Here is a 144,179-nt window from a genome sequence, read left to right on the forward strand (position 1 = left end):
ATAGTTTTGTAATCTATGTTGGTACAGTTATGGAAGTGCAAAATGTATATGATTTTAATTTTTATTTTAAAGGGGCGGACAAATTGGGTGCGCCTGTTGGCTTTTTTGCAATTTTTTTTTTATTCATTTTTTTAATGAACCTTTATTTTTTTTCTAACTTTTTTTGTCCCACAAAAGGACACTAACATGAGATTGTTTGATCTTTTATATAATACACTTCAAGCATCTATTTGACCAGGCCTCCTGTACTTAACTGCATACCATCGGCACCCTATGATTGCAGCTACAAGGTGCCGATGGGTGGCAGAAGGAGTTTTTCTCCTTCTGCACCCACCAAGAAACCCTGGTCCATGTTTCCCTGTGATGTTTAAGGGGTTTAACACTCAGGATAAGAGCTTTTCCCAGCACTAGCAGGACCCAATGTTCTGCAAATTTCTTCTGACGCAGTGCCATAGAAATGTGTTGTGTCTGAAAAAGTACTCTTTATAACTGCTATAGAATCCTGATACAGTGGTCAGTACATTTCTTTCTAATCGACCTGTATGTCCAATAGCCCAATGCTTTCTATATATTTTTTTTACTAACCGTATATGCTCGAGTATAATCTGAGTTTTTCAGCACAAAAAGTTGTGATGAAAAAACCTAATTTGGCTTATATTTGAGTCTATTAAAACAATTAACACTGTACCTACATTTCTGGTGCTCCCACAGGTCCTCTTCTTGCTATGTATGCTCCAGGGCCTCTTCAGATCCTTTGGCTCCTCTTCGTCTCCTCTTCAGGTCTTTCGTCTCCTCTTTGGGTCCCCTCACAATGCAGGCGTCTCACAAACAATGACATTGGCAAGTGGCTGATGTAATTGTGTTTGGCGGCTGTGTGCGGAGACCCGAAGGTGAGTCAAACGTCCTCATTAGGAGCCAAATGACCCGAAGAAGACCCGAAGAAGCACCGGAGCATCCGAAGCAAAGAGAGAACCTTTGGGGGTGTCATAAAGATGAGTATAGTGTTAATTTGTTTTATTGTAGGGTTGGCATGCTTGGGGCAGGGGCTGGCAGGCTATATACTGGGGGGCATGGGCTGGCTATATACTGCATGGGTTGGAAGGCTATATACTACAGGGGCTGGCAGGCTATGTACTGGGGGCTGGGGCTTGCAGGCTATATACTGGGGGGGCTTGCTGGCTATATACTGCCGGGGCTGGCAGGCTAGATACTGAGGGAGCTTATTGGCTATATATTGCGGGGGCTGGTAGGGTATATTCTGGGGCAGGGGCTGGCAGGCTATATACTGGGGGGGCAGGGGCTGGCAGGCTATATACTGGGGGGGCAGGGGCTGGCAGGCTATATACTGGGGGGGCAGGAGCTGGCACGCTATATACTGGGGGTTGAGAGCTGGTAGGCTATATACTGGGGCAGTGGCTGGCAGGCTATATACTGGGGGGTAGGGGCTAGCAAGCTTTATACTGGGGCTGTTCTGCTTTATGCTGGCTGGAGGCAGTGACCAATGCATTTCTCACTCTCGGCTTATATCCGAGTCAATAGGTTTCCGCAGTTTTTTGTGATAAAATTAGGTACCTTGGCTTATACTTGGGTAGACTTATACATGATTATATATCCAATGTGCAATTATTTATTTTGATTTCCCCACTGCTTGTAATTCTAGTTTTACTTCCAATTGTTGATATAACTTTATATATTCATTTTTCTAAACCTCTGTCTGAATTGTGTACACTTACTGTTTTCCTTTCAGTTCATAGTATTTCCTTATTGAATTACTCACTTGCTTAATGTAATTTACGTAACCATTTTCCAAATGGTCTTTCAGTTACAGATCAGTGTCTACAATACTTTTATTTGACTCATGTATTCATGTTCTTAAGTCACACAATTTTCTTTAGGTCACCACTTTGTATAATTCTCTTCGTTTTTTTTCTAATTTCTACCAAAATTTTAGTTTAGTTCGCTCATCTAACAAAGTTCTTTTCCCTTTAAAACTTTTATCTTTTCTAATCTCTACTTTTTAGGCCTGGTCATACATGGTACTCCTTTGTGAAGTATATCTGTGTGTTGCAGAAGACAAATGTATTGGGGAGAAAGAGTTAATACAATAAAAAAAGAATTACAATGATATCATGGATCCTGTGTTTTTTTGACGAGGTCAAGTTAAAATGTTACATGTCCATGTACCATTTATACGTTGTATGTCAAGGTATGGAAGAATTGTTAGCACCAAGCTACCCACAATCTCTGTCCCTGTCCACTTGTGGGATTTGCGCTAGGCCTCAAGCAGCACTTGGATTGCGATCCTTACCATGTATTAATGCATAGTACAGTGAGACAAACAAATTGATAAAAGACAGATAACAAGGCAAAGTTTAAAAAAAACAAAATGAAAGCAAAGTACAAAACTGTGATGCAAGAAAGCAGTCAAAGCTACAGACAACAGTCCAATGTCCAGTCCACAGCTGAATGTTTCAGAAAATCACCTACAGTCAGTAAAAACAATAACACAGATATAACAAACATTTCAACATTTCTATAGGACTGAGTGAAACACCTCCAACTAAAGGAAACCTGTCATCAAGAGCCATTCCTTGCTGGACACTCCTATGGGACACCGCAGAGAGAATGGTAAACTCTCATCTTACTTTTCTTTTCATCGTTAAAAGCCAGTTTTATTATAAAAACACTTTGACAATTTGCACACTATTCTCTATGGGAACATGGGGGAGCCAGAAAAAGTGCTTCTGATGACAAGTAATGAGTAACTGCTAACCCAGTATTGAAGCAAACTCCCAGCCAGGGAAAAAAAAATCTGCAGAACTTGCTCCTGCAGGAACTCTTTTTTTTCACACTCTGCATTTTTCTGTTCCTCAGTTATTACTTCCTAGAGGTTTTCTAACTTACAAATGGCACAATCACACAGAATCCAGTTAGTGCTGACTGTGGGGACAATGGGACGTTTGAGGAAAATAATGGAATTATGTAGTTGCCAAATTTTATAAGATATAAACATACAGTATTTTCTAAAACATCAGGAGAGTTTAAGGTCCTCTTTAAAGGAAACCTACCATTTGATTTGATGTATTATGAGCCAAACATACCTTGAGAATGCTGTAGCTACACTGATGCAGAATCATATCTTGTTTAATCTCTGAGCTGAGTGGTTTTGCTGAAAAAAAACAATTAAAATTATGATATGGAAGCTCTGTCGCTCCTGTGCGGCTCCAGCGCTTTTCCTTTCACATTAGTAATGCACTGCACCAGAGGATGATGCAATCACTGTTTTCCCTGCAAGGCAGAAAAATCAATTGCTGCACTATCCCCCAGCTGCTGTATATGAGTGATCCAGCTCAGGTTGATTAGTCCTATCTTGACTGTTCAGAAAGCCTGTGTTTAATGTGGACCTTTCCCAAGGTCCTGCATTTTATAATTGTTTTTTTCAGCAAAACCACTCAGCACAGGGATTAAACAAGATATGTTTCTGCATCAGTGTAGCAACAGCATTCTCAAGGTATGTTTGCTTCATAATGCATCAAATCAAATGGTAGATTTCCTTTAAATGTTATTACATTAACAATTACAAGTTAAAGACTTGTGTAATTTTACAAGGATAGATAACGGTTACTGGCTAGGCACGACAAGCTCTTTATTAAGACACAGTAGCTGAATTGAGTTTTAATTTATTTGTCTATGTCTACATAATATAGACAGACAAATCAACTTGTATAACCGAGAATTCAACCTAGTATAATCTGCAAATTCAAAAAAGAACAAAGTATAATCCACAGAATAATTTCATATTTTATTTTGTTTGAAATCACTTGATTATGAGAAAATCCTGAAATAGGTCTTCTCCTTGAATTAAATCTGTGAATCTTAATGATTTAATCTTGAAATTCAATGCAAGCTGGATAAAAAGAATTTATTCAGCAGTGAAAAATAACTGAAGACAAGCTTAACATAGCAAAGAATTGTCAACTTAAAATGCAGGTAAAATAAAATTATTGGCTGAATGTGTTAGGTTGGAACAAAACCAACACTCAGTGGTGAAAGATGAGACATAAAAAGAGTTATATCTGGGAAATAATGTTCCACAAGAGATTTGTTCTCTACATTTGTAATATTGCCGAACCTGTACATCTGTATTCTGCCGTGTTAGTACAGCATTCTTTCTCAGTAAGTAACACTACTTGGCAAAAGAAATTCACTAGTCTCACAGTAAGAAAGAAACATTTGTACTGTGCATAATGTAGATATGTAACCTTGGGAATGTTATTGGTTATAGCTATTTTTTTTAAATATCTGCATAACTTGAGTTATACAAATTTTTTTTACATCAACTGGCTTCAGTCAAACCACACGCACAACCACTGAGTAGTCCTGTGAAGCTAAAGCATAGAAGGGCCATGGTAACACCCCCAGAGTCCTTCTGACTCATAAGCAGAAATGCAAAAGTTGATTTTAGATGGAAGGAAGTCATGAATAACAAATATAGAAATATAACCATGTAAGTAACAATGCCTAGATCTATGAATAAGTGGCCTTATGTCTGTCAGACAGAAAGAAGAGATTTCCCTCTGTCGCTTTTATGGTCCAATGCAATGCCTTCACTGGTTGACCTTTGGTTGCCTTGACATCTGGAGGTTTTACTATAGCAAAATAGTAAAAAGTCAAAACACACCAGCGTTCTGCTCTGCACACCGAGCAGAGCACATCAGGGAAGGCAGAAGAAGGTTAACAGGCCAGGGCCGATTCTGGCCTTTTTGCTGCCTGAGGCGAAAATTTAAATGCCGCCCCCCACCCCCACATAGCCTACTCCTGATCTCAGGAAAATCTGTAAGACGTATCTACAACCTTATCTAAATATACAGACAACATTAGTACCAATTGATAACATACTCTCACAGTACCACCAGATTACTGACTCCACTACACATTTGGATAGCTGCCTTAGTAATAGTCAGTCAGTAGCATCTAGTGCTTTAAAAGATACAAAATACTTCATTACAATTTCTCCCGACCATGGTTTATTATTGTTGATAACACCGCCAGATGTCTTCAGCCCCATGCAGACAATTGCGTGCAAGTTACTTATATAACTACATGTGCTTTGTCCTTTAAAATGAGTAATAATTAACAATGGAAAACACATACTGTATTACTGCTTGCATAACACATATTACTACTTTTGTGTTTTACCTGATGCATTTTGAATGTTCCATCTACCCTGCAGATTTATATACACATGCATTTTATTTATACACAGACTCCCTAATGTATTTATATGTAGCCTCTTCTAATTTAATGGCCCCCATACACATGCTCTCAAATAAAATCGTATACAGTACTCCATATACAGTCCCCCCAGTTACATTAAAATCCTGCCTTTATATAAAGATTCCCCATTAATGTAAATATATACAGCCCCAATAGATAGTATATAGAGCCAGAACCCTCCATAGATAGTATATATTGCCAGATTTTTTTTTATTTTAACCACTGATTAAATCAAGTCACTAGCCACAGCTAGTGGATCCTCTTCTAATCAAGTTACCCCAAGTAGATAGTATATATACTATATATACTGCAAGACCAACACCTTACCAACACCTAATCTAACAATGTAGAAGCAAGTAACTAGTGAAGCGCTGGTAGTCTGAGGGTTAACAAAGCAGGCACCTTCAGTGGGGCAGAGATAGCCACTGCTGCTTTATCTCTGTCCCACTAAAGGTGCCTGCTTTTTTAACTCTTGAAGCACCAGGGCTTTACTGCTCACTTGATGGTGTACTGGGCCTGATACCTGCAAGAGGGCCTGTAGCTGTGCTGAAATACCTGATCACACTGACAACTCTCATTCCTCTCCACATGCCTCCTCGCTGCACCGCTCCTCTCCACTCCACACAGCTTCTCACCTCATGACTCCTCTCCACACCGCTCTACACATGCCTCCTCGCTGCACTACTTCTCTCCTCTCCACACAGCTTCTCACCGCATGGCTCCTCTTCACAACACTGTACATAGCTCCTCTCCGCATGGCACCTCCCAGCACCGTTCTTCTCAACACTGCTCCTCTCCTCTCCACTCACACATCACACCACTTTACTACCTCACACAGACACACTGCTTGCCGGCATCGCGGAGCTGCACACACTTTCTTCCTCAGCTTACAGGAAGTGTGGCTGGGCACGGGTGATGTTTGCGAGAGGGGCAGATCCCGCATAAGCGTGCACCAGCAGTGAGTGCACTGCCAAACCGCCGCAGCACCCAGGACGGCAGCACTGAGATATCTGCCGCCTGAGGCGAGATTCTCATCTTGCCTCATGGCAGATGCGACCCTGTAACAGGCCATAGCCTCTTAGAGGTAGTAGTGGGCCACTTTGCACCAGGGTGCATTGGGGGGCAAAACGCCAGTCTTAATACATTCCCCCTATTGACTTTGTTTTAGGAAAGTATAGGCTTCTTCTACAGACTGCATTAGCTCACTCTAGCCGATCCATATTCTACTATTGTAATTATACTGTATACACATCGGGTCCTCAGTAATTCTGCAGACTGTGCTGGTCCATTTTAGCGATTCTCTTTATAGTATTCTATAAATATTCTGAATTCATTTGAAGTATTATCCAGCATATCCTATGACCCACCCTTTCTAGGCATAACTAAGCTGAAGTTTGAAGACATTCCTGTGGCTAGAGGAACATCATGATAAGGATTATCTTCCATGAGTGACAGTGATAAATGTCTTTCCCTGTAGTGGCATCATGGCAGTTCCATGTGTGGCATATGTGATGTCGAGCCGCTGACCAGGCCTCCTTTATCCCCAATTTGAATGTTAATTACATCTCACAGCAGAGTTTTTAACGTAGAACTAAGTAAAGACAACCACAGGTGTTCAATCCATAATCCCTGCCTCATTCTGCATAAGATTCTTTTCTTATAGACTTGGTGATGATCAAGAGCAATATCACAAGGTATCAGTCATTAAAAAAATGGGAAAAATCATAATGACAGTAGGTAGAGGTATAATCTCCCATTATTTAGAATGTTGCTTAGAAGATTGCTGGAGATCAGAGCATTTTTATGTTAAGTTATGTCAACAGTATTGGACTGTATTGTATGTGTCCAGTAACTATGCAATAATATAATGATGTTTGTATGCAACTAAGAACTTAGTAACCAAGGAACAAGCAACATGTAAGAAAGACCACCTCCAGTAGTGTATGCATGTAACTGTAATGCTAAACTCTATCTCCAATTGTGTGTATCAATTGCTGGGTCAGTATGTACTAAAGAGTCCCCCTCCCCAAGGGGATCAATAAAGTGCTATCTTATCTTATACTGGCTTGGTATGGCTCCATGTTTCGGAAATATAATATACAGTGACAGTAGTCACATGATTCTGGTAGCCAGTACAGATCAATGTGTAACAGATGTAAGATACAGTTTTATAAATAATGTGATAAACAATTCTACTGTCTATACTACATCGCCATGTACAAGGCAGGCTGGGATTAGTCTCCACTAGCGACTGCTGCAGTATATTGAGCCGGAGAGGGTTGTATGTAGTGTAGCTGATGTAGCTCTTGGGAGCTATGTTATACATAATGGCTGAGACTCTCTGTGAAAAGTTCCATTGCATCATGTGTGAGGAGCATTGGGGGAAGGGATTGAGTGTAATGCCTACAGGATGTGCTAGTAGATCCCAGTCCGTGATGTGTGGGTGTGATAACGCTGGCTAGGCAATAAATTCAGATCACTGCACACAAGAGTGAGGTATGAGAGAATCTATAGCTGTAACTACATCATATCTTCATTTTCCTCAATGTGATCATCAGAGATCTAGGCTGCTATGCATCTCATGTGGCTAGAGCATTGCCTCTTGTGTGAACCTACAAGTTGGAGGTGTGGTGCATGTATTGGAGGCTGTATAAAAAGTAAGGAAAAGAATGGAAAAGGTGTGAGTGTGTCTTTTTAAATAAAACATTGGACAATACCCTCCTAAGAAAAGAGAGGCAACAGGAGACATTTATTAGAAGTGTCTGGGAGCAGAAGAATTCTAGTTGCTCAGAAACCAATCAGAGATCTACTTTAATTTAATAAACAAGCTTAGCTGTGATTGGTTGCTATGGGCAACTTTAACAGTTCTGCTCTCAGACACTTCTGATAAATCTTCCCCAATGGATCTATAAACTACAATCTTCCTCTAAAATGTTAATGATGTGACATTATTATGTGTGTTTATAGCTTTGTATACACTCATATACACACATCACTGCGACCATATAACAAATACAACTATGTAGCCAATCCAGTAGCAGGTCTTTTAAAATCCTAGGACAAGATTGCCATGGTTACAAGGGTAGGAAGGCCTTATTTCTATGCAGACATTATGCAGCCTCTTATTGGCTATTATATCTATCAATCTGGAAAGACGGAATAAGGAACGGCCAAACTTGGCGCCACCGCCACCAGAAGAAGCCGAGTCCCCCTCGGCGAAACACGTGTTGGGACGTTTGTCTTATCCCACCGTAGGCTAGGGACAGCTGTGACTTACTACCAAGGATAGTGTGTGCTGAGATGTCTCCACTAAATACATGTAGCATCAGTGTGTGGAAGCAGAGGGGGAGCAAGTCCCTTTTCCGTTATCTGTGTTGATGGGATCTCAGCACCCTGATTAACTCCTTGATGGCTGTAATATATTGCAGCAGCAGTGTGTGGAAGCAAAGGGGGACCAGGTCCCTCCTCTGTTATCTGTGTAAACAGGATCCTGCTCTGTACACTTGCACAGCCGCCTGGATTAACTCCTTGATGTCTGTGATGCAGTGTGTAGGAGCTGGCTGACTTTGAATGCAGTAAGAAACATTGTTGCATTCAATTGTATATAATTCTCTTGGGAGTCTAAATATTTAGCAACCCAAGTGTCAACAAATAATTTATAAACGTGGTTTGCTTTACCATATACTTCCCTGGAGTAATTTTCTTCCTCTATACAAGCTAATTTTGAGTTTCAATAGTAATAGGGAAAAATTGTATACTATTTATTGGGGATGTCCCTCACTACTAGTCCCAGTCTGGTATTACACAAACCTACAGTGTTGGTCAGTAAGAGTAAAGAATAATCCACTCTATAGAAAACTAAAAAAGGGACTGAATAGCCCATTTCTTTATACATGAGTATAGGAAAATTTATTTTTAAAAGACACACTCACACCTTGTCCATTCTTCTCCCTTTCCCCTTACTTTCTATGTGAGTGTTCCACATCCTAGTATTTATTCTCTATCACTAATTATTGGAGGCTGCCCTGTTATGGGTGTGTTAGTGGTGTGTTCTGTGTATGTGCCTGTCCTTCCATTGCTCACAGAGTAGCTGCTATCGCAGTCTGTGCCAGGACTAAAACAGATTAACACGTGATGAAGAGCATCCTGATAAATGGAACCTGAGAGCACTGGGACCACAAGGAAAAAGATAAAGCAGAGGAACAGAGCAAAGGGGAGCAAGTGTCAGTGATTTCTCTGTGCCAGACCATGACTGCCAGTAAGTACCAGACATCTCTCAGCTTCTGTCACTTGGACTGAACGGGCTTACAGCAAGATCTCCAGTGCAGATTCATGACGTGGATAACGACGTCTCATCTCTTCAGCAAAGCTGTGGGCATCTCCTGCCTTCACCCTCTGAGGTGAGGACCATAACTGGGACTAAGCGCTGCCATCCAGTCTCTGTGCTCCAGCTCCGGGCTCCCTCTGGGGGGCAGCAGTTCAGCACCACATTAGTGGACAGCGCAGCACACGGTCCGGTCTACAAGTTCCCAGGAGCCATGGAGAGGGGCATGTGAGCAGGGGTAAGAGCTGCTGCAGTCTTCTCTATCACCATCCACATCCATCTTCTTCTATCTTTTATCCAGAGTAGCAACTTTTATCATGGACACATTGTCATTGTGATTCCATTGAAAACATAGCCACAACATCAGCAGTGACAGAGCTTATTAATGTTAGATAAAAGAGACATTCCTTATATGCCACGACGATTTCCTTCATCTCCTGCTTTACTCTATCTATCTATCTATCTATCTATCTTTTCTGCAAAGATGTCTGTTATGTAATTTGACCCAGTGATACTCATTATCATTTTTACAATATTGCTTAATAACTAGTAGATCAATAGCACTTATGACAATGCCTTCTATAGATTTTTCATTCCTTAACCTAAAACTCAGTATCTGAACTTCGAATAGATTTGTGGTTAATTTACAGAAAAGACGGTCAGGGTTATTCGAGATATCATGCATTATTAAGATGGCACATCAAGAGTCAAGGACAAGACAAGAGAGAGAACTGAGAAGAAATTTTAGCAGAATACAATGTGTAGTGTGTGGATTGCTGGGACAAGGTAAACATTGCAGGTTACAATTAACTATGATTAATACCTAATATGCATACAGCACAATGAGCAACTGGGTGCAGTTCTGTACCACATTCAGAGTTTGGCATGGTTTTCTCCTGCCAGATTGGAATATTGTGGATTTAGCTGAAATGTCTGGTTTGGGCATCTGTTACTAACTGGTGAATGGGAGGTTTCAGAAAGAAGTCTTGCTTCCACTGTGAAGTCTGTAGAGTTCATCCTATTCACACCTCTACAAGCTGAGAACTGACATTAATGTTTTGATCCAGGCTGTGGGGTTGGGCTCTGGCAGGGCTGTGGTTGTAGAAGAAGTAGAACCATGTAGACAGAAGAGCTATAGTCTAGATTTATGCATTTACAACTATTTTAGTATTTATGTTTATGCTGGCTTGTAGTAATTGCTATGATTCACAGTATAGAGTTTACAGCTACTATATGATGACCTGATTTGCTGGATTTTCTGACCTGCTCTGTTTAACATGATATAACATAGGAAGCTTAATGACTATGTAGCTGTGAAGCCGATCACATCAGGTTACAGCATTGCTGGATCTCAGCTACTGGACTATCATACACAAATGTAATGTGTGTTATGTAAACCTTCTCCTCTATTATCCTATTTTTGTTATATGAAATGTTTTTCATACAGTGGAAGTGGAAGCATAATAAAGTTTTCTTTTTCTTTTTCATGTGTGTGCAACATCTAACTTGTTTCTTAAAAATACAATATACAACATGAATATTTTTTTATACATGCAGTTTATATGCATATTTAAATGATTGACTGGGTTTAACATGTGATCTGTGGGTGTAAATCATTTTCTCCAAAAATTAAAATTACATAAGCTCTTCTTTTATCAGAGTCAACAAGAAAGGACAATCTAATGATAATGCTGCAAAGATACATGATGTCTCATGTCAGCCCTTAAGCCTTAGATCTCCCACATGATATATATTCAATTATCCACGTACAATAATACATTTTGCAGTATGACAGTATATGTTTCAGCGGTGTCTGTGGTTTATCGACTCATAATGGTCATTGTTATTCTACATTCAAAGCAAAATACATGATGGACTGCATTATTTACACACTATCACCATCTCGCTCTGCAGCATATGGTACTTTGTACCATAAACCAGATATAAGATGTTTTCTCATTGTATATGCCTCATACAGTAGCTTACAGAGAGATTTGATGATCATCTTCAGCACATCATGTTTTTATTTAATTTTTTAATGTGAAAATTGATGTTTTATATAACATGGAGAGAAATGGTACAGCTGGTGTGGTCTAGTTTAACAGATTAGCTAAGACTCAGTAATGTTGGATATTTGAAGAAGGGACTATTTTAGCATATATTTTTCACACTTGAAATGAGTACATGTTTCCCTTTATTACTATATTTTCAAATGCTATTTTGATGATAGAAGCGTTAAAGTCTACATAGTTACAGCAGTTTAAGTGCATTTTTCAGATTTCTTATTACAGAATTGGATTCAAATGTAGGTTATTGTATGTGTATTCTCTTTTAGAATTTACCTAACCACCACCTTACCATAAAACTAATAGGTACAGATCCCATAACAATACTAAACTGCATGAATTCTTATTAGTCATATTAACCATAATCTTTCAATTGTATTATTTACAATGAGTAAACATGAAACTAAGGCATGTCTATACTACATGTATGTGTTATATGACGTTTTTAGGGTACAGGCGGTCCCCTACTTAAGAACACTCGACTTACATACGACCCATAGTTACAAACGGACCACTGGATATTGATAATTTATTGTGCTTTAGTCCTAGGCTACAATGATCAGCTATAACAGTTATCACAGGTGTCTGTAATGAAGCTTTAGTGTTAATCTTGATTCTTATGACAACCCAACATTTTTAAAATCCAATTGTCACAGAGACCAAAAACGTTCTGGCTGCGATTACAATGATAAAATATACAGTTCCGACTTACATACAAACTGAACTTAAGAACAAACCTACAGACCCTATCTTGTATGTAATTCGGGGACTGCCTGTATATGGCACTCTATCGGACTATGGAATAGTTCCCCAAACTGGTTAATGGTTTGATAGACATTTCATCAACTTCACAAACTGGCTCCTGTGAGTTATATAGAAGATCCACTAAGTTTTCCAGCTCTCTTCATTGCATACAGGGTCACAGTGTTGAATTTAAAGAGCATTTAGTGTTTGTGCATGTTTGTGCACCATGGAAGTATCTCACAGTAGACAATGAGTAGTTTCACCATCTAGTTACTTGTGATAGTATGATTAACTACTTTACCAATGGTTTACCATTGCACTTCGGAGCTTGCTAATGTTTGGTGGTCACAAACTAACCAGCTTTAGATTCCATTTTGAAATACATTGCATGATGAACTTATGCATTTAAATATCTATGATATAATTCAAACATTACATCATTTGTCTGCATCTAGGTGATTTAATTGTCTGGTGTCTTCAGGTGTCACTTAACAGTTCTAGGAGTAGACAATACCTCAATTGCATCAATGGAACCTACAACATAACCCATTAGCAAAATTGAGTTAATATATATATATATATATATATATATATATATATATATATATATATATATATATATATATATAATTTATATATTAAACTCAATTTTGTAACAGGTGTATATGTGTGTGTGTGTGTTAACTCATTGACAATAGTGATTTACTGGGAGTTGCATGGTACACAGAAAGATTGAAGAAACTTTATTTTTAACTTTTATATTATATTACATAATATTACATATATAGGTGAGCTGTTAGTTCTTAATTCCTAGGGTCTAATAACATTTATGGCTTATTGGGATTAATTTCTTTACATTCTCTATTTTCCAGTGAGTAACATACTAGTTCATCATAAGCTGAAGGTAAAGTACATAAAAAATATAGACATTGCTGAGAAAGTAAATCAATATTTTGTAGACAAGGACCCACAAGGTGAGATGGCTTCACTCATTCGTACTACAAACTAATTACTGCAATATGAAATCTCTATATAGAGTAGCTTGTCAGCGTTGGGCATTACTGAGTAGAAATGAAGATATGGTAAAGAATATATCCTTATATTGTGGCAAAGCTTGCAAATTTAGTGTATCATATCTTGATCACTATAATTTTGCCTATTGTTTTGAAACTGCCAGAAGAAGAAAAAGAAGAAGCAGTAATTGTCCCTGGAGACTGTGTCATGACAATGCCTGCGGGTAGACTGGAGAATACACATAGTGGGTGTGAGCTATTATCTTGCTGTTAGAAGAAATACAATAATCAGTATGACATGAATTTTTAATTATCAATATTTTTGTTTATAATCACCAATTTTGTTTGTTCTGAAGAATGAGGATGTTATGATGATAGAGTTTCCAAAGAAATGATAATGTTGAACACAAGATTTAATGAGACAAATGTCTGATGGAAAATGATAGATAGATAGATTACATGGTAGGAGGTATCTGCATGTTTAGTAGTCATAGTAATAAAACACCTAGAGCTCACAGGCAGGAAACAAGGGATTATATGTCTGTTCAATAATTACTGTTCTTTGCATCAAGGGAGTCAGCTAGATAGCTAGGTACTCTCTGTGTATATTTACATGTAACATTTATCATGAAGACAATGTGTTGCCTTTGAGTCCTGGGGCTGATACCTGAAATCATCGTAAAGCAATATAAACAGTCATTAAAGTGCCTATTTCTTCCATCAATATGGGATAAACATGAGCATATTTTATTTTTGTACCAGACATAAACCCTCAATGTAGGTATCTATAGGTAATATTCAGCCGTGTAATTATGCACATAACATGACCTATGACTAGAATAGAACTTCCTGACTCATGTCCATATTGAGGATGTGAGCAAAGACAATAGTGATTTATAGAGGACATGTTCTCTATGGATCTCTGGTTTTATAAGTGGCATGTGTTCTCATCTAACTGCTGTCTTACATACCAATCAGCCATTTAATTGTTCCATTAGCATAGCATATTATAATCCATCAAGGTCCTTATCACATTGCTGCCATTTTTCAGAAACTTCACTTTTTCCATTATACGGATGATATTTTCAATCTACGGAACATCAATTTTTATGTTACATTTCATTCTATCTCACAGTGTGCAAATATAGTTAACAACAACATTGCTTTTTGGAAATATTTTTTCATTAAAAATACATCTGGGAACTGATTCACAGTATATACTTGGTTGTGTTCCTGTTTAAGAGGTTTAATAACATTCTAGAATTTAAAATATTGCTATTTATATAGTATTGTTTAAGAATACATTATGAGAATCCAAAATGTGGTGGTGGTGAGTTATTGGGTTAAGGAACTTAGGGCAATAGTTTGAGGGATATCAAGACCCATAAGGTTTTGATTTTATATTGGAATATATGTTTCATCTATACTTAGTAGATGGGTGTATCAGTTTTATTTTATTGTGACATGTCATTATCCAAATTTGGTTTGCTAGCAGCCCTGGTTTCGCTGGAACCCTCATCAGGGTTTCAGCCTTCAGAGAGTTTTCTTATAAAAACTTTTACCCGCCACTACCAAATCTCTATGACTATATGCATTTTCCAGGAATGCAGATAAATGTGAAGGAGGATTAACACTATTTTCTTTAATCTTGCCCTTCACACCTCTTCTCTTGCAATTACTCATCCACTACAACAACATATGACAAGCAGCCAGACTACTATTATGAAATGGAGCTTAAACTATACTATTTATATGCATGAAATGCTAAACTTTCTTAATTATGTAGTTACATATCTAATACAGTTGATAAAAGACACATGTCCATTAAGTTCAACCAAGGAAGGGAAGGGATTGGATGAGGAAGGGACTTATGGGAAACAATTCTATATAACATAACCATCAATGTTATTTAGGTGTAAAAAGGCATCTAGACCCTTCTTGAAGCTCTCTGCTGTCCCTGCTGTGACCAGCGCCTGAGCCAGGCTATTCTACAGATTGACAGTTCTCATAGTAAAAAAGCCATCTCGCCTCTGATGATTAAACCTTGATTTCTCCAGATGGAGACAGTGCCCCTTCGTCTTTTCATTTTATTTAACCTTTCCACCACATGTTTTGTATGAACCATTTATATATTTATAGAAATTAATCATGTCCCCTCTTAGTCATCTTTTTTCAAAGATAAATTTCATTCTTCTAATCTTACCTCATAAGTAAGACCATGCGTACCCCTTATAATTTTTTGTGGCTCTATGTTGTACCTTATCTAGCTCCAGGGTATCCTTTTTATGGACAGGTGCCCAGAATGAACTGCATATTCCACGTAAGGTCGAACCAATGCCTTGTACAGTGGAAAAATTACATCCCGACAGTTCATACCAATTTTGATATGGCTTTAGAGGCAGCTGATTGACATTGCGTGCTGTTATTTAATCTATGATCGACTAGTACACCCAGGAATAGTTAACGACACATGGGATTCCCAGCGATTCTCCCATGCTGTTACTTGCTAGGCCTGAAGCTGCATTGCAGCTGTGATATGAGGGCAGACACATATAGTTTGGAATTACCTTTCTTTTTGAATATATGATTATAAATTTTCTTTTATCAATATATCATGCAGGTATCATTTTTACTTTAAATTTAAATTTAAATTTTTACTTTAAATTACTGTCTTTTTAGAGCAGTAACATTAAGATGTTGAAGAAACATTTGAAGTAAAGCAATAAATGCTGAAATCTTCTAGTGAAAGGTTCACAATGAGATTTTTGGTATCTAGGGCAGTGAAAGTCTTAATGCTTAATGTACAGTATATAGATAAATCCCCAAAAAGCTGTAACATAGGGTATCCTAATGGTATTTTCAGGAAAACCTTCTTAAAAGGTGTTACACTGTTAACACTGTCAGCATAAATGAATATTATAAATTTTCTTATCAAGAGGAAGTCAAGCTCTCACACCTACAAAGGTCTCTTCCACTTCAGGAAGAGCTTCACCCCCATGTTGGGCTCTCCACCTTTGTGACTATATACAGCTAATCAAACTGATCTGGCCCATAAAAGGAACTTGATTTGGAATGTGCTATGGTTAGGTGATATGCCAATCTGCTTAAAGGGGTATTCCCACAAAGAAAAGTTTATGAAATGTACTCAGGATAACAAAAAAACAACTTCTCTTATTCAGATTTTCACAGATACATTTCTAACCTGTCACTATCAGTCTTGGCGTACACAATTTAAGTTGCCCCTAGACACGACCCTGTAACTTCTGACTTCGGGTCAGGGACGCCATCTTGGATCTCTGTGTCATGGCCATGCTGCTGAGTTTCTCTCTGTGCTCCCTGCACTCTAGCTCCGCCCCCTGCAGTCCAGGAGGGAGCTCACTCATTGCTGCACACAGATACACAGCAGCCTAAGAACTACTTCAAGCTACAGACAGATAAGATCTTTATCTGGGAAGGAAGGCACAGGAGATTGAGTGTTTTGGGGAATAGCAGATATGTAGGAGAGCTGACATTGTGTGTAATAGGCATCTCATGGATCTCTCATCTCTGATCTTTCTCATATATCTTTCTATGTTTCAGATACTAGTGAATGTTCAGAAGCCAGATGAAAATGTATATAAACCTGTACCCTGATAATCTAACCACATTTTCAGCTCACAGAACTAGATGGATCATAATGTGTCAGTCCAGAACCTAGGATTTTGTATTGACCAGCCCTGGGAGTGATAGAAGCTAAAACAGCAATAAAAGTAAAAAATCTCTATTGTGTTAACATCACTAGGGGGTTGATATTTTAGAATTCCTTTTCATGCGAAAACCCTTTTAATAGTATACTGGTAATGGTTTATAAGGTTCCAATTAAAGTAAGGGTACCACCAGGTTTGGCCTATAAAGCTACTAACAGTGTAGTGGAGGGAAAGGAGTAAACTTTTATTATATGCCTTTCTAGACCTTCTGCACACTGTGAGATGCAGTTCTTCTACCACCATACACTAAGCATTGTACTGCTCCTCATGCAATACACACTGCCCCAAATGTGCTCTCACAGCATGCATAGTTGGAAAACTTGTCAGTTCTGCTCCATTGAACAGAATATTTAACATAAGGGGTTGGGTTTTGGTGAGGCTACAGAGATGTAAAAGACAGTGCACAATGGGATTTTGGCAAGCCCCAGGTTCTCTGTTTAGCTCATTATCATAGATAATATATACAAGTATTCACATATTGACAGGGATGGCAAAGGTATATAACAATAGCTAACTCCTTTCTCTATAATATATTGGTAGCTTTATAGGCAGAAACCTGGTGGTAGATTCCCTATAAGTACCAAAACCAAAGTTGATTATAAGATTATAGACTATTGCATACAGTATAGCAAAGAAATGTTCTTGTAAATTTAAATAAGGATCCTGCTTTGCTGACTAATAAGTAATAGTACTAAATTGTACTTTTATCAGCCTGTTATCACTTGTAACAAAATAGATAAGTAGGTTAAAACTAATTACACATTAGAAGGTTAACATTAAGTCAAGAAGTTTTAAGCAGACATCAAGAGGAGATTTTAGTGGTGACCAGCAGGACACAGCTTGTGCTCTTTGGCTGCCCTTCAGAAACTATTTAGGCTTCTGACTTGCTGCAAAGCCAGATGTTCTGAGGATGTTGAAATTGTCAGCAAAAAAAAGAATTTTTAAATACAGTTAACTAATGTGTATTAAGTGATATAAAAAAATCTGATATGTACAGCTTACTTAAAGCTAAAAGGGACACTGCCACTCAAATAAACCCACCCAAAATAAAAAAAATGCTTCAATAAAAACTATGATTAAAAAGCATTTTCCATACCCCTAAATAGTTCCTTTCTATGGCTGCAATATTAAAAAATCTGTTTGTAAACTAATATGCAACTCAACTGTTGTGAGTTCAATCATATTAATGTGAGTCCTGCATATTAATTGTTCACTGCATTGCCCTGCCTCCCTGTTCCTGATTGACTGTACGCACTGTTACACAATGCTGCCGGTAGGGACCCTCTGCCAATATGCAACTGCAGACATGAAAAACTCCATTAACTTTCCCCAGGCATCAGTGGAACATGTATAAAGACAACTAAAAGGTTCTGTGTGGGGTTTTTAGGGCTGTCACAGGTGACAGGTTTTCTTTAAATATTACTAGGGTACACTGGAAATCAAAATTACCGTATATTCCAGCGTATAAGACGACTTTTGAAGACAGAAAAATCTTCTGTCTTCTCTGGGGTCGTCTTATACGCCGGTAATCCCGACCGCCCGCCGTGTATTCACGGCGGCGGTTGGGTCCCGGTGCATGGAAAGGGCTCACAGGCTGAGCCCTCTCCATAGCCGGTAAGTCTTTGCTGCATATTACCGGTAACACCTGCTAGCACGGATCGCGGGTGTTTTCACAGCGTGGGCTGCCGGCAGCCTCAAAAAGATAGCGGCGCATGGGCGCCGCCATCTTACCTGGGATCGCCGCTCCCCGTGACGTCATCGGGGGCGGCGATCCGTCTCCATGGTAGCCTCGGGTCTTCCGAAGACCCGAGGCTATTTCGTTTTAACCCCTTCATTACAATGTGCTGATAGCACATTGTAATGAATGAGGAAAATCCCCATATACTGCCATACTGTAGTATGGCAGTATATGGTAGGATCGATCAGACAACCTAGGGTTAAAGTACCCTAGGGAGTCTGAAAAATACTATAAATAAAAATTAAAAAAAGTTAAAAAAAAATAATAATAAAAAAACCTAAAATTTCAAATCACCCCCCTTTCCCTAGAACTGACATAAATATAAATAAACAGTAAAAATCATAAACACATTAGGTATCAACGCGTCCGAAAATATGATATCAAAATATGATAGCGGTTTTTCAATGCGTTTAACCCCGTAACGGAAAATAGCGCCAAAAGTCGAAAATGGCACTTTTTTGCCATTTTTAAAAATATAAAAAAATCTATAAAAAGTGATCAAAAGGTCGTACAGTCCTAAAAAGGATATAATTGATTAATAAATATTATCAAATATTGCAAAAAATGACACCACCCACAGCTCCGTACACCAAAGTATAAAAAAGTTATTAGCGCCAGAAGTTGGCAAAATCAAAAAAATAATTTTTGTACAGGAGGTTTTCATTTTTGTAAATGTATGAAAACATTATAAAACCTTTATAAATTTGGTATCCACGTAATCGTACCAACCCAAAGAATAAAGTAAAGTAAATAAAGTAAATAAGTGTCATTTGGGGCGCTCAGTGAAAGACGTAATATCCAAGCCCACAAGAAAATGGCGCAAATGCGTTTTTTCACCATTTTCATTGCATTTGGAATTTTTTTCCCGCTTCTGAGTACATGGCATGGAATATTTAATAAAATAAAAATTTAAGGTACAGTATGGTAACATTTACAGTAAAATGGACGATGGTAATGTTGTTGTTGTATGCCTTATGTTTATGAGCGACAGTTTTCCTGCTATATACCTGCATGTCATAAGAATTTAAATTAAAAAAAGGACCATGTTAAATTCAAATCTGTTTTTTTTTTTTTACCGGTGTTTTGTATGCGTTGGAAAAGGGGTAGTCTTATACGGCAAATATATCTTAAACTCTATATTTTAAACAGGAAAGTAGGGGGGTCGTCCTATACACCAGGTCGTCTTATACACCGGAATATACGGTAGACAACAAAATTAAACAATGTATAATCACATTTTTTTTTAGAAATTATGTCATCTACATTGACCAACAGGTCACAGATTTTTCCACCGTTCTGTGACTGTTGTGAGTTTCTTTGCAAAACAAGGATTTTCCAGAGGTTTTCTTTTGGGTTTAGATCAGGAGTCTGTGCTGACCATTTAATTTTTTTTTAATATTTTCTGTTAAAAGGAACTGCATTACTTGTTTTGCTGTGTAACAGAGGAAATTATCCTGCATGAAAATTTCTGGGTGATTGAGTGAAGAATGCAAGAAAGGAATCATGTGTTGTTGAAGGTTCTGATACCCACTTCCTTTTACTCTGCCATGTAGCTGTATGAGCAGTCCAAATCCTGCTGTAGAAAACAATCCCCAAACCATGACACTTGCTCCATGACCTTTCACTGATTCTTTACAAACTTTGGGTTCAGTCTAGCCTTGTTGAACATAATGTTTCCCATCACACCCAAATACATTACACTTGTGGTCATCACTAAAATGAATTTCTTCTTTGTCCACACAATATGCTCCTCAGCAAAGGGGAATCCTTTTGTTTCTTTCTGCTTTTGAAAGAGTGGGCTTTCAGTCCAAATGCTCTTAAATGTTGTGACACTGACTAAACAAATCCTTACCCTGTTTAGTGTTGAACTGACAAGAAATTACAGCTGCAGTGTTAAAACTATTACCCATGAATATACTCCACATTATCCTCTCCTCACTTGCATTAGTCTTTTGAGGGCTACCAGCCATCTTGAGGGATTTGAATGAGCTTGTTATGTTGTAAAGATGTTATACTCTAGAAATCACATATTTGGAACAATCAACTGCTCTCTTCCTGCCGATGAAGATTTTCAGTCACTTTAGAATGGCACACCATTTTTGCAGAGACAGTTCAAACTGGAAAGTTAGGCTGCCGATTAAATAGGGTTTGTCAGATAATTATGTAAATTAGCACTAGATGCCAGATTAATACCATCTTGCAGGTATCTGATCTAATTTTTATCAGTGTTCTTTTCCAATTACCGTATATACTCGAGTATAAGCCAACCCAAGTAAAAGCCGAGGCCCCTAATTTTACCACAAAAAAATGGTAAAACATATATTTTTTCTACTCGAGTATAAGCCGAGTTTGGGTTTTCAGCACATTTTTTTGTGCTGAAAAACTAGGCTTATACTTGAGTATATATGGTATCTCATTTCCATTTTTATTTTTTTATTCTGTGCTTTAGAAGATATACAATTTATAAAATAAACTGAAAATATTGTTAGTTTACTGCTGTTAGGATATATTCACATGATAACTACAATGATAAGCTTGAGATTTAGGAAATTGTGTGTTCTCTAATTTTGATCTTTAGCATATGTTGCAGAGATTGATGGGCATTATATATTGTAGGCAGCAATGCAATTAAGAAGAAGCATCGGGGGATCGAACAGGGTTTATTCACCCATTGTACATCAGCAACATATCAGCTGCTCATTGCAATATTTTTCCAAGTGATAAACATTGTACAAGAATTGTGCAAGTATATTTATACCTCACCTGCTAGTGACATCATCAAGCGATAATCCAAAATGTTATACAAAACATAGAAATATTTAATCAAATCTCCATAAAAAATTCAAGATTACACATGTAAAAAATTAAATACCTATTGTTTAATCAATATACATGAGATACATCAATAAGAGATACATCAATAAGATAGCCATAGTAATATATGGTAATCAATAGCCAGGTTTCTTGCATAATTAATTAATTTAATTTTAGTTTCAATAGGGCATTTGCACTTACCTCTACTAAGACCTACAAAGTGCATTCATGTATGGCAACCCAAGCACCTGCATCTCTTCATTGCCCTTGTAAGGGAGTGATAGAGACAATCCACAAGATGCTGCTACTTATTTGCATTGTATAATGAGACTCCCCTAATGAGATTAACATGAGCTTTGCATGCACCCTATTATCTTATTTCAAGTTAACTTTGTGGTTCTTCTCACTAACTGTGAATTTGTTAGATATATCATGTTTATTCTAGATGTAAATGAAGTTGAGATGTAGTTTAAAGATTAAAGAGTGCCTCAGAGAACCCCTGCCACAATTCACTAACACACTCTGTCATTTACAATTCTTACTTTGGTACATAATAATAATAACTCCTTTATTTATATAGTGCCAACAGATTACGCAGCCCTCTACAGAGCTTGCCAAATTACTCCCTGTCCCCATGGGGCTCTCAATCTAATCAACTTACCAGTATGTTTTGGAGTATGGGAGGAAACCCACACAAACAGAGAGAGAACATACAAACTTTGTGCAGATGTTGATCTGGATGGGACTTGAACCTAGGATCGAAGGGCTGCAAGGCTATAGTGCTAACCAATGAGCCATTGTATATAGCTAAAAAAACTGTAGAACTCAATTGATCAATTGAACATCCACAAGTCCATAGCTGCCTTTGTATAACTAGCAGAAAGTAACAAGGTAAAATAAATTTGACTCTTATGCATAATTGCATAACTGGTGCAGCATTTATCACTTACTGGAAGTTGAGCAATGTTTTTTTATATCACAAAAAATCATATTCTAAATGTGTGCTTTTAGCTGTGAAGAACAGTAACTGTGAATTAAACGTCTGAGTAATCTAAGCAATAATGCATCAACAAGCATAACGCAAGAATCAGAAAAAAAGTCTTACTATTCTTTTTTTAAAGGTATGTTAAAGAAAATGAGAACAGAGACAGAGCATTACTATATAATGTTAGGAAAGTGTTTATTTCAGATCCTGGTTAGCAATATAAACATTGCCCAAAATTGAAGTAAGGCTGTAGGTGGACTCCTGCTCAGCATAAAAACTGCAAGTGCCTGTAATATTTCCCACTGATGCTAAAAAGAAAATATAGGAGGTGGCATTGATCCCTTAGATGACCTGTTTTATTGAGTTTTCTTAATGTAAAATATAAGTGGGGAATGTTTGTCCTGGATGCCATAAGATACCCCCAAACACTCTGATTCAGCCAGTGGACCCATATTTCCATCTTATGCCATTCTAGGCTAAGACTTCATTTCTGTCTGTAAGATTTAGCTTTTCCTACCAGTCTATGTGAATGAGCACCAGCAAACACGCTGCCAAGCCAAGTATTTTTAGCCGTCACATCAGGAGGCTAATGTTTGGGTTAATAATTTTGTGTACGATACAACAAAACTTTAATAATCCCAGTATGGTCCACATGTTCTAAAATCCAAATGCTGTAAAGTACTGAGCAATAAGGGGGCCTCAGCTCTAGACTGAAATAATTAGGAATATGCCACAAACTCAATCAAGTGGTCCATGAAACAATAAAATGGAAGGCATTATGGCATACACATCCATTAGGCACCATATGACTATATTAGCATATGTTATTATGTTAAATAAGTGTCAAGTCTAGATGCTATATTTAAGCTTAAAGAATATTTGGAAAGTTTAGCCATGAAGCCTTTAGAATTATAAATACAGTTCTGAAAAACACAAAAAAATGCTGTTATAAGAATACCACGGATATGACAGTAATGCTGAGCATGGTGCTATGATTACTGTACCGTCAAATGATGTGCGAAAAAAAGAAATAGCTTAGAAACAAATTTGTGCTTTTTAGGCTTTTTTCTGGTAAATGGGAAAAGAGAAACACAAAGTGCTAAAACCATAAATTCATTCCTTGCATTTTTACGATTTGTAAAGTTGTAGTTTGTTTAAATGGGACACAAAGTGATCTTCTTATGCTAGAGGAAATTTAGTGGAGTAATGGTGATATAACGTGAAAAGAGCTATGTCCAGCATGATTGGTTAGGTAAAAAGCCACTATATTATTAACTATCCCTCTCTGTCCTGTTTGACGTAAAATGACATTTATTTACAGTATTGATCATTCTATTTTTGATCAGAGGCATTCTGACTCAAATGCTGTAGAAGCATACATAACCTTCGTAGGCCTGTATCATTGAGCTGTAGGACATCTCTACTGCCATATTCTACCACATTGCTTTTCCATTCTTCAGCGATAGACTACATGCACACAAACTTGTCAAACCATAAAATCCATTGTTTGCTCCTGTGCGTCATTGACATGTGAGATCTAGTGACATAACACTGACCACAATAGGGACAAACAGGGGCAGGGATAGGACCAATTTTGAGCTTTCTTGGCTCGAGCATCGGCTCAGACACAGGGTCGTGTAAATCACAGCCATGTGCATGAACCCATATAAATGAATTTGTTTATTTGCTATCCATTGAATAAAAAGATAGCAGACAGACAAAAACAATATTTGTGTTTATCAGGGCTTAGTCTACTCTAGGTGCAGTTATATGGTTTTTAATGGAACATGAAAATATTTTAGTTTTCTGTTAAAAAAAATGCAGTACTACTTACAGTAGTGTGGATGAGACCTTCAAGTTTGAGCTTTATGTGCCATCTCCAAAAATGTCCCCTACAGGCTCCAGAGTAGATGGAGATTCCCTTCTATAATGTCTCCTTTACATGGCACATGAAGCGATAACCTAGTCTCCCCGGTCTCCTTTTCTTTTCTCTCCCTCTCTCTCTCTATTTCTCTGCAGGTCGAAGTGGTTTAGAGTGATTAGTAAATGAGGCGTTTTTCTTTAATATGATAAATTACAAAGTTCCTTATCTGTGGTTGTACTATTGATTGATTCATGCAAAGTTGGTGAACCATCTGTGCCTATTTATGACGGATGGTAGCATTTCTAGACTAAAGAAAATGAACTGTCTACTGCAGACTGGATAAGTCTGGGAATAAATGAACATTCTGAGAAGTATCATAGATGCAAACCATTTCCTGCCTTAGTATCTAATGGTTTGTGGTTTATTATGGCTGTCATTGTCAATAAAGAGCACAGAGTCTTTGAATTTGATTTCTTAACCTAACATAATATCTTAAGAGGTTCAAGAAAAGGGTATATTGATCTTGATTTCCATTCTTTTCACGATTTAGAATTCATTGGACCTGTTATAATTCATATTTCACCCATTCTTTGAATCATTGGTGGCTCAAGGGAGCAGCATATAGAGAATATATCAGTTAAGCGATGAAATTATAACTACTGTATGATTAGGAAACTTGTACAATGGAACACATTGGCTTATATTGGAAAGAATTTATGACAAAGCAGTTGAAGCATTACTAAATGTTTGAAAACATTATTTTTTTTCTCAGAAATCAATGGTGCAGGTAATGATAATATAGTAAATTATTATTATCTACTATCTCAAAGGAAAATATTTCTTTGTCCTTTCTTGCCCTGCATTTCTTCACACATTTTAGTGTGCATAAATCAGCTTTCCTTTGTACTCAAACTGACATCAGATTAATCAGAATAAATCTTTCCTGTTTTCGGTCAATTAGAAATACCAAAATTATTTATATAGGTGGTCCCCTACTTAAGAACACCCGACCCCTAGTTACAAAAGGACCTCTGGATATTGTTACATTACTGTACTTTATCCTTAGGCTACAATAAACAGCTATAATAGTTATCAAAGTTGTATGCAATTAGCTTTATTGTTAATCCTGGTTCTTATGACAATCCAACATTTTTAAAATCCAATTGTCACAGAGACCAAAAAAATTCTGTCTGGGATCACAATGATAAAATATACAGTTCAGACTAACATACAAATTCAACTTAAGAACAAACCTACAGAACCGATCCTGTACGTAACCCGGGACTGCCTGTATTTGCCAAATGTCAGTATAATGTGGGAGAGGGAGAATTTTAAGGCATTGTTATTACTTTCTGCAAAGTGGAAAGTTTACATACATTTCATAAGTATTTGGTACTTTTGCTCTTAAACTGTATGACTTGGGTCAAATGTTTTGGATACCCTTCCGCAAGCTTCTCACAATAGTTGGTAGGAATTTGCTCCTGACAGAGTTGATGTAATTGAGCTATATTGGTAGGTCATCTTCCTTGCACTTGCCTTTTTAGCTTTGCCCATTAATTTTAAATAGGATTGAGATCAGGACTTCGTGATGGCCACTCCAAACATTGAATTTGTAATCCTTAATCCACATTTCAACCAGTTTGGCTATATGCCTTGGGTAATTGTCCATTTGGAAGACATACTTGAGCCAACGCTTCAACATTTTGGCTGATGTCTTGAGATGTTGCTTCAGTATTGCCACATAATGTTCTTTCCATCTATTTTGTGAAGTCCACATTCGCTCTTGCTGCAAAACAACCCCACAACATGTTGCTGCCACCACTGTGTTTTACATTTGGGATGTTATTCTCAGGCTTTACAAATTTCTCCCTTTTTCCTACAAATGTCGTTATGGACAAACAGTTCAATTTCAGTTTTTGTCAGACCATGGGACATGTCTTGAAAAATTAAGCTCTTTGTTCCTGTGTAAATTTGCAAACATTTTTCTGGCTTTTTTATATTTCTTTTGGAGTAATCGCTTCTCCCTGGCAGAGTTTTCTTTCAGCCCATGTTAATACAGTACTCGTTTCACTGTGGATAATGACACACTGTTACCAGCTACAGCTAGGATTTTCATAAGGTCTTTTGCTTTGTTTTTGGGTGGATGTGCACATTTCAAACCAAAGAACGTTTATCTCTGGGGCATTTACCATTTACTTCTTGAATGGTTTGATGGCTGGATATTCCCATCTTGTTTGCATTTTGTATATTTGTTTGTGCAGATGAAGAGGACACCTTCAGGACACCTACATTGCACCCAAGGATGAGCCAGACTTGTGCAGAGCCATAATTCTCTTCCTGATATCTTGATTTCTCTAGCCTTTTCTATTATGGTACACAAATAAGCAGTATGTTTCAGGTGTTCCTTTAAAATACATACACAGGTTTGTCTCTTATTAATTTGTTTGATACCAATAAATCACTCCTGTAACATCCATGCCAAAATGTTGCACTATCCACAGTTGGCAGTATAGGTGGTGTTAATTTGTGTGTGAACTGTGGCTTGGATTAACTGAGCCACACCCTGCTCCTTGCATTTTAGCCCTGCACAGCAAGGGTTACTAGCCTGATAGAGAGTTGCTCCAGTGTTCTGCAGGAGGCGTGTCCGGGAACTGCCTTATATACCTGCCTACTCCTATCAGACCTTGCTGGTCAAACTGTTATTTTGCTGTGTTCACTAGCTTCTCTTGTATTCTCTAGTTTCTGGCTTCTGATCTCTTGCCTGTGTCTTGACTTCTCTATTTGGATTGTGATTTGGTTATTGTTATTCCCCGCTGTTGCTGACTCGGATTGTATTTCTCGCCTTATTGTGTTTGTTTGTCTGCATTGTTACGTGTTCACACCTTACCCAGGGAGGGAACGTCGCCCAGTTATTGGCCTTCGTCTAGGGGGGACCCAATAAGTAGGTAGGGACAGATTGGGGGTCTCAGTGCCAGGGCTCACTGTCTTTGTGTGTGTCCTGCCATTACATTTTGACCAGCCAAACTTTCTCTATGGAGGCCATGGAAGCTGTTGTTAGTCAGGTACAGAGTCTGGCTTTAGAACCTGTCTGAATGTGTGCAGCAGCAGGAACAGCACCTCCCTTTAATTTCAGGTCAGTCTGTGTATGAGCCTATGGTTTAGCTTCCTGATTTCTTTGCTGGAGACAGAAGACTTTTTTTCCCTTCAGGGAGAGTTGCAAGCTGTATTTCCGCCTTAGGCCTCACTCTTCTGGTAATGATGCCCAAAGGGTAGGCATCATCATGTCACTCCTGCGTGGAAGCCCTCAGGAATGGGCATTTTCTTTCGCCCAGAAGTGTCCTCAGTAGACCTTTTCTTTTCAGCTTTTGGGTCTTTATATGAGAAATCAGACAAAACCAGTTTTGCTGAGGTCATTTAACTGCTTTATGTTCTGCAGAGGATTATTGCTCTGAGTTCAGGAGGTGGTCCATTTCAAGCGGATGGAATGATAGAGCCTTAAGATACCAATTTAGATTGGGCTTGTCTTATGCTATTAAAAATCTGTTAGTGAGACATCCTGAGCCTAAGACCTTAGAACAGGCAATGGCTTGAGCAGTCAGAGTAGACAGGCGTCATAGAGAGCGTAAGAACGTGAGTCTGCTTTTCCTGTTCCTTCTCTACCTTCCTCCACTGTCTCTCCTGCTTTATCTAAAGAAACCTTGCAAAATACTGTCAAACCCATGAATATAGAACTGGATGAGCCTATGGAACTGGGATTCATGGATGCTAAAGCAAGGAGGGAACATCGCTTGACAGACACTCTGTTTCTCTGATGTGGATAGTCCGGTCATTTTCTGCAGAATTGTTCTACCAGACCCAAGTCATCACCAGAAAATCAGCTGTGTCTGAGTGGTATTCGAGGAGACCACCCAGACACCCAGGTACCCTCTGTGTCTGTTCATAAGATTCTTTTGCCAGTCACCTTAAATGCAAAATAATAGGTCTATGTCTGGACAGGCCCTTATAGAATCTGGGTCTGTCACTAATTTTGTTGATTTTGCATTTGCTTCAGCCTTAGATCTGAAGTTGGTTAAACTGGATCTGCCATACCAGATTATTGGAGCAAATTCTGCCCCTTTAAGGAGGCCCCATATTTCTGTGCAAGTTGACTCTGATGTAATTTTTGGTGTTCCTTGCCTATGCACTGCATAACCCTGTTTTTGATTGGAGTTCTGGGAAGTTACGTGAATGGGGGCTAAAGTGTTCCTCTCATTGTACTTCACTTCTTGTTTCTACCCTTCAGGTATAGAGAAACGTGTTTCCTAAGTATTCTTTGGATTGTGTTAAATTTCTGGACCAAGAGTTGGCAGTGTCAATAATATATTTCATTTAATAATGATATTTCCCCAGTACTAAGTGCCCAAAGGAAGGGGATTTGAGCTTATCTCATCCAGTGCATGAGACTATGCAAGATAATGCTCAGACCAATACCTCTGAGAGTTTCCCTGAAAAAATCTTTGCTAAGTTTATTGCTAACTGTCAAGACCTGGCACCCAGAGACACCCCTTCTAATCGATTGTATGTACCCCTAAATCTTTGCAGCAGGGTCCTAGAGGGGATTCATGGTTCTGTGTTACCGGAACATCCTAGTGTTGCTGACACCAAGTGTCTTATGACTCAGTCTTATTGGTGGCCCTCATGGTCACAGGAAGTGTGTGATTTTGTGGCCGAAAGCAAGGTATGTGCCAGCTGTAAGACTCCTTCCCTCAAGATGGACTTTTGCCCTCCTCCCAACCTCTGTGGGAATGGTGAAGGTCCAGTCGCCCCTCATAAGATAGGGGGTACTGTAACCTCTGCAGTTGGCAAAATAGGTGGGTTAATTTGTGTGTGAACTGTAGCTTGGATTAACTGAGCCACACCCTGCTCCTTGCATTTCAGCCCTGCACAGCAAGAGTTACTAGCCTGACAGTTCCTCCAGTGTTCTGCAAGAGGCATGTCCGGGAACTGCCTTACATACCTGCCTACTCTCATCAGACCTTGCTGGTCAAACTGCTATATTGCTGTGTTCACTAGCTTCTCTTGTATTCTCTAGTTTCTGGTTTCTGATCTCCCCGCTGTTGTCGACTCGGATTGTATTCCTCGCTTATTGTGTTTGTTTGTCTGTATTGTTACGTGTTCACACCTTACCCAGGGAGGGAACGTCGCCCAGTTATTGACCTCCGTTTGGGGGGACCCAATAAGTAGGTACGGACAGATTGGGGGTCTCAGTGCCAGGGCTCACTGTCCTTGTCTGTGTCCTGCCATTACACTTCCGAAGACATGGCATCATCATGTGGGCTGTCCCAGAAAATTAAAAAAATTAGTGTATTAAACTTTTGACTTTGCGGAAAGTATTATAAATGCCTAAAAAAAATCTCTATCATTTTTATGGCATTTGGAAAATGTAAATAAATATAATGTCAGATATAAGAGAAAACATGCATATGTGTCTTTATATAGTGTATGTAAACTTCTGGTTTCAATTGTAGATGAGAAGGAGATGATATTTTTAGTTACTCCTGTAGGCAGTCATGTGAGTGATTTATCTGCTTACAGTACTAAATTATCATGTTTCTAAGTGTATAAGGAGTTGAATTTTAGCCTCCTCTCCATTGTATGTACACATTTTAGAAGTGATTTCAGATATCATACTCATTACTAGGAAACAAGCCAGTGGAAATAAAAGACAAATATTTTTTGTTTAATAATATTTATTCCAATATCCCTTGCACTACATTTCTGTGTGCAGGGCCAGACATCTTAACAGGCTCTGTACTTCATAATAATTATGAAAAGAAAATGTTTTTTATGTCAATTATGCATTAGTTAGAAATTATGCAATTATGTTAGAAAGGCATTTAACAATTCTGTAGGTGGATGGGCCCAAATGAGCAACATTTTTTGCAGTAGCATTTTGGGCATTTTTTTGCTATCACAGTGTGGCCAGGATTATAGCAACCAAAATGTAATCTTCCCTAGTTAGTAGTGGATTTTGATATAGGTGGTTTGGACCATAGCCTGGGCCCAAGCCTTCTAGGAGGCCATTGGCCACCCATACTATCCACCAAATGTTATACTCAGTAGGACTTTCACACATTAAATCCTCATATATTTGTTTCTGCTCTAAATACACATGTACACAAGAGCCATTTCAGGACCTTTGAAAATCTGCTTAAGGTTCTGACCCAGGAGATTGAAAGCAGGGGGAAGGGATACATCATCCATTCCCCAAGAAGCTGGATTCTAGTATCATATGTAAGAAGTGCATTCCATACTTGCTCAGCACAATAGAAAAATATTGTTGTAAACAAACCACAAGTGGTCACTATTAACAATCACCAACACTTGTTAGACAAAAAAAAGCATTTTATTTCATTGTTATCTTGTCTCTGCTTCTAGTAGATGCCAAACCTTTGCTTATCTTTATTTTGTTCACAATCTCTACAGGAAATTTGAAATAAATTTCAACACTGACAAATCAATTTTGCTTGACTTGATTTATATTTGACACTAAGGGAGATATAGCAATACAGACAATGGGGGAATTTATCGAAGCTTGAACAGAACTAGCATACAAACCTTGAAATAGTTGCACTTCCTAGGCATAGAGTGGTGTAAAGCAGGCCATTCCCATTCCAAGGAACTGGTGCAGGGTACATTTTAATTACATCAGTTTTTTTACTTTTTTACTTTGTTTTTTTTTAGTTTTTAGTAGTCCCAGTCTCAGCTCTGTATGCTCACTGTGTTTTTAGATCTACATCTAGAGACTCCACAGACTTTGGGTATATTTTGGTATTTATATTTACCTTAACCCCATGAAGGACAATGAAGGATGGAGCCCTAGCTCTACACAAGATAAATCATCACCTAAGATCACCAATACATGGGGAGACTTTGAAAGTTTTAATGAGTTTACGCCACCGTCTGAACAACTTCTTAATGAAAATGTACCATTGGATGATAACTTCCTTGTCTCTACCATACCTGATGGAGAGGACTACACTGACCAAACAGAAGGAGGAGTCCATTGGAATGCATTTATCTTGGAGATGAGAAGCGACAGGAATGTGAACAAGTATTCTGGATGAGCTTTCCATCCATTGCTGTAGGAGGTACAAAGGATGGAGTCAAAAAAGCTTAGAAGCACTGCTGACATCATCTGACAAAGAAAACATTAACACAAAAATTATGGATGGAATGTAACTTTGCATGGTAAAGTAGTGATGGCACATGTACGAATTCTAGAGGAGCAGAATTCCAAGAGATGCACAGATTTTTATGAAGCTGCTTAGATTAAAAACTCTTCAGATGATGGAGGCAAGACAAATGATGCGTTAAAGGAAATCTACCATTTGCTTTTATGCATGGTGAGCCACAAATACATTAAGAATGCTGTAGCTACGCTGATGCAGAAACATATCTTGTTTAATCCCTTAACCAAGTGGTTTTGCTAAAAAAAAAATCATAAAATGCATTGAAAGCCTACATAAACACATTACACACGGAACTTCCTAAACTGTCCAGACAGGACTGATCAACCTGAGTTTAATGACTCAGCTGGGGAATGGTGCAGCAATTGATTACTTCTGCCTTTCAGGGACAACATAGTGATGACGTATTCACGGCTTATGCTGGGCAAGACAAGGCTGAAGCAGTGCATAAATAGGGTGAGGAGAAGCACCCAAGGCAGCCACAGGAGTGGGGCAGTCTCCGTATCATAATTTTATAGTTGTTTTTTTCAGCAAAACCACTCGGTTAAGGGATTAAATAAGATATGTTTCTGCATAAGTGTAGCTTCAGCATTCTCAAGGTATGTTTGGCTCATAATGCATAAATGCAAATGGTAGATAAATGTTTAATATAGACTTTTGCATCAAGGGAGATATAGCAATACATACAATGGGAGGAATTTATCAAAGCTTGAACAGAACATTTCTATCATACAAGCCTTGAAAAAGTCACACCTCCTGAAGAGGCATAAAACAGGCTACCCCCATCCCATGGAAATGTTTGAATAAATGGGAGGTGGAACAGAGAAGACAGGAAGAAAGCACTGATGGTGTAGTATTCTATGAATAAGTGGTTAAAGTGGAAGCTGAAATGGTGCTCACCGTCTTGAGTTGTACAAGATCCAGACACAACTCTACTTTGAGCCTTAAATTGGCGTCATCTGGTGCTGCCTTCAGAAAGAAGAGATCATCTGTGTCAAGTTGCCATACTAGACAGCATCTAAGTGATAGGGCTGGGTCTGTCTGGATGACACACTCAATACAAGTGGAAAATTATATTGAAATGTTGATAAATTTTATTCAGATTGAATCTTAAAGAAAAGAAAATTCATCAACATTTGAATTTAATTTTCCGCTTGTACTGAGTGTGCCATCCGAGCCCCGAAATTCTATCCCCATCCCATGGAACTGGCGCAGGTTAAAGTACAATTCTACACTTATATTTAGTTTTATATGAAATGGATACATTAGGGACCTTTTAAATAAATCTTTTGTTAATGATAATTTTTTTTTTAACTTTGTTACTTTGTCTTTTTGTTTTGTTAAAGGTCTTGAATATGTGATTAACTGCTCACGTGTTCACATGCATATCCAGAAATATAAATAGCAATGAAGCAGCGCTCCAAATAATGTGTTTTTTTATTCCACCAAGCATTTACCTTCTCCATGAAGGTTTTTTTTTTAAGTCTGAAATGCCTTCATTGAGAAGGTAGAACATAGCTTCTTCATTGCAATTTATTTTTCTGGATATTGAGTTGGCTTGGTAAGGCATCTAGAAGTTTGCAACCACTTACCCTACATGCATTGCTCCAAACTACTTGTTTTTGGGTATGCGCATAGATTGAAATAAAAGGGCACATGTATCAAACTTTTTGCTTGCCTTTTTCTTTATTTTTTTTTTACTTTTCATGGTGCGTGTGCTCATTTGCAACTTTTTTTGTACCTAAGACAATCTCCCTTCGAAGTTTGCTATTGTCTATTTTTTGCAGTGTTCCCTGAGTTATCACCTGAATACAGATGTGAAGTTGCAACTTTTGAAAACTTTTTGCAAATTTTGTTTTAAGGTCCATCATTCCAACAGTTAAACTTCACTAAAACTGGGTCATGATTCCTCACAAAGATCTTCCCAATCGCACCAGAAAATGTACACCCGTCAAAGTCCAACCTCAACTCAAATGCAGACAATCCTCAATGAACTGAAGAACTGTTGTACAGCTCAGTGGGGTTCTAGAGTGATTCAAGATTCTTATCATACCAGAAAATATATCTGTACAATTATTGATTCATGGTGTGTTCTGCTTTTTTCATGTAAAGTTTTTCCATTTTGACTTTATTTTTTTAAACAAGCCTTTAAAGGGGTTTGCCCATGACAGAAATTTTAATCCCCTACTGATGTTTACACAGTAGAGATCATTTCTAACTCCTTTACTCAGTTTTATTGCTGTTTTAGCTACTATAACTCAGTGATGGTCAGCGTAAAATTCCAGAGTGTGAAGGGGAACTCTGTAAGCAGACACTTCAGGATCCCTCTGTGATATGAGATGCTGTGAGCTGACAATGTTCTTAGATTATCAGGGTACAGGTTCTGAACATTGTACTAGTGCCTGACAAATGGAAAAAGGGAGATGAGACAGATAAGAGATGAGAGATGATAAAACCCATGAGAAGGATATAAAACAAAATGACACTCTCAGCTCTGCACTAACCTATAACACACACAGAGTCAGCTCTGATATATGCCTCCCTCCTGGATAAAGACCTTATCTTGTCTGTAGCTAGTAGAGTAAGTGTCTGCACACCGCTGCTTGTCAGCAGGAAATCCGTGTGTCTGAGCTGGTCTTGTAATGCAGGGGGGAGGAGCATGCAGAGGTCACTGTAGTGTGCCGACAAGAGAAGCTATTCATGAGAGGAATCCAACCACAGCCAGAAGATTTACAGTCAGACCCAGGGACAGACAAATTTGTAAACATCAGGACTAGAGATGAGCGAGCACTAAAATGCTCGGGTGCTCGTTACTCGAACCGAACATTTCCCGATGCTCGAGTGCTCGTTTCGAGTAACGAGCCCCATTGAAATCAATGGGAGACCCGAGCATTTTTCAGTAAAATGACAAACTGACCGAGCACAGTGAAATAACACAGTGCAGAACAGATTGCAGATGTTCGGGAACATCTGCGATCTGTTCCGGAGACACACGTGCAGAACGGTGTTCTCCACAATAGTATTTGAAGAACAATATGTGTAGAGAACAACTTGCAGATGTTTGGAAACATCTGCAAGTTGTTCTTCACACATATTGTTCTTCAAATACTATTGCGGAGAACACCGTTCTGCACGCGTGTCTCCGGGACATCTGCAATCTGCTCCGGAGACACCCGTGCAGAACGGTGTTCTCCGCAATAGTATTTGAAGAACAATATGTGTAGAGAACAACTTGCAGATGTTGCCAAACATCTGCAAGTTGTTCTCTACACATATTGTTCTTCAAATACTATTGTGGAGAACACCGTTCTGCACGCGTGTCTCCGGAACAGATCACAGATGTTCCCGAACATCTGCAATCTATTCTGCACTGTGTTATTTCACTGTTTTCTTCAATTAAACGATTAAATGTTTTAATTGTATTTTTTTATTGTTCTTCACTTCTTTTTTTTTAATTAAATGCTCGTTATCGAGCAGGGCAAATACTCGTCCGAGCAACGAGCCGGTCCGAGTATGCTAATACTCGACCGAGCATCAAGCTCGGACGAGTATACTCGCTCATCACTAATCAGGACTGATAGAGACAGGTTGGAATTATATCTGTGTTTGTGTCTATTTGTGTTATCCTGAGTATATTTAAGAATCATGTCTTCGTGGGAATACTCCTTTAAGTATGAGATGCTTTTTTCCATTTTTTTGAAACTGTAAACCATGCAACACAAAACTAATACAAATATATTATTAAACTAACAAATTTTATTTGTTAGTTTAATAATACAGTATATATCCAATATATATATAAATATAATGTATTTGTTAGATTAATCTCTATATATCTATAAACTATTTTCATGTTTTTGTCCATAGATTACAATTCAAATACTACCTTCATTTCTGGGATAATCGTGGAGAATGACCAAACAACATGGGAGTTCCTTACTGATATAAAGGTGATGTGTAACTAGCCGTACTATCTCCACTTGTATTACTATTATTATAATTCACAAGTAAATCACATTTTGTACATAATTTATCATCAGAATTTGAAATGTTATATTTGTTATATGTAATTTATCTGCAGCTAACTGTGAACATGGTAATAGATATTTGCTGAAAGCAGCAATTCTTTTATACTGTGTCCTTAATCAGATGTTGAATTCTAATAATAACCATGCACAGCAAAGCTACAGGGAATTTCCAATACGCTATCAATATTCTGCAAATATGATGACGATTGCTATTTATAGAGATTGCCAGAACACAGACAACACTGCCAAACACCCGTTATATAAGATTATTTCTAAATGTCTTATATTTCCAATGATAATTGTAACATCTCCTGTATGAGGTGTTTGTATGCAGCCACATTGTAGGGGCTATAGTCCTGCGGATGTGTAGATGAACTGTAGCTGGAAACTACAGCAGCATTTGGTTTATCGAAATTCTTGAAGAACTTCGGCTAAGGCTACATGTACACACACATTTTTTCCTTCTGCCTGGAAACAACAAATCTCTCATCCATTGTCATTCCATTTTGTTATTGTGTTCAGTATTTTCAATGTTTCTAATCCACATGTCCACGAAAATGGTCCAAGTGTCACTAGTATGTCATCCATTCTTTTAAACCTTCCCAAAAAAAAACGGAAGGCTGGCAAATGATGTCGGTAGCTTTTGCCAACCGCTTGAAGTGTCACATTACTATGTTACCTAGCAAATGATACACAAATATGGACGACACATGTATTATACAGACATTCCCCGGGTTACATACAAGATAGGGTCTGTAGGTTTGTTCTTAAGTTGAATTTGTATGTAAGTCGGAACTGTATATTTTATCATTGTAATCCAAGACAGAACTTTTTTGGTCTCTGTGACAATTGGATTTTAAAAATGTTGGATTGTCATTAGAACCAATATTAACAGTAAAGCTTCATTACAGACACATGCGATAACTATTACAGCTGTACCTGTGTTGTTTCAGTATTTTTCACATTCCCGTAGACTTTTATGGGAGGGTAGTTGTAATGGCAAGACACAAAGAAAGACAGTGAGCCCTGGCACTGAGACCCCCAATCTGTCTCTACCTACTTATTGGGTGGACACTTATGGAGAACCTAGGCCCTGCCACAGGTGGAAGGAGCAATCAATTACAGGTCCACAGTGTTAACTCTTGCAAGACTGAATCAGTGAGGGGAGTGGCAGATATTAGGTCAGACAGCCATAGAACCTAGTTCAGACTGCAGGATGACGAAAAACTCAGTGTCATCTAATCCCACCAGCACGGATAGAGGAGACAGCAGGCGCAGACGCGACAGTAGTGCCGTAAAGAGCCAAGAATAGGACCTGCTCTGAGTTTTTCCTCAGTGATCTGTGATCATAAACAAGGCTTTGGAAACTGCAGCTGTGTGTATAAGTCCATATGATTACATGGGGGCGACAGCCAGCCGCCAAAAAACGGGCTAGCACAAAAAAATATGTTTGTGAGCATGAGTACTAAAGGAGAGGAAACCTTTTATTTTATTGTGTGTCTAGTTCTCTTCCACTCTTATTCATAAGCCATCTTTTTTTTTTTAATGTGTAGATGATCCTTGTACGACCATCCAAACCAATGGATACTGTAAAAATGGTTTCTGAACATGTAATTTTATTTATCTTTACCTTCAAATGTGCACACAGGCATATGGTATATGAAATTGAAAAAAGATAAAATTCCATGTACAGAAACAATTTTAACAGTAACCATTGGTTTAGATAATTGTCCAGAACATCTACATATTATCTCTGCTAGTCTTTTTTTCTACCCATAAGACACAGGGACGAGTTCTGAGCACATCTTAGTGCTATGCGGTACTGACAGTGTTCCCTTTTCACATCTCTATTTTTGCAGCATTTTAGTGAATGTTACTGAGCAGTAATACCAGACCCAGAATGCAGCGCAGAGCTCTCGCTTTGCTCTAATTCACCAGCTTCTTAGCTTATAGATTACACTACCTCTAACATTCAGTAATTGTCTATTCATGGGGTAGTTTGTTTGTTTGTTCTTCTCTAATTAAAGATGTCAGAAATGATGTCCAGTCCAATATAGTCTGTTTTGTTGCCGGCAGGAAAAAGACAATTATTGGTTTTCTGTCTACTAAACATTTTTTGCATTGCTGTTGTGCTGGGCACGTGGGCAGTAAAAGTCAGCTGCAGAGATTAGTATTACCGTGTATTTCTCGACATTGTAGAAATTTCCATACACACCTTTCTGCACTCATGTTTTCTGCTAACTTATCAGAAGTATATTTGCATTGACTGCCATCAATCTCAGTGTGTATTACTGTGATGGTGTATAGTGGTAGTGTATTGGGAACCAATGGTTTGCCATGATAGCCATGAGACTCACAAAAGCTCCGGAAGAATAGAAAAGCAGTATACCGTATATACTCGAGTATAAGCCGACCCAAGTATAAGCTGAGGCCCCTAATTTTACCACAAAAACCTGGGAAAACCTATTGAGTCGAGTATAAGCGGAGGGTGGGAAATGCATTGGTCACAGCCTCCCCATTGTGTAGCCTGCCGGACCCTGCCCCATAGTGTATAGCCAGCACTTGCCCCCCAGTATATAGCCTGCCAGCCCATATCCCCCAGTATATAGCCAGCCCCTGCCCCAATATATAGCCAGCCCCCTGCCTCAGTATATAGCCAGCAGCGGGGGAAGCCGGAAAGGTGAGTTTTGATATATTTTTTGCCGAGTTTGGGTTTTCAGCACATTTTTTGTGCTAGAAAACTAGGCTTATACTCGAGTATATTTGGTATTTACAATCTACTGCAAATAGTTGTATTGCAGTATATGGTACAAGCCATCAGACACCAGATGCCATCAGATGACAAGCCATCAGCGGCCAAAAAAGTAAAAAAAAAATGTTTAAAATATAACCCCTTATCTCCCTATGTTTTCCGAGTTAATGCCCCAGCCATTGTTTTGGTCAGTTCCTTCTGCAAGCTATCACTTTTTTTCTTCCATTATAGCTGTATGGGGTCTTGTTTTTAGAAAAGTAGTTTTTAATAGTACAATTTTGGTTTTCATATGTCCTACTGGTGAACCCCTGTTAGCGTTTTCTGTCCAAATCTGACGTTTTTTCTAACAAATTTTTCTGCCTTTACAGTCCACCCTAAACAACATATTAACTCTGGGTCAATACGCATATAGCAATATCAAATTTATTTAAAATTACCGTCCGTTGTATAATGAAATATTTTGGGGGGGAAAAAGCATCAAGCACTATAACTTTTCAAATTTTTGTCAAAGTGGTCAATGTGTAGGCTTATTTTTGTGAAAAGACCTGTAGATATTATTTGTGGACACTAGGGGTTCATGAAGGTTTTGATTCTCATATGGGATAAATACTATTATAGTTTTGTAGCCTGGGTTGGCTTGGGTGTGGAGGTACAAAAACTTTATTTATAGACTTTATTTTTTAATACATAAAACTTTCTTTTTTTTGTTTCACTTTGTCCCACAACAGAACAACAACATAAGATTGTTTTATCTCTTATCTATTCTTACCCAGTCATCTATTAGCCCAGGCATTCGGCCAGAAGGCAGTGGAAAGAATTACTGTCTACTGCTGTAGAATACCGTTACAGTGGTCATCAAGAAATTTTAAAAAGATAAAATGAAAATTACTGCTCATTCCTTTGAATTCATGTATAATAATAGACAAAATAAAATTAAAAACATATTAGATGTCCCTGCATTCTAATATACCTGATATATCAAAATATATATGTCTGAATGTCGAAACGAAAAATAATGTTCAACTGTACAGTTCTCAAAATAGTCAATTAAAAAGCTAGCTCATACTGCAAATAATGATGCATTACACAGCTCCATACTCTGAAGTACAAAAAGGCTATGGCTCTATCGCGATGGAAAAACATTTTTTGTCTTTAATTTTTATAAATGTTTTAAGGTGAAACATAACTGTATGAATTTGGTATTTCTGTGATTGTTTTGTTAATACAAATAGACCTGAATTTAAAAAGTAAAACATTTGTAATGAAATATAATACAAATATCAGTGGATGATAAAATAAAAATGATAATACAACTAAAATTTTAAAATGTCTATGATTTTAGAAATTAAAAACAAAAAAATCTAGTCTTTAAAAAATCAACAGAGCTCAGACAACTTTTAGCCGTTTTATGGGTCAGAAACAAGTATCAAAGTATACCAGCTACTGGAGCCCTAAATTGTTTAGGATCAATTTACTGTAGAAGGTCTAAGCAAGTTAGATATTAAGAGTTGTGTTGCCTTCAAGTTAAAGAATGTTCTCTTAAAGGTGTCTCAATAGATTTAATTTAGAGAACATGACATTACATTTCAACATCAGAATGGTGTCGTCTTTAGGTCAGCTAACCTTAGGTGATGAGCCAGTAAAACTATCCTGATTCAATCACACTGACTCATCATATGAAGGTCAGTGAACCTCAAGAAGGAATCTATACAGTGTTAAATTGTGTTATCTTGTTCTTTCAATAAAATTCAAAACAATAATTGTTGTGATTGTCATTTTTATCTGAGTGAGCTCCACTGTGAACACTCAGCTTTCCATGACCTTTTTTTTACAATTTCTTAGCAAAAAAAAATAGCCATATCCAGTGCTTACATTTACAAAGCCAGAATTGAAGTATTTTTGTGTTTTCACAATGGTGGTCAGCTTTTTGGAAGTGGCTGAGGTTACTGCAGCCTCTTCATCATTTACATTGGTCCATTTACTTGTATGTTATGGATAAAGCAACCGGATTATAAGAATTTGCAACCCTTTTTCAAATTACTAGACAAAAGGGGTGAAAGTTGTATGCTTTGTGATGTGACATTTTGCTGTTGGTTAACTAAGTGCACTCCAGAAAAGCTGACCATTTCATGGCGCAAATTTACCTTCAGTCCAGGATAATGCACTTACAAGTTTAACAATACTCCCAAAAAGCCCTGTTTGCGCAAAAAAAGTCAACACCTGCAAGAGACACTCCAGAATTCTTAAAAATTTCCCCAGTGAGTAAACCTTCCAAGTGGCCTGAACCCTCTTCATGCAAGAGTATTATGCAGTAAATACCCACCATTAATACTTACAGTTAATGCCAGCATTTGGGCTGCCATATTGGCTGGGAATTTAACCCACATGTTGTCATCAGTGGATGTTGATCCATTGCCATCATGGTCGGGGGTCTCTCCCTGACCTGTCATAGAACAATCTGAAGTAGACCCTGCAAGATGCAGTGTGTATTTCTGATGCAGTAAGGAAGTACAGTAGTATCGCAGAATATTGTATCAGGGATCAGAAGCCTAGGGCTCAAGTAGCATAGGGAGCCTATAAAAAGAGTAAAAATAAATTAAAAATGTCAAATCAACCTCCTTTCCCAGATATAAACATCAATTTAAAAAAAAAAAATCACAAACTTGTGATCCCTGTGTCCAAAAATGCTAGATTAGTCCAAATATTAAAATATTTATTCTCCACAGTGCTCTCCATTTCAAAAACATTGAAATGTCCAAGTCCCCACTTTTTTTCCATTTCGCTCAGGCCATGAGTCATTTCCTTTCACCCTTAAGGATGTAAGGAAATGGTTCCAGAAAGAACTATAAATGGTTTGATCATATTTTAGATAGAGGAAACTCTAAATGACTCTAAATCACAGAAATGTCAGGGTGTTATCACTGGCATGTCTGGAGCACTGTTTCATGTAGTGTTGATCTGGAGCATCGTATTATATTGCACTAGAATGATCTTAGTTAATTACTTTTGTTATCTGCAGGCATTGAGTTACATACACATGCATCCTGTGAATTATGCTATGCTGCTAGTTCATCTAAGGTTAGATTACATCTCACTTTAGATTAACAGGTGCAAGAACTAATACCTACAAAAATAGAAAAACACTGCTGGATTTGTAGTTGACCCCATCAACATATCTGATGACAAACAGGTATCCACAATGCCTTATGGTATCATATAACAGCCAAAACTGCTAGCATTCGAAGAGAGGAGCACCAGTGTGTACTTAATTCAAACACTGAAGGGCCTCCCCATTTGAAGGCATTGGAACACCAACTAAATATGTGACTAGTAGTGATGAGCAGACTCGAAATACATAGCTTGGGTTTGTACTAAATTTCACAGGTTTGGCATCCACGAGTCACTATTCTGGATCTGAGTCCCTATTTGGGAAAAAGTGCAAGGCTACTTGCTCGACTGCTGAAGCAGCCAATCAAGCAGCTTCCAGTCCCTTAGCAACTACAGACATGTAAGCATCCCTGTGATGGGCTGGGCTAGACAGACACCATTAAACATAGCAGATAGCTAGGGAGAGCCTCCCACTCATCATAGGGTCAGTCAGCTAGGCAGGGACTTGTGAAACAGCAGTAATTGCCCTGTCCAGAACACCTAGTTGTTGTGTCCCTATTATAAGAGACAGGTGGATATCTGAAAGAATTGCCCTTATAAGAGAACTGAATCAGTGGAGAGATATTCTTAGTGATTACAGATGATTATACAGCAGTACCTGCAAACACCAGATAGGATTAATAGCATTTACTGCATCATCCAGCAAGATCTTGAAGGTCCTGTCCCTGTATAGTATTCAACTCCAGAAAAATCAGCATCAATCATATCTTGATTGCAAAGTTCCCCCTGTCACAGTATAGCACAGACAAATATGTGCATCTGAAAAGTATTGCTGTTACATAATAGTGCACACCAATATGTGCATCAGAAAGGAGTGGTGTTGCAGAAATGCACACACAATTACTTGCATCAGAAAAGTACTGATGTCACAGAATAGCACACACCAATACGTGCATTGGAAAGGAGTGGTGTCACAGAATAGCGCACACCAATACGTACATCAGAAAAGTAGTGTTGTCACAGAATAGCGCACACTAATACGTGCATCAGAAAAGTAGTGTTGTCACAGAATAGTGCACACCAATATGTGCATCAGAAAATTTGTGTAGCCACAGAATAGTGTACACAATTAAGTGCATCAGAAAAATAGTGTTGTCACAGAATAGCAGACACCAATATGTGCATCAGAAAAGTAGTGTTGTCACAGAATAGCGCACACCAATATGTGCATCAGAAAAGTAGTGTTGTCACAGAATAGCAGACACCAATATGTGCATCAGAAAAGTAGTGTTGTCACAGAATAGCGCACACCAATACGTGCATCAGAAAAGTAGTGTTGTCACAGAATAGCGCACACCAATACGTGCATCAGAAAAATAGTGTTGTCAAAGAATAGCGCACACCAATATGTGCATCAGAAAAGTTGTGCTGTCACAGAATAGTGCACACGAATATGTGCACCAGAAATGTAGCCAATATACCTCTGGTTCCACCTTTGCTTGGTTTGTCTACAGCCATGCAATAAGAGTATAAGGTGGCACTGACTGTTTCCTCTAAAATCCATCACCACTCCACAAATCCCTACAAAACAAGGGAAGTAACATTGAGAGGCAGGTCTCTGGCTGTGTATGTGACATCACAGGAAGTAGCAAACTGAAGTCCAGGGAAAATTAAATGGCTAGGTAAACAAATAGGAGTAATTATGCAATCTTTCTTATCAACCAAATCTAATTTTACAAATCTTCTATAATAGTAAATGTGGAAATGATCTTTCTTGTTTTTTGTATTGTCTATGTTGGAAATATTTTTAATCAATAACTTGGTCTTTTAGACAAAGTCAATAATTTTCAGCACTTAAGGTTAGTAAGCATTTTATTAGCTGCTTCATGTATTTAAAGTGGTTTTCTCAACTGGGCATTGACATTTAATTGAATTCATCTCCCATACATTTCTTCAATCGGGTGTTATTAACAAAACTGTACCTGTGTAAAGAACATTTTCCACAAATGTTGACTTTAGAAACAAAATCAATGCTCTTAGATATTACCACCTCTGCCATAGTGATTGCACAAAGCAACAAATTGTTTTCTCATATGAAATAGGCCGAGAGTTACTACATGTCCCGCAGCCGTCCTGTGGTAATGAATACTGAATAGGACAGGGCTCAATAGCACATGTGCGGCCAGTGCTGCTGGAGTGCAGGAATGGTCCTATCCAGGGACAACTGGCTTAAACTTGCAGTAATAAATAAATGTTTCCCATTTTACTTTATCTGGTATAAAAATGTATTTTAAATAAATATTATAAGGAGATTAATTCCCCCTGAAATCACCATATACTGCCGGTATGAATGCAGGTAATGTGAAACAAACTATTATATTTATTTCAATATTAAAGTATTGAAATGCTTCAGAATGCTGACAAAGGTATTTTTAAAATCAGCATAGCATAGTTAAATGGAACTAAAAGTGATTTTTTTTTTTTTTGATGACACATGCGCTTTAAAGTATATCATCACATTGCATATGAGGAGTATATAATTGTATGTCACACTATAAGGTTAGTCTGTTACTACAGATCAGACACTGGTAAAAGTGGTATCTACCAACTTACTGGTGGCGATTGTGCTTCACCGGTTAGAGAATATCTTTAGCACCTTATAGCCAAACGCTACATTAGACTGGGATTCCTTGGATCCAACATAAATAATTATATGAGGCTGCATCCTTTGTCAACCCAAATAAATTATTATGGGACAGTTAAAAATTGACAACCCTGCAACCCTAAGAAAAATCCAGGTACACTTATGCCCCACACTGTACTCCTATATAAAATCTACTCCCTACAACATTAATGGTACCATGCTCCCACTTATACAATATATACCCCTCACAAAACAACTGAGCAAACTATTTTCCCTTGCATATATTATATATACCCCTCACACAATAACTGACCATGCCATGCCTCCTTCATATGTGTGATACAGTATTTACCCTTTGCGTCATAACTGACCTTACTGTGCCCCCAGCATCTATAGAATATAGCACATCTGACCATGCTGTGCTGACTTCAAATATCATATATTCCCCTCATACAACAGCTAAGCCCAGTGAAAGATTAAGTGTCCCATGGGCCCACACCTTTCACACAACTAGGCCCCCCCAGCTTCCGAACTGGATGTAATGACTTATATAGTACTCTATATCCTCTAAAGACTCTATTCGCTTAATCTTGTACTGTTCATAAAAGCATGATTTAATGATGAACTTCAAATGTGCTCTTATGTGCACTTATAACCTATCTATTTAGGAAAGCCAATTACATTCCCTAACTGCATGAAACTATCTTCCCTGACTACCGTCCAGACTAGATCTCCAAGACAGTGTAGGATATGTAAACTGTTACCCCAGGCTGGCCTGGCCTCTGTGCTCTGCAGCTGACCCCCCCCCCCCCTAATACTGTAAATACCAAATGTCCAAAGCAGATGCCTCCTTTACAGAATTGTCCACAGCAGATGCCCCCTTTAATGAAATGTCCACAGTAGATGCTCCCTTTAATGAAAGATAAACAGCAGAGCCCTCTTTAATGTAATGTCCACAGCAGAGCCCTCCTTTAATGTCATATACTCAGCAGAGACGACTGCTGAGGAAGAGGAAGCCAGGGTTAAGCATGCAATTTTCTTTTTTAAAGACTCATGGAGGATCTTCATGTAGGGCCCGCCCATATCACCTATATGTAGATCCGCTATATATGATACAGTATATACCCCTCGCGTAGTAACTGAGCTCACTGTGACCGCAGAATCTATAGCATATACCCTTATACCACATTTGGCCATGCTGTGCTGACGTCAAATATCACATACATCCCGCATACAACATTCGACCACACTATGCCCCTTCATATATTACATGGACCCGTCACTGAGCAGTGCTGTCCCTGTAGATATAAATTATATACTTTGCAACAACTGAACTCGCTGTGCAATCTGCCTTAGTGCAGTTTACCTCTCTATTTTGCACTTTGTGCCATATTATTTAACAGTGGTGCATGCTCTTAGTAAATCTGGTCTGTTTTCGGGATGTGCACACAGTTGCACCCTCTTTTTGTGGTGCACTTGGCTTCATACTGTTGCGACACAATTGTGTCGGATAGCAGTTATAAATGTGACACAAACTAGGAACACACACCAACAGGCCCCTTTATGTTCACAGTTTTAAAATGTGGCGTCCAAAATGCAACTGTGACTCCAAATACAATTTTTTTTTTCAAGCAAATGTAGACAAAAAACTGGCACAGACACAATAATATATCTGGGCCAGAGTCTCCCTGAATAAATGATGTGCCCTGGACTGAAGGATGCATCTGTGGGTCACAGTGTCCTTTTTCTGGGCAGTACCGCATGCTCTGGGGCAAGTGCCCTGCCAAACTGCTGTGATTATCAATGGTATTGACATCTTAAGATACCGATACCATTGACTATATTATTCAGGTGGAATTCGAATTATCTTCATTTAGTCAATCTGAACCCATTCAGAACATACATTTCTGCATTCCATTTCCTTATAATTCATTCTTTGACAGTGTGTATATGCATGGATCTACATTTTTATGGCTATTTGGCTCTTTTTTTTCCTTTCAAATTTTCAGCCCTTAATAGCAAATCTGATATTTCTCCTTTGCAGTACATAACAGCTCGCTGAACCACAAGGGAAGGATAGGATTATTCAGTCTATTCATAGCCTAGAGCTGGTATCTTCCTGTTATCGTGTTTTGTTACTGCTCTCATTTCAGAATCCTATGCTTTTATAAGGGTTTCAAATGGCATATGAATAATCATATTCCTCTAATGCCAAGATAAAAATGCAGCTTTTGCCACCTGCACAGTTCTCAATGTTTTAATAACCATATTAAAAATCCTGCCTTACATCTTAATTCTCTGTTGAGTTGGTAAATGTGCGTGGTATTATATATCATATCTAGAGGAACATATATATTATGAGTATTTGATACATGGGTTGAAGAGGCAAAATAACGCAGTGAATTGCTATTTGGTAAATACCAAGCATTCTACCGACAACACGTTCCATTGTTAGGTGTTAATATTTGTGCCATATAGAAACAATGCACACAAAAGGGTTTGCACTTTATTGCCATTTGCGAAGCAAAGCTATGTAGGAGCCATAGAGATCTTTGTAACTATACCTTTGTGTGTAGTAACAGCAGGACTGTGAAATATTTAATTTTTCCGTCTCCTTGCATTGAGCTTCAGTACACACCATCACTTCTCCCCTGAGTTCAAATTGTAACGGGCTCCTAGTTGGATACTAGTGCTGCTCCTTTAAGGGTTTTCCAGTTTTCCTGTGTTGCTGTGGTCATTGGTTCCCCAATTATTCTATCTAGCCTTGAAGTGTCAGGGGACACGGGGCCTGCTTCAACCAATCATTCAGTAATCCAAAGGTTTAGCTCCCCACCGCAGCAAATTAGCAGCACTGCACACATACGTTGCTCTGAGAAAGGCTGTGAGATTTACACTGTGGTAAATGCTGCAGCTATTCTGCAATATGTTAAGTTACCCTACTGATACATACACATTTTAAAGCACATTTTTCATATCTTTTACATGAAATTCTGTACCAGAATCTGCATCTCCATTTTTCACTGTTTAAGATTTTGCTGGTAATTATGCAGTTTAGCAACATGATTTACATCTATCAATCCTTATCATATGATTATTTCAGCACCTTTAAAAAATGTGTTCGGTTTGTAGCCTGTGTGTCATTTTACAGTAGTAAAGGCTGATCTTGTGTATGAGCCCATAGAAACAAATTGCGCACACATCAATGACTAGCAAGACGACGTTCATGTACATTTTGAATGAAAAATCCTTACATTATCTGAGGCCAAAATAAGTAATAGGTTAGAGTTCTATATATGGCATCTATCTATAGTTCTGTATGTGTTCTCAATTTATATGTTATTATTCCAAGCATAGGAAGCAAAATCAGGATAATCCCACTAGTCAAATTAACAGTTAATTAGAAGAGTGCTACATGAGTGATGTTAAGATTCCTACAAGAGCATAGCAACATCACACTTTGACTTCAAGTGCATTGCTGACAAACCAATATTCTTACACTGCACGTACAGAGGGTGTTATACATGGAATACATCAGAAGGAAAAAACAAAGGCTTGTTAGATTATCGAAGCAGTGTGCAAGACTTACACGTGATATGCTTACACTGGAAATACAAGAACCTCCCTCAAAGGATTTTTCAAATCTGCTATGAAAGCTGTAAAATCCTTAGAGCCCTCCTGGGGATACTTGCCCTTTTTTAAGATTCATGAGTCTTGCAATGGTGATTTTTATGATTATTTTCAGCTTGGAGGTATTAAAACCATTTGAAGCAAATATAAAGCTTTTGGCTTCAGAATAACATGCATGACACCAAACTATTGACATTTTTATGCTAAAATTATGCAGACATACAAACAAATGCTTATTAATGTTTGTCAATTATAAATACAACATGCCAATGTTGATTTTTAAGGGTTACTCATATCTAAGCTAATGGCAGCTGACATAAGAACAGTCCACCTGCTTCGGAATTGAAGGAAGCTGATTGTGGCTTTTCTATAGCATTTGCTATAACTTCCATGGAGCTAAATAGAGCTACCAAAACAGCATAGAACAGGGACTTACCTGTTCCCACTACAGAAATATTTCAGAACAGCAAAGTTCAGCAGCTTCAATAACTTCTGACCAGGAGAGAAGGAGCTCTGTATTTACATTGTGAGAACCCTCACTAGGTCTTCTATTACCATGATTAAATATCAGCACACCACAATTGTATTGCAGGCGTAGCCAATTGGGGTTTTGTCTAAATGTTACAAATATTTTTTATAGACTAGGGGCTTAAAAGGGGTATTTTCATTCTGGCTTTGGCATTTAATTTAATTTATTTGCCATAGACATATATTTTTTTTAATTGGATGTTATTAAAAAAAAAAGTACCTGTGTAAAGATAGTTTCCCATAAATGTAACCATATGGGTAGAAACGAGATTGTTGTCTTTGGATACAACCACCTCTGCTGGAGTGAAACATATTGTTTTTGCATATGAAATGGCTGGGAGTAATTGCATCTCCTGTGTCCTGTGGTAATGAGCGCTGAATCAAGGTAGCCGGGCGCCTCAATAGCGCATGCCTGGAAACCTCTGTCATGTTGCTGGGGTGGTCATATCCAACAACATAGCCACATTTATGGGAAATAATCTTCACACAGGTACACTTTAAAAAAAAACATGCAATTTAAGAAATGTACATATATTGCAGATTCATTAAATTAAATGTGAATGCCCAAATGGAAATATCCCTGAAATATCCTCATTTGGTGGTTTTTACCACTTGCTGTTGTCAGAGCAGGCTGTATTATAGCTGACACCCACTCTCAATCCCTACTCCTTAGCTCCAGAGCCAACACCTTCTTTATGACATAATTATATACCACAGGGCGCTAACAGTCTTTTTCCTAATACATATTATTTTCTCTTGCATGTGTAAGTTCAAAATGGTCCGTTTCTGTCAGGTTTCTAATATTTATGTTGCATATGATAAGAAAATAAAGGATACATGCAACCTCTAGATTGATGGGTGCCAGCTTCTGCTTTTTATTTGTATTGTCACTGTACGCCATGACATATTTCATAAAATATATCATTAATCTGTGTTTTGTAGTATGTTACATTTGCATTCTCTTATAATTATTCATATATAATCATTTACATTGCCTTATAATCATTCATATATCATCATTTGCATTCTCTTATAATCATTCACATATAATCATGTGTGTAACTGTTGACCTGTGGAAGTTTCTAGTCCTGAAATGTTCATCACTCCTCCAAAAGTCAGCTCCAGTGGGGGTCTGCTGTACTAGGTTAATAAATTCATACTACTCCCCTACCAGGTGACAACCAGTTAGCAGAGAAAGTAGAGGTGGATTTGGGTGTGAAGCTTTTGTTTGAAAACTTGTATGGTAAGAGAGTTGTTGATGAACCTTTATCTGGAGAGCAAGCAGCGGCTCTACCATAGGACATGGCTGGTATGCAACCTGTTTGCTGTATTGGAATAAACCTCAAGAAACATTGCTTAGTGCTTGTCTTCTCTAATCACAAGGCCCTTCGTGACATGTATATATGCTGCATTTATTTATGCATTCACCTCCTAAATGCAAAATTAAGAAATTGCGCAACTCTCATAGCTAAAGTAATAGCCAAAATGAAATGTTTTTCCTGGTAACAGCTTGAGTGGAAACTGATGCCAAAGTGGTTCAAAAAGAGGACTGAAAATAAGAGATCCAGGAACCAAATTTCATTCAGGAATTGTCTAACAGACCAGGGGCATAATGTTCCTGACTGCTCAGAAAAAAACTGCAATCCATCAGTTGTTTTTAGAAGATAAGGCATTCATTTTAGATTGTGTCTTTAAAGTAAATCTACAACCTGGAATATACTTCTCTTAGAAGTTCCAGTGGCAGATTCTGAATGCTTGCCTCATCTTTATACTGTTTATACTGTTTACTGGAATGTTTCTTAAAAGTTTAAATACTTTATTTGGTGTATAGGATAATTACCTGCACAGGCTATTCAATATGTGGAGTAGCTTATGTGAGCTCCCAAGACAAAGGCTACTCAATGCACCGAATATTCCTGCAGATTTAGCTACTCGCACGACCATGCCGCTTGTGAACACAGCATTACTGTTAGCGCAGGCATAGTGGCTGAGCTCCCCCTCATACTGTAAATACTCACGTATAAGCCAAGGCTCCTAATTTTACCAAAAAAAAAAAAACTGGGAAAAGTTATTGACGTAAGTATACACCCTAGGAAATACAGACGCTACTCTAATAAAATGTCCAGCAGCAGCTGCACCTCATTAATGGATTGTCCACAGCAGAGCCCCCTTTAATGAAATGTCCACAGCAGAGCTCCCCTTTAATGAATTGTCCACAGCAGAGCCCCCTTTAATGAAATGTCCACAGCAGAGCTCCCCTTTAATGAAATGTCCACAGCAGAGCCCCCTTTAATGAAATGTCCACAGCAGAGCTCCCCTTTAATGAAATGTCTACAACAGAGGCCCCTTATAATTAAATGTAAACAGCAAAGCCCCCTTTAATATTATGTCCTTAGCAGAGCCCCCTTTAAAGATATTTCCACAGCACAACCTCCTTTAAGGATATATCCACAGCAGATGCCCCTTTTATTGAAATATCCACAGTAGATGCCCCCTTTGATGAAATATTCACAGTAGTTACCCCCATTTAATGTATTGTCCACAGCAGGTGCCAGCAGAAGTCAGGTAAACTAAAGGTGGAAAATGTAAATATATCTGCAGATTCCAGCATCAGAAAGCATCTGTGATATGAACATGCACATAGGCTACATTGACGGTCTACACAAGCAATGAAGTTATTCAGTTGAAGCAAGACATTTGTCTAGAAAGGTTAAGTTTATGATTAAACACTACTGATTCTACAGTTTGGAATTTAGAAAGTTAATATACTCTAGTGAACCTTTGAGGAAGATGGAAGATTGCTGGATGAATTCAGAATGAATGCTGCCAGGAAATGTGACTCCAGCTGGATAGATTAGCCTCTACTAATGCAGGAAAGGATAAATGAGCCTGTGGTGGTTGAAAATAATTTAGAATCCTTGCACCCATTGGAAAAGGAAGATTCATATTTTTATATTTAGTGTGTTTTTCTTCATATACTCCGCATCTCTGTGAAGCATACTTCTGCTTTTTCAATATCTTCTGATCCTTCTAAGTAAAAAAAACCCTTAAAAACATCTATTCAGAATTTTAACTCCAAAAAAGAGAGAGCCTCATAATCTGTAAAAACCTAAAGGATTGGAGGAAGATGAGGTACAATGGGGTCCTAGGGCGAGATGTATTAGTTGCTCTTGGAGAAATGGGTGTTATGTATAATATGTTGGCACTTGTGTGCCGGTATATGATAGACCTGCCACCCCTCTGATGCAGCTGCATACATCAAGATGTTTAGACCTCTTGATGTATCTGTCAGGTGGCTGTGAAGCATTTTTTTCAAGCCAGGTCTTACCAGCCAACTAGCTGTTAGGTCCTTCTAGCCAACGACTCTTCACAGGAACACCCGCGCCAGACCTCTCCCCCACTGGCCACACCTCCTTCACGCCTCTCCACGTCCACCTGGTGTGGAGGTGGCAGAAAGGGAAAATAAGTGTTAGCGATACGCTAGCATTTACAATTATTTAAGGGTTTCTATGGCAGTGTTCTGGTGCAGAAGCCCAGACAAATAAGCCCCAATGCTTCAATGCTTCTTACAGAATTTTCTAAGGCTATACTCTTAATGAAGTTTGTAACAGTGTGAAGTGGTAATCAACAGTCATTATCATGTTAGGAATGGAACTGAGAATTTTATCTTGCAATAAATCTTCCTGGACGTTCTTAGCAAAATGACTACTTCTGGTTTAAATTGTTCTAGAAGTATCCTGGCACTACTTGGGCAACACATAATTCTGACCCAAGTCACTTACCACAATAGGCTGCTATTCCCTGCAATATCTCTACAGTGTTGCAGGCATTTCTTTTGCCTCACAAGGGAGCAGGAACAGAGGCTACTCCACGCACAAGTAACCTGTAAAATCCATCCTACCAGCACTTCTTCATCACTGTCCAGGGTTTTGTGCGATCCCTTCTCAGTGCGCTCCAAAGCCGGAGTTCTGCGCATGCTGACACTGTAGGGATGCTGCAGAGAGTAGCAACCTACCATTATATGTACCTCATCCATAATGATAAGTTAAAACCACATTCGAAAACATATTGGGGCTTATTTACTAAGGGTCTGCGGAACGCACTTTCGTCAGATTTTGGAAATTTTCAGGATTTGCACCGCTATAACAGCTATTTAGAAGGGGATTGTGTCACACGCAATTGGATTTTGGCGCATGCGCTGGCTTTTGTGCGACAGAAATCGGTGGGTGGGCCGTTGGACGATCCGACTGATTCAGATTGAGCGCAGGATTTAATACTCAAATTGTGTCACAACCAATGCACTTACATACACCAGGAAGAAGATGGTGAACTCCTGAGCTGAACCCCTTTAAAATATTCATGAGCACTGGTAAAATGAAAGATGAGCTGTGATTGGTTGCCATGGGCAACTAGAAATATTCTGACTTTCAGGCAGCTTGATAAATCTGCCCCTATGTTTGGACTTGCAAGAAAAAAATTAGCATGGATTAGCACAGATGACACCATAGAAGCAAAGGAGGAATGATAAAACATGTTACATCTCTAAGTGCCCTGTGTGGCTAGAGGGTACGCTCATCCTACAATCCACCCCTTATTACAGGTTGCAATAGCCATTTTAATAAAGACTTCAATAATGCTTTGATATCCATTCTCTGTTTCAGTAACTTATAAAAGTGTATACACGTTTACACTACTTTTGCCAGGAAGCTTGGGCGAATCATGGGGGTTACGGCATGATATTTAGTCCAAATTTCAACATAGGGCAGTCTGAAAGAGTGCCACATTTATTGTGTTAGCTCAAGTTGGCTCATAGCCTGCATAAAATGTTCTTCATGTAATGAACCTGTCCAGCAACAGCACAACCACAACCAGGTGCTAACTGTCAGACAGGGTAAGTGGTGGCAAACTAACCCTGCGATGTCCCAGCGGGCTATGGCCACTATCAGGAATCTGACGGTCCCTAAGTGACCCTATAAGGTGACAGAGAAGACTTACTTCATCTTGCGGTTTCTTAATGGTAGATCGGGCAGGTAACAGGAATTTGGATATAGACCAGTGTTCACACTGGTACACAGAAAACCAACACAAGTCTGAGACAAGGAAAGCGGGGTCACTCTGGGAGATACATGACACTGAGGGACAAACAGCAGATACAGACAGACAAGCGGAGTCGGACAAAACCGGGTCAAAACCAAGATGGCAGCAAAGGTACAGAATCAAACAGCAATAGAATGGTCGGAAGGCATAGCAGAAGTCAATAACACAGAGTAGCTAAACAAAGCAATAGCACTAGATAACACAGACAACTGAATAACCAGCCAGGTCTGATGGGACTAAGCAGGTATATAAGGCAGTTCCCAGACACATGTTCAGCAGCAGACTGAACATCAGACAAGTAACCCTTGCTGGACAGGGCTGCACTGTGGGTATAGGGCCTTTTTTGCATGGACGTTACATATAATCTATTGTTTGACCGATTTTTGACACAGGAGGTCATATTTCAAACCATGCCCCTTTTCCAATAAGCAGCACATCCTTTTTACCATACCATGCCCCAATTGGGAGAAATGAACTTCAATTAGATTGAACATTTTGTATCAATATCTGCTAAATTTGGGTTTATAGCACATTTTAGGCACAACCACATGGGTAAATCTGGTCCTTGCTGCTTAAATGCTGATTGAGGGGAAAGAGGGGTCTGTTTTTATCTGAATTACTATAAAGACTAGGAACATTCTTGATCTTTTTACTTCCATCCCCACTCCATAAACATTAAACATCAAATCCGAATTATATTTCAACTCTTATAACCTAAACCATAAACAAATAGGAGAAAAAAGGAGCAGTATCATATATTGCATTTCCCTTTCGAGGAACACTTCTAGTTTTTACAATTTCTGCCAAAGTGCTTTATTTTCAACATAAATATTTGTTCTTCCCAGGCAGATTATCAAATTATCCAAGTTCAAGCTAACATCCCTAACATCAATTGATCACGGTTACCTCCTTTTCAGGTTGGACAATGCCTACACACCCCTTAAATATAGGTGGAGCAAGCAATGGCACCCACCCTGCAATACTGAACTATATTATATGTATGTTTCACATTTTACCACAGCTCCTCTTAATCATTACATTATATACTTATTTACTATCTGAACCTCTACTTTATATTAACTCCTCTTTGGCAAAACATTATATTCCTTTTCCTCTATATCCTTCTTCCCACCACTATGTATTATGACTTACACACATAGGCTAAAAAAAGAGAGAACTGAAAGAAGAAAAAAAATCCATATCCAATCAAGTCAAAATTTTCCAATGAGAAACATCTGTCCTCCTGGGTGCTGTTACAGTTTAGTTTTTGTTTATTGCATCAAAATGCCGTAGCTTTTTATATCACAAATGCCCTGCAATATCAGATGGATGTGAAAATGTTCTGATGTTGGACTTTTCAAAGAAATATTTATTTTTAAAGCTGTAAAGATGGTACAAGGCCAGTCTGGTATACTCCAGTGAATTATGTTACTACTAGTATTAATTTAACTGAAATAATAATTACATTTTCAGTCATAAATAATATATATTCAACTTCACTTGTTAAGAACTTATGGTCTTGGGCGTTACATCCTATAAATTGCAAATGAGTGTGGCATGAGTTTTAAAGTGTAACTCCAATGTTATAATTATTTTACCAAATTGTGATTCCCATATATCAGTGGTGGCGAACCTATGGCAAGGGTGCCAGAGGCAGCACTCTGAGCCCTTTCTGTGGGCACCCGTTCCATCACCCAAGCACAACAGGCAGAACTCAAAGAATCTTCCTGCAGTTCTAAGTAACTTAAAAGATGCTGCTTTCAGTCATATATTTAAGTGATACTTCACTACTTGGGTATGTAGGAAGAGGGAGAATGAGTAGACAGGGACGAATTATCTTTGGAGGACCTTCTGCTGGCCCCACAATTCTCTGTCCACAGAGGGACACTGGCAAGAAGCTAAAATGATGCAAATTTTCCATCTTGTCCTCAGGAGGCCAATATGATCGAACGTTGTTGGAGAACAGGTAGCGATAAGTTACTGCTTTAATTTTTGGTTGACACCTCGCAATAAATATTCGGTTGCAGTTTGGGCAGTCGGCTGCTAATAGGTTCGCCATCACTGCCATATATGATGCCCATATTGGATTACTCGCCCTTTTCTTTCCAAAGTTATAGCATTTTCTGCTCTGAAGTTGCTTCACTAAAATCTTTCTCACCAGTGGGGAAGTGGACGGCGAGTAACCTCTTTGTGTCTGCTCTGCAGCTGAGTCAAATTCATTCTGCTAACATTTCCCATGATACCTTGTGTTTTCTCATTTAGTAATTTAGCAGCAATTCAGCTACATCCCAAAAGCTATTGATTTGTGGAGGAAAAAAAAACATGTCAGAGTTGCACTTTAAGTTTCTACAATCTAGCCCGACTGTCTCCGATAAGGAGAAGCAAACAGTTCCTGTTGAAGCTTGTACATTTGTGATGCAATGAGCTCTGCATGGTGGAAGTAGGCAGCCAATGCTATATTTCTCATTATGTACAAATGGCCCAGTGAGCAAAGTTCCTTGAAGGCATCAACAATAAGTTTTATTTACGTAAATACATTTTAATTATTTATTCTACCATATTCTAAAAGCAATACATTTTTCTTTTTTGTAAAACAGCAATATTATGACTTGTTTTCTGAGCAATGTGAAAAGGGATAAGAATGATAGTTATTTCAGTAGTTATTCCCTTAGCAATCCAGTATTGACTCCACAATGATGCTTCTCTGTTTATACGCATATGACTGCATGTGTCCGCTGCAGCCAATCAATGTCTTCCAGTATCATTATTGAGCAGCATCATAACGTGACTGCTGCAGCCATTGAGAGACCTAGCCCCTTTTTTATTTTGGATTGGAATGAGCAATTGAGCAATGATAGTTTTCATTTATCTTGTTTGAAGTGGGTATTATTTTTTAATAAAAATTTATTTTTTTAAAATATGTTTAAAATATGCTGATTTTAAGTATGCTCATGTCAGTATCCTGAATCATTTCAGTACATTATATAAGTTTGATGGTCATTCCCCGGGGAAGGGGGCAACCTTCTCTCCTTCACAATCATCCAGCTCCCTCACTCCTCCCACTTCCTGTCATGTGCATTGAGCAGACAGGGGAGGGAGGAGGATGGTGATGGGAGGAGGAGAGAAAAAATGCATGAGGAGTCACAGGCAGCAGCTACCCCTCCCCCTGGGCTTACCACCTGCTGATGGCAGGGAGCCAGGTAATGTGAATTAAACTTATATAATGAACGGATATGATTCAGAATGCTGAAATGTTTAAAATCAGCATAGCATAGGCTATTGGGACCTGTAACCAACTAATAATGACATTCCTGATGACAGATACACTTTAAAAAGTTCAACATTGGTGACTAAAAGTTCTAGATACCAGTTAATTGATTTTTACTCTAATCTGAGAGCCACATGTCTTTGTGCTTTGATGAGTGGAGACAGAATGACCCTTTCGAATATCAGAGGATTGTATGAAGGTCAAAACTGTGATACAGTTATATGCCCCAGGCACAAGAGGGTCATATATAGAAACAATTACAATGAGAGAAATATATTGCCAGGGAAAGTAAAAAAAGATCCCAAATATGTTTTAATTATATCTAATATATAAAGCTGAGTGAATGTCTGTGTTTAGGTGTGCGTGTAGGTATGTCAGCTAAAGGAATCTGCACCATCATGTTTACGATCGCCAAAGTTTGCACAGCCGCTCTCTGTGACTCAGGGTAGTTGATTTGACATTTTCACCCAGCACATTCCAAAATACACTTATTAACCACAATCTACAGGAGCCATTGTATGCTGTGGTAGTTAGAAACCAATCACAGCAAAGCTTCTATTTTGCCACAGGTCATTAATATGAGATGTGAGCTTTGATTGGTTACTATAGGCAATGACTTTAAGACAGCTTATGTATGAGTGAATATGGATAGAGAGAGACAAAGAGATAGAGAAAGAGATGGAGAGAGATAGAGACAGAGAGATAAGGATACACAGAGTGAGAGAAAGACATGGATAGACAGAGATATAGACATAGGTGGAGATAGATAGATGGATGGATAGATATAAAATATTTTTGTTAACCCATTCTGTTTTGTTATAGCTAAGAGCAGTTATTTATTATCCCGGGCAAAGCCAGGGGCTACAGCTAGTTATTAACAAATTTAAAACTGAAAGTGTCAGCTCCAAAAGAAGTAATTCTAGTATAATGGTTGAGGAAGAGAAGGAAAAGACCAATCTCTTAAATGCCACCTTCTCAACTGAAAACAGTATTAATTCTATATCAAGGTTGTCCGTTTAACATAGGATAAAGAGCAGTGTCACCTTAAACCACTAGAACAAAAAAATCCAGATCTCCTGCTTTGGATGAATTAATAGGAACCTAAAACTTATGTTTATCTCATTATCTAACATTCCATTTGTGTGAAATCGCATTACTTATAAAAAAAATCTCCTTCAAAGTTATATGCAAATCAAAAGAAAAATGTCATCTCAGTTAGGCTGAGAGGCTGTCTATATTTTGAGTCATATAGCAACTAGATTAAGCAACTGGTCTGGAATCAGTTTAAAGAGTTTTATCTTTCAGACTGAATCAGACTTGTGGAGCTACAGAGCTGTATGTTGGGCTACATAATTTTCACCCCGCGCTTTCCAAAATCCACATATTACCCATCATATACAGGAGCCATTATCTGCTGCTGCGGTGGCATTTGGAAGCTGAGCTGTGATTGGTTGCTGTTCTGCCACAGGTCATTAATATGAGCTCTGAGCTTTGATTAGTTCCTATAGGCAATGAGTATAAGACACTTATGTGTGTGGTAAGCTGGATAGGTACAGAGATAGGGGAAGATTTATCAGAAGTGTCTGACGTAAAACTGTTCCAGTTGCCCATGGAAACAAATCAGAGATCAGCTTTAATTTTATAACCAGCTTTGCAAAAATGAAACTTGAGCTCTGATATGTTGCCATGGGCAACTGGAGCAGTTCTGCTCTAAGACACTTCTGATAAATCTCTCCATAGACAAAGTGACAGTCATAGACACAGACAGTCACTGGAATGAAAGTGCCTGAGACATAGTCAGTGACCCAAATGAGGGAATCACAGACCGACCGTCACTAGAATGAGAGTGCCCGAGACCGACAGTTGCTGGAATGAGAGTGCCCAAGATGGCAGTCGCTGGAATGAGAATGCCCAAGGCAGACGGTCGCTGGGATGAGAGTGCCCGAGACGGACAGTCGCTGGGATGAGAGTGCCCGAGACAGACCGTCACTGGAATGAGAGTACCTGAGACAAACAGTCACTGGAATGAAAGTGTCTAAGACAGACCATCACTGCAATGAGAGTGTCCATGACAGACAGTCAATGGAATGAGAGTGCTGCAGACAGACAGTCACTGGAATGAGAGTACCAATGACAGACCATCGCTGGAATGAGAGTGCTCAAGACAAACAGTCAATGGAATGAGAGTGCCCGAGACAGACAGCCACTGAAAGAGACTGCCAGAGACAGACAGTGTCAGTGACAGAGACAGTGTGAGACAGTCTATAGATACATACAAAATATTTTTGTTAACCCATTCTATTTTGTTACAGCTAAGAGCATTTATTTACTGTCCCGGGCAACGCCGGAAGCTACAGCTAGTTAAAAATAATAATCAAATTCAAGTTGAAAATCTCATCTTTCAAATTGTGCAGGTCTGTTGTTCTGTGAGCTATAGAACTTGAAATACAGAGAATTAAAAACATAGGTTGGATCTTTATTTGCAGCTCGCATTTCCAACTATGACTTTACTTGCCCATATCTCCAATTCTGTATCTCATCAAGCTGGATACAGTTGGAAGATGCGATTCTAAACACATCTGACACTCTCTCTTAACCCACTGAAATTTGCTCATCATAGGAAAAAAATGAAAGTTTTCAGCTAATTGTCACATGACTTTGGAGGAGATTTACTGTATATAGGGTAACAGGTGACATGTCACACAAAGACGACAATTTAGGAAGGCTATTTTAGTGGGGTAAAAACTGGTGATAGGTTCCATTTGTATATTACTTCATTAGTTATCTTTCTCCTCAAATTTGTAGACCCACATTCTAACTGTGCCCATTCAGGTAGTGTGAAATTCTGAAGTATTCACTTTAACAGCAGATTGTAATGCATAGGAAAGGGGCATCAAAGAGGTTAAGGTGGCAAATTATTGGGCCAACTCTCCTACAGTCTGGGGTACTGAGGCATACATGTTTAATTTATTGTAATCATGAGAGCAGGGGGGAAATTAAAGTCAGGGAGACCAAGGTAATTGGGGGCATGGATTAGAATACAAGGATAGATTACATTTAAGGTTATTCCATTTAGAAAATGTTTCTGGAAATCTTTATCAATGTACTGTACAAATACAATACAATACAGTATCTTTTTACAGCTAAATTTTGACTGACACCATTGGGGCACACACGCTTCTTCTTCTAGAGGAAAGACTGTTTTATCATCATAATAAACGAGGTTTCTTTACTTAAAAAGCGTTGAAACTATGAATTCCACTGCCAAACGATGTTGTGTTAGTTGATACATTGGACAAGTTGAAGTTGGACCGGAAATTAGATTCTTGCTTTGGGATGTTAATTCGGGTTTTATTCCTATTGCCATATCTTGTTCAGGAAGGATTTTTTTTTCCTTTATGTTTCTTTTTGCCCTCCTCTGGATTGACAGGTTAGTATCATGGGCTGGACCTGATGGACCTGTGTCTTTATCCAACTTTATCTACAATGATACTGTGAACCAACCATGCAGCAATGCAAAATTAAAGCTGAGCTGTTATTGTTTGCTATAGACAACATAGACAGGGTTTTTGAGACTATAACACTATAATATACAGAGGTAGAAACACTATTTTAATCCTGGTGTCAAATGCCAGGCTCATTTTACAATGTTTAATTATTTTTTAATAGTTCTTTCCAAATTTTACAGCAATTTCCAATGATGCTTATATACTGGGGCAACTTCAGTTACATATGAAGGTTCTTAGTCTCGGATAACAGCAAATAAAAAGCCAAGCAAGTATGTCATTGCATCAGGATTAGACGTTAAGAACTGTCTTCCTAGAAACTCTCTAAAGACTCAATATAGGACAGCACAGATAGTGTTACAGAGTGGCTGTCGCCATCCGCAGCTAAGCTGACAATCTTGATTTATTAGCAGAATGAACAATAAAACATATTATATATCTTTATCATTGTTGTATTTATGACTACATGGTAAGTTCTTATGTTATAGAAATGTTTAGGTTTACAGCACTTTTATTTACCAATGAAGTGTAATGACAATAACTGCCTAAAACAAAAGTGAAAATGTGTTTTTGCTGCAAAACAATATTTGATTAATAGTTCGTGGGTTAATGGGACCGAAAAAACGTATAAATATTTTAGTAGAAGAGACTTTGGATCTCTTAAATAATTACTGAGTCCTATTGCCTGGTACCTATTTTTTGTATTTGTAATGTAAATTAAGCACAGCACTGCTGAAGAGAACAGCATGTGGATATAATAGCAGACAGAACATACATCTAAGTTATTGACTGTGCAGATGTTTTATGCCTCACTATAGAAAGCACTAAAGAACAAGTATAATGCAAGTCCAGTAGGAACATTATAGAGAACATTGAACAGCAGGCATTGTGAAACTCTTATAGAAACTTTGTGGAGAACATGGGAGAAGAAGCTTTGCAGAAATCTAATTGTGAGGGCTGCAAGCATGCATACTTATGTTCTCTAGGAGTCTGGAAAAGCATATCCTATCTCTTGCTGTTTGATCTTCTGCAAGGTTTATAACACATTTTATGGATCTCATAGGACATAGGATTCTAAACTTTTCGGGTATAATATAATTACACGTATAGTGCAAACAGGCATTGCATACAGATTGGCAGGAACAAAAGGTGCCACTTGCTTTGGAAGCCTATCCATGTATTACATGGGTGCTAATTCATTTACATGGCTGGCATGTACAACAATACAGTTGTAAAAGAAATTATTGCCAAGGTCTACAAACCCTTGAAGGACCATTACAAAATTCTATGTACAGTGTAGCAACTCTCTTACCCTTCTGAAAGACATTTTTAGAAAATTTAAAAGAAACCTACCATGGGGAATATACTATCAGAAGTAGATCTGATTGTAGATTCTTCCTGCCTGCCTCAGCCCTAATCTGTAATTTAATAATGCTGGAACCTAACCTAACTTGTTAAAAAACTTTATTTTAGTATTATGTAAATTAACTGCAGAGGCTACTCGTGCATGGAGTAGCTTTAGTTCCCAGTGCCTGGCCAGACACACACCCCAGTGGCCTCTATAGTTATTTAACATATTACTTAGATAAAATTTTTAACACGGTTAGGTACCAGGATTACTCCCTCTCCCGGGTTTCCCGACATGAAGGTCCTTATGCTGCTGGGATGGGGCAAAGAACTAGTATAGAGTAAGAAGAAGAGGTGGAGGAAGTGCCCAGTGTGTTTCTTGTGCATGTGTATAGCACAACTGTGTGGGTGTTTGTGTATAGTAGTGCCCAGTGTGTGTATAGCAGAGCTGTGTGTTTCTGTATATAGCAGTGCCCATTGTTATCGTAACTAACACCAGTGATCAATCATATGCTGCTAGGGTTCAAGCTTTTAGAGAACATGGTTAAATGACTATTTTTACTATTTTAACTCACTGTTATTTCAGGTGTGGATGACTATCCATTATCACATAGTTCCACATTTATTAAAGTGTTTGCACCAGTTTTCTTTCTGACTTTGCACTAAAAATAACACATAAAATGCTTGCACATGTATTTATAAAGTGTCTGCACCAATTTATGTCGTGGCTGCATTGTGTTCGACAAGACAAAAAAAAATTAGCACCAAAAGGTAAGTGCTTTGTGTAGGAGTTTGCACCACATTAATTACTGACATGCACCACAATTCTGCAGCATGAACAAAGCACAAAGCAACAAAAAATGGTGCAGACTTCCAGAACAGTGCACACTCCACAGGCAAACTGCACATAGTACAGACTGCACTAGTTTTGATAAATGTGGGTCATAGTCTTAAAAATAATTATTTATTTTTAGACAAAATCTTAAAGGACACCTGTCATCAGGTCTGTGTCACTAGTCCTGTCACCACTACCTGTTGGAGCAACTCACAAGGATTTCATCCCAGCCTTTATCTAGTTTATTCATACAGTATTCATTCTAAAATAATCTATTCTTTATTATGTAAATGAGGCTGATCACATGGTCAGATGCAGTGATGTCACCCCTGTTACCCCTCTCCTCCTCTCCCCAGAGTGCCAGTAGTATTAGGCTGTGTCAGAGGCTGGGCTTAACAGTATGGACTTTTACACTCTCATTTAAGTACACTGCACCATATTACCAGTGCAATCTTCTATACAACCACTATGGGCTGCGCTGGCTTCCATGTAACACAATTTAGGGGGCATGCTGGTCCGACTCATTTGGACTGAGCGCCGTATTTAACTTTTAAATTGTGTTGCAAGTCCTAGTCCTAAGATGCACCAGTAAAAAGATGGTGAACTCTGTTGGACCTGAGCGGGGAAGCGACACATTCATGATTTCAAGCGCATGGTCTTAGTGAATCGCTGCACAATGCATTATAGACGGACAATGTACTTTCTGTGAGCTCCGGTGATCCTGTAAGTTAATGTGCCCCATTGTGTCAATATAGGTAAATAATGTAAAAACAACTATGGTGGAATGACAGTTTTTTTATTATCTCATTTTTATTTTTATCTCATTTTAAAGTAAATTTTCAACATAATGCTGCAATGTAGATCCATAATAGTAACATGATCGAAAAGGTATTAATCTACTTCACAACAAACTGATAGGGGTTTATCAGGGGCATTTTGGTTTCCTTAAAGCAGTACATAGGACAGGTTTTAGAAAAATGACATGAAAGATCTGATTTTAGCACATAAAGAATTATTTTCTCCTGACTCCATTTATTTCAGTTTACAGTTGTCTATTACACTATTACTGTATTTACTTATCTTTTTCTAATGTTTTTTTATTGCAGGTGGTTATCATCCACTCCATTCTTTCCTCTGGAAGAATTTTAACTTAATTCCGAGGTAATGAAGTCTATCTTGGATGGCCTGGCGGACACTACCTTCAGAACAATTACCACCGACCTTCTATATATGGGAACAAATGAAGTTCAGTATGAAGACACAAAAAATGATATTTCAAAACTGGGTTATTTCCCACAGAAAATGGCTTTATCCTCCTTTCAAGAAAAAATAGTTGATGGTCAAAATACTCCACACCTGGATCCATTTAATGGAACAGATTTTTTCAACAAGACAATAACTTCACTTAAAGATGGAGATGACAATGTACAGTGCGGGAACAATTTCATGGATATGGAATGTTTTATGATACTTACCCCAAGTCAACAGCTAGTTATTGCTGCTCTTTCCATAACCTTGGGTACATTTACTGTCCTGGAGAACATGCTTGTACTGTGTGTTATCTTGCATTCGCGTAGTCTGAGATGCAGACCCTCCTATCATTTTATTGGCAGCTTGGCAGTGGCTGATCTTTTAGGCAGTGTCATTTTTGTCTACAGTTTTGTTGATTTTCATGTTTTTCATCGAATAGACAGTCCTAATGTTTTTCTGTTCAAACTAGGGGGGGTTACTGCTTCATTTACAGCATCAGTTGGCAGCCTGTTTCTTACTGCAATAGACAGGTACATCTCCATACACAGGCCGCTGTCTTATAAAAGAATAGTCACGAGGACAAAAGCTGTCATTGCATTTTGTATGATGTGGACCATAGCTATAATCATAGCTGTTCTTCCTCTGTTAGGATGGAATTGCAAAAAGCTCAAATCTGTTTGCTCAGATATATTTCCCCTTATTGATGAAACATATCTAATGTTTTGGATTGGGGTAACCAGTGTTCTCTTGTTGTTTATAGTGTATGCATATATGTATATATTATGGAAAGCTCACAGCCATGCTGTGAGGATGCTGCAACGAGGCACTCAAAAAAGCATCATAGTTCACACATCAGAAGATGGTAAGGTACACATCACTAGACCGGACCAGACTCGTATGGATATTAGGCTAGCCAAGACGCTGGTCCTCATACTAGTGGTATTAATAATTTGTTGGGGTCCTCTTCTTGCTATTATGGTTTATGATGTTTTCGGGAAGATGAACAAGACAGTAAAGACAGTGTTTGCCTTCTGCAGCATGCTTTGCCTGCTTAATTCAACTGTGAATCCTATTATCTATGCCCTTCGAAGCAAGGACTTACGAAATGCATTTTGTAGCATGTTCCCCTCATGTGAAGGGACTGCGCAGCCTCTCGATAACAGCATGGAGTCTGACTGTCAGAATAGACATGCTAATAACAGTAATGTCCACAGAGCAGCTGAGAGCTGCATTAAAAGTACAGTTAAGATTGCCAAAGTGACCATGTCTGTGTCCACAGATACAACTGCAGAAGCAGTATAAGTCAGTGGTAGGAATCAAACTAGGGAAAAGTGGGCCCGCTTCAACACTGCTAAATTGTGGTGAAAGCTAAACAGTAGTATGTCTTCTAGCCACAAAAATACCTGAAGTATACACAATAGAAGTCATACACAATACAATGCCAATGACATTTACAATTAATTCCTCTCCTTTAGTTTAGAAAAAAGAGCACTAATTTTCTTATGAAAAATATTTTTTAATTATATAGTTTCATTTATTTTGAAAACAAAAAAATGAAATGAACAATTCAAAAATAGATTTACATTTTTTAAAGCATTGTTTGTAGTCTTTGAATATCTGTGTTGTCCTTCTGGACCTTTACTTTTGTATTGTACTTGTTGAAGAGGAATATTAACTATACTGGAAGACTTTTTAATACCTCACATCACTTGTACAAAATTTATCTTGAATATTTTGAAGCAATTAGAGGTAAACTTCTAGTTTGATAATCACTAAAACTGGATACGAAGTACTGTGCACAGTACATGGTAACCTTGATATGCACTTGGGCTTATTATGGAATAGATTACAATTTGACATTGAGCATTAGGGTAACATTCTCTTTTTTATGATGGGTGGGCCTAAAATTTATTTGCAGTAACTTTTCAATGACAAAAACATCTTGGCTTGTCTAAATACACATGGGGGCTTCAGCCTCTTGATGTATCCGGCGGGGTGCTGCGCAGCGTTTATTTCTAAATAAACACAGCTGGCGACTTATCACATGTGAAAAGACGCTGGCTGTAGCAAGTGCGCAGGTGGGGGTACAGTAATGCCCCACGCTGGCCCACTCCCGGCCTTGCCCTCCACATAGCCGGCCACACCCCCTTCACGCCCCTTCACTCCCCACTGGCGTGAAGGGGCGTGATTGGGCTAAATAATCGCAAGTGCTAGCAATAAACTAGCATTTACGATTATTCCAGGGCTTCTACGCAACTGACGTGGTGCAGAAGCCCTGATAAATATGCCCCAATATGTCTATACGGGAGGAAATCAGTGGTTCCTGCAGAAAAAGACAATGAAGGCCAATCAGTTTGTGCAAAGACAACCTGTGTACAATTTTGTCAATTTAATGTACTTTCCTTAGAAGTAGGTAAGCATCAGTAATTTATAGTACTGATATCCCATATGTTCTACATGTACAGGATATCTCATGTAATCTATTTAAAAAAATACAACCTTTTATTGTCAAAATTGAGTGTATTTGTTTGTGACAGTCAGTGTAATGTGCATGTCTGTTTGTAAATAATGAAATAGGTCATCATATTAAAAAATGACCGTTACTATGACTAAGTATAACTTATAGCTCTTGTTGCACTATTTGCACATGAATTCAGTTTCTAAAATTGAGTTCTACTGAGGTATTAATATGACTGAGGATTACATTGTAATTCTCCTGTATTAGGTATTTAAACCTCTGAACAACAATATTTTTGAAGAATTTACTTTCTGCTGCCTGGAAATAAATAGTACACTCATATTCCCTAAAATGAAATTTAAGGCGATCATGTGAGTGTAACCCAGATATGGTCAATATATTAGAAACACAAACCTCATCTATGCTGGAAATTGTGACCATGAAAACATGTTGTTTAAACAATATTCTAAGTTGATAATAAAGGAATCTTTACCTGCACTTTAATATAACCTTATTTAGTTGGTTAATTCAATTTAGAAAATAATTACATCAATATCCCTATTTTTATATCTTTGTATATTTTCAGTAATACTATCTGCAGTGCTAGAAAACAGCCCACTTCCATGAACATCTGGTCACATTTGACTGCTTGTGGCTATTTTTATTAATAATTAATGGTTACTATGGTTAGCCATTCTAATTGAATCTAATTACAAAAGCATTTACAAAATGTGTCACCATCTATGAAACTAATTAAAAAATGAAATTGTAAAGCTCCACAATATAATATTGGTTTTCTTTCCTATAGTATAAAAAAATAAATCATAACATTGAAATAAATCCTCCAGCCATTTTATTTTGCTTAGCACCACCATCTCCACGCGGCTTTAATTTGCAGGATATTTCGATAAAGAATGGCACTTTCCTATCGAATTTGTCTTTTGTTTTTGCATTGTAGCCAAAGGGATGAGATATTTTACATTGGCAGTTCTTAGTCATTTTTGTTTTGTGTTTTGATGATAATCTCCCACCCAACAAATGCTACTAAGAAAATGTAGGTAGACTAGTTGGATCTCTCAAGGTTCCATTTATTGTAGATTTTATTGTTGTAAAGTCTGCAGAACTTCTATCACCATCAAAATTATTATAACTACAATGGAAACTTGATAGACCTCGTAAAGCGTCCCGGAAGTCTTTACATTTTTATGATATTTTCAAATTGATACTTTTCTTAATGTAGTGTTACAATAAGGATCTGGTATTTAGCATGCTTCAGATTACTAAACCATAGATATTTTAGAACCTTCTGTGATGAACAAAGAAAGAAAACTTACAGTATAAAACATTGAAAATTAGTTATTATAACTTTCATGTGATCCTAAAAGTTCACACAATCATTTTTTATACTTCATGCATTCGATTTAACTTTGCCTATTTAGTCAATCTCAATGTGAAGAGGGATTTCTATGTAATTTCCTCAATGATGAAAATAAAATGTGATATTTTGAGTCGAATGTCGATTTTAAGTGACACATTTTGGTAAGAGCTGAACTACTTAATGACCAACAAGAACAAAATGTTTTTGATCTTCCTAAAATGAAAACATATCAGTAACATTCTTCATCTAATTTTGTAATTTAGAAAGGCTGATGGTGGCTACTTATTTCATAAGGATAAATATTGCACTTCTCCCCCCAAAATACAGGCATCCTCCAACTTAAGAACACCCGACTTACAGAAAACCCCTAGTTACAAACGGACCTCTGGATGTTGGTAATTTACTTATACTTTAGTCCCAATCTAAAATTATCAGCTGTAACAAAGGCGTTTACAATTGTTTGTTAATCCTAGTTCTCATGACAAGCCAAAAGTCAAAGAGACAAAAAACTAATTTGTCTGAGGTCAAAATGATAAAATATACAGTTCCGACTTACATACAAACTCAACTTAAGTACAAGTATTTATCATATATATATATATATATATATATATATATTTATATGTTTCCACATGTATACAAACACAAGCTCACCTAAGACCCTATCATGTCTAACCCTGATCTGTAAAATAGATACCTATTGGCACAAGTTTAGCAAGGTATACTACTCCCCCTACAAATGCCCAAAACATAAATTAGAATTAAAGCTCACATCTCAGTTTTTACATTCCCACATCTAGCATAACATGAAAAATAGGTACCTTTAATGTAATATTTATTAGATCCATGTTGACATAACATCAATATTAGCTCTAATCTGTACCTTACTGTTACAATGAGATGTTGTCTTCAGTCAGGAGATATCCATGTGCTGCTTTGCACAATCTGCTTATTAAAAATATTCATTGGAATCTGAAGGATTCCCTAATGAATACTCAGAATGAAATCTCTGTCTGTAGTGCAACACTAAATAAAAATCATTTGATAATAAGGGAACACTTTCTATTACCTTTTAAATATTATGTTTTTCCCTACACTGTTATTATTTCCTTTTGATTAGTGTTGGTGCTTTAGTTTAACCATTTGACCTGCCTTTATATCTTTGCAAACATACAGTAATATTACTAGCTTACCTAGCTAAACAATCATATCTGGATTATGGACACGTACCCGTAACCAAGTATGATTTACATTAACCCCTTACAGAACTTCTAACATGATCATTCCTATGACTCTAATGTACTATGCCTTCCCAGCATTTTTCACAACTTAAAGAAATATAAAAGTATTATCATATACAAAATTTTCCCCAAACGTTGAGACATCAGCATTTATTAGAGATCTGCATGTCAAAATATTAAGATAATCAAATATATATCACAAACCAGTAGCCTTCAACGGCATTGCCGATGACATAGCTAGTTGTCTGCTAGCTGTACAGTAATAGAGCTGTTTTTGAAACTGTCTTCTTGTAAATGCAACAAAACTTTTACAGGCTGTTTTATATAACTAAGATTTAAATAAATCATGGGACAATGGGGCTGTCTGGCACTTTACCTAGTGCTTGATCATGTGACAAACTGTATTGTGTGATACACAAACTGTATTGTGTGATGTATTGACATCTATTCATGATTCATTTCCATGCCAAATATTTTTGGGACTAAGCTAGTGTTATGCTAAGAAACCAGCTACAGTACCGAATTCAAAGTTGTAATGTTCTGTGTGGATTCTGTATTGTGTTTCCAAGAGTCACTTCTTTCCAGTACTGTTTTTTTATATACTGGGCCTTATGCAACATCATTTTAACTTAAGTTATGACTGTTTTTATTCTTATTTTGGTGTTAAGTTAGTAATCTTGATGTGACATTTTAGCGGTATGTGCTCATTTTTACTGAAGGGATTAAAACTGCCTAATTGTTGATAATATTGAAGCGTGAAAGAAATGATATACTAAGTGTGGAGGGATTTGGAATTTCTGGGGTCCCATGAGAGGTTTTGACTGGTGGCTCTCCTAATCCTTATCACCTTAGTGAATACTCTACATATTGACTTGAATGCACAATATCTATTTATTGTATAATGTTTTATTGTTAGATAGAAACATCAGATAGAAACTTAGAAGATCATAGAAATATTCATTGGATATGACATAGAATCCTAAGGGCTTTTTATCATTCAATTGTTGACCAATTTCTTAATGCCCATAGGTTAAGAATAATAGAATTGATAAGATTTTAATTGATGTAGAAAATTAAAAGAATAATACTAGAATTTGGTGTTTACATATAATGGACATTTTGATTATGGAATATAGTAAATGTTCAGTAAGAATGAGTACACCTCTACAATCACTCTAATTCCACACATCATTATCATCTATTTTCCGTAGAGTACAATAGTTCTGTCTACTCAAGTGTTAGTTGTTCATACAAAGTGATCATACAATGTATAAATATATATTAAAAAATAAAAAGAATTGTATATTTGTACCATACAGAAATGATGTTGTTGTTGCAATTGCTGTAAATGTTTTCTTACTCCGGCCTTTTGATAAATTTTGTTGGGATGGTAAAAGGTGGACAGATAAGTCATCTGCTCTCAAAAGACTGAATGTATGTAAATAGGATAAACAGATGTTGATTGATCTAGATGACCAAGACGTTCATTGCAAATACAATCTCCTGGTTTGGTTTGGAATTGATAAGCATTGTGGCAGTTTTCTGAATTGTTGTACCCTGTAGGCCTGCTAAAATGCTCATAAAATAAAGCCTGTTTTTCAGTCAATAGGAATAGACATTACAATAGCCCAACTTCTATTTTCACAGTTACAGTAAGTACATTGAGTGGGGTTCATTGAGGGTGAAGAAGCCATCTCGGTCCTGAGTTCACAATTACAAAGTCAGGATTGGAGCTACAATTGCTTACTTCACTCTTCATATTTATGGAAATTATTCTATATTGTCTGTGATTCAAACATTAAACTTCCTTTGAGAAGAATATTGTGTAATTGATGTTTGTTCAGCTGGTAACACCCTGTGTAACTGCTACAATATCTTTTGTTCGGTAACTTGTTTCAAACAATGTACTAGTATAACTGTCTTTTAAAGTATTTTCACTCTCTGTAGGAAAGTGTATTTCTGTATTACTTCCAATGTAAAACTGCCATACCATATTTTATTTATACTCTAATGTAATTAAACTTATTTCAAGAAACATGACTAGTGTGTCATATTTTATATCTTCACCCCACTTTCTCTAAAGAGGCCATAAACCAAGCCCGAGGCCATAAACCAAGTTGTTAAACTGGGAAAAACATCTGAAGTTCCTTGGACCATAGGAATGACTACAAGTGTTGCAGCCGTAATGACTGCTATGGCGTTCAGGGTGTCAGGAGGCCACAGATACCCCAGACGTGTTGTTATACAACAATGGTAATACGCATGTGCAGAATTCATGAATGCATGGCTTCCTCCACAGACATTTGCATAATCCATGTTAAGGTGTCTGTGATGCTCATGCTTAATTGTAGAGGGGTACCAATCACAATTTTGCAATGAGACTAAGGGTGTCATTGATCTTTTTTTTTATTTTCTTTTTCTTATTTTTTTCTCTTATTTTTGTGCCTTTTTGGGCATTTGAATACTTGCTCAAAAAATTTTCACTTTTTCAAAATATGTTGTAGCCTTAATTCCAGTGTTGCGCCTAATAGATCTTTAAAATTTAGATGTGGATGTAAAAAAGTCACAATTTTTTGTACGATCACAGTAAAGAGTCTCAATTATTTCAATTAAACTCCAGCCTCAAGCAGACATAATCAAAAAAATTATAGGTAAAAATGATAGTCAATAAAAAACAAAACCCTGATGCAAAATATATCATCCTCCATCCATGAGTAAAGCTAGTCTGAGCACCTGAAATACGTTGAATGGTGTCTTGATGTGCCCTTTGTATACCTAGATGGCTTAGATAAAGAAGCATTCTGATTTTGGACAAGCTATATCCTCAATGTTATTTTGCACTGTGTATATGGGGTTCTGCTGGGGAACATTATCATGCTTAATGGTCAGCTTATGGTTAATTGGGTGAACTGGATATCTTCATACCTGTGAACAGGATTCTTTAAGTGCCATATAAAAGTAATATTTTCCGTTTTAACTTTATCTTCCATAACATCTCTGTTTGCTTCAAACATAAAAGATTTTCCCACAGAACTAAGATATAGACATTTTGCTTACAGATGAGCAGCATGGAGTGAAAAGTTTCAACCTTGTTGAGAACAAACGCTATGGGACAATGTTGCCACAGTCCAAACTATTATGTAAATTGTATGCAATGTAAGCATAGATGCCATAGGGGGAGATTTATCAGAAGTGCCGGGGAGCAAAACTGTTAATAATAATATAATAATATCAGCTTTTATTTTCTCACAGCAGTTTAAAAAATGAAAGCTAAACTATGATTGGTTGCCATGAGCAACTAGAACAACTAGACACCTCTGATAAATCTCCACAATAGTGTTTGTACCTATCATAGACTGATTTCATGAAAGTGTCACCGAATTAGTTATTTATGGTCTAACCTAAGGATAGGCTTATAAAGATGCAGACATTTTGCACATTTTCTACTGCAGCAGAATAATGTTTTTACCTGTAACCTACTGCCGGCAGGGAGGTGAAATTCAGTACCCAGAATCCATAGCAATAATCAACATGCTAAATTTTCTAAACAAATTTAGAAATGCAAATCACTGTGGGGCAAATTTATACTGTCAGTGATCAGTTGGCGGTGACAATATGTTATCACTTATCACATTCCATGATCACAGACTGATCACTGACAGTATGAATATGGCTAAACCACAGAGGATTCCAAATAACCGACAGCAACCCGCCTTCATGTGTCTAACAGAGAAAATTTGGATGGCTGACCATTTCACTTGCAGTTGAATATTCTAGGAATATTATAGTACATGACTTCCTTTCAAATGAATGGAAAAGGCTTAGAGTACAGTAAGGCCAGGTAAGGCTCTCTGTTGTCAGGAGGATTCCCTTACAACAGAGAGCTCCTATTATATGCTCATACAGTGAGATATGTCCTCCGGTTCAACTACTCCCCCCAAAAAAGCTGATGTTCAGGGTGTCTCCTGAGTGATGTACCTGTCCTTAGATGAACCCTTACATCCTGGGGGAACAACCACAGTATACACTTAGCAGAGGTCGTGGATGGATACAATACAGTTGCTATTATGGTTTCCACTGAGCATATACTGCACCCTCAAGCAGGAAACAAGATGGAAAATTGCAGCTTGCTGGGGTTTTTTTAATTTAGTATTTCCTTATGGATGTAACATACTTCATACTGAGCAAACAAGTGCAGTAAAGATGCCTCCATCTGCCAGTATAAGGCTATGGATGCTAAATATATATTAGTTACAAGATGTGAACCTAAAGTAACTGTTGTTTTCAACTTTTCCCTGCAATGTCATATACTGCTGTGATTGATCCCAAGCTTTCTAATTTCTCACAAAAAAGACCCCAAGTATAGAAACATTTACCCCCCAATAATATCCACTTGCCCCAAAATATGTGCAGTGGTTGTTTGTTGGACATGTTGAGAGAAATGGCAATGGTCTGAAGGGACGGTGACAAACTATTTTCCAAACGCATACTTTTATTTGTCAATGTCTATGTTCTCTATTATGAGCTTCTTGATGCATTCCACAAGCTGATTTTGTCACATCTTGCTTGACAAATCTTTCAAAACTTCTTCTTTCTACAGCACCATCTGCATTTCAGTCTGCCTGAAACATTGTACTGCGAACTTGAGATTGTGATTGAGAACTGGCATTAACAAGTCAAAAACACCTACACTAAATCTGCATGTGGGGAGAGGAAGCGTGAAGAGAAGGATTCTGGTGTAAACCAACATTCAGAAGAGATTTTAAAGCAAATTTAAGTGTCAAAAAATGGAGGTCAGATTATGATAGCTGAAAGAGACTGTGGGACAGGAAATCTAAATCTGTGAAGTTGGTGTCACCATTGCAAATTAAAAATAGAAACATGGAATCTTTAAAACAAAAATGAAATACAACAGCAGTTGATGAATCATTTTCTCCTAAACAAACGCACATTCACAACTTTGCACTTTGTAATGGAGCTGCTGATATCTACAGAAACTCATGTTGTTAGAAAGCATCCATTAAAATTTGCAACACGTTCAATTTATTCGGGGTTAACACAAAGCAATATTACAAATAGCAGCAATCTAAAAAAAAAAATCTGATTGACACAGGAGACACTTATTCAACCTGTTACTGCAGCGGAGGCGCTTTAATAAATATGTGCCATTATCCTTACATAGGAATGCTGCCCATCCTCTAAGAAGTGAGAAGGCTATTTAAGTTACCAGTTATCACTTCTGTCTGTGTCTGATCAGTATTGTAATCATCTAACCTCCTAACCTCAACATGTGCTTTGCCATCGACAGTGTAAGTGAGGAAATTAGACTTCTGAATGTGAGCTGCCAGGGCTGTGTGGGGCTGTTAGTTTTTTTTCTGAATTTTCTGAAGGTTATATCTGTCATCATTCAGTAGGAGGTATACAGGCCTTTGCTCTGAATTACATCAACCCAGCTGCGGCCAGCGGCCTCTTTGCCCTAGTCTGATTTTGGTCCACACTTCTTCCAGTCTCTTCCACAGTTCTGTGACTGTTGTGGGTTTCTTGGCCATAACTTTATCCCCAAGGATTTTTCTGAGTTTTTGTATTGGGTTTAGATCAGGATTTCATAGTTCCAATGGTTTCTATTTCAAGAAACTGCTTTACCCATTTTGCTCTGTGACTGGGGGCATTGACCTGTTTGAAAACTCCTGGGTTATTGAGTAAAGAACACATGGAATGAACCACATGTTGTTGAAGAAGAAGATATTACATACACTTGCATTCACTCCGCCATGTGACTGTATGAGAGGTCCAACTCCTCCTGCAAAAACATTCTCCAAACAATGACACTTCCTCCACCACCTTTCACTGACTTCTTTATACAATTTGGGTTCAGTCTTTACCAAGTATGTTGATGGACATAATGTTCGAAATAAATTAAACTGATTTCATCACTAAAATTAACTGTAGACCACTTCTCTGTCCACACAACATGCTCCACAGCAAGAACCTTTAGATTTTTTCTGCAAATGACAGGTTTGGCATCCCAAATGCTCTTAAATGTCGAGACACTGTATGACAAGACTGATCCTTACCCTGTTGAGAGCTGAACTGGCAAACAATTTCATGGTTGAAATGATAACCCATGGAGATTCTCTGAATTATCCTTTCTTCGATGGCAACAAGCCCTTTTGAGGAACTTGAATGAGTTTGTGATGTTGTAAAGATGCAATATAGAAATCACAAATCTATGACTTGGAACAACCAACTTTACTTGCTATGGCTGATAGGGTCACCCCTTTGGCCTTCATCTGGACCAACCTGCTGCTGGTGGGTTTCAGATATCAGAAAGTGTTCTCTAATTTTCATCAGTGTTCTTTTAGAATTTTCTCATTTACATTTTTATTATGTGCTTTATAATATTTATAATTTATGTAATAAGTTAGAAATACTGTCCCCACGCCGGCGCACTCGCTGCTGCCGGGGACTTTTCATACGTGAAAAGTCGCCGGCTGCATTTTTTTCTATGCCAGGCCCTGCCTGCCGTAGGATAAATGCTGCGCTGCTGGCAGCCTGATACATCAAGAGGCAGAAGCGCCAGCGCCAGCGTATGATAAATATCCTAAAAAGTTACATTCAGTGTATGATAGATACATTCATCATACATTCATGCAGTGCACATACTTTTTCAATTAAAAATATATTTTTCTTTTTTTCAGTGCAAAATACAATAAAATATAACCATTGTTCCCATACTAAAAAGGAATAAAATCACTTACCAGTTAAAGATGTAAATACAATTTATATTTACAGTACTACTTAGTGGGCCCTCGCCATGAACCAGGCCAAGAGGCCTGGGCCCAATAGTAGCCACTACAGTTGCTGATTTGCCACTGCCTTCCATGGTATTTTGCGTTCTCTAGGTTGTATTACATAGACATTATTACTTGACTATCCAAATGTATACTACTGAGAGCACCACCTTTGCAGTATTGTTTGCAATACATTTTGTTGCTTTATTTTAAACACATATATTATTCACATGTACTGAAATGAAGAGTTTTTTCTTGACATCCTCAATTCTAAAGGTAAAAACTCATATTCTAGGGTAAACCGTAGTAGTGGACAGTTGTGTGAATGTGAGACTTAAAATGAGCACTGACTAAATTATCTTTGTATTCAAAGTAATAATTGAAATGCTACTTTTGACAATGCTACTTTGACAATATGTAGAAAGACTATAATGGACCAGGCCCTTTTTTGTTTTTGCATTTTCATTTTTCACTCCCCACCTTCAAAAATGTATAACTTTTTTATTTTTCCATGTAAAGAGCTGTGTATAAGCTTGTTTTCTGCGTAACAAATTGCAATTCATAGCGACAGCATTTAATATTCCATGCCATGTACTGGGAAGCGGGAAAAAATTCATGCAGTGAAAATGGTGAAAAAACGCATTCACACCATTTTCTTGTGGGCTTGGATTTTACAGCTTTCACTGTGCACCCCAAATGACAGGTCTACTTCATTCTTTGGCTCACTATGATCATTGATATAACAAATTTTTATATGTTTTATAATGTTTTCATACATGTACAAAAATTAAAACCTCCTGTACAAAAAAAATGTAAATCTTTATTTTGCCATCTTCTGGCGTTAATAACTTTTTCATACTTTGGTGTACAGAGCTGTGGGTGGTGTCATTTTTTGTGACTTTTGATGATGTTTTCAACCATTTTTAGGACTGTGCAACCTTTTGATCACTTTTTATTGAATTTTCTTAGATTTTTCAAAATGACAAAAAAGTTCTATTTGCAATTTCTACTTTTTTTCAGACCTTTAACTTTTCAGTACTTTAAGCCTAGATTGGGTGATTACTATGGCTGCATTGGCTACTACTGAACCCAGGCTGCGTCGTTCCATGCCCTCTAAGTATGATGGTGAGCACAATTTATGCAGGGGCTTCATTACCCAGTGCTCCTTACATATTGAACTGATGCCTTCCCAGTTTACCACAGAATGGGCTACGGTGGCTTTCATTATCAACCTTCTTTCCGGGAAAGCCCTGGCGTAGGCTATTACGCTCTGAGACGAGAACGATCTGGTCATGGCTACTCTCACCGCTTTCCTCACTGAATTCCGGTCCATCTTTGAGAAACCTTCCCGGGCATTTTCTGCTGAGACCGCACTGCTGAACCTGCATCAAGGGGACTCATATGTTGGTGGTTATGGGATTCATTTCCATACCCTTGCTTCTGAGCTAGCCTGGAATAAAGCCGCCCTGGTCGCAACCTTTAAAATGGGACTATTGGGACAGATTAAAGATGCACTGTCTGCACGTGACTTGCCATCTACACTGAGTGGTCTCTTTTCTTTGGTCACTCAGATTGACATCCGGTTTGCTGAGCGCTCTAAGGAGTCTGGAATGACTTCAGGTCATGACCCGGTGTCTGCCCCGCCTGGCTCATGTCTTCTAAAGACCTTATCCGCCACCTTCCATGTCAGCTGCAGAGGAAGCGATGCAGGTGGATAGGGCTCGGCTGTCTCCCCAGTAGCGTTCCAGGCGACAACAGGAGAACCTCTGTCTCTATTTTGCCAGCCCGGAACATTTCCTTCAGACTTGCCCACTCACACACCTAGGGTTCATCGGATAAGCATCCCTAGGTGAGAACAAAGCTTCTCCACCTCTGAACATACCTGTCTTACTCAGCTCTGGGACAGGTAATCAGTTCCAAGTCCTTGCTTCCTGGATTCCAGTTCTGCAGGAAACTTTGTGGATGCCGCCCTAGCCTCTCAGTATCATCTTCCTGTGGTCCGTTACAAGGAGCCGCTGTTCATCTCATCTGTCAGTTTGCAGATTCTCTACAACCCGGTCTGGTATTGGACTGAGCCCCTTTGTCTGCAAGTGGGGGCCTTGCATAAGGGAAGACTTTCTTTTTACGTGCTACCCTTGTCCATGTCATCTGTTGTTCTGGGCATTCTGTGGTTGCACCGACACACCCGTGCTCAAGTGGCTGACCACTGAAGTTCTCCACTGGGGACTGGAATGCCAGTCACACTGTTAGGAGTTACCTTGTCCTGTCTCCACCGTGTCTTCTCCGATGTCCTCCAAGCCTCTAGTGGTTCCCGGAGAAGAAAGCAGAGACTCTGCCACCCCACAGTCCCTATGACTCTCCTATTGACCTGCTACTGGGCACATCTCTTTCAAGGGGTCATGTATACCCACTGCCAGAAACCACAGCAATGTCAGCCTACATCAAGGAAAATTTGCAGAAAGGGTTCATTTGCAAGACTTCTTCTCCTGCCAGTGCTGGTTTCTTCTTTGGGGCCAAGAAAAACAGTTCTCTTGGCCCTTGCATCGACTACCATGGTCTTAATAAGGTTACGATGAGGAACCTGTACCCACTACCCCTGATCATGGAACTCTTTGACCAACTCCGTGGAGCCAAGGTCTTCACAAAATTGGACCTTTTGGGGGCATATAATCAAGAATTTGTCAATGACATCTTTAGATATCTACTGTATACTTCATTGTCATTGTCTACTTGGATGATATCCTCTGTTCTCTTCTGACCTAGAGTCTCATCATGTCAATGCGACAAGGTGCCTAAGGGCTAACTGCCTATATGCCAAACTTGAAAAGTGAGCGAAAAGAGCAGAGAAAAGTCTACCGTTCCTTGCATATATCATATCTGACAAGGCATTACAGATGGATCCTGCCAAGTTGTCTGCAGTACTACAGTGCCTCGTCCAGTGGGCTTAGCTAATTACTACCAGCAGTTCATTCTGCATTTCTTCTCCCTCATGTCGAACCCTCACATGCGGCTTCTTCTCCAAAACCTTCTCGGATGCAGAAAGGAACTACTCTATCGGTGACGGTGATCGGGAGCTCCTGGCCTTAAAACTTGCCTTAGAAGACTGGCTTTATCTTCTGGAGGGAGCTTGTCACCCAGTCAGTATCTATATGGATCACAAGAACCTCCTGTACCTCCAGACTGCTCAGTGTCTCCACCCACAACAGGCTCGTTGGTCCCTCTTCTTCTCCTGCTTCAATTTCCTCATACATTTTCAGACTGCGGAGAAGAATTAACCAAAACTGAGACAAAACACATGACCTCTGATAAAAAAAAATCACTGGGATGCCCTGTCTATATAGGAGTGTTCACTCACAAATACCGAAGAACAACCAAATAAGAGAAAATGAGGAAAACAACTATCTCCTTTTCACATAAAACATATAGGGGCAGATTTATCAAGTGTCTGAAAGTCAGAATATTTCCAGTTGCCCATGGCAACCAATCCCACCCCTTTAAAATATTCATGAGCACTGGTAAAATGAAAGCTGAGCTGTGATTGGTTGCCATGGGCAACTGGAAATATTCTGACTTTCAGACACTTGATAAATCTGCCCCATAATCTTTATTAACATGTTCATTTAAAAATTACAACGATTAGGTTTTGATGACTGACCACAACAAAAATCGCTGCTCACAGAGACATAACATACACATTAATGACTGAATGAGCCAACTGGTTTGAATCTATTAAATGTAGCTGCATCATATCACAAACGTCACAAATATCAAATCAATACAACAAATAGCAGCAAAGTACAAAAAGGCTCATAAAGTGCATGTAAACAAGCGTACGCAAAACTCTGAATGCTGTGCAATTCAAGAGTTGTAAACACTACAAATATATTAGAGGTAAAAAGCTGTTATACACATACCAACAAGTAGTTTGTGTCCCTGTGCGTCTTCCCCTACACGTGTTTCAGCATGCAAGCCTTTCTGAAGGGGTGGTGCTATGTTGCTGTTCAGGATATTAATGAGGATTCCCAACCATTGGCTGAATCACATGCGTCACATCATATAGTTCACATCTAATTACCTACCTGGTGTGTAATCTCCTAGACTCCTCCCCTTGCAATGTGAAACTGGGCGGTGGTTGCAAAATTCAATGTGGCTGGGATCTGATTGAACCGCATGCGATCGAGGAAACGCCCACGCCGCTTGCATCACAAGAAGCGGACCTAGTCTGATTCCAGTGGTGCGTCGTCCGTCAATCCAGGTCCCAGGCGAGAGGCATGCATGTGATTCCACCACGGGCGCCATTTTGGAAAAGGGAATCCTGCCCTAAGTGTGTATAATAGCACAATTCCAGATAGAATAGCTTGGAGCAGTGGTGACTGAATATGCATGATGAAAAAGGTGTGGGAAAATCTAATGTAGTGCTAAAGATACAAAAGGTGATGCAAAGAATAAAAAATGAAATGTGATAAGTGAGAACCCACAGGATTTTTTGGGTTCCTGCACTTCCTTGCCCAAAACAAGCCTTCTCGTCTTAAACCAGTTGGTCTTCTTCTGCCGAAACCGATACCCAGTTGCCCGTGGACTCACGTGGCTATAGACTTTATCACCCATCTTCCATTTTCATCGGGTAATACCGTCACCTGGGTGACGATTCTCCAAGATGGACCGATTCTCCAAGATGTCCCATTTTGTTCCTCTGCCAGGTTTGTCGTCAGCTCCATGCCTAGCCAGCTTGTTCTTCATCCACATCTTCCGACTTCATGGACTTCTTCTACATATTGTATTGGACCAAGGGGTCCAGTTTGTTTCCCGGTTCTGGTGTTCTCTGTGCAACGGACTTCAAGTAAAACTGGACTTCTTTTCTGCGTACCATCCGCAGTCAAATGGGCAAGTTGAGAGAGTTAATCAGACCTTGGGCTGCTATCTCCACCATTTTGTCTCTGACCGACAGGACGACTGGTCCATCCTGTTGCTATGGGCAGAGTTTTCTTATGATTTGGATCCTGAACCTGCTGGCTCCACCCCTTCTTCATTGTGTGTGAACAGCATCCTCGTCCACCTCTTCCTCTGTGTGTGACTTTCGATGTTCCTGCCGTGGAGGAGTTGGTCAGAGATCCTAAGTCCATCTCGGAGCAGGCTGGTCTTTCCTTACTTCAGACGTCTGCCTGAACCAAAACCCAGGCCGATAAAAAGCGCAGTGTGGCTGTCATCCAGGTATGTCCGGCTGAAGATTCCCAGCTACAAGCTCGGGCCTCACTTCCTGGGTCCATTTGAGGTACTGAAACGCATTAATCCTGTTGCTTATAAACTTCATCTTTCGCCCACCATGTGCATTCCGAATTCCTTCCACGTCTCCCTGCTGACACCTGTCATCCTGAATCGCTTCTCCCGAAAAGTACCTCCTCCTGCTCCTGAAGCTGATGCTACTGATGACCTCAAGGTGAAAGAGGTCTTTAATATGAAGACGGTCACAGGGAAGCAATTCTATCTTGTCAACTGGAAGGGGTTCGGTCCTGAGGAAAGGTCTTGGGAGCCCGAGGACAACATCCTGGATCGCGCTCTTCTGCACAGGATCCTCCAGTCCACGAAAAGGGGGAGGCTGAAGGGGGGTACTGTCATGAGTGCTCCTGCGACCCATATCCCTGGTCGCAGGCACACCGATGTACCTCTCTGCCCCTGTAACCAGCCTGCATGCTCACTTACCTTCCCTGACTCCAGCGGCGGTCTACATGGTCCCTCCGCTCTGGCGCATGCATCTAGATCTCCTGAGGCGCATGTATGCTGGCTCTGCACCGATAATTACCGCTGGCTGGCCACCTGCCCTGATAATATTCCAGCCTCTTCCTATGTCCCCTGCCAGATCTTTGTGCACGCCTGATAGAAAGCGGTGTTCCGTGCTCTCTTGACCTACTACTACGTCCCCGACTTTTATCCTGTGATGCTTGTCTCGACCTCCTGCCTGTCCCCAGACACATTTGATGGAAATGTGTCTTTTTTATGTTTTCATGAATGTCAATTATACCATCAAGTATTTGGGCCTTGTAATAAATGAGAAATAATTTTTAGAGCAATGCAAGAGACTTACGTTAAGTACAAAAGTTAAGTATCTAATAGATTATTATGGTGGATTAATGTCATCAGAAGTTATTGGGTTAAGGTCTGTAGACTGGCTAGGTCACTAGGGAAACTTGAAATGCTTTTAATGGAACTAATCCTTAGTTGCTCTGGCTGTGTGTTTTGTGTCATTGACATGCTGGAAAACGCAGAGATGACCCGGTTTCAATGCTCTTAGGGTGGCAAGGAGGTTATTGACCAAAATTCTGCTATCTTGCTCATCCATCCTCCACTCAATACGGTGCAAATGCCTTGTCCCTTTTTCAGAAAAGCACCCCTTATCATGTTTCCATCCTAATGTACTCATCCTACTTCCTCCTTCAAAAACAGAAAGTGAAGGTAATCACAAAAAATTCTATATTGGTCTCATCTGACCACATGCATCTTCTGGATCAGATGGCCATTGTTAAATTTCACAGGCATAGACATGTGCTGGCATGAGCAGGGGGACTTTGTGTGCCCTTCAGGATTTTAACACCTTAACCCCTTAAGGACGGAGGGTTTTTCGGCTCATTTCTCGCTCTCCAACTTCAAAAATCCATAACTTTTTCATTTTTCCGTGTACAGACCTGTGTGAGGGCTTATTTTGTGCGTAACAAATTTTACTTTCCCGTAATGTTATTTATTTTAACATGCCGTATACTGCGAAGCTGAAAAAAAATCCAAATGTGGAAAAATTGAAAAAAAACCGCACGTGCGTCACGTTCTTGTGGGCTCAGTTTTTACAACTTTCACTATTCGCTCCAAATGACATGCCTACTTTATTCTTTCGTTCGGTGCGATCGCGGTGATACCAAATTTATATAGGTTTTATTGTGTTTTAATACATTTTCAAAAATTAAACGAATGTGTACAAAAAAGAAAAAAAATTTTTGCCATCTTCTGACGCTAATAACTTTTTCATACTTTGGCGCACGGAGATGTGTGAGGGGTCACTTTTTGCGAAATGAGGCGACGTTTTCATTGCTACCATTTTGAGGTCTGTGCGACATTTTGATCATTTTTAATTTCATTTTTTATGTTATGTAAAAAGGTGTAAAAGTTGCATTTTGGACATTTGGGCGCCATTTCCCGCCTCGGAGGTCACCGCCGCCTGTAACCGTTTTTATATTTTGATAGATCGGGCATTTTGGGACGCGGCGATACCTAATATGTTTGTGATTTTTACTGTTTATTATGTTTTATATCCGTTCTAGGGAAAGGGGGGTGATTTGAACTTTTAATATTTTATTAATTTTTTTTCTTTTTTTAACTTTTTTTTTTCTTTTTTTTTTCACTATCTTTTAGACCATCTAGGGTACATTAACCCTAGATGGTCAGATCGCTGCTACCATATACTGCAATACTTCTGTATTGCAATATATGGCATTTTTGCAGCACATTCATTACAATGAGCCACTGGCTCATTGTAACGAATCTGCAGCTGCCAGATAGCCTCGTGTCAAAAGAAGACACGAGGCTACCATGGCAACCGATCGCCGCCCCCCCCCCCCCCCCGATGACGTTCGGGGGTGTGGCGATCGAAAAAAAGATGGCGGCGCTCGCGCGCCGCCGTCTTTTAAATGCCGCCGGCGACTTTGCCGGCGGCAACGTGGGGGTTAATAGCCGCGATCGGTGCTAGCACCGAACGCGGTTATTAGCGGTGGGGGTTTTATGCATTATGCAAAAACCCCCACCTTTGTATGAAGAGGACTCAGCCCGTGAGCCCTCTTCATACATCCCTTATACCTCTGTGCCGTAGAGCTACGGCGCAGAGCGTTAAGGGGTTAACCTGGCCCTCTTTTGTTTTTTCATTTCATTTTGACAGCTTGTTTTCTGCGTATAAAATTGCAATTCATAGTGAATGTATTTAATATTCCATGCCGTGTACTTGGAAACAGGAAAAAAATTCCAAATGCAGTAAAAATGGTGAAAAAACGCATTTGGGCCGTTTTCTTGTGGGCTTAGATTTTACGGCTTTCACTATGCAGCCCACATGACATGTCTACTTTATTCTTTGGGTTGGTACGATCAGTGGGATACCAAATTACTATAGGTTTTATAATGTTTTCATACATTTACAAAAATGAAGACCTGTACATTATTTTTTTAATTGTGCCATCTTCTGGCACTAATAACTTTTTCATACTTCAGTGTACAGAGCTGTGGGTGGTGTCATTTTGTGCAGCTCTTGACAACGTTTTCAATGCTACCATTTTAGGACTGTATGACGTTTAGATCACTTATTATTGAATTTTTTATATTTTTCAAAATGGCAAAAAAGTGTCATTTTCGACTTTGGGTTCTATTATCTATTACGGGGTTAAACGCATTGAAAAAACGTTTTTATATTTTGATAGATGAGGCATTTTTGGACAGGGTGATATCTAATGTGTTTATGATTTTTACTGTTTATTTATTTTTATATCAGTTCTAGGGAAAGGGGGTGATTTGAATTTTTATGGTTATTTCATTCTAATTTTTTTTATCTTTACTATTTTTCACTATCCTTACCCCCCAGAGCAAGGAAGATTAACAGTCATCTTGTATTTCTTCCACCCACAGTTGTTGCTTTCTTACCAAAGTGCTGCCTATTTACTGTAGCCCATCCCAGCCTACAGTCTTGGCAATGGTGGAGATGTTGGAGTGTGATTGATTGAGTCTGTAGACAGGAGTCTTTTATACAATTAATGAGTTTAAACAGGTGCAATTCATACAAGTAATGAGTGAAGAGTAGGAGGAGCTTCTTAAAGAAAGATACAGAAGTCTTGCTGGTGATAAATGATTTTTTTTTTATTCTGTCTATCACAGTTGAAGTGTACATAAAACTTCTCCATTTTTTGTTAGTAGGAAAATGGCAGAATTGGCAGTGTATCAAATACTTACTTTCCTCACTATATACCATATATATTCGAGTGTAAGCAAAGCCAAATATAAGCTGAGGCCACAAATTTTACCACCAGAAACTGGGAAAACCTATTGACTCTATTGAGTATAAGCTGAGGGAGGGAAATGCATTGTTCAAAGTCTCCCAGTATATAGCCAGCAAGCCCCCTGTAGTATACAGACAACCAGCCCCCTTTAGTATACAGCCAGACCCTTGTAGTATAAAGCCATCCCTCTTTAGTAGCCAGCCAGCCACCTTAATAGCAAGCCAGCCTGCCCCTGGTGTTGTTTCCCCCAGACGTTGCAGCCCTACTCATACTGTTTTGTGGTCCCTCTAATCTCCCCCTCATATTGGGGGACCCTTCTCATCTCCCTTTTGTATTATGAGCCCCCTCTCTGCTCCCCCTCATATTGAGGGCCCTGTGTCATCTCCCCCTCCTTTTATGAGATCCTCTCAGATCCTTCCTTATGGTGTCCCCTCTCATCTCCCCCCCTCATATTGTGGGCCCCGTTCATATATTCCTTTAAATTATGGGACACCCTCCACTACCCTCATATTGTCATATTGTGTGTGCCCTCTTTATATTCCTTTCATATCATTCCCCTTCATCCCCTTCCAAGGTTGAAGTCTGCAGATGTTTGGAAAGGGTCGAGTCCACTTGAACCGGGAAGGAGCCAACAATATCAGTTAGTATGTCAGATTTGCCGGTACCCCAGTAGGACAGTCCAAGCCTGGACATGTTCAAAGCAAAAAAAATCTCTCTGTGTCCTTAGTGTAGAGATTTGAAACTATTTGAAGAGGACCTGTCACCTTTATTGACCTGTCTGTTCATGAAAATATATGGATTATCCATGAAATTACAGTTCAGGATTTTTTTCACAACCCAATGTTCTGCCATGGAAATGTATGAATAAATTGTAAACAAGGTGTTACCAAGTGGGCCCTGTGCTTTCACATCTATACTGTCCAATCAGTGCTGCAAATGTCAGACTGTTTGGGGACACAGAGACCCCTGCGCAATGTATGGCCTTTGGAAAATTATAAGTTTATTTGTAGTGGAGTAAATGTGTCATGCTGAATACTTACTTGGATTGTATTCAATTATTTCAGAGTTTTTAGTGCACAAGGTTTTGTAAGTTATCTGGGCTATTTATTTATTCTTGTGGTTGCTTAGCGTTGAATGACAAGTATGAAGGACATATTTAAGTACAAACACTTCAGTTATTCCATGTATATTATTCAGCGCAGTAATAGAATGTCTTTGATGTAGTAAATAGCGGCTTTACTTTACTGCTAAAGTAGATAAGTGTTTGAGAAGTGAGAAAATATATAAATGGATGGATTTTCTCAATGTTGTCAGGAATAATCAGTAGCATAGATTGTATGAATTCAGAGATGAAAAGGATGAGCAAATTACAGAACCTAAATTTAAGTATATTTAAGAATAAACTGCAATTTTATGGATTAAGATATGAAATGGATGCATTAACAAATATTTTCATATTAATATGTATATTTAGCATGTGTTAATCTTATTAAGGAAGTGAGGATTAGTTAACAAAAAATATTTTCTGCTATTAAAATGAATATATGTCCATATATATATAAATATATCCAACAATAATTAGCTGAAATGAATAGATGGAAATGTATTTTGAGTGAGATCAGCTCAAAGTTAGTTTAGATTAGTAGTATTATTCAGATTTTTCAGTGTCTGATGCTGGATCATACATCTGCTATAATTTCACTGTAGAGTTGCACTTTGCACCTTCAAGTAGTTTATCTAAGTCTAGCTTACTCCAGAAAACGGCACCAAATTTTCAGTGCAGCTGCATAACTTTGGCGCATGGACTAATTGTTTCAAAACCATGACCTTTTCCTGAGGGGATGCACGTTTTCACACTAGTCATAAGTGTACAAAATCGTGTAAAATCCTAAATAAATGTGTCATTCTGCTGCTAAAGGCAGCTCGGGGGTCCTTGTCCGGACCCCGGGGCTGCCATTCATACAATCTGCAACCCCTGATACTGGCAGGGGGGATTGGGAGCTATCGTGATGGGGAAGATGTGAAAGCCATGTACAAACATAACCACGGGGCCTAAAGGGTTAAAAAGCACTCATGCCAGTATCAATCTGCCAGTGATATTAGATTAATCTCTACCGTAATTTGAATCTGTCATGCATGTCTTCAGAAATTGTATGCACAGTGTGGGCACTAGATAGGATAGGTCTCGGATTTTCATAAAACATACATATAGATGCCTTTATTTTATTATACATAAAACAATACACAAGGGATAGCTAAAAAGGGTTTCTACTATGTAGATAATATGCAAGATGAAGTGTTTCACAAGGAGTTAAATAAAGTCTCTCTTAGTGATAGTTCACAAATATTTAAGTATTTTGGTTTTATAAAAATAAGATTCATATGTATGAAAAAATATAAAGATTTGAAAATATGCTTTACAAGTAATAAAAGAAAGTTAATATAGTGTGTAGACAATGCAATATTTCTAATCAGCTGGTTAGGAGCCTCGAGCTATCAGGCTATAGCTATTTATCTTTAGAGATGTCTTTTTCAAATTGGAGGGATATGCAATTTCATAGTCTCAGTGAATTGGGTCTAATAATGTGATACTGCTGTTCAATCTGTTATATTTAGCCAGACGTGTTTCGAAGCAAGAAGCTTCTTCTTCAGTAGCGGAAACATGGGATCCAGGCTGTGAGATGGAGCTCCAGCGTTCCAGACGGCGTTCTCAACACCATATTGCGAAACAAAACGGGAACCAGTGGAAGAAGCTACAAATGCTCCATACGGCGCCCCCCACGCTCCTGAGTAATGAACTAAGAGAGTGGACCCGAGACTAAGCCATAACAGGGTAAACCGGTTTACCGAGCTAAACCGTAACTCCACTTTGATTCTACTAACCATGAGTTTTTGATCTCGTATTATTATTTACACGAGATTGGGTTCCAAACATTTAGCTGTTCAATAGACTGTGAATGCTGCAGGCATAGGGCCCTACAGCCTGATAGCTCGAGACGCCATATTTATCCAACCAGCTGATTAGAAATATTGTGCACATACTTTATGTATTGTCTACACACTATATGAACTTTCTTTTATTACTTGTGAACCATATTTTTATGTCTTATTTTTTCATATGTATTAATTTTTTTATTTTTATGAAACCAAAATACTTAAATATTTGTGAATAAGTGGAGAAGAAAATCAAGACATAATTTTGAAAATGAACTATCACTAAGAGAGACTTTATTTAACTCCTTGTGAAACACTTAATCTTGTATATTATCTACATAGTAGAAACCCTTTTTAGATATCCCTTTGTATTGGTTCAAGCATTGTCTATGCATATATAAATATGTTTTATACAAATTCTGAGACCTATCCTATCTAGTGCCCACATTTCTGGTTGATATTAGTTCCTTTTGGGTGTGAGTGTATTTCTGGCAGCACATAGGACTGCCAAGATAAAAATTGATAAGTGCCACCAAAAAATATTTTTATGCAGGTCTACAGAACATCTCCTGAGCTGCACCAATTCACTGGAATGCCCTTTCCCAGACTATCAGACTAATACCCAATCTTTAAAGTTTCGAACGTGCTCTTAAAACTCATCTCTTTAGGCAAGCCTTTCATACATTCGCTAACTGCATGAAATGTCAACTCTCCTTACTAATCCATCCTTTGTCCTCCTCCCATTGGTTATCTGTAAAACAGCAGATATTTACCAAACTCCAGGCTTCTGTGCAGTCATTTTCACCATGGAAACGTATTGGTTGTTTGACTTTGCACCTTTTTTGGGGATTGGACAGCTGTGACAGGTATCTGCGTTGGAATTGTGTCGCACGTGAGCGGATTGTGGCGCGGCTCTGCTGGCTTCCATATGACACAAATCGGTGGGTGTGCCAATGGACGATCTGACTGATTCGGAGCACAGGATTTAACTTTCAAATTGTGTCGCAAGACCAAGCACTTAGAAGCACCAGGAAGAAGAGAGTGAACTCTGTTGGAACTGAGCGGGGAAGCGACACATACAGGATATCAGGTGCATGATCTTAGTGAATCGCAACACAGTGCATTATACACGGTCAATGCACTTTCTGTGAACTCCGTCACAGGTAAGTAAATGAGCCCCAATGAGTTATACCAGTACTCACACATGGCGTCTATAGTCAGAGGGATTCTCTGTACTTTCTCTATCCTTCTATCTGGAGGATACATTAGCTTCTAGCAGCCTAAAATTTGCTCTAAAGTTTTGGAAACACAAAAAGGTTAAGTTCCTCATTTTATCATCATCTCTTCCACCTTCTTATGACAAATGTAATTGTGTTCTGTTGTTCCCTTAGAGATCACAATTATTCTCCTATAGTGAATATAGTCCTGTCCCCAAGTAGTCACAGGGCTGCCCTAAGTAGTCTCAAGGTAGCCCTCCAGAAGCCAACTATGCTCCAATAGCCAGTAGCCACAGCGCTTGCTCCTCCCCCCCCCCCCCAGATAGTCAATGTGCTGCCCCAGGAGCCAATGGAAAAGAAAGTATACTTGCCTTGCTCCTCTCGGCTTTGGTGCCTTCTAGAGAGCTCTGCCACAGGCGATGTATGATGATATCAGCCTGCGAAAGGTCAGTTCCGGCTATAGGCCTTTGACCTGGCACATGGGGACGCCATCATCACACATTGGCTGCAATGCATGTACCCTCCATCTCACACACACAATACGACCCCAAATAACAGCCATGTCACCCTGCACCCCACATTACCTCCATTTCACCCTGCACCCCCACATTACCTCCATTTCACCCTGCACCCCCACATTACATCTGTCACACATACCCTGCACCCCCACATTACCTCCATACCAAAAAAGCTGGCTTGCACAGCCCAATCTGAATCATCAACAGCCTTATGCAATAAAGTCAATTGTAACACAAAACCAAAGCAATGAACAACAAACGGCCAACAGTCATATAAGTCAACATTACATCCATGTCTCGCTGCACCCCCACATTTCATCCATGTTACCCTGCATCTCCACATTACCTCCATGTCACCCTGCACCCAACATTCCCTCTATGTCACCCTGCACCCCACATTACTTCCATGTCACCCTGTACCACACATTACCACCATGTCACACACAACCAGCACCCCCACATTACCTCCATGTCACCCTGCACCCCTCATTACATCCATGTCACATCCCCCACACACATTATATCCATGTCATGCTACACCCCCACATTACATACATGTCACAGTGCACCCTACATTTTCCCCTGCACTCCCCCATTACATAAGTGTTACGCCTTTCCTCCCTTTTTTCTTTAAAATAAAAAGTTAGGTTTTTTTACCTTGTGTTGAACGTGATTAGAGGGGGCCCCACAAGTTTCGGGGGCCCACCGGAGGATGCTCTGGTCCTCCGCCGGGCCAGTCCGACCCTGAGTAGAACTTTCATGATAATGTTTAGCATGGAGGAACGCTGTAGATCACGGTATGTCTGTAGTGTGATCTGGGTGAGGGAGCAATTAACAAAGGATTCCTCAATTGGGACATGACTTGGAGTGACAAAGCAAAGAAACTATTATCATAAATATATGCCGTAAACCCATCTCTTTAGGCAAGCCTATCACACTAGTATTGTACCCTACTTAGATCCCATGTTGGGCTGCATCATGTTCAGATAATATCCAGTCACTACAGTAAAATGTCTAAGTTTCAATTGTCCAGGTTTTCTCATTTGGACTTTTATTTGAAAATGCTGAAATATGAGCTTAAATAGCAGTATTTCTTCTAACACCACTACCCCCAAAGAATCAAATTCCCAATTAAAATGTTATGAGGAAAATAGAATAAAATCCTGGCAGCCCTCCAGTAATTCTGGAGATGTTCTGACTATACATCCCTCAATAATTATCAGGAAATGAGAGGCAGCTTGTGGCTGTCTTAACTGTTTTTATCTTAACAGCCAGAGGAGGTATAGACATCTGCTGTTGTTGTTTCATCATATCAGATAATGAGTGAAAAAAGGAAAGCTTAAAGTTCTATTACCTTTGACACCAACACTTGTTTCATCCTGTGGTAGTTACTTCAGAAGTAATTTGCCCAACACTGAGGAGCTGCTGAAGTTGTGAAAAGGAAATGTTGCGGAAAATAGCAAGTACTGCTAAGTAAAGTTAATATAATTATGTTTCATAGAACCTAAAGCAACATTGTATGTCCACAGTGCCAATACATCCGTTACTTCTTCCACAACATACTTGGATCACCATAGAAACCTATTATTAGAACAAAAAATAGTCAGGAAGTCAAGGCTGTAGAAAGCAATGTAACGGAGTATATACATGTGTGTATATACATCAATCAAACTTACCATATGCCTAATTTTGTACTGGTCCTCTTTGTGTCGTCTAAATAGCAATAAATAGTTGAGACATGAGCTCCACCTGTGTTATCTGGTACCAAGACGTTAGCAGTAAATGCTTTATGTTCTACAAATTGTAGATTCTGCTCTTGACTAACTTGCTAGCCCAGGGCAAACACATGGGCACCAATCCATCAAATTCCATGGATCCCAAAACCCTAGTGATTTCTACTGTTCTCAGTTGTTTGATCCCCAAGCCATTTATTCATCCCCTATTCATGTCATGAAGTCCCTATTATTATGTGGAATATAGTTTGTGGACTTGAATGCACAATTTGATAATTGTGATTATAGTTTTTTTGGTGAATTTGAATCTGCCCACTTTGACACAGTTCAAACAGTGTCCCAGATGTATTATTTTGTCCATTTGCGCCACAATTGTGTTGTGGTTGTGCAACACCCCTGTCGATGCAAAGGGTAGGTAGGTATTGTGAAAGTGTCCCTCTCCTTGTCAATAGCTGTCTGGTGAGCCTGCACAACCCATCCAGGGGCTCTACCATGCTAAACTTAGTAACTGCAGCTGTAAACCTCTGCTTGGAAGGTCATGAGTTAACTGTTCTAACCAATGATATACCCTGTCATTACCTTAAGGAAGGAGTGTGCTGGTTGGAAAAGTGCTACAAGCTACCTAACAAGGGATGGTGATAAAACTTGAAGGAAGAAGAAATAATCCAGCGTGCTGCATCCGGATGGTAAAAACCTTTTTTGCTTTATTATGGACCCGTAGTCCGAATCCGTAGAGAAAAATTTGTGATAAAAATACGACTAGTCACTAGTCACAGCACAGCAGAACTGCAAATAGTATGGGTTAGCCTACTCCGGCCAACGCGTTTTTAGTGTCGTCTGACACTCTTAGTCATGGCAAGTGCTTTGGACGCTGAGTGAATGTTAAATGTGATGGCAACCGGAAGCCAAGGACAGCTTCGGGTGAAATGGAAACAACGGGATAGATTCACACAGCGTTCAAATGTGTGGAGTAGTGGAATCTAAATGTTAAATCGTGAAGTTAAAAGGTGAAAAACCAACAACAAGAGGGTAAGCAAATACAAGGTGGTTATATATTAAATATGTGTCTTGACGTTATTGTGCTCAACATAAATGATTGCTTATCTCGTGCTTGCAGCAAGGGTCTCATTGAAAATTAGCTTTCGCTTTTTAGTATGATATCTTTGTTGATAACATGGCCCCTTGGTTTGTCATAATATATTAAAAACAATTAAAACAAAAAGAAACAATTCTTTGACTATTATGCAGCAAAGAAAGAAAAATAGATACCCAAGCAGAAGTATGAATAACTGTACATGTGTTTTTATATGTAAGGTATAGGATATATAATTGATATCTGATGATACTATTAAAGTGATGTACAGAGATTGTATAAATATGCTGGATGAACGGCATGGAGGGAGCAATGAGGAAGAATTAATTTCTGTAGTGGAACATAAATTCATTTCTGTAGTTTAGACCAAAAGGGAATCTGGAATGTAGGTGGAAGATCCAATATGCCTCTCGATCCATGAGGTGTTTTTGGATGCTACCTCCTCTTTTGTTAGGGTGAATTTTTTTTCACTAGTTTTTCTCTGATTCGGACTACGGGTCCATAATAAAGCAAAAAAGGTTTTTACTAGAGATGAGCGAACATACTCGTCCGAGCTTGATGCTCGTTCGAGCATTAGCGTACTCGAAACTGCTCGTTGCTCGGACGAATACTTCGCCCGCTCGAGAAAATGGCAGCTCCCGCCGTTTTGCTTATTGGCGGCCAGAAACAGAGCCAATCACAAGCCAGGAGACTCTGCACTCCACCCAGCATGACGTGGTACCCTTACACGTCGATAGCAGTGGTTGGCTGGCCAGATCAGGTGACCCTGGGATAGACTAGCCGCTGCCCGCGCTGCTCGGACCATTCTGTGTCTGGATGCCGCTAGGGAGAGAGCTGCTGCTGGTCAGAATAGTGTTAGGCAGGAGTGATTCAACAAGAACCCAACAGCCCTTCTTAGGGCTACAATAACGTTATACTTTTTTTTTTTTTTTGCTTGTGGCTGGGCTTGCTGGCACTAGTAGTGCAGCTAGTACCATATTGTGAGGAATTTGCAGGGGGACTTGCTACCGTTGTGTTTAGCTCTTAGTGACACACATATCCACCTCAAACACCAAAGTGGGAAAATTTATTAGGGGTTTGATTTCAATTAGGCACAGTCTGCCATTTACTTTTTATTTTACGTTTATTTTTTTAATAACTCAGTGTCATCTCATCTGGCATAGCAGTGTGCTTTCATACTTGGCTAGAAAATAGCCATAGGAAAATCCAAACGGCTTACTTACGCCTACAGTAGCGTTATATATATTTGATTTCTGGTTGATCTGCTGGTGGCTGTCCTTGCTGCAGTGCATCTACTAGCAAATTGTGAGCAATTTGTAGTGAGACTTGCGACCACTGTGTTTTGCGCTTAGTGACGCACATATCCATCGCAAAGACCGAAGTGGGAAAATTTATTAGGGGTTGGATTTCAATTAGGCACAGTCTGCCATTTCCTTTTTTATTTTACGTTTATTTTTTTAATAACTCAGCGTCATCTCATCTGGCATAGCAGTGTGCTTTCATACTTGGCTAGAAAATAGCCATCGGAGAATCCAAACGGCTTACTTACGCCTACAGTAGCGTTATATATATTTGATTTCTGGATGATCTGCTGGTGGCTGTCCTTGCTGCAGTGCATCTACTAGCAAATTGTGAGCAATTTGTAGTGAGACTTGCGACCACTGTGTTTTGCGCTTAGTGACGCACATATCCATCGCAAAGACCGAAGTGGGAAAATTTATTAGGGGTTGGATTTCAATTAGGCACAGTCTGCCATTTCCTTTTTTATTTTACGTTTATTTTTTTAATAACTCAGCGTCATCTCATCTGGCATAGCAGTGTGCTTTCATACTTGGCTAGAAAATAGCCATCGGAGAATCCAAACGGCTTACTTACGCCTACAGTAGCGTTATATATATTTGATTTCTGGTTGATCTGCTGGTGGCTGTCCTTGCTGCAGTGCATCTACTAGCAAATTGTGAGCAATTTGTAGTGAGACTTGCGACCACTGTGTTTTGCGCTTAGTGACGCACATATCCATCGCAAAGACCGAAGTGGGAAAATTTATTAGGGGTTGGATTTCAATTAGGCACAGTCTGCCATTTCCTTTTTTATTTTACGTTTATTTTTTTAATAACTCAGCGTCATCTCATCTGGCATAGCAGTGTGCTTTCATACTTGGCTAGAAAATAGCCATCGGAGAATCCAAACGGCTTACTTACGCCTACAGTAGCGTTATATGTATTTGATTTCTGGTTGATCTGCTGGTGGCTGTCCTTGCTGCAGTGCATCTACTAGCAAATTGTGAGCAATTTGTAGTGAGACTTGCGACCGCTGTGTTTTGCGCTTAGTGACGCACATATCCATCGCAAAGACCGAAGTGGGAAAATTTATTAGGGGTTGGATTTCAATTAGGCACAGTCTGCCATTTACTTTTTTATTTTACGTTTATTTTTTTAATAACTCAGCGTCATCTCATCTGGCATAGCAGTGTGCTTTCATACTTGGCTAGAAAATAGCCATAGCAATAGGATAGCATCGTTTGGTTTTAAAAACTAAAAAGCACAAAAAAAACAAAAAACACAAAAAAAAGTTAAAAAAAAATTAAAGTTATAACTCTCATTTTCAAAATGTTTAACCCGAGGGCTAGGGGTAGAGGACGAGGGCGGGGACGTGGGCGTCCAACTACTGCAGGGGTCAGAGGCCGTGGTCCTGGGCGGGGTGAGACACCACCTGCTTATGAGGGAGCAGGGGAACGCCGCAGAGCTACACTCCCTAGGTTCATGTCTGAAGTTACTGGGACTCGTGGTAGAGCACTATTGAGGCCAGAACAGTGCGAACAGGTGATGTCGTGGATTGCCGACAATGCTTCGAGCAATTTGTCCACCAGTCAGTCTTCCACGCAGTCCACCCATGTCACCGAAATCGGCACTCCTCCAGCTCCTGCACCTCAGCCTCCTCCCCCCCAGTCTGCCCCCTTCCAGGAAAATTTGGCATTTGAACCGGCATACTCTGAGGAACTGTTTTCTGGACCCTTCCCAAAGTCACAAACCACTTGTCCGGTTGCTGTTGAGCAATTTTCCGATGCCCAGGTTTTCCACCAGTCGCAGTCTGTGGGTGATGATGACCTTCTTGACGTAGTGGAAGAAGTGTGTAAAGAGGTGTCCGACGATGAGGAGACACGGTTGTCAGACAGTGGGGAAGTTGTTGTCAGGGCAGGAAGTCCGAGGGGGGAGCAGACTGAGGGATCGGAGGATGATGAGGTGACAGACCCAAGCTGGGTTGATAGGCCGGGTGAACACAGTGCTTCTGAGACGGAGGAGAGTCCTCGACCAGAACAGGTTGGAAGAGGCAGTGGTGGGGCCAGACGGAGAGGCAGGGCCAGAGCTGGTGCATCAGCGCCAAATGTGTCAACTAGTGAAGCTCCCGTGGCGAGGGCTCCTGCGGCGAGGGCTAGATTTTCAGAAGTCTGGAGGTTCTTTAAGGAAACACCGGATGACCGACGGACTGTGGTGTGCAACATTTGCCAAACCAGGATCAGCAGGGGTTCCACCACTAATAGCTTAACTACCACCAGTATGCGCAGGCATATGAATGCTAAACACCCCACTCAGTGGCAACAAGCCCGTTCACCTCCGGCCGTGCACACCACTGCTCCTTCCCCTGTGTCAGCTGATAGTCAGCCCCCTGCCCAGGACCCTGCCACAAAAACCCCATCGTCGCCTCCACGATCCTCCACAGCATCCACCAGCGTTCAGCTCTCCATACCCCAGACGCTGGAGCGGAAACGCAAATATAGTGCAACCCACCCGCACGCCCAAGCCCTTAATGTCCACATCTCCAGATTGCTTAGCCTGGAGATGCTGCCCTATAGGCTAGTAGAGACCGAGGCCTTTCGCAACCTCATGGCGGCGGCCGCCCCTCAGTATTCGGTCCCCAGCCGCCACTACTTTTCCCGATGTGCCGTCCCAGCCCTGCACCAGCACGTGTCAGACAACATCATCCGTGCCCTGACCAACGCCGTTTCTGACAAGGTCCACCTGACCACGGACACGTGGACGAGTGCTGCCGGGCAGGGCCACTATATATCGCTGACGGCACATTGGGTTAACTTGGTGGAGGCTGGGACCGAGTCTGACCCTGCGGCTGGTCATATACTGCCGACGCCGAGGATTGCGGGGCCTACCTCGGTCCAGGTGTTTCAGGCCTACTATGCCTCCTCCTCCTCCCACCCCTCCTCCACCTCCTCCTCCGAACTACCATCCGTGGGCATGGCGCCATCAGTCGGTAGCTCTAGGCACAGCAGCAGTGCCGTCGCTAAGCGACAGCAGGCGGTGCTCAAACTGCTGAGCCTAGGCGATAAAAGGCACACCCCCCAAGAACTATTACAGGGCATCACGGCGCAGACTGATCTGTGGCTGGCACCGCTGAACCTGAAGCCAGGCATGGTTGTGTGTGACAACGGCCGTAACCTGGTGGCGGCTCTGCAACTCGGCAGACTGACACATGTGCCATGCCTGGCCCATGTGTTAAATCTGATAGTTCAGCGTTTCCTCAAGACATACCCCAATCTGTCTGATTTGCTCACGAAGGTGCGCCGCATCTGTGCGCATTTCAGGAAGTCCAGCACAGATGCTGCCACTCTCAGGGCAGCGCAGCGCCGCCTCCAACTGCCCGCTCACCGACTGTTGTGCGACGTGCCCACGAGGTGGAATTCAACACTGACCATGTTATCCAGAGTTTACCAGCAGCGCCGAGCGATTGTAGACTGCCAGATGTCAACTTCCACCAGAACTGGTAGTCAGGTCAGTCAGCTTCCTCAAGTCTACAATGAGGAGTGGACGTGGATGTCTGATATCTGTCAGGTGCTGAGTAACTTTGAGGAGTCAACACAGATGGTCAGTGGCGATGCCGCCATCATCAGCCTCACCATCCCGCTGCTTGGCCTGTTGAAAAACTCTCTGATCAGCATGAAGTCGGAAGCTTTGCGCTCGTCACAAGAGACGGGGGAAGAAGATTCCCTTGTTGATAGCCAAAGCACCCTTAGGTCTGTTTCTCAGCGCATATCGGAGGAGGTGGAGGTGTAGGAGGATGAGGAGGAAGAGGAGGAGAATGTTGGCGAGACACAAGAGGGGACCATTGTTGAGTCCTTCACTGTTCAGCGTGTATGGGCAGAAGAAGAGGAGTTGGAGGAGTTGGAGGAGGAGGAAATGGACAGTCAGGCCAGTGAGGGGAGTGAATTCTTACGCGTTGGTACTCTGGCGCATATGGCAGATTTCATGCTAGGCTGCCTATCCCGTGACCCTCGCGTTTAAAGAATTTATTCCAGCACCGATTACTGGGTGTTCACTCTCCTGGACCCACGGTACAAGCAAAATCTTTCCACTCTCATCCCTGGAGAGGAAAGGAGTGTGAGAATGCATGAATACCAGCAGGCCCTGGTGCACAAGCTGAAACAGTATTTCCCTTCTGACAGCGCTAGCGGCAGAGTGCGTAGTTCTGCGGGACAAGTAGCGAGGGAGAGTAGGCGAGCAGGCAGCTTGTCCAGCACTGGCAAGGGTACGCTTTACAAGGCTTTTGCCAGCTTTATGTCACCCCAGCAAGACACTGTCACCTGTCCCCAGTCTCGGCAGAGTAGGGCTGATCTTTACAGAAAGATGGTGAGGGAGTACGTAGCTGACCATACCATCGTCCTAAATGATCACACAGCTCCCTACAACTACTGGGTTTCAAAGCTGGACATGTGGCACGAACTGGCGCTGTACGCCTTGGAGGTTCTTGCCTGCCCTGCCGCTAGCGTGTTGTCCGAGCGGGTTTTCAGTGCAGCTGGTGGCATCATCACCGATAAGCGTACACGCCTGTCGACTGACAGCGCTGACAGGCTGACGCTTATTAAGATGAATAAAGCCTGGATTTCTCATAATTTCCAATCTCCACCAGGTGAAGGAAGCTCAACCTGAATAATTTATCCACTCCTCCTCCTCCTCATTTTCCTCCTTCTCCTCCTCTTTGTACAGTAAAGCAGAGGAAACTGGCTATTTTTTGACAGGGCTCACTGGCTCTAGCTATAGTACTTTATGCATTTAATTTTTCTGGAGGGCTACCGACCTGGTCCTCTGTTTTAAACAATTTTTGGGAGTGCCACATACAGGCACTCAATCTATTCAATTTTTCTGGAGGGCCACCTACCTGCTCCTCTGGTTTGAAAACTTTTTTGGACTGCCACATACAGGCACTCAATCTATTTCATTTTTCTGGAGGGCCACCTACCTGCTCCTCTGGTTTGAAAACTTTTTTGGACTGCCACATACAGGCACTCAATCTATTCAATTTTTCTGGAGGGCCACCTACCTGCTCCTCTGGTTTGAAAACTTTTTTGGACTGCCACATACAGGCACTCAATCTATTCCATTTTTCTGGAGGGCCACCTACCTGCTCCTCTGGTTTGAAAACTTTTTTGGACTGCCACATACAGGCACTCAATCTATTCCATTTTTCAGGAGGGCCACCTACCTGCTCCTCTGGTTTGAAAACTTTTTTGGACTGCCACATACAGGCACTCAATCTATTCCATTTTTCTGGAGGGCCACCTACCTGCTCCTCTGGTTTGAAAACTTTTTTGGACTGCCACATACAGGCACTCAATCTATTCCATTTTTCTGGAGGGCCACCTACCTGCTCCTCTGGTTTGAAAACTTTTTTGGACTGCCACATACAGGCACTCAATCTATTTCATTTTTCTGGAGGGCCACCTACCTGCTCCTCTGGTTTGAAAACTTTTTGGACTGCCACATACAGGCACTATCCAAATTAAATTGTCTCCATAGCAGCCTCCACACATTGTCTCCATTGCTACCTCCAAAAGTCGTCCATATAGCTGCCTCCATACATCGTCCCTTTATCAAACGAGGTGTGTCAGGCAGAAATTTGGGTTGTTTTCATGGATTCCACATCAAAGTTGTTAACTTTGTCGCCACCCAGCTGTGTTATCCACAAAATATACTGGCAAACTTTTATCATTTACCAATATTATTTCAGCGCTTCTTGCACTTCTGTTTACATTCCCCTCACCCGCCATATCCTAAACTTATAAGAACGCTACTACACTTGATCTTATACAAAAGGTTCTTAGAAGTGCTGTTTGGGGAGTAGCCTAGAGACAGGGGCTTGGATTGGCGAAAGCTCGCCTGGCAGCGGAGCGCCAGCTCCATGCCAAGATCCAACTAACATAGTTTTAACTGCAGCACCTTTAATCTACTACTAGTTCACTGCCTCCATACATGGTCCCCTTATCAAACGAGCTGTGTCAGGCAGAATTTTGGGTTGTTTTCATGGCTTCCATGTTAACTTTGTCGCCACCCTGCTGTGTAATCCACAAAATATACTGGCAAACTTTTATCATGTACCGATATTATTTGAGCGCTTTTTGCTCACCTCCTTTGGTTCCTCTCTGCCACCCATTGGTTTGAAGCCTGAGTCCATTTAGGGTATGTCGCCATGCCACTCTCTAGCCTGCCGCTGCTGCCGCTGCCTCTGCATGCCGTCCCCTATAGTGTCAGGGTCAATTATTGGATGTTTTAGATGCTATCTAGCTTCATTCTGTCACTCTGTCATGGCCATGCTGTTGCCCATAGTTTTGGCATAATGGTGCGATTAAGCAGCCTCAGAGGCATCCATGCATGCTGCCCCTGCTGTTTCCTGTCCATTTCCATGGTGTTTCCATCCTTTTCTGAGGTTCCCAGGTGTTTGGCCAAGCTTCCCTGTGCAGAGCCTTGGTCCCCTTGAAAAATGCTCGAGTCTCCCATTGACTTCAATGGGGCTCGTTATTCGAGACGAGCACTCGAGCATCGGGAAAAGTTCGTCTCGAATAACGAGTACCCGAGCATTTTAGTGCTCGCTCATCTCTAGTTTTTACCATCCGGATGCAGCACGCTGGATTATTTCTTCTTCCTTCAAGTCTTCATTCACGCAGTGGTCCATACGGAATCCGTGACGTGCAGCGCTGGTTGGAAGCATTGGGTGAGCGATAAGAAAATGTACAATATATTTTTTCTGTGGTGATAAAACCCCTTGTTGGTGGGAGCACATGGTCCTTTTGCCATGAGGTCTGTCTGCTGAAGAGTCTCAGTCAGACCAGGAAAAAGAAGTTTCTGAGGCAAACTGCCCTGACACAGATCCAGAACAGAGCTCCACTACAATTACTCTGTACTTTCACATCCAGCCCAGCCTGAAGCGATTATCCAGGCTGTGAGCAACCACCTTCCTACGGACCAGCATGCCGACCAGCTATCTCCTTCCACCTGCTGATATTTAAGGCCGTTGCCTACTGTATTCTGTTCCAATAAAGAACTGTGAGTTATTCTGCACCAACATGCCTCTGAGTGATCCCCGGATTAGGCTGTTTACCATCACTGGCTCCCCATCCTCCATCACCAGGGATACCAATCTCCACATTGGGGTTGACCCAGGGAGAAACCTACTCTGTCAGCCTCTCCCTCCATTTTCTTGTGCACATCACCTGCTGTAGACCTACCGGGCTGTGGATGAGACCTCCGTTCCTGATACCAAACCCCGTGATCATCGCTGCCCACAAGGGCGCATTGGCAGCCACTCTGGTAGTCAGGACCACTGCTTCCTCCAGCCATCCTGAAACAGGTCAGGCCCTGCTGGGGATGTTGTAGTTGGGCGTGGTAATGTGTGTGTTATTAGTTTTTGACACAGTTCTGTCTCAACAGCATGAAACCATGTGTGCAAAGAAAAAATAGTTGCAACATCCTGGAAACAGACCATATTTTCAAAGAATGTGTGACACTATTAAATAATGTGGCACAACATGCACTAAGCAAGTGCAAAGAAAACTAATGCAGCAGTTTTAATATATTTAGGCCAGTGTGTTTTTTTTTATGTTCACATATAGTTAGTGCACTAGTCTTGGTGATACCAAGGTGATAACAGATTATAATCCCCGAGAGTGGTGGCCTACTGTAGGTTAATTTTGAGACTGATATTATTTCATTGGTAGAACTAAGTGGGTGGAGTCTCATGTTGCTTGTTATGTGTTGTGTTACGGTGTAATATACTGTACACCATTGGAGTGCGGTAATCCCTTGCTACTGATCGATCAGTAATACCAATAGCAGATGTTTATGATTGAAACTTTTTCCATTATTCGTTATGCTGAAACCAGTAGTACCCTGTTTGCTTGGTATCTGAAACCCCAAGGAATGATGTATGACACAGGAGTAGTGCAACAGGAGGGTGATGCAGACCATAATACAGTTATAATACAATTGGCATTGCTAGAATAGGCATATGACATCAAATATGGCCCTGAAGGCAACAGGTACAGATAATTCTTCTACATAATTATTGTGACTGCTCTGGTACTGTATGATACCAGATCCATACTTCCCTGGCTGGTAACTGAGGGAGACTGATGAAAGAGAGAAAACTTCTTATGAGCTGGGTGAGATATGGCATCTTCTCGTTGGCTTACAATTGTTGTTATGAGTAGCAGACCATGGCATAAAATGTTACAAAAAGACTGCTTTCATTACAGACAGTGTTTTGTGCAAATACTACATCTTGTTTCACAATTCTTTAAGACCTGATCTGCAAACTTATGCCCTTATTGAGAGATTTTAAATAGCTACCATGATAGTTGTACTACTACATTCTTGAGTGGAACCCCTAATAGATCACTAAAAGGGCCTGAGAGCCTGAAAAGGACAATGCTCCCCCATAGGATAATAGGGAACACAGAACCAGCAGGAAAATTATTGTAGAATAAAATAAATATTATAAATTAAAAACATTTTTTAGTTGTGTCGCTCAAACTTGTCAAGAAAGCAATATATGTATTAACATTCAAAAATTATGAGTTTTAGTGTTTCATGTGATATAAACTGGATTTACTTCCTACCATTCACATTTCACTTGACTAAAATACAATTAAAGATAATTTAAAGTTAACTAAACAGCAGCTGGATGATTCTGATACCGAACATACGTAATGGGACACAATTCCTCTGGAATGTGGATTAAAACATACAATTACATACCATGAAAGGTTCCAGTAAGCTAAAGGCATTCATCACACAAATTATCCACTGCGAGAAGACACATGGCAGCCCAAATCAGGCTGTGACACAGTCCATTACATCAAGGGATCAGGCGACAAGAACCATTTTTTCAGGCATTTTCTGAGTTTTGGACATGACTTTGAGCTTGGCTGGTGGAGGTAAATACTCGGTTGTTATCAGATTCTGATGTGCATTGACATTTACAGCATGGGAAACGTTGAAAAATGGAAAAATATCAGTGGGAGTTCAAAATATATCACAAATTACACTATACCAAGAAAATTGAAATGCTCCATTTCCACGTTAACCTAATGTGCCATGACATTTGATAAAAAAAATGTTGAAAAATAAAGCATATCTGCCTCAACTGAAAGTAAGCCATAGATTAGGTTGATTTCAGGTTGTGAGGTCTTTCAGAAATGTCTGTCCCAAATATTTCACTGCTAAACAACATAATATAAGCCTGCATTATATTTTTCCCTTGCAAAACTAGTATGCACTTTTGCATTTTTCGTTAAAGAACAAAAATCTTTGTGAAGAAAATTGATTTAGTAATACTGTCCAAGGCTACATGCACAAAAAGGTGCATTTTGACAATGTTCTATACGTTGGCTAAACAGTCATAGGTTTTTTAACAAAACTCACCCACGACCATGGTTTTTACGCATTATAAACATAAGTTTCTAAATAGAATTTGCATTAATCTGCTCCACTGTCTCTCCTGATGGCAGGTTATAAAGTACAGAAGGGTGGAAGCATTAAAAGGGGTTGTCCACTTTAAGCACATTCCAGCAAATAATTGATATTGTTTGTGTAATAAAAGTTATACAATTTTCCATAATACTTTCTGTATCAATTATTTGCGGTTTTCTAGATCTCTGCTTGCTACCATGCAAGAGTAAGCTTCATTCTTTACTTTCTGTAGCTAAACACACAGGTGCACGGTTCGGTATAACAATGTGTAATCAAACCTGTGTGAAGTTAATGAGCCGTGAACCTCCGTGTCATCACATGACCATGGACCGGCGTTTATCTACAGGAAGTAAAGCATAAAGCTTCCTGTTAAATGACAGCAAAAAGACAGGAAGACTAGATGTAGAAAACCCTGAAGAATTGATGCAGAAAGTATATTAGAAAATTAAATAACTTTTTATTACACAAACAATATTACATTTTTAGCTGCGAAGTGCTTAATCCCTTAAGTGGATAACTCATTTAAAGGGAACCTACCACCACAAATGCTACTGGGGCATGGAGTAGCCGCATCTGAGGTTACATGGCACGGCTACTCCACGCCCCAGTAGCCTCTTTTCCCCTCCTACTCACCATCTTCGGCGCGCAGCTCCTCGTAGCTCCGCGCCCTCGTCACTGCTCCGAAGCCGGGGCTGCACAGGCGTGGGCCTGCTGTTCTGCACGCCGAAGATGGTGAGTAGGAGGGGAAAAGAAGCTACCGGGGCGTGGAGTAGCTGCGCCATGTAACCTCAGATGCGGCTACTCCACGCCCCAGTAGCCGCATAAGAAAATTTGCATACAAGTCTAATAAAAGTTACTAAAAAAGTGCGGGGACGTGAGGATTAGCCCTTAAAAGGGCTATCCTCACGTCCCATTGATCCACCTACCACCCAATCTACCTTTATAGGTAGATTTGTGGTAGTAGGTGCCCTTTAAGAGAGTCCATAACCAATTTGAAAATGGTTTGCTTTCTTTTTTCCTAAATGTGTGTTACATCTTTCCTATTAAATAGTGGTGGGTCCTGTTCAGGCGCTGGCATATTATGTGTAGTAGGCAATGATGTCTGAATATGATAGATATAAGTGCAGATATTAGCATAATAAAATAGCAGTATAGTTAATGGAATTTATCCTTACCCTAATATACACACTGCACAAAAGATTCCCAATTCAAAATCAGATTTCTGCTGCTGATTTGTCATCCGCAACATGCCACTTTATTGCTGCAGAATTCAACCTTTGCATCTCGATTTGGTCTGCAGCTACTGGGCTGCATAAACGGTGGCCTCTGAAAATCCCCAGGATAAGAAGACAATCTCACAGTGTGTATTAACATGTGTGTATGAGTGCACAAATGTGTGTATGAATCTGATGTATGTGTGAATATGCTATATATGCTGTATATGGTATGTATATGCTGTTTATGTGTGTTTATGCTGTGCATACTGTATGCATGTGTGTATAATCTATATGTGTGTGTATATGATGTATGTGAGTATATGTGTAAATTCTGTAGTGCTTTACAAATCTGATTTGATAATCCTTGCTCCCATTACAGCAAAAACATTTGGAAATCTGATTGTCACAGGGGCAAAAAAATGTTTTTCTCTGCAGGTACAATTATAAAATATACAGTTCCAACTTACATACAAATTTGACTTAAGAAGAAACCTAAAGAACCTATATCATACGTAACCTGGGGAATGCCTGTATTATGCTGTACCATGCTGTACCAATAATATGCATATACCAGTGTACCTACTCCATTCTTTTGTGTGGCAGGTCGGGTTGACAGGTTCCCTTGACACAGCAAGCCCCATATCAGCTGCTACGGCTGCTAAAACTGTACTTAGACCCCTGGTTGCTTTTAGGTGGCAGAAATGCAGCATTTTATTTCCATGTAGACTATTTCATGCAAATCAAGAAGTTCACGGTTAATAAAACCTATTATTTTCCTCATTATACATTATGGGACTGTTTCCCAGGTGATCAACTCAGATACAGAACTTCAAGTGTTTTCCATCAAGAGATGAATGTAAGGTCTCGGTTATGCTTTCTTCCTTTTTGTTTTATCAGTTTTATTGAGCATAACAAATGGAAACCAGGGAAAAAACAGAAAAAAATATTTATATTGCAGTTTTACATCTTCAATAGAGATGAGCGAACATACTCATCCGAGCTTGATGCTCGTTCGAGCATTAGCGTACTCGAAACTGCTTGTTGCTCGGACGAATACTTCGCCCGCTCGAGAAAATGGCATCTCCCGCCGTTTTGCTTTTTGGCGGCCAGAAACAGAGCCAATCACAAGCCAGGAGACTCTCCACCCAGCATGACGTGGTACCCTTACACGTCGATAGCAGTGGTTGGCTGGCCAGATCAGGTGACCCTGGAATAGACTAGCCCCTGCCTGCGCTGCTCGGATCATTCTGTGTCTGGATGCCGCTAGGGAGAGAGCTGCTGCTGGTCAGGGAAAGCGTTAGGCTGTTCTATTAGAATAGTGTTAGGCAGGAGTGATTCTACAAGAACCCAACAGCCCTTCTTAGGGCTACAATAACGTTATACATTTTTTTTTTTTTTTATTTGCAGCTAGTACCATATTGTGAGGAATTTGCAGGGGGACTTGCTACCGTTGTGTTTAGCTCTTAGTGACACACATATCCACCTCAAACACCAAAGTGGGAAAATTTATTAGGGGTTTGATTTCAATTAGGCACAGTCTGCCATTTACTTTTTATTTTACGTTTATTTTTTAATAACTCAGCGTCATCTCATCTGGCATAGCAGTGTGCTTTCATACTTGGCTAGAAAATAGCCATAGGAGAATCCAAACGGCTTACTTAGGCCTACAATAGCGTTATATATATTTTATTTCTGGTTGATCTGCTGGTGGCTGTCCTTGCTGTAGTGCATCTACTACTATATTGTGAGGAATTTGTAGTGAGACTTGCAACCATTGTGTTTAGCGCTTACTGACGCACATATCCATCGCAAAGACCGAAGTGGGAAAATTTATTAGGGGTTTGATTTCAATTAGGCACAGTCTACAAATTTACTTTTTATTTTACGTTTATTTTTTAATAACTCAGCGTCATCTCATCTGGCATAGCAGTGTGCTTTCATACTTGGCTAGAAAATAGCCATAGGAGAATCCAAACGGCTTACTTACGCCTACAATAGCGTTATATATATTTTATTTCTGGTTGATCTGCTGGTGGCTGTCCTTGCTGTAGTGCATATACTACCATATTGTGAGGAATTTGTAGTGAGACTTGCGACCGTTGTGTTTAGCGCTTACTGACGCACATATCCATCGCAAAGACCGAAGTGGGAAAATTTATTAGGGGTTTGATTTCAATTAGGCACAGTCTGCCATTTACTTTTTATTTTACGTTTATTTTTTAATAACTCAGCGTCATCTCATCTGGCATAGCAGTGTGCTTTCATACTTGGCTAGAAAATAGCCATAGGAGAATCCAAACGGCTTACTTAGGCCTACAATAGCTTTATATATTTTATTTCTGGTTGATCTGCTGGTGGCTGTCCTTGCTGTAGTGCATCTACTACCATATTGTGAGGAATTTGTAGTGAGACTTGCGACCGTTGTGTTTAGCGCTTACTGACGCACATATCCATCGCAAAGACCGAAGTGGGAAAATTTATTAGGGGTTTGATTTCAATTAGGCACAGTCTGCCAGTTTCTTTTTATTTTACGTTTATTTTTTTAATAACTCAGCGTCATCTCATCTAGCATAGCAGTGTGCTTTCATACTTGGCTAGAAAATAGCCATAGGAGAATCCAAACGGCTTACTTAGGCCTACAATAGCGTTATATATATTTTATTTCTGGTTGATCTGCTGGTGGCTGTCCTTGCTGTAGTGCATCTACTACCATATTGTGAGGAATTTGTAGTGAGACTTGCGACCGTTGTGTTTAGCGCTTAGTGACGCACATATCCATCGCAGAGACCGAAGTGGGAAAATTTATTAGGGGTTTGATTTCAATTAGGCACAGTCTGCCATTTACTTTTTATTTTACGTTTATTTTTTCGTAACTCAGCGTCATCTCATCTGGCATAGCAGTGTGCTTTCATACCTGCCTAGAAAATAGCCATAGCAATAGGATAGCATCGTTTGGTTTTAAAAACCAAAAAAACACAACAAAAAAAAAAACACAAAAAAACACTAAAAAACACAAAAAAAGTAAAAAAAAAATGAAAGTTATAACTTTCATTTTCAAAATGTTTAACCCGAGGGCTAGGGGTAGAGGACGAGGGCGGGGACGTGGGCGTCCAACTACTGCAGGGGTCAGAGGCCGTGGTCCTGGGCGGGGTGAGACACCACCTGCTGATGAGGGAGCAGGGGAACGCCGCATAGCTACACTCCCTAGGTTCATGTCTGAAGTTACTGGGACTCGTGGTAGAGCACTGTTGAGTCCAGAACAGTGCGAACAGGTGATGTCATGGATTGCCGACAATGCTTCGAGCAATTTGTCCACCAGTCAGTCTTCCACGCAGTCCACCCATGTCACCGAAATCGGCACTCCTCCAGCTCCTGCACCTCAGCCTCCTCCCCCCCAGTCTGCCCCCTCCCAGGAAAATTTGGCATTTGAACCGGCATACTCTGAGGAACTGTTTTCGGGACCCTTCCCACAGTCACAAACCACTTGTCCGGTTGCTGCTGAGCAATTTTCCGATGCCCAGGTTTTCCACCAGTCGCAGTCTGTGGGTGATGATGACCTTCTTGACGTAGTGGAAGAAGTGTGTAAAGAGGTGTCCGACGATGAGGAGACACGGTTGTCAGACAGTGGTGAAGTTGTTGTCAGGGCAGGAAGTCCGAGGGGGGAGCAGCCTGAGGGATCGGTGGATGATGAGGTGACAGACCCAAGCTGGGTTGAGAGGCCGGGTGAACACAGTGCTTCTGAGACGGAGGAGAGTCCTCGACCAGAACAGGTTGGAAGAGGCAGTGGTGGGGCCAGACGGAGAGGCATGGCCAGAGCAGGTGCATCAGCGCCAAATGTGTCACGTAGTGAAGTTCCCGTGGCGAGGGCTCCCGCGGCGAGGGCTACATTTTCAGAAGTCTGGAGGTTCTTTAAGGAAACACCGGATGACCGACGGACTGTGGTGTGCAACCTTTGCCAAACCAGGATCAGCAGGGGTTCCACCACTACTAGCTTAACTACCACCAGTATGCGCAGGCATATGAATGCTAAACACCCCACTCAGTGGCACCAAGCCCGTTCACCTCCGGCCGTGCACACCACTGCTCCTTCCCCTGTGTCAGCTAATAGTCAGCCCCCTGCCCAGGACCCTGGCACAAAAACCCCATCGTCGCCTCCACGATCCTCCACAGCATCCACCAGCGTTCAGCTCTCCATACCCCAGACGCTGGAGCGGAAACGGAAATATAGTGCAACCCACCTGCACGCCCAAGCCCTTAATGTCCACATCTCCAGATTGCTTAGCCTGGAGATGCTGCCCTATAGGCTAGTAGAGACCGAGGCCTTTCGCAACCTCATGGCGGCGGCCGCCCCTCGGTATTCGGTCCCCAGCCACCACTACTTTTCCCGATGTGCCGTCCCAGCCCTGCACCAGCACGTGTCAGACAACATCATCCGTGCCCTGACCAACGCCGTTTCTGACAAGGTCCACCTGACCACGGACACGTGGACGAGTGCTGCCGGGCAGGGCCACTATATATCACTGACGGCACATTGGGTTAACTTGGTGGAGGCTGGGACCGAGTCTGACCCTGCGGCTGGTCATATACTGCCGACGCCGAGGATTGCGGGGCCTACCTCGGTCCAGGTCTTTCAGGCCTACTATGCCTCCTCCTCCTCCCACCCCTCCTCCACCTCCTCCTCCGAACTACCATCCGTGGGCATGGCGCCATCAGTCGCTAGCTCTAGGCACAGCAGCAGTGCCGTGGCTAAGCGACAGCAGGCGGTGCTCAAACTTCTGAGCCTAGGCGATAAAAGGCACACCGCCCAAGAACTATTACAGGGCATCACGGCGCAGACTGATCTGTGGCTGGCACCGCTGAACCTGAAGCCAGGCATGGTTGTGTGTGACAACGGCCGTAACCTGGTGGCGGCTCTGCAACTCGGCAGACTGACACATGTGCCATGCCTGGCCCATGTGTTAAATCTCATAGTTCAGCGTTTCCTCAAGACATACCCCAATCTGTCTGATTTGCTCATGAAGGTGCGCCGCATCTGTGGGCATTTCAGGAAGTCCAGCACAGATGCTGCCACTCGCAGGGCAGCGCAGCGCCGCCTCCAACTGCCCGCTCACCGACTGTTGTGCGACGTGCCCACGAGGTGGAATTCAACATTAACCATGTTATCCAGAGTTTACCAGCAGCGCAGAGCGATTGTAGACTGCCAGATGTCAACTTCCACCAGAACTGGTAGTCAGGTCAGTCAGCTTCCTCAAGTCTACAATGAGGAGTGGACGTGGATGTCTGATATCTGTCAGGTGCTGAGTAACTTCGAGGAGTCAACACAGATGGTCAGTGGCGATGCCGCCATCATCAGACTCACCATCCCGCTGCTTGGCCTGTTGAAAAACTCTCTGATCAGCATGAAATCGGAAGCTTTGCGCTCGTCACAAGAGACGGGGGAAGAAGATTCCCTTGTTGATAGCCAAAGCACCCATAGGTCTGTTTCTCAGCGCATATCGGAGGAGGTGGAGGTGGAGGAGGATGAGGAGGAAGAGAAGGAGAATGTTGGCGAGACACAAGAGGGGACCATTGTTGAGTCCTTCACTGTTCAACGTGTATGGGCAGAAGAAGAGGAGTTGGAGGAGTTGGAGGAGGAGGAAATGGACAGTCAGGCCAGTGAGGGGAGTGAATTCTTGCGCGTTGGTACTCTGGCGCATATGGCAGATTTCATGCTAGGCTGCCTATCCCGTGACCCTCGCGTTCAAAGAATTTATTCCAGCACCGATTACTGGGTATTCACTCTCCTGGACCCACGGTACAAGCAAAATCTTTCCACTCTCATCCCTGGAGAGGAAAGGAGTGTGAGAATGCATGAATACCAGCAGGCCCTGGTGCACAAGCTGAAACACTATTTCCCTTCTGACAGCGCTAGCGGCAGAGTGCGTAGTTCTGCGGGACAAGTAGCGAGGGAGAGTAGGCGAGCAGGCAGCTTGTCCAGCACTGGCAAGGGTACGCTTTACAAGGCTTTTGCCAGCTTTATGTCACCCCAGCAAGACACTGTCACCTGTCCCCAGTCTCGGCAGAGTAGGGCTGATCTTTACAGAAAGATGGTGAGGGAGTACGTAGCTGACCATACCATCGTCCTAAATGATCACACAGCTCCCTACAACTACTGGGTTTCAAAGCTGGACATGTGGCACGAACTGGCGCTGTACGCCTTGGAGGTTCTTGCCTGCCCTGCCGCTAGCGTGTTGTCCGAGCGGGTTTTCAGTGCAGCTGGTGGCATCATCACCGATAAGCGTACACGCCTGTCGACTGACAGCGCTGACAGGCTGACGCTTATTAAGATGAATAAAGCCTGTATTTCTCATAATTTCCAATCTCCACCAGGTGAAGGAAGCTCAACCTGAATAATGTATGCACTCCTCCTCCTCATTTTCCTCCTTCTCCTCCTCTTTGTACACTAAAGCAGAGGAAACTGGCTATTTTTTGACAGGGCCCACTGGCTCTAGCTATAGTACTTTATGCATTTAATTTTTCTGGAGGGCCACCTACCCGGTCCTCTGTTTTAAACAATTTTTGGGAGTGCCACATACAGGCACTCAATCTATTCAATTTTTCTGGAGGGCCACCTACCTGCTCCTCTGGTTTGAAAACTTTTTTGGACTGCCACATACAGGCACTCAATCTATTTCATTTTTCTGGAGGGCCACCTACCTGCTCCTCTGGTTTGAAAACTTTTTTGGACTGCCACATACAGGCACTCAATCTATTTTATTTTTCTGGAGGGCCACCTACCTGCTCCTCTGGTTTGAAAACTTTTTTGGACTGCCACATACAGGCACTCAATCTATTCAATTTTTCTGGAGGGCCACCTACCTGCTCCTCTGGTTTGAAAACTTTTTTGGAGTGTCACATACAGGCACTCAATCTATTTCATTTTTCTGGAGGGCCACCTACCTGCTCCTCTGGTTTGAAAACTTTTTTGGACTGCCACATACAAGCACTCAATCTATTTCATTTTTCTGGAGGGCCACCTACCTGCTCCTCTGGTTTGAAAACTTTTTTGGACTGCCACATACAGGCACTCAATCTATTTCATTTTTCTGGAGGGCCACCTACCTGCTCCTCTGGTTTGAAAACTTTTTTGGACTGCCACATACAGGCACTCAATCTATTCAATTTTCTGGAGGGCCACCTACCTGCTCCTCTGGTTTGAAAACTTTTTTGGACTGCCACATACAGGCACTCAATCTATTCAATTTTTCTGGAGGGCCACCTACCTGCTCCTCTGGTTTGAAAACTTTTTTGGACTGCCACATACAGGCACTCAATCTATTTCATTTTTCTGGAGGGCCACCTACCTGCTCCTCTGGTTTGAAAACTTTTTTGGACTGCCACATACAGGCACTCAATCTATTTCATTTTTCTGGAGGGCCACCTACCTGCTCCTCTGGTTTGAAAACTTTTTTGGACTGCCACATACAGGCACTCAATCTATTTCATTTTTCTGGAGGGCCACCTACCTGCTCCTCTGGTTTGAAAACTTTTTTGGACTGCCACATACAGGCACTCAATCTATTTCATTTTTCTGGAGGGCCACCTACCTGCTCCTCTGGTTTGAAAACTTTTTTGGACTGCCACATACAGGCACTCAATCTATTTCATTATTCTGGAGGGCCACCTACCTGCTCCTCTGGTTTGAAAACTTTTTTGGACTGCCACATACAGGCACTCAATCTATTTCATTTTTCTGGAGGACCACCTACCTGCTCCTCTGGTTTGAAAACTTTTTTGGACTGCCACATACAGGCACTATCCAAATTAAATTGTCTCCATAGCAGCCTCCACACGTTGTCTCCATTGCTACCTCCAAAAGTCGTCCATATAGCTGCCTCCATACATCGTACCCTTATCAAACGAGGTGTGTCAGGCAGAAATTTGGGTTGTTTTCATGGATTCCACATCAAAGTTGTTAACTTTGTCGCCACCCTGCTGTGTTATCCACAAAATACACTGGCAAACTTTTACCATTTATGGATATTATTTCAGCGCTTCTTGCGCATCTGTTTACATTCCCCTCACCCGCCATATCCCAAACTTATAAGAACGCTACTACACTTAACTTGGTGGAGGCTGGGACCGAGTCTGACCATGGGGCTGGTCATATACTGCCGACGCAGAGGATTGCGGGGCCTACCTCGGTCCAGGTCTCAAAGGCCTACTATACCTCCTCCTCCTCCCACCCCTCCTCCACCTCCTCCTCCTCCGAATTACCATCCGTGTGCATGGCGCCATCAGTCGGTAGCTCTAGGCACAGCAGCAGTGCCGTCGCTAAGCAACAGCAGGCGATGCTCAAACTGCTGAGCCTAGGCGATAAAAGGCACACCGCCCAAGAGCTATTACAGGGCATTCCACATCAAATTTGTTAACTTTGTCGCCACCCTGCTGTGTAATCCACAAAATATACTGGCAAACTTTTATCATTTACTGATATTATTTCAGCGCTTCTTGCGCATCTGTTTACATTCCCCTCACCCGCCATATCCCAAACTTATAAGAACGCTACTACACTTGATCTTATACAAAAGGTTCTTAGAAGTGCTGTTTGGGGAGTAGCCTAGAGACAGGGGCTTGGATTGGCGAAAGCTCGCCTGGAAGCGGAGCGCCAGCTCCATCCCAAGATCCAACTAACATAGTTTTAACTGCAGCACCTTTAATCTACTACTAGTTCACTGCCTCCATACATGGTCCCCTTATCAAACGAGCTGTGTCAGGCAGAATTTTGGGTTGTTTTCATGGCTTCCACATCAAACTTGTTAACTTTGTCGCCACCCTGCTGTGTAATCCACAAAATATACTGGCAAACTTTTATCATTTACCGATATTATTTGAGTGCTTCTTGCTCACCTCCTTTGGTTCCTCTCTGCCACCCATTGGTTTTAAGCCTGAGTCCATTTGGGGTATGTTGCCAAGACACTCTCTAGCCTGCCGCTGCTGCCGCTGCCTCTGCATGCCGTCCCCTATAGTGTCAGGGTCAATTATTGGATGTTTTAGATGCTATCTAGCTTCATTCTGTCACTCTGTCATGGCCATGCTGTTGCCCATAATTTTGGCATAATGGTGCGTTTAAGCAGCCTCAGAGGCATCCATGCATGCTGCCCCTGCTGTTTCCTGTCCATTTCCGTGGTGTTTCCATCCTTTTCTGAGGTTTCCAGGTGTTTGGCCAAGCTTCCCTGTGCAGAGCCTTGGTCCCCTTGAAAAATGCTCGAGTCTCCCATTGACTTCAATGGGGCTCGTTATTCGAGACGAGCACTCGAGCATCGGGAAAAGTTCGTCTCGAATAACGAGTACCCGAGCATTTTAGTGCTCGCTCATCTCTAATCTTCAACCTTTTTCTTCTGTAAGCTTTCAATGTTTTTGTTTCATTGCCTTAGAAGCCGCTACTACCTGATATTCAGTGTTTTAGTTCATCCTTAAGATGATTTATCGGGTTGAGATGTGAAGTCCACTAGTTTCTGCTCTTTAAATTCAGCATACCATTATTTATAGACCTTGCTTTGTGTAAAGGGGCACAGTTGTGCTTCACAAAAATACCTTCCCCACTCTCTTGTCACAAACCTTTGTGAAATCTCTTTAGACTCAGACCAAATTCTGAGAAACAGAACATCTATTTTTTATGACAGGCACAATGGGGGTTATTTACTATGCCTTCTCCACCAGTTTTCAGAGGTCATAGTATAAGGTTAAGACTAAGAGGATTAATAAGGTACTTACTGGCATAAGGAGTGGTATATAGGAGTGACCCCATCTCACAGGTGAATGTGTTAACTCCAGAAGACTGTGACTCATCAGTATGCAACTGATGGTATGAGTGGGTGTCAGTGAAAATTTGATAAGTAGGCGATTTATATACATTGACCTTTTTACATTACAATCAAGTGGAACACACAACTGACATTAACTTTAAATGATATAGGTAAGGAAATATGGTGTTCTGCTGATAATATTGTTGTTTGTATTGCTGGCATGGCACTGGCCAATACATTCAAAATGGATAGTTGTAGACATAGCTTAGAGTGGAAGACTTATCACTATGATAGATCTCTTAAGTGCTCTAAACAGAATACTTTGTATAGTCCATTTGGCATAAAAGTAAGAGGTAGTTGCTCTTGTCCTAAATGAGTTTGGATATTGGGGTTTAAAATAACTTTTATGTCAGATTTTCCTACTAACAATATGGTGTTCCAAGATTTGGAAAACCCCTGAAGAGGCTTCATTTGCCAAAAAAGGGGAAACATAGAGCTCTCGGGCTCTGGTCACATCAAATTGATTAGTGACTAGTGAGTAGTGACGAGGAGGTTGGGCGAAATTCAGGTTGGATGACCAAGACTTCAGCACAAACCTGAACATGAATGCCAAATGAATGCCAAATTTTAACATGCAAAAAATGGCTGTAAAATAGGGATAGTAAGGGCTCAAGGGATAAAAATGGCGACAATAACAGGGCATTTGCCCTGGCCACAATGTATTAGGGAAGGTACTTAAAATAATAATGTAATAACTAAAAAAAGGCAAATTTCAGAAATAATTATAAACAAATGTATTAAAAAAATGCTGTTAATGTCACAGCTGTTAAAGGAGCTCTGGGTGTTCGGACACAGTTATTTATATAGAGCATTAAAGAAGCAATGGAGAAACCACACACCCATCCCCTCACAGCGGTTAGCATCCAGCTACTGTGGTGTTTAACAATTTCTAGTTTCAGTTAATGCAGATTTTGACAACTTCAATTTTTAGATTTTGGTAATATGGAATTTGACTATTTCAAGATTAAATATTGCTAATTCAGACTTTGCAGAATTTGATAATTTCAAGTTGAAGTTCAGGTAATGCGGAATTTGACTCTCTACCAATTTATTCAGGCGCTAACACAGCCAAGTCATGTGGGATCCATGCCTGGCTCATCCTTACCCCTTAAGGACGCAGGGTTTTTCTGCTCATTTCTCGCTCTCCAACTTCAAAAATCCATAACTTTTTCATATTTATGTGTACAGACCTGTGTGAGGGCTTATTTTGTGCGTAACAAATTTTAATTTCTCGTAATGTTATTTATTTTAACATGCCGTGTACAGTACTGCGAAGCTGAAAAAAAATTCCAAATGTGGAAAAATTGAAAAAAAATTCACTGGCCACTGGCTCATTGTAACGAATCTGCAGATGGCAGATAGTCTCGGGTCAAACGAAGACCCGAGGCTACCATGGCATCCGATCGCCGCCCCCCGATGACATTCGGGGGCGCGGCGATCGTAATAAAGATGGCGGCGCCCGACTTTGCTGGCGGCGTTTAAAGGGTTAATAACCGCGATCGGCGCAAGCACCGACCACGGTTATTAGCGGTGGGGGTTTGCTGCAATATGCAACAACCCCCACCTCTGTATGAAGAGGACTCAGCCCGTGAGCCCTCTTCATACATCCCTTATACCTCTGCGCCGTAGAGCTACAGCGCAGAGCGTTAAGGGGTTAATGAACGTGAGGATGTCCACACTGTCTGTGGATAGTTGTATTCTTGTTGTTGACACCAACAGTGGTGCTGAACAAGCGTTCTGACAGCATACTTGCCACAGGACAGAACAGCAAGGCATAGAGGGATAGCTCTAGCATGTCCAGAATCCAGTACTGAGGACACATCCTTAAGTAGCAGAGGACATGAGGATAATCTTCCACCATGTGATTCATAGTCTGCCTCCTGGTACTAAGTTCCATGTGGTCATAATCACTCTACCTCCCTATGTGGTGCTGGTATTCCTGTTCTGTTTTGACCACCTCCCATGGGAGAACTGAGCTCTCAATGTCAGATAGGAACTCAGGCAGTAGTGGCTGCACCAATTAGCACTGGTACTTCCTAATTTTTCCTCAACAAGGTGGCCAACCAATAATCGAACCAGTGATTATCCAGGCAACTCAAGTGTTGTTACACAGGCACAGTAGCACAAAGTAGCTCATGTGTGCAAGGCTGCCCAGCTCCAATTGTCACTCTGCTGTGAGGAAAAGTCTTCGTTATCATCCTTATCCTCTTACTCCTCAACAATTGTCTGCTGCTGCTCCCATGCCCTTTCAAGCACATGCAGAATGGAGTCCAGAATCCAGTAAACCCAAATTGTAAAACATAGAAAATAAGTTCTGACGATAATCCTCCGATAAGAATATACCGCTATTCAGACCAACACTCCTGCGTTTTTCCTGTGACCTCCTCCGTATGCAACATATGTTGCGGTAGATCGCCAGAAGAATGGAATGGAGAATGGAATTCCACCTAGTTGGTACATTACATATGGGTTCCAAGGTCAAAATACATATAGGCAAGTAGCAGCAGGGTGTGAACACTCAAAATGCAAACACACACTACAAGCAGCAGCTTTGGAATTCAGCATATTCCAACACATAAGAATCAGGAAGAGGGAAAAGAGAGTAGGGATACCAGGCCGATATACCTGACTAATAAAAGTCAGTGTAATGAATGTTTTATGTATATAACGGCAGCAATGTAGCAGTAATCGCACCAGATAGTGCTACCAATATAAATTTAGACAAACCCAATAGTGCCATTTTAACAAGAAAAGGGGGGGGGGATGGAGGCACTGTTAAATAAATAGAACAAGGCAAATAGAATTAAATACAATACTTTATTGTTGAAAAATTAAAACATGTTGATAAAAGCATTTGTGGGCACAAATGGTAGGAAAAGGTAGTAAGCATAAACTATACAGTGGGAATAGAAAGGCACACAGATATTTCTATACAAGACCAATGTGGTCACCGGATGAATTGGTTGTAGTACCTTACCAATAATGAAAATGCAGAGACCTCCGCTGTCCGGGATGAAGGCTCAATTAGAGGCGAAACGTGCTGTTTATTTGTGTCTATGTATTATGATTACTTGTATTTCCTCCAATTCTGTCCGGGGTGACGATTCTATCTCATCTGTGTCACCGTTCTGTACTACATACTTTCCAAAGCACCTTATCCAGGGTGCCCACAAATGCTTTTATCAACATGTTTTAATTTTTCAACAATAAAGTATTATATTTAATTCTATTTGCCTTGCTCTGTTTATTTAACAGTGCCTCCATCCCCCCTTTTCTTGTTAAAAGGGAACCAATTAACTGGTAATTCAGCATATGCACTAGGCAAGGGACATGCATCAGCCTGGCTCGGCCCAAAGTAGCAACAAGGTTCTGGCCATTGTCTCACACCATCTTGCCGGACTTGAGGTTTAGAGGTAGCAACCACTTATCTGTCTGCTTCTGGATCCCAGTGCACAGGTCCCGGGTGGTGTGTGGTTTTGTATGGCCTGCTGTAATGTCCGTGGGTGCTGAATGTGAGCCAAAGCACTGTTTGTCTAAAGTGGCTAAATGCAACTGCATTAACTCAGTGGACAGTTAAGGAGATGTAACATCCCTGTCCTTGCTTATTCCTCCAAGAGTCAGTTGTAAGGTGGACCTCTGGACTAATTTTATTGAGCATTGCACACCTGATTTTGTCAACCACCTTGGTGCAGGGCAGGGACTGCCTAACAGGAAAAGCATTGGCGGCTGAGAACTTCATACTGTGGGACAGATGCCCTCTTCAGATCTTAACTAATCTGAACTAACACTTTGTTTCCTTTATTTGGGGGGGGGGGGGGGGAAGCTCAACGGATGCTGTGGGCAGACTTGGTGATGGTGGTGCTGCTGTTGGGGATAGTGGTGGCAATGGCGCATCCTCCCTTTGCAGGGAGATTGGTGGCCTTGTCATTCTGGAGGAGGCGGTAGGCTGAGCCAACAAAAGCATCAGAGGGAGCTGCTCCAGCTCCATTACCACCACCAGCAGCAGCATTTCGTCCGCTTCTCTGTCCCTTAATTACTGTATTCTTCATTTTAAAAAACCTCTAGTACTGTTTAAGGATATAGGTGAAATAAGTAATAACAATGGCACTACAATGCAGTAATCTATGATGCAAATAATTGTCAGAGTGGTACTGTAAGTTAACACTGATGCAAATACTTCTAAACTGGTATTGTAACTTAACACTGAATGATGCAAGAACTGAAACTGAGCCTTTAAGAGACTGCTGGATGATAGTGGAACGGAAATCTATATTGAGACTGTGTCTTTAAGATATTGCTGGGTGATGCTAGAAATGCTAACAGTACTAAGTTGAGTCTTTAAAAGTATTGCTGGATTGCTGAATGAATGCCCCTAAATGAGAAATTATTTTAGACTTCCACATGTTCCTAATCACAGCAGCCTCCTCTCCCTACATAAGTGTCTTAAAAAGGGCAGTCGGTGGTATTTAAGAAGTCCCTTCTTAGTCTGACTGACCCCATGCTCAGCAGTCAATCAACCAGCTTGCTGCATTTTCCCCAAACACAAACTTGAAGCACAAACAGTGGTAGCTGTTTGGTTTCAAGGTTGAGCGCAGTATCAGCCAAATTCAGTATGGACTACTAGTGAACAAATTACTGGACGCTATGGGGCTTATTTACGAAGGGTTGCAGATTGCACTATTGTCGGACTGTTCGCCAGTTTTGGGATTTTCGCAGCTTTGACAGATATTTAACAGGGGTTTGCTTTGGGATAGTGTTGCACCCGTTTAGAATGTGGCGCAACTGAGCTGGCTTTCATGCAACAGAAATTGGGGGAGGGGCGTGCTGTCAGACAATCTGGCTGATTCGGACTGAGCACAGGATTTAAGATTCAAATTGTGTCGCAAGACAATACACTTACATGCACCAGGAAGACGAAGGTGAACTCCGGCGGACCTGAGCGGGGAAACGACACATGTACATTATCTGGCGCACAATCTTAGTGAATCGCGGCAGAGTGTATTATTGGCGGACAATGCACTTTAGGTGAACTCAAAGGAACGGATAAGTAAAAGTGCCCCAATGTGATGTCTGAATGAACTGAGAGTAAAGCCCCTTCCACACTGGCGTTTTTCACGCGCGAGTTCTGCGCGTGCATTTGACGCGCAGAACTTGCATTGCACTCTGTCCCATTGTATTCAATGGGTCTTTCTTCATTAGCGTTGTTTTGCACGCGCGTGCTTGCGTTCGTTTTCACGCGCGTCAAAATCGCAGCATGCTCTACTTTTGCGAGTCACGCGCGTTTTTCACGCCCCATTCAAGTCTATGGCGAGTGCAATGCGTTTTAAACGTAAGGGTTGCTAGGTGACCAGAATAACAGTATTTCCCCTGCTCGAGAACGATCATTTAATTAAAAAAACACAATGAAGAACAGTGAAGAATAGAATAAAAACAGTGAACACAGTGAACACAGTGAACACAGGATCATTTAAGAGAAAAACACAGTGCAGAACACAGTGCAGAATAGATTACAGATGTTCGGCACATCTGCTTACTTGTCGGGAGATACGCGCGGAACGGTGCGCCCAAAATAGCATGTGAAGAACAATATATATGTGTGAAGAACACATTGCAGATGTATTTAAACATCTGCAATTTGTTCTTCACACACATATATATTGTTCTTCACATGCTATTTTGGGCGCACCGTTCCGCGCGTATCTCCTGACAAGTAAGCAGATGTGCCGAACATCTGTAATCTATTCTGCACTGTGTTCTGCACTGTGTTTTTCTCTTAAATGATCCTGTGTTCACTGTGTTCACTGTTTTTATTCTATTCTTCACTGTTCTTCACATCTGCTAACTTGTCGGGAGATAATATACACGGGGAACAGTGAAGAATAGATCGCAGATGTTTGCAACTTTTCAGAAGACATTATTTTTCAATTAAATAACACATTTTAATCCCAAACCATGGTCCCTTTGAAAAATGCTCGAGTCTCCCATTGACTCGCGCGTGAAAAATGCGCCGAAAACGCAAAAAAAACGCTAACAACACGCGCATGAAAAACGCAAAAACGCTAATTACTCCAAAGAAAAATGGAACAAAAACGCAGCCAAAAACGTCAGTTTTTCACGCATTGCACCCTGACGTGAAACGCAACGCTAGTGTGGAAGGGGCCTAAATGATGTCCCCACTTTAAGTTGAGAGGGCCAGAATTAATAGAGGACATAGAGCCAACCCTGGAAATGTAATCTGGAATAGAAGATAAATGTGCCTTACTGAGAAAAAAAACAAATGTCCCCAAAAAAATGCAAAAATTGCAATGCGCCAAGAAAGTCTCAAAAAAGAAAGAACAGGGAGAAAAATGACCCCCATAAACTTATAATAATATTTACTATTTTTGGTGACAATATAATGATATTTATTTAGTATTATTCCATTAATTGGTAAAAATGTCAGCATATATTTAACTGACAACGTAACCTGCATCAGGCAGACTGCTCAGAATTTTATGGCATTATTATTTTATGAACATTTCCTAAATTTCCCCCTAGCAGTTTGTTATTCAACAACCGCTTTTTATTTTCCTTTCCTACTTTATAATTAACTTCTGCAAGACCTAGAACAGTGGGTCCACCGGGGCACATCTCTTCCAGCATAAAAAGCCATGTTTGTTTTGCTGGTGGAGTATGTTAATTACTGTACCATCAGATATATGTGACATGGCGGAAGATGAGGCCATGAATATGTATATATTTGTACAGCTGGGTATGTGGAATGATTGCTAAGTATGAAAAATAAGTAAAACCACTATTCCATTTTATTTTTTAAAGATTTGTCTTACAAATAGGTTGTACATGCATTGGCACACTGGGAAGCTGGACGCTTTTTAATGATTGCGTCCATCATGATTATATTTTCTGCCAAGACATTTCTTCTACTCTCCTTAAAGAACTGATAAATACTTTCTGAAACTGAAAAAATTTATCCTACATCAGCTTTTTCGTCGTATGCTTGTTTGATCTTTTGCGTTCACCTTAAAAGTTATCTCAACACAAGTGCTCTCTAGAACATTAGGGCGCATTTACTAAGGAACGTGCTGCAGTTTTCTGTCAGATTTTGCATGTTCTTTCTACTGCAAACTGCTTTCACAGCACCGCGGCTGCATTATGCTTCATGCAACAAAAATTTCTGCACAGAGGGGGGCTTTCCGGTGCTCAGTCGGACCGTGCGGCAGATTTAACATGCAATGTCCGGTAGAAATGTGTTGCACTCCCCATGTTAAAGATGCACCAAAAAAAGTTATGCACTCTGTCGGGGCAGTGAAGGGGTACCGTATTCATGAAGAACATGCACCAGAAATCCTGAATCTGGCTCCCTCTGCACTACACTCAGGCAAACTGCACATAGTGCACACTGCACTGTTCTTAGTAAATGTGCCCCATTGTTGTGATTATTTCCATTTGCCATACTACCTACACTCATTGCCCAGCTAATGACCTATGACATTCTTTCTTCATTTTTAGATAATTTCACTCTGGTGTAATGGGCTTCTTCTTTGCTGCACCATTTGAGAAGAATTCACTTCTTTGGACCATAACACGTTTCTCTTCCTCAATTATGTTCCTCAAGAACGTAATTCTATAATGCCACATAAACATGGTCCATAAACAACTTGTCCTGGTTATCAATATGTATGTCTTTTCTACATCATTTAACAGACTTCATACAGGCTGCTGGTGTGTACAGGAGAAATCCATAAAAGACAATCCTTATATATAATCAAGTTGAAGAGTTGTACCTGCCAAGTACAAACAAATAGGTGAGTGAATTTCAAAGTTCAAAGTTCAAAATCCAAGGACCCAGAGACCAAAACAGCGCTACAGTATGAGATCTGGGTCTGTATTTGGGAAAAATAGCCAAGCTGCTTGATTGTCTTCTTGCAGCCCCTTAGCATGTCCTCTGTAGGCATGCATATGATTGGCAGGGCTGGAAATGTAAAGCTGCAGTATAAGAGCAGGGTCACATGTCCAGACGCCATTAAAAACAGGAGAGAGAACAAGGGAGAGATTGTTGCTCTTCATAGGGTCAGTAAAATAGATCAGGCCTTCTCAAAAACCAGTAATCTTTGCCATACTTACACCCTCCAACTTACACCCCTTTGAACTAGCAAAGCCGTTTCAGCCAGAAGCATGGAGTAGTCAGTTCTTCTGTATGATGACTAGGGGGATAGAGGCATAGGGGGATATTTACCAGGACTTCTACGACCACTTCGAAATAATCGCAAATGCTAGCTTATAGTCAACCCTGGCTGTTATTTTCCCAGCTGCTGCTACCTTCATGCGGATAGGGGAACATTTTAGAATTCGCTAATTCAATTCTGCATTCCCACAACTTCAAGCTCATTTTTTTCATTTATGTATTTCTGGAAGTGAAGCTTAAATTTTGCATTTACAGATCCTAAACTTAAAATTTCGACTTTCCGTATTCCTGAAACTTGAACTTGAAATTTTGACAGCCTGTATTCCCAGAACTTTAAGCCACCTTGGCTAGGATAAAGGGGCATCCTCTATGGCTAAAGGAGAGGCAGTTCACCATAGACAGTGATTGATTACTGTGAGAGTGGTGAGACTTTGGACTATGGAACAGGTCATTTTTATAGGTTGGACTTGATGGATCTGCAGTTTCTACAACAGCTAATATGATATGATTTTTTATGATTGTTTGTCCAATGACACTAAGACTCATTGGCTCTTTGATAGTGTACCTGTATCCCAGGAACCTGTGGGCGCATGTGCATTGAAATACTGGGAGTGGTGAATGTTTGCTTATATAAGCATGTCTAATAACTATTCTAACACTAAGTGATAACTCTTTTATTAGTGCTATTGGGTTGCACTTCATTGATAGAAACTATTTTATATATTCACATGTATTTTTGTATAGTTATGGAGGTATATACTGTGATATCATTCATGATGTAATTTTCTGTGGGTATAAAGTCCCGCCTTGTAACACTAATATATATACTTGAAAAATAGCTGAAACATTGGACCTTTTGTCATGGGTGAGTAAAAAGCATCATTTGCACAGAGCGCCGATTCTCTGCATCTTTTTTATCTAATAATTTTTTATTGAAATTTTACAAAAATACATAGTTGACAAGAAAATCTGAAAAGATTTCATATTATCAATTCACAATATAACAACTTTTCTTGTCAGCTGTATTATTTAATACACACTTTGTTTAACATTATTAATCCCTTCCCCCTTCACTTTCCACCCATCTGGCCAGCGAGGGAAAAAAAAACTTAATATTTTTGTATTTTTTCATAATACTTTATTTTCATTGTCAAATTGTACCAGTCTTTGACATTTGGTGTTATTCCACTTTCCCATTCCCTGGTAAAAAGGATTTTCGCTGCAGTTGTTAATTTTAAAACTAGATCTTGATTTATTTCTTCTTTACCTCCAGTCTTAATCCTCCCAACAATTGCCAGATCTATTGTGGGGATCAAATTTATTTGCAAAACCTCATTCATTCGTCCAAATATTTCTACCCAAAAATTATTAACTCTAAGGCAGAACCATATTGTATGTACAAAATCTGCATTCTCATTAACACATTTATAGCTTTTAACATTTTCCCATTCAAACTGTGATTTGTGTCTGATCCCTTCTGATTAACCAAGTGGCTATATATTTTGGATAATGAACCCAAACTACTTGTTGTATTTTTCATAAATTTTATACATTACGTTTTTATATGATGATGTCTTCTTTATTGCGTGTACCAGTTGTAAATAGTGCAAAAAATCACCTTCTCTTAAAAAAAATTTGTATTAAAAAAAATCTAAATCTTTTATCCTTCTATCTTCAATTATTTGTGATAACCTGTGAATACCCCTAATTTCCCAAAATTTGACATCCGGTAGATTACCCAATGCTGGGAGCTCCAGGTTACTCCATAGAGGCGTGTCTTCCATGATACCCTCAATGTGTAGCATACTTTTGGATGCTTTCCAGCTTTTACACAGTGTTCTTTTTATTACCTCCGTTTTTTCTGTCTTTCATTAACCCCCCGCTCCAACATTTCATAGATTGATTTAGGATGACCTATTTCTTCCCTTATTAGCCACTAGATAATATCCATAAAAGAAGTGCAGAACCAATCCTCCCTCCTTAACGGACCTATGCCAATGCCTTAATTTGTGACTTTTGTTGGCACTCTTCAAGTGCACCTTGGTCTGCATCTTTTGCAGTGTGTCTCATGTATCTTATCTTTCCAGATGTTCCATGCGACTTTTCACCGTTTTTGCGACTTTTTAGGCGCAAATCTGCACCTGGTCCTGGGCAGGTACAAAGGAAGTTTTTTTTCATGGATCCGATTTTAACATGTAAATTGGAATTATTTCACATGCTTTAACTGTTTAACATTTTGCACAGTAACCTCTTTCATCAAAATTCTTAAATATTTGCCTTTTTTTTTTTTTTTTTATTGGTTACTTCTAAGGGTGAGGTCACACGTAGCGGTTTAATTGCGTTTTTAATGCATTTTGAAACTAATTACAACAGCTGAGGAGAGGTGATTTGCCTTATTTCATTACTGTTAACATTTGTGTTAAACGCCACATTAATGCATGTGTTAACATTGCGTTTACTATGTGTTTTGTAAATTCAAATGTTAAAAGTAATGTAATTAGGAAAATCACCTCTCCTCAGCTGTTGTAATTATTTTCAAAATGCATTCAAAATGAAATATGTTAAATCCCAAATTAACAGTAGTGTCCACTTCTGCATATAACCCCCTTATGTGGCTTATGTCCATGTGGATTTAAGACATTTGCAACAAAAGTCTCAAAAAGAAGCCAAAATTTGCACCTGCCAGGATAGGAAAAACTGAACATGTATCACAAGTAAAAAGACAGGATCATACATAAGGTGCAAAAACTAGCCGCCTAAAGTCTCTAAAATTCACCTCAAAACTAGAGACAAAACTATGATACATGTGCCCCATTGAGTAATGCCTCAATAGTTAAAAATAAAAGAGTTATCTAGCCAGATCGGACAAGCTACAAGAAAAAATAGTATATGAGGGAGCAAATCCATTTTACCAAGTGAGATTCTATCAGCAAAGGAAAGTGAGATCTTTTACCATCCATATAGGCTTCAAATTTAATTTGTCATATTCCGTAATATCTGCAGAGACAACTACCCCTAAATACTTATCTGTGTTTTTACATAGTGGGATTTCGCTTTCCATTAATTCTTCCCCATCATATCCACCTATTGGCAACATATAAGATTTTTTCCAGTTAATTTCAGGCCCCGCAAAGTAACCAAATTCGCCAATTAACTCCATCACCATTGGGACAGAAGTTGGTGAGTCTGCAAGACAGAGTTGGATATCACCTGCATACATACATAATTTATCCATGTTACCTCCTCTCCCACCTCCCCTCACACCCCCACTAGATCTTATCATAATGGCCAGAGGTTCCACAAAGATTGCAAAGAGGAAAGGGGAAAGGGGGCACCCCTGCTTTGTCCTTCTAGAAAGCCTAAAACTTTCAGAGCCAACTCCGTTTACAACGACCCTTGCTCTAGGTGAATGCTACAGACACTTGATCCAATTAATAAAATACTGTGCAAAGCCAAACCCTATCAAATGCTTTAACTGCATCTATAGAAAGGACCGAGCAGAGCTTTCCTGTACCCTTCTCCTGTGATGTGAACATCCTATGTAAACAATCATTCACCTGTCTTCTAGGGATAAAACCCTTCTGATCATTGTGAATGATAGTAGATATTACCTTTTAGAGTCTTCTCGCCAATAGCTTCGCCACTATTTTGGCATCAGTATTGATGAGTGAGATTGGTCTAAATGATCCCATTTCTGCAAGGTCCATATCTTTCTTAGGGACAAGGATTATATATGCTTCAGCCATAGATTCTGTAACTTTCCCTCTCCATCGTGGCGAATAACATTGGCGAGAGGGTTTCTTTATACATCCTGTATAATCCAAATGGGAAGCTATCTGGGGCCAGGGCTGTGTTTTTAGTACATGTGTCGTTTGTTCCTCAATGGTGATTGGAGTTTCCAACATTTCTACCTGTAAAAGGAAATCCCTGATTGATATAAATATTTATAAAAATTTCTAAATTCTTGACTTATTTGCTCCATGTTGTAGCATATTTGTCCAGCTCTACCTTTTATAACCAGTATGGGTTTATTCCCTTCCTTATTATTTTATATTATTTTAGCTAAAACATTTTCCAAATTTACCTCTTTCTATAAAATTAGATTGGTTATTAAAGAAAATTTTGTGCTGAGCTTTTACTCTCAGAAATTTAGCTTATCCCTTGCAATTTCATATTTTTTCATAAGTTCCGAATTGCTTTGCCTAAGTAACTCTGCCTGTGGCTCGTTAATGATCTTTTTAACTTCTCCTCCTCCCAATTTTATTTCTTTTTAGCCACGTTGATGTGATGGGACAATACATTTTTCATAAACATTTTCAAAATATCCCATACCACCAATGTGGAGGTAGATTTGAAGTTATTTGCCCAGAATTCTTTTATCACAGGATTTATATCCATTTCATGCTCCAGAATGGTGAGCCAATGCATAGGGTTTAAAGGGTTTTTTTTTACCCTCGTGGGTCCTTTCTTGGTCACCACTAGTATGATCTGAAATTGTGATAGGTTCATAATTCATCTTCATTATATTCTCTAGTAAGCCCCTACTGGCTAGACCATTATCTATCCTTGATAGAGTTCCATGCATTCTACAATGACAGGAGAAGGCTTTCTTTTCTCCATACTTTACCCTCCATATATCAAATAGTCCTACATCTTGGCAGAAGTTACTCAATTTATGTCCCTCGTATACTCTATCCTTGCTTTTGTCTATTAAATTTATGCAATCTAGCTTCCAGTCAAATGTCAAATTTAGATCACCCATAACTAACCATAATTTTCTCATTCTCAATTCCCTTACCCTCTACATATTTCATTAGTTCAATCAGTATTTCAAGAGAGGAGTGGGGGGGGGGGGGATATAAGAATTCTAAAACACATCTCAACTTATTTAATGAGCCGTACAGTAAAATAAATCTACCTTGTCCATCTATTTTTTTCCCCAACAGGAAAAAATAATTTCTTGAGTGTATGAGGACCGAGACTCCTCTAGAATATGAATCCCCATGTGAGTGGAATTCGTGTCCTGTCCAGCATTTTGTAATCCTATTCCGATGTTCTGCCATCAGATGAGTCTCTGTTAGTGCTATGATAGCTGGTAAATGTTTGTTAATCACGTCAAATACCATGCAATGTTTCTTCCTATCGTTTAAACCTCTTACATTCTAACATAAAAACTTTATATCACCTGCCTTAAACTAAAGACTTATTTGGATAGTGTATGTATTACTGCACATTACTCACTGCTCAATGACTATAGCAAATGTATGATTTAGGTTCTACTGAGCCCTATTCACCGAACACAGCACTTTCATGATTTACACTCACCGGCCACTTTATTAGGTACACCATGCTAGTAACGGGTTGGACCCCCTTTTGCCTTCAGAACTGCCTCAATTCTTTGTGGAATAGATTCAACCAGGTGCTGCAAGCATTCCTCAGAGATTTTGGTCCATATTGACATGATGGCATCACACAGTTGCCGCAGATTTGTCGGCTGCACATCCATGATGCGAATCTCCCATTCCACCACATCCCAAAGATGCTCTATTGGATTGAGATCTGGTGACTGTGGAGGCCATTTGAGTACAGTGAACTCATTGTCATGTTCAAGAAACCAGTCTGAGATGATTCCAGCTTTATGACATGGCGCATTATCCTGCTGAAAGTAGCCATCAGATGTTGGGTACATTGTGGTCATAAAGGGATGGACATGGTCAGCAACAATACTCAGGTAGGCTGTGGCGTTGCAACGATGCTCAATTGGTACCAAGGGGCCCAAAGAGTGCCAAGAAAATATTCCCCACACCATGACACCACCACCAGCCTGATCCGTTGATACAAGGCAGGATGGATCCACGCAGCAGAAATCGAGACTCATCAGACCAAGCAACGTTTTTCCAATCTTCTACTGTCCAATTTCGATGAGCTTGTGCAAATTGTAGCCTCAGTTTCCTTTTCTTAGCTGAAAGGAGTGGCACCCGGTGTGGTCTTCTGCTGCGGTAGCCCATCTGCCTCAAAGTTTGACTTACTGTGCGTTCAGAGATGCTCTTCTGCCTACCTTGGTTGTAACGGGTGGCAATTTGAGTCACTGTTGCCTTTCTATCAGCTCGAACCAGTCTGCCCATTCTCCTCTGACCTCTGGCATCAACAAGGCATTTCCGCCCACAGAACTGCCGCTCACTGAATGTTTTTTCTTTTTCGGACCATTCTCTGTAAACCCTAGAGATGGTTGTGCGTGAAAATCCCAGTAGATCAGCAGTTTCTGAAATACTCAGACCAGCCCTTCTGCCACCAACAACCATGCCACGTTCAAAGGCACTCAAATCACCTTCCTTCCCCATACTGATGCTCGGTTTGAACTGCAGGAGATTGTCTTGACCATGTCTACATGCATAAATGCACTGAGTTGCCGCCATGTGATTGGCTGGTTAGAATTTAAGTGTTAACAAGCAGTTGGACAGGTGTACCTAATAAAGTGGCCGGTGAGTGTAGGTACTAGTGTGTGCTTTTCACTGACAACAGCACCTTTATTATCTATGTATTACTGTGCCCTATTCACTGACAATGAATGGTGAATAGGGCACAGTAATAGGGCACAGTGAATAGGGCACAGTAATACATAGATAATAAAGGTGCTGTTGTCAGTGAAAAGCACACACTAATACCTAGATCATGAAAGTGCTGTGTTCAGTGATTAGGGCTCAGTAGAGCCTAAATTATAAATTTGCTATAGTCATTGAGCAGTGAGTACTGTGCAGCAATACATACACTATCCAAATAAGTTTTTAGTTCATGGCAGGTGATATAAGGTTTTTATGTTAGAATGTAAGAGGTTTAAATGATAGCTGGTAAATGTTTGTTAACCACGTCGAATACCATGCAACATTTCTTCCTATCATTTAAACTTCTTACATTCTAATATAAAATCCTTATATCACCTGCCATAAACTAAAGACTTATTTGGATAGTGTATGTATTACTGCACAGTACTCACTGCTCAACGACTATAGCAAATTTATGATTTAGGTTCTACTGAGTCCTATTCACTGAACACAGCTTTTTCATGATCTAGGTATTAGCATGTGCTTTTCACTGACAACCGCACCTTTATTATGTATGTAATACTGTGCCCTATTCGCTGACAATAGCACATTTATGATGTATGTATGATGTGCAACACCCTCGCTGATGCAAGGCAGAGGAGTGGTTGCGAATACGTCCCACCATGTAGCTTGCAGCCTGTGTAGGGTCTGATTAGCCTCACGGCATGTCACTACATAACACTAGATAACACAGATGAACTCTGCAGTGGTAGATCCTGCCTGGTAAGGCAGGAGTTAATTGTTTTGTGTGATGTCATATGTGTAAGCCAATCACATGCGTTACACTCTGTTTCTGTGAGCTGAGATGTAATTGGAGGAGTAGCCACCACCTGACCAGTGGGGAGTAACAAAACCCCTGGACAGGAAAGTTCTAGAGAGAGAGAGAGCAGTTAGCTGAGCAGTAGCTCAGAAGCAGACTGGAGTTACTCCAGTACAGACTCTGCGGAGTCTGTGCAGCTAGCATACCAGACCAGAGCAGGAAGAGCCTAGCCCCTGCCTAAAGAGTGGAACTAATAGCTAGTATGGTGAGGAAAGGGGTATCATCCTACCTTTAAGGGTGATACCTGAAGCAATCCAGGATAAAGCTGAAGCATCCTTCCAGGACACAGCTACCTCCCAGCCTGCCCTCTGCATCCAGGCTGGTGATCTACATCCTGTGGCTCCCTCCAACTGCATCTCAGCAATCCACCATCCTGTTAAGGCACGTTGCTACGGTTCCTGTCGGTTCCAATAAAGAACTGTAAGTTGTTTTTGTTCAACCTCTGCCTCCGTCTGGTCCCTGCTACTACGGCTGCCATCATCACAGGCACCCTGTCCACTACACAGAGACTTATACTCTAGACACCAAAGGGTTGCCCCAGGGAGAACCGCTATAGCAGCCTCTCCCTCATCATTTCTTGCCAACACCACCCTGCTGGAGACCTGCCAGGCTGTAGGACAGCCCTCCGCTTCCCCATACCAAGCACCGTGACAATAGCGTGCCTAGGCCGCAACCGCCAGCCACTCAGGTACTGCGGGCCCCGGCTGACTCCAGGCCCCAAGAAAAGGCTAGGCCCCGGTGGGGGATGTTGCATATGTATTACTGCATGCTATTCATTGACAACAGCACCTTTATGATGTAGGTATTACTGAATCCTCTTCACTGACAGCAGCACCATTATGATTTTCCTGCAGCTGTAAACTCTACAAATACAAGCCGCTTAAGATCATGCTGGATGATGCAGTAAATGCTTATATTCCTGGCTCGTTTTTCCAAGTATTGCTGTATAATCCTCTATTAGAAGTAAAAATATCGCAGCATTATAGCAGCCAATATGTAACCTAATGCAGTTCTTCAGTGTGCCCTAAAAAGGGCAATTATTTAAAATTTTAACCTGTCCCCTATAGCAGCCTGCACTCTATGCCTAAGTACCCTTAAAAAGATAATTCCTTGATTTTTAGAAGTTCCTTCCTATCTTACTGACCATATGAAGAGCAGCAACCTCTCCCTTGTTCTGTCTTCTGCATGGAATAGTGTCTGGACATGTGAGCCTGCTCTTATATTGCAAAGTCACTTGTTCAGGCTTTCCATGCCTGCAAAGGACATGTCTTTGGTCGCTAATCAGCTGCAAGCTGCTTGATTGGCTGCTTAATTGTTCTGTCCTCGGATCCGTGGGTGCCGAACCCACTGAATTCATTATGGGTCGGAGCTTTGTAGTTGGGGTTTGCTCTTCACTACTAGGAACTGGATTTTGGAATTTTGAAAATCTGCATATCCACAATTTTTCACACAGTAAGAGAAAGGGTGTCTGGTTTTCCATTTCCATTTAAAATGCTCTATGTAAATAACTGGGTCTGAACACCCAGAGCGCCTTTAACTGCTGTGACATCATTTTTAAATTACATTTTTAAAAATTATTTTATCATCATTGTACTTATGTCATGTTATTATTTTAAGTATTTTCCTTAGCACAATGTGGGCAGGGCAGCTGCCCTGTTAATCCCACAATTTTTCAGCCATCTAACCCTTACTATCTTACTATGTATAGCCATTTTTGGGTGTTAAAATCCAGGTCCTCATTGACGTCAATGGGGTTCGTGTTTGGGTCAAAATTCAACCCCCTAAACAAATATTGTCGCAAAATTTGGACAAACCTATCAAGCCCTAGTTCAACCTATCTGCTCATCTCTAATTATGTGTCATTTGTTTTGTTTGCCACTACTTGTTATTTGGAAGACAGCGAATAAATCAAAACACCTGAATCTAGGAATAAAACAACGTGCTCTGTATATAATATGAGATTGCTCTTGAACCTGATCTAGCCTGCAGTGATATATTGTATTGTTACTAACCAGTACAACATGGATACATACAGAAGTTTACATTTATCACTTTCCTGCTTGGTAATGTTTTCCAAGAACACAAGCTGTTTCTCAGAGTAACTTCTTGTGCCCTAGAGCTATGAATGATGAGAGCTTCATGTGGATGTTGACAACATTTATGAAAATCTAATTAGTTTCCTATCTCTAAATAGAGGATTATTAAATTATTATTAGAAACATTTGCTGTTTATGTTTTGCAGAGTAAGAGGTTGGTGAAAGGAATTATTAATACTGAATAAAATAAAATTACAAATCCAGAGTCATCATAAATTAGATTTGTTAGCTACCACCATCTTACTTCACTTCAGTTTATGTTACTGGGCAAACAATACTTTTTGTTTTTTAATGTAATTCTTGTACAATTTACTTACAAAAACTAATTGTGCAAAAAGGGTCACTATTTAGAAGAAATTCATTCATCTGTAAACAATTTCCATTTTTCAATGTGAATGTTGACCAGGATCCACAGTGCAAAAGCTGAGCCGACTTTAGCAGGAAAGTATAGCAAGGTAAGTAGATGATCCAGCACTCGCAAAAATAAAAAGCAATCCGTTATTTCATAGTTTAACCCCTTAGCGCTCCGCGCCGTAGCTGTACTGCGCAGCTTCCCACTATTGGCGCTCAGCGCAGTACAGCTACTGCGCGAGCGCATACTATTTTAGAATTGTCACCACGTCGCGAGACGTGGTGACATCGGGATGAGATTTGGGTGACAGAGGCAGGAGGAGTTCCTGTCTCCGTCACCCGACCAATCAAATCGGTCCCGCCCGCCGATCGCCGTGATTGGCCAGTCAAACCTGACTGGCCAATTACAGCGATTTTAGGCTAAAAAACGTGGTTTTAGCCCCTTCCTCTTCCTCCAGCGGCACCATTTTGGTTTGGTATCGCTGGAGAGAGGAAAGAGCGTTACTGTGTGCACCAAAATACACTTTTACACTATAAATAGTGTTCTGATCCTTATCTGATCCCTATTGTTCCCTACAAATTCCCATCCCTATCTGTTTTTTCCTGTGTCCTGTGTGTTCCCTGTGTGATCGCCTTGTGTGATCCCACGTGTCTTCCGTTTTTCCCTGTCTGTCCCTTCTGAACCCAAACGCACTTTTCAGTGCGCTGTGTTAGCGTTGTTCTGCACTGGACGCACTTTTCAGTGCGCCGTGTGAATAGCACTGCACAGAATCTTTAGCAGTCTTAGCGGTAGTTAGTTTGTCTTAGGGCAAGCTAGGTGCATTTGTAGCGCCTTTTTGCGCGGTGCACATAGGTTTTTTTTCGGTGCCTGGTAATATTTTTTTCCAGAACGCCGTAAGTGTACCCGTACTTAGCTATTTTTTGTGTGTGCCATCTGTGCGGCTGGTCCGTGTGGTTTGGTGTGCATTATCTTTTTTTTTTGTGTGCTATCTGTGCGGCTTGTCCGTGTAGTTTAGTGCGCATTATTTTTTTTGTGTGCTATCTGTGCGGCTTGTCCGTGTAGTTTAGTGCGCATTATTTTTTGTGTGTGCCATCTGTGCGGCTTGTCCGTGTAGTTTGGTGTGCATTACCTTTTTTTTTGTGTGCTATCTGTGCGGCTTGTCCGTGTAGTTTAGTGCGCATTATTTTTTTTGTGTGCTATCTGTGCGGCTTGTCCGTGTAGTTTAGTGCGCATTATTTTTTTTGTGTGCTATCTGTGCGGCTTGTCCGTGTAGTTTAGTGCGCATTATTTTTTGTGTGTGCCATCTGTGCGGCTTGTCCGTGTAGTTTGGTGTGCATTACCTTTTTTTTTGTGTGCTATCTGTGCGGCTTGTCCGTGTAGTTTAGTGCGCATTATTTTTTTTGTGTGCTATCTGTGCGGCTTGTCCGTGTAGTTTAGTGCGCATTATTTTTTTTGTGTGCTATCTGTGCGGCTTGTCCGTGTAGTTTAGTGCGCATTATTTTTTTTGTGTGCTATCTGTGCGGCTTGTCCGTGTAGTTTAGTGCGCATTATTTTTTGTGTGCCATCTGTGCGGCTGGTCCGTGTGGCTTGGTGTGCATTATCTTTTTTTTTTGTGTGCTATCTGTGCGGCTTGTCCGTGTAGTTTAGTGCGCATTATTTTTTGTGTGTGCCATCTGTGCGGCTTGTCCGTGTAGTTTGGTGCGCATTATCTTTTTTTTTTTGTGTGCTATCTGTGCGGCTTGTCCGTGTAGTTTAGTGCACATTATTTTTTGTGTGTGCCATCTGTGCGGCTTGTCCGTGTAGTTTGGTGTGCATTATATTTTTTTTTTTGTGTGCCTGCTAGACGGTTTATCCGTGTAGTTTGGTGCACATTATCTAATTTTTCTTGTTCTCTATTTTTTTTGTGTGCAATGTCTCAGAAGACGTACACCGTGTTGGAGGCATATAACATGCTCGCCTCTGACACCGAGTCAGCTAGTGGGGATGATGGTCCCTTTTACCTATCATCATCCTCCTGCTCATCTTCCAGTGACCTGGAAGGACCCCCAAGAAGGCGCCGTAGGGTTCCAGGGACTTCTGCAATTGAAGTGCCTGGGACTTCTGCAGGAGAAGTGCCTGGGACTTCTGCAGGAGAAGTGCCTGGGACTTCTGCAGGAGAAGTTTCTGGGACTTCTGCAGGAGAAGTTTCTGGGACTTCTGCAGGAGAAGCGTCTGGGGCTTCCACTGACCCCACATGGGTAGCCCCAGATAATTATACCCCTCAGGTCCCTGACTTTTTGGGCCATCCTGGCATTAACTTTGACACGACAGGGCTCAGAGCTGTAGACTTTTTTAAGTTTTTTTTTGATGAGGAGCTGCTGAATATTATTATATTTCAGACAAATCTCTACGCTGCACAACATATTGCCCAAAACCCCACGTCCTTTTATGCACAACCCTACAGGTGGACCCCTGTCACTGCAGCAGAGATGCAGTATTGGGGCATAATACTCCTTATGGGGATAGTAAAGAAGCCTTCAATCAGGGACTACTGGAGCACAGACATTCTGTACAACACCCCCATGTTCCGCATGGCAATGAGCAGGATGCGCTTTGAAGCCATCCATAAGTTTTTGCACTACACTGACAACACACAGTGCCCACCCAGAGGTGACCCCAGTTATGATCGGTTATTTAAGGTCAGGCCCATATTATATCATTTTAGTGCCAAGTTTGCCCAGGCATATACTCCCGCCAAACATGTGAGCATAGACGAGTCCCTCGTACAATTCAAAGGGAGACTTCAATTCCGCCAGTACCTGCCCAATAAGAGGGCAAGATATGCTGTGAAAATGTATAAGCTGTGCGAAAGTTCATCAGGGTACAAATACAAGTTCAGGGTATATGAAGGGAAGGACTCCACTATAGTGCCCCCAGAATGCCCCCCCTTCCTGGGTGTTACAGGGAAGATAGTGTGGGATTTAGTGCACCCACTGCTGGACCAGGGCTACCACCTCTACCTGGACAATTTCTACACCAGCACCACCCTGTTCAAGTGCCTCACTTCCAGAAATACTGCGGCATGCGGCACTGTATGCAGAAATCAGAGAGGTCTCCCTAAGTCGCTGCTTGGGCAAAAACTTAAAAGGCACGAAAGCAGGGCACTATGCAGCGACTCTGTATTGTGTGTTAAGTACAAGGACAAGAGAGAGGTCCTTGTATTAACCACAATACATGAGCACACCACCACCCCTGTCCCAGTACGAGGTGCCAGTACAGAAACCCCCAAGCCAGACTGTATTTTAGATTATAACAAATACATGGGAGGGGTGGACTTGTCTGACCAGGTGCTTCAGCCGTACAATGCCATGCGGAAGTCGAGGGTGTGGTACAAGAAGCTGGCCGTGCACATCATGCAGATGGCATTGTATAATGCTTTTGTGCTGCATCGATATGCCGGCCAGAGGGGAACTTTCCTGGAATTTCAAGAGATGGTAATAAAGTACTTTCTTTTTGGAGACCAGGAAGGGGGGAGTGCTAGCACATCTGGAAGTGAGGCCACATCACGTATTGTACCAGGGCAGCACTTTCCAGGAGTAGTTCCCCAAACAGCCAGCAAGGGAAGGTCACAAAAGAGGTGCAGGGTGTGCTCCAAAAATGGCATTCGGAAGGACACCATTCATCACTGTGAGACATGCCCAGAAAAACCAGGGTTATGTATGAAAGATTGCTTCCGAATTTATCATACATCCCTGGATTTTTAGAGTACCCTGTTGTTACCCTGACGCACAGCTTATACATCATGCCGCACCTTCCCTTCTAAGCCCTGCCATGTGCCCAGCCTGTAGATTACTGTCCCGTATGCTTTACCCGGGAAAACATGCATCATGATTTTTAGGGTGTTTGTCTCCCATGGCAGCAGCTGGGCACAAAATGACATAATAGATATTTTTTACTATGCACTATCCATTTTGCACTTTTTCAGGGGTCCACCTGTGGGGTTAAAATGCTAACTATACCCCTAGATTAATTCATGGAGGGGTGTAGTTTCCAAAATAGGGTCAGTTCTTAGGGGTTTCTACTGTACTGGCCCCTATTGGCATCTACAAATCTTTCATGATGCCAAAAAGAAAAAAAAAAGTACAATGTCTGTGCTCCAACAAGTTATTCCCTTTTGAGCCCTGCCGTGTCACCATCCTACAGATTATTGCCTCCTATGGGGTATTGCCCTAACCGGGGTAACCCGCAGAATGATTTTTGATGTGTTTTTCCCCAGTGGCATGAGTTGGGCAAAATACTTTTGTCACTTCAATGGCATATTTGATAAATTGCAATACAATTGTTTCTCTGCACTACTCACTTTGTATTACATTTGAGCCAGCACCTTAGGGGTTAAAATGCTCATAAAAGCCTACATACATTCTTTGAGGGGTGCCCTTTCCAAAATGGGTTCACTACTTGGGGGTTTCTATTGTACTGGTACCTCGGGGGTACCCCCCATTACCAATCTAGTGAAAACGAAGCTTGAAAACCTAAATTGTGCTTCTTTCTTCCTGACCCCTGCCGTGTGCCCAGCCTGTAAATTATTGGCACATGTGTGGTATTGCCGTACTCGGGACAACCCGCAGAATGATTTTTGGGGTGTTTGTCTAAAGTGGCATGGGTTGGGCACAGTATATGAGGCACTAAAATGACTTTTTTGAGATAAAAACGCAATTTTTACTCTGCACCATTTACTTTGCATTCAATTTTGACCAGCGTGTTGGGGGTTAAAATGCTCATACAAGCCTACATACATTCTTTGAGGGGTGCCCTTTCCAAAATGGGTTCACTACTTGGGGGTTTCTATTGTACTGGTACCTCGGGGGTACCCCCCATTACCAATCTAGTGAAAACGAAGCTTGAAAACCTAAATTGTGCTTCTTTCTTCCTGACCCCTGCCGTGTGCCCAGCCTGTAAATTATTGGCACATGTGTGGTATTGCCGTACTCAGAACAACCCCCAGAATGATTTTTGGGGTGTTTGTCTAAAGTGGCATGGGTTGGGCACAGTATATGAGGCACTAAAATGACTTTTTTGAATTAAAAACGCAATTTTTACTCTGCACCATTTACTTTGCATTCAATTTTGACCAGCGTGTTGGGGGTTAAAATGCTCATACAAGCCTACATACATTCTTTGAGGGGTGCCCTTTCCAAAATGGGTTCACTACTTGGGGGTTTCTATTGTACTGGTACCTCGGGGGTACCCCCCATTACCAATCTAGTGAAAACGAAGCTTGAAAACCTAAATTGTGCTTCTTTCTTCCTGACCCCTGCCGTGTGCCCAGCCTGTAAATTATTGGCACATGTGTGGTATTGCCGTACTCGGGACAACCCGCAGAATGATTTTTGGGGTGTTTGTCTAAAGTGGCATGGGTTGGGCACAGTATATGAGGCACTAAAATGACTTTTTTGAGATAAAAACGCAATTTTTACTCTGCACCATTTACTTTGCATTCAATTTTGACCAGCGTGTCGGGGGTTAAAATGATCACCACAACCACCGATAAATTCTTTGAGGGGTCTAGTTTCCGTAATGGTATCATTTATTGGGGGTTTCTATTGCACTGGCACCTCACGGGCCCTGCCAACATGACATGGCACTCCAAATCCAAACGTGTGAAAACGGAGATGGAAAATCAAAATTTCACTCCTTCCGTTCTCATCCCTTCTGTGTGCCCAGCCTGTAAATTATTGGCACATGTGTGGTATTGCCGTACTCGGGACAACCCGCAGAATGATTTTTGGGGTGTTTGTCTAAAGTGGCATGGGTTGGGCACAATATATGAGGCACTAAAATGACTTTTTTGAGATAAAAACGCAATTTTTACTCTGCACCATTTACTTTGCCTTCAATTTTGACCAGCGTGTCGGGGGTTAAAATGCTCACCACAACCACCGATAAATTCTTTGAGGGGTCTAGTTTCTGTAATGGTATCATTTATTGGGGGTTTCTATTGCACTGGCACCTCACGGGCCCTGCCAACATGACATGGCACTACAAATCCAAACGTGTGAAAACGGAGCTGGAAAATCAAAATTTCACTCCTTCCGTTCTCATCCCTTCTGTGTGCCCAGTCTGTAAATTATTGGCACATGTGTGGTATTGCTGTACTCGGGACAACCCGCAGAATGATTTTTGGGGTGTTTGTCTAAAGTGGCATGGGTTGGGCACAGTATATGAGGCACTAAAATGACTTTTTTGAGATAAAAACGCAATTTTTACTCTGCACCATTTACTTTGCATTAAATTTTGACCAGCATGTCGGGGGTTAAAATGCTCACCACAACCACCGATAAATTCTTTGAGGGGTCTAGTTTCCGAAATGGTGACATTTTGGGGGGTTTTCTATTGTACTTTTACTTCAGGGGCTCTTCAATTACACTGTGGCACCACAAAATATTTGCAGCCAAATTGGCTTTCCAAATTTCCAGTATCGCTAACTCTGTTCTGGACATCACTGTGCGGGGAAACAGCAGCTGACATCCACATGTCTGGTATCGCCGTACTCGGAAGAAGCAGGGCAAGAAATTAGGAATATATATTTACCTCAAATTCCTTCTGAATGTATCCATTTTAGGGCTAAATTGGAAAGATTGAAATCCAAAATTGAAATTTCAAAATTTCCACTCCATTTTCATATGCTTCCGGAAAAATAATTAAAGGGTTAACAGACTTCTTAAATGCTGATTTGAATAGGTTGAGATGTTAGGTTCATAAAAGGGTGTTACTTGTGGGGGTATATAGTACATAAGCCTTTATAGAGCACTTCCAAACTGAATTGATCACCAAAAAGTTTGCAGTTTTCAAATTTCAAGAAAATCTGAGAAGTTGCTACTAAAACTTCAAACCTTCTCACATCCATAAAAAAAATGGAAACTTAAAACAAATAATGGATATAAAAAGAAGACCAATGGCAAAAGGTTTCTATCAAAAAAAATTTGTGGTATCACTTTTTGTCTAAAAAGTATAACATTTGAAACTTTGAAAATAGTCATTTTTTTCAAATTTTTCCTAAATTTTTGAATTTTTACCCCCCAAAAAAGGAACGGATCACCGAAATGACACTACTAACATAAACTACAATGTCTCACGAGAAAACAATCTCAAAATCACAAGGATATCTTAAAGCGTTGAAAAGTTATTACCACAGGAAGAGACACTGGTCAAATTTCAAAAAAAAGTTGTGAGCCTTAACCTGCAAACAGGCTGCGTCCTTAAGGGGTTAAAATAAATTCATGGCAAAACACTGGAAAAATGTAAAATACTAGCCTGTGTAAATGTTAAAACAGGGTAGAATGACCTACGCGTTTTGGACAAAAGTTATATCTGTGTCCTTACTTATGGTCTAACATACTAATGTGAAAAAACCCTATATACAGGCGGTCCCCTAGTTAAGGACACCCAACTTACAGACAACCTCTAGTAGTTACAGACAGACCCCTCTGCCCCCCATGACCTCTGGTGAAGCTCTCTGAATGCCTTACTATAGTCCCAGGCTGCAATGATCAGCTGTAAGGTGTCTGTAATGAAGCTTTATTGATAATCCCTAGTCCAATAACAGCAAAAAATTTGAAAATCTAATTGTCACTAGAGCAAAAACAAATTTGCCTGGAGCACGGTGTGTAATCTGACATGTAGCTAAACCTCCCTGTCCTCTTAAAAAAAGACTGTAGAAAACTGTAAATCTTCTCTTTATTGATGGTAGACAGGAAAAGGTGAAACTATAGGATGAATAACGGTGGTATTCAGAATACATCAAATGATATGGTACATGGAATACAGAATCTGTCATTCACAACAACATGAGGCATACCTCCCAACCGTCCCGCTTTCAGCGTGACAGTCCCGTTTTATGGGCTCTGTCACGCTGCCACGGAAAGGGGAGAGAATGTCCCGGGCCCCGCCCACTTTTTCCGCTTTGTCCCGCCTCCTCCAGCCCCCGTAGTTTAGAGCTGCAGAGCAGCCAAGGCATGGGGGCTGGTAGGAGGCGGGACCAGCCCCTGCTCCCTCCTCACATGATGTCTACACCAATCATGTGAGGAGCGAGCTCCGCCCCCGGCTGGCCACGCCCCCTCCGCGCATCCAGGGGAGAAGATGGAATGACAGAAGGTAAGAGACTGAGGGGACAGGGGGGGCACAGGGAGAGGAGCCAGGAGGAGGATGGAGGCTACAGAAAGGACAGGGGGGCTGGGGCACAGGAGGAGGACAGGGGGGTGCTGAAGGCTACAGGGGGGGCTGAAGGCTACTGGAGGAGGAAAGGGGGGCTGGGGCACAGTAAGAGGACAGGGGGGTGCTGGAGGCTACGGGGGGGAGGGGGGGTTGGAGGCTACAGGAGGAGGAAAGGGGGACCTGGGGCACAGGAAGAGGACATGGGGGTGCTGGAGGCTACAGGGGGGGGCTGGAGGCTACTGGAGGAGGACAGGGGGTGCTGGAAGCTACAGGAGGACGGGGGGGCTGGAGGCTACAGGAGGACAGGGGGGGCTGGAGGCTACAGGAGCAGGACAGGGGGGGGCTGGAGGCTACAGGAGCAGGACAGGGGGGGCTGGAGGCTACAGGAGGACAGGAGGAGGGTGCTGGTGGGCAGGAGGAGGCTCGTGGGGGACAGGAGGAGGCTGCTGGGGAACAAGAGGAGGCTGCTGCGGTACAGGAGGAGGCTGCTGGGGGACAGGAGGAGGAGGCTGGGGACAGGGGGCTACAGGAGGAGGCTGGAGGACAGGGGGCTACAGGAGGAGGCTGGAGGACAGGGGGCTACAGGAGGAGGCTGGAGGACAGGAGGCTACCGGAGGACAGGGGGGGCTGGAGGCTACAGGAGGACAGGGAGGGCTGGGGCACAGGAGCAGGACAGGGGGGGGGCTGGAAGCTACAGGAGGAGGCTGCTGGTGGGCAGGAGGAGGCTGCTGGTGGGCAGGAGGAGGCTGCTGGGGACAGGAGGAGGATGCTGGAGGACAGGAGGAGGCTGGGGACAGGAGGAGGATGCTGGAGGACAGGTGGAGGCTGAGGACAGGAGAATGCTTGAGTAGGCTGGGGGACAGAAGGAGGCTAAAGGGCAGGAGGAGGAGGCTGAGGGACAGGTGGAGGCTGCTGCGGGACAGGAGGAGGAGGCTGGGGGACAGGAGGAGGAGGCTGGGGGACAGGAGGAGGCTGTTGCAGGACAGGAGGAGGATGCCGGAGGACAGGAGGAGGATGCCGGAGGACAGGAGGAGGATGCTGGAGGACAGGAGGAGGATGCTGGAGGACAGGTGGAGGCTGAGGACAGGAGAATGCTTGAGTAGGCTGGGGGACAGAAGGAGCCTAAAGGGCAGGAGGAGGAGGCTGAGGGACAGGTGGAGGCTGCTGCGGGACAGGAGGAGGAGGCTGGGGGACAGGAGGAGGAGGCTGGGGGACAGGAGGAGGAGGCTAGGGGACAGGAGGAGGAGGCTAAAGGACAGGAGGGGCTGGAGGCTACAGGAGGACAGGGGGGGGCTGGAGGCTACAGGAGGACAGGGAGGGCTGGGGCACAGGAGCAGGACAGGGGGGGCTGGAAGCTACAGGAGGACAAAAGGAGGCTGCTGGTGGGCAGGAGGAGGCTGCTGGTGGGCAGGAGGAGGCTGCAGGGGGACAAGAGGAGGCTGCTGGTGGGCAGGAGGAGGCTGCAGGGGGACAGGAGGAGGCTGCAGGGGGACAGGAGGAGGCTGCTGCGGGACAGGAGGAGGATGCTGGAGGACAGGAGGAGGAGGCTGGGGACAGGAGGAGGATGCTGGAGGACAGGTGGAGGCTGAGGACAGGAGGATGCTTGAGTAGGCTGGCGGACAGAAGGAGGCTAAAGGGCAGGAGGAGGAGGCTGGGGGACAGGTGGAGGCTGCTGCGGGACAGGAGGAGGAGGCTGGGGGACAGGAGGAGGAGGCTGGGGGACAGGAGGATGCTTGAGGGGGAGGTCAGAGGACAGGAGGATTCTAGAGGGGACTGTGGGACTGGAGGACAGGTGGAGGATGCTGAAGGAGGAGGCTGGAGGACAGGAGGCTACAGGAGGAGGCTGGAGGACAGGGGGCTTGAGGGGGAGGACAGGAGGATGCTTGAGGGGGAGGTCGGAGGACAGGAGGATTCTAGAGGGGACTTTGGGACTGTAGGACAGGTGGAGGATGCTGAAGGAGGAGGCTGGAGGACAGGAGGCTACAGGAGGAGGCTGGAGGACAGGAGGCTACAGGAGGAGGCTGGAGGACAGGAGGCTACAGGACGAGGCTGGAGGACTGGAGGCTACAGGAGGAGGCTGGAGGACAGGAGGCTACAGGATTGCTTTATGGGATATTATCTGCTTTGCAGATTTGCTTTATGGGATATTATACGGGTCCATGGGGTTGGGGGGGTGGCCAAAGTAAGGGGCACTTTACTATGTGGGGACCGTCAAGGTTGATATTATACTATGCTTGTGGGTGGGTGGGACAATGGGCGTGGTTTAGAAAAAGGGGGAGGGGCTTTTGTCCCTCTTTCTCTTGTCCAAAAGTTGGGAGGTATGCATGAGGTAATACATCACTCATACTAAAGCTACAAACATGTCAGCATTTACATGGATAATGTGCTCACCAACTATGCTGGAACAGGCTGTTTGTAATGAACTTGAGGTACAAACAAGTCATATGAAGTGGCTCCTCACACTGACAGACATGAGGAAAGATGGCTGCTGTTATTACAGACCACAGGAATCAGAAATACCCACAATGCCTCAGGACATAATGCTTAGACGATTTCCCATAGTGCATTGAAAACTACAAGCTAGGAAATGCACTAAATCACCTGTAGATGGCGCTGTTACCAACCTTACACTGCAGACGGAAACCTAAGCAGCTGGATTTCTGCAGAGGACAGAACAACAATTATAAAATATACAGTTACAACTTACATACGAATTCAACTTAAGAATAAACCTATGGACCCTAACTTGTACGTAACCCAGGGACTGCCTGTAATTGCAAATTTTTGCACAGTGCAAGAATTTGCTTTTAAAATTGCAAATACGTCACATGTCGTAGATGGAGCATAGAAAGGCATGATTGCCGGTGGAGGTGGTTTGGCACAAGGCTTAGTTTTGCCTCCCTGCTGCGCCACCTACCGGATATATCAAGAGGCCTAAGCCTCATGATGTATCTGGTGTGACAAAGGGGGGACAAGGCAGGAGCACCGGCGTATGATAAATCTCCCTCTGTGTTTATAATGTATATGTGCTATACATAATGTGTTTATATGATGTGCATATACTGTATGTGCATATAAATGTATTGATGTGTATATACTATATGTGTTTATACTGAAGGTATGAGTGTATATATATATATATATATATATATATATATGTGTGTGTGTGTGTGTGTGTGTGTGTATTAATGTGTATATGAGTTTAGAACTTTAAGTGTGTGTATAAGTATATAATAATATATGCATAATTTTGCAAATATGTATATATATTTTTAAGGGGAAATCTGCTATGGGGCCCAGCCTCTCCTAGTTACGCCACTGCTAATCAGACTTGGTATGGATAGCTGAAGAGCTGCATAGGAGGATGAACAAAGAAATAAAAGTATGGAATGCAGCATTAAGATCAATTATCAAACTTTAGGTTGTTACCATGACGAGAGGGCTTCCACTACATCTAGAGGAAAATAAGCCTTCTACATAGCCATGGAGACAGAGAGAGCTTTGTACTTGAGACTTAATAGCAAACAATGCTGTTTTATTCTGAAGGTTGAACCTACGGATGCAATGTAAAGGTTGAAAGCTCAGAAAAACTACTGCAACAATTAATGCTGTTACAAAAGCAAAACACGCTGCAGCAGTTTAAAGACAAACCTGATATGGACATTCAGAATAACTCCATCCCCAAGTGATGGCGAACATTTAAGAGATCGAGTGCCCAAACTGCAACCCAGACCCACTTATTTATTGCAAAGTGCCAACACAGCAATTCTAGCATTAACTTATTAAAATCTTCTTGCACTGTGCTATACCACAGCTTTCAACTGTGCTGAGGACACCAATTTCGTTGATAGTAGGAGTGAAATATTGGATTGCCATTGGACCTTGCCTTGACAACCCACTGTACAGGAAGAATTGTGGAGCCAAGAGATGGAGCT

General features: G+C 40.8%; 1 protein-coding gene across 4 annotated transcripts; it reads left to right on the plus strand.

Moving 5' to 3' along the window:
- Positions 1–9,161: 9,161 nt before the first annotated feature.
- On the plus strand, positions 9,162–69,742 carry CNR1 (cannabinoid receptor 1). 4 transcript variants are annotated; one of them, XM_072141976.1, is made up of 3 exons: positions 9,164–9,839; positions 35,668–35,750; positions 63,647–69,742. In XM_072141976.1, the coding sequence occupies exon 3, from the start codon at positions 63,705–63,707 to the stop codon at positions 65,091–65,093; it is 1,389 nt and encodes a 462-aa protein (XP_071998077.1). In that variant the 5' UTR covers positions 9,164–9,839; positions 35,668–35,750; positions 63,647–63,704; the 3' UTR covers positions 65,094–69,742. The 4 variants fall into 4 exon arrangements, with proteins under 4 accessions (XP_071998079.1, XP_071998077.1, XP_071998080.1 ...); XM_072141979.1 differs by lacking the exon at positions 9,164–9,839 and adding an exon at positions 9,863–10,387 and having other exon boundaries at positions 63,647–63,713; XM_072141977.1 differs by lacking the exon at positions 9,164–9,839 and adding an exon at positions 10,233–10,387.
- Positions 69,743–144,179: the final 74,437 nt, after the last annotated feature.

This window comes from Engystomops pustulosus, chromosome 3 (assembly GCF_040894005.1).
Source record: "Engystomops pustulosus chromosome 3, aEngPut4.maternal, whole genome shotgun sequence".
NCBI lineage: Eukaryota > Metazoa > Chordata > Amphibia > Anura > Leptodactylidae > Engystomops > Engystomops pustulosus.

Bases quoted from the DNA above. Each gene is read 5' to 3' on its own strand.
- CNR1 (XM_072141978.1), top strand. From the start codon at position 63,705: ATGAAGTCTATCTTGGATGGCCTGGCGGACACTACCTTCAGAACAATT.